Source organism: Apium graveolens, chromosome 4 (assembly GCF_009905375.1).
Source record: "Apium graveolens cultivar Ventura chromosome 4, ASM990537v1, whole genome shotgun sequence".
Taxonomy (NCBI): Eukaryota; Viridiplantae; Streptophyta; class Magnoliopsida; order Apiales; family Apiaceae; genus Apium; species Apium graveolens.
Window position 1 is genome coordinate 311,922,770 of NC_133650.1, and position 125,444 is coordinate 312,048,213.

The window sequence follows — 125,444 nt, forward strand, 5'->3', positions numbered from 1 at the left end:
GCATGTTTAAATTGTAAATATACATCAGTTTTTAATAAAATAACTGATGTTTTTTGACATGTTTAACATCATGTATCTAGAAGATAACTGATGTGATCTTACATAAATAGCAACGATATATATTGAGCATGCCTAAAAAACCAATGTCTAAGAGAGTCATTAACATCACTCAAAGAAACAAACGATGTCAAAGGTCCCTTTTTACAATATTTATTTTAAAAAAATGTTGTCTTTATATTTTTTTCCCTTGCGTGTCATATGCTTAAAATGGTATAAATTGCAATATATTATTATATTGAACTGGTGATCATGAGTTAAAATGTAAGATAATAAGGTAAGGATATCAGTTTGTTAACTAAAACCGTTGTCTACATTTATCTTAGACATCGGTCCATAACCGATGTCTAAAACTCTGGACCTTTCTCTACACATGCAAAGACATCGCTTGTAAAAACTTTTAACATCGGCTTGGAACCAATGTCTTTTGACCTGTTTCTTGTAGTGAAGGAGAAACATACCTGATAGAGGGCTTGAGCTCCCAGCATCTCAGCCTCGAGGAGTTTCTCACCAGAAGAGACGAATAAGAGGTCGGGAGGAGTAATGCAGTTTTTTGACCACTCGAGAGCAGGAGCCGAGTTGCCGAGAACAGAGTCGTTGGAAGAAATACCCCATTCAGGCTCGAAAGGGGTCCTGGCACTCCCGTCAAAATCATTGGTCCTCTTAAGGCCAGATCCTGATGCCTCGAGGAAGGCAGGGACCTTAGGAATATGGTTGGCCTTCTTGATAGCATCTCTGGCCATCCTGCCCGTAACAACATCGCTCGGCTTAGCTTTGGCATCAAGAGCCTTAGCAGCTAAAATAAGAAGAAAAGAATAAACTTGCACAAAGTAAGGGAAAACAAGGATAGATACATTCTATAGAGAGGCAGCTAAGGCCAGCCTCAACAAGCTTGACCTCTGCCACGAACTCCCAATAAGGGGTCCTCCCATCATCGTCAATAAGAAGATCTCGGGCAAGAAGCTCGGCATCATAAAGGTTGAGAATGAAGTGGGAACTATCAACTGGGCTACTAAAGTCACGTCTGAAGTATGCCCCCAGTCTCCATCTTTCCACTCAACGATCACAAACTTCTTGTTCCAATTGTGGTTTGAGTTACTGAGGGAACTGGTGTTCACCATTTGAGGAACGTGGGCTCGGTGTTGAATCACTACTCAACCAGGCCGAGTCATAGGAGACGCCTTCATCATGAAGATACTACGGAACATTATCACACTCAAGGGGATACCTAAGTCATGGCATCTCACTATGAATAGAATGATGAAAGACCACCCGTTAGGGTAGAGCTGGCATGGATGGATCTTGAGTTCGGCTAGAAGCTTTGGAATGAAGAGATGCAAGGGGGACCTTAGCCCGGAATTAAGGGTCTCCTTGAACACAAACAGCCTTTGGTGGAAAAGGTTACAAGCCCTCTCACTTGGCTTAGCTCTACGAACCCTCAAGCAGTCGGGCCAAGAGTAAGTCGACTTAATCACCTCGACGTCCTTCTCACGAAGCATACTTCGGTGATGGAATGCATCAAAATGAACGGTACTAGGGTACTCGTCCGCCCTCTCATCCAACATACTCTTCAAACTGTTCGAACAACGATTAATTGAAAAGGGGGAGACAAGAGCTATACCTTGGAGTGAGCGAAGAGTAGCCCCCTTATGCATAGCTTCCTTATCGGAGAAAGAAGACTTGACAGGGCCTTGTCCGTCTGACATTCTTGGAGAACTTGAAGAAAGTTAAGAGCTTGAGTGAATTTTAGAATTTGAGAAGTTGAGAAATGAAGGTGTGAATGAAAATAAGCACTTCTCATCTTCTTTTATAGGAAAAAGGTCCCCTGCTACATCACGTCGTAAGTCTGCCTGGTTCGCGCTAGCAGGTACCTCGTTAAAAGAACACCGTAAATGGTGAGGAAAAATGATCAAAAGGCAATAAAAGATGACATAATAAACGAGAAAAGCGATTCAGGACACCGCTTATCGTATCGATCTTCCGAAAAATGCCTGGCTGAAACTGAATACAAGTCATTAGCCTTAATTAAGGGACGATTATGTTAATCATCACGATTAGCAAAATTAGGAAGATTAAGACAAGATTAGTTTTTCAGCTGAACTCACGAGTACGAGAACAAAATGTTCTCCTCCATATCAGAGCCATGACGGCCATAACTTCCATGCGGGGAAGCTCCGGCCGACCAGGCAATAAATGGAGGCATTTTGGCCTACCAGGAGCCTCCGTATCAAAGCCATGACGGCCACAACTTACATGCGGGGAAGCTCCGGCCGACTAGGCAACAAATGGAGGCCTTTTGGCCTACCAGGAGCCTCCGTATCAGAGTCACGACGGACACAACTTCCATGCGGGGAAGCTCCGGCCGACCAGGCAACAAATAGAGGCCTTTTGGCCTACCAGGAGCCTCTGTATAAGAGCCATAACGGCCAAAACTTCCATACAGGGAAGCTCCCGCCGTTCAGGCAACAAATGAAGGCCTTTTGGCCTACTAGGAGCCTTCGTATCAAAGCCATGACGACCACAACTTCCATGCGGAGAAGCTCTGGCTGACCAGGCAACAAATGGAGGCCTTTTGGCCTACTAGGAGCCTCCGTATCAGAGCCATGACGACCATAACTTACTTGCGGGGAAGCTCCGGCTGACTAGGCAACAAATGGAGGCCTTTTGGGCTACCAGGAGCTTCCGTATCAGAGCCATGACGGCCACAACTTCCATGCAGGGAAGCTTCGTCCGACCAGGCAACAAATGAAGGACTTTTGGCCTACCAGGAGCCTCTGTATCAGAGCCATGACGGCCACAACTTCCTTTCGAGGAAGCGCCGACCGACCAGGCAACAAATGAAGGCCTTTTGGCCTACCAGGAGCCTCCGTATCAGAGCCACGACGACCCCAACTTCCATGCGGGGAAGTTCCGGCCGACCAGGAAACAAATGGAGGCCTTTTGGCCTACTAGGAACCTCCGTATCAGAGCCATGACGGCCACAACTTCCATGCGGGGAAGCTCCGGCCGACCAGGCAACAAATGGAGGCCTTTTGGCCTACCAGGAGCCTCCATATCAGAGCCATGACGGCCATAACTTCCATGCTGGGAAGCTCCGGCCGACCAGGCAACAAATGAAGGCCTTTTGGCCTACTAGGAGCCTCCGTATCAAAGCCATGACGGCCACAACTTCCATGCGGGGAATCTCCGGCCGACCAGGCAATAAATGGAGGCCTTTTGGCCTATCAGGAGCCTCCGTATCAGAGCCATAACGGCCACAACTTACATGAGGGGAAGCCCCGGCCGACCATCCCACAAGTTGGGGCGTTTTGGCCTACCAGGAGCCTCTATATCAGAGCCATGACAACCACAACTTACATGTGGGGAAGCCCCAGCCAACCAACCCACAAGTTGGGGCCTTTTGGCCTACCAGGAGCCTCCATAACAGAGCCATGACGGCCACAACTTGCCTCCGTAATGGCCTTGGCCTACTAGCCAACAAATTGAGGCCTTTCAGCCTATTAGAAGCTCCTGAAGGAGAGCTTTGAGACCTCCAAAAGTTGTTCCGGAGACCTTCTTGAGAGGTCCTTTGGAGATTTCTTGAAAAGTATAGCTCTCAGGAGAACCAAGTTTCGTGAAGACTAGAATGTCTACGAGAACGAGTTGGTTGAGGTGCATAACATCCTACAAGAGAAGTTTGGACTAGTTCAATGAAGTGTAAGGCTTCCTATAAGGACAAGTTTAATAGAACACAGAGCGTTCGGCAAGAACGAATACAAAACGTCCACCGGGATGAGTACAGAACGTTCGCTGAAACAGCCATGGCAGAGCCCTGAGGAACTCAAAGGAAACCTTGAAATTAATTTCATGGACAATCAAGGACAACAAGAGCATGGTGAGGTGTGTAGAAACCTAGAACTCTAAGTGAGAAGTTCAAAAAAAAGTGAGGTGTAGGAACCCCTGGTCAACCACCTCCAGGCCAACAAAGAAGTGGCCGACCAGGAGGGTCTCCTCCAAAGTGGCCGAGTAGCCCACAATTGGGGGCATCAGGCCGAGCAGAGCCTCCTGCCCCAGGAGGTTCTGCTCAACCCCGATGCCCCCCCCCCCCGAAAATTTTGAAAATTTTTGAATTTTTTTAAATTTTCAGGATTTTAAGATTAAACCCAGATTAAGGCCGATTAGTGAAATTAAGCCCAGATTAGGGTCGATTAGTGTATATTAAGCGTAATTAACCCAAATTAGGGATAATTAGTTATCCGTATGATGAAATTAGCATAGATTAGGGTCGTTTAATCCATTCACTTTTATAATTAGTATGAATTAAGGATAATTAGTGTCGTATGCATACTGATTAGTCTTAATTAGCCCTGATTAGGGCAGATTAGCCTCGATTAAGGCCAATTAGTGCATTATAGCTTAAAATTAGGTTCTTTTAAGCCTAATTAGCATTTTATACATGGAAATTAGCCCCGATTAGGGTCGATTAGCCCCGATTAGGGCCAATTAGTAGTTTTCGCCCTATAATTAACCTTGACAAAGGTTAAAAGGTGATAAACGCTCTCTTTATAGTCCCGATTAGGACCGTTTAGTGTTGAACACCATTCGAATAGCCCCTGCGAGGGCCTTAAGTGTGTATGCTCACACTAATAAGCCGTTGTAAACGTGTAGGTCGCTCCACATTTTACGATAATGCGGCGATACCCATGAAGGGCTGATACCTATGAAGGGTCGATACCCATGAAGGGCCGATACCCGAGAAGGGCCAAAAGTACCCCGAGTCGCGAATAGACCATTATAACTTCCACGAAAAGTCAAGCAGTATTCACGGAAGTTGGGGGACAAATGATATGGATGGAAAATACATCTTAAAGACACATTAAATGTCGCATTAACTACACTTGGGCTTCTTATCTAAAATTCCAATACAGACCTGTATGGTCCGAACTCATAGTAGAGTCAAGACGGCCCATGTAGACGAGGCTCACTAGCTGAGGTCGTCAAGGTCCACGAACACAAGCTGTTCACGGACTAGGCTCAATACGGCTGGAAGAGCAGAGACAGGTGTTCTAAACGAACTCAAAGTCCTACATAGAAGGTTATGGAACTCCTTCCTCAATAGGATTCCTAATCACCAATTAAGTTGTTTTGTATGCTATGTGGAATCGATGTAATGATATGGTCATTTCGTGGTTATTGAACTCCATAAAACCTGAAATACGTAGTAGTGTGGTGTATTTCTCAACTGCAAAAGGTATTTGGGATGATCTAGCTGTTCGTTTTTCTTAAAGCAACGTACCTCGCATTTTTCACTTGAAGAAGGAGCTTACATCCCTTTTCAAGGATCATTGAGTGTTACTACTTATTTAACTCGTTTTCGTGCTCTTATTGATGAAATTGACAATTTGTCACCAATTCCTAAATGTTCTTGTGTTAACAGTAACTGTACTTGTGGTTATGGTCTTAAACTAGCCAATTATGAACAGATTCACAAGTTGAGTCAATTTCTTATGGGCTTAAGTGATCAATTTACTGGTATAAGAGGACAATTACTTATGATGACACCTCTACCAACTCTTAGTCAGGCTTACTCTTTGTTGCTGCAAGAAGAGGTACGACGAGATTGTACATCTCAGTGTCCAACTATTGATAATGTTGCTATGAATGTGAGATTTACTGGTTCAAAGCAACATCCTACTCATAGTTCATTTACTCCTGGGAAGAAATCTGTTTCAAATGACTCTGTATATTGTGACTTTTGCCATTCCTCTGGTCATATCCGTGATAAGTATTTTTGTGTACACGGTTACCCTGATTGGCATCGCCTATATGGTCATCCTAAGCCTAAGCCACGATCTGGTGCTCAATCTACTGTCAGAAAAGTTGCTCAAGTAACTGGTCCCTCTACATATGTCCCTGCATCTGCCTCAACTACTTCTGGTGGTGAAGATAACTGCTCTGCTGCATTCACTGAGGCTCAATGTCATCAACTAGATGCAATAATCCAGTCAAGCATTAAGGCTATGTCTCCTTGGAATGCCTCTAAAAATGAAGCTTCTTTACCTCTTATTGGTAATATCTCATCTTATGTCGAAGGTACTTCAACAACTTTCACTGTTTCTTCTGTCCATACACTTCATACTACACTTGATCAGAATAAAATATCTTGGATCTTGGATTCTGGTGCTACTGACCATATCACCTGTCATTTTCACTTATTTGAAAATCCCACACCTTTAACATCTCTGTTGTATCTACCTGATGGTACATCTACTAATATTACTCATATTGGTACCATTCATTTGCCAAATAATATTCTCTTAACTCAGGTGCCCTGTGTACCTAGTTTTCATTGCAATCTTATCTCTATACCCAAACTAACTGACAATAATAATTGTCTTGTCTCGTTTTCAAAACATACTTGTACCTTGCAGGACCTACACCAGAAGAGGAGAACAGAGATGGGTAATTTTGAAGGTGGCCTATACAAGTATAATCATGTTTCTTTCCTCCCTCATTCTACGGCTACTATCTCTACTGTTACTCATCAAGCTACTCTTTGGCATGCCAGACTAGGCCATCCTTCTGCTATAGCTCTTAATAAAATAGATTCAGTATCTACTATTCCACCCAACTTGTTTACTCATTGTGATGTTTGTCATCAAGCCAAACAGACTAGATTGTCTTTTTCTGATAGTACTAGTATCAGTTCTCATTTGTTTGAACTAGTACATTGTGTTATATGGGGACCGTATAAAACTTGTACTCATGGAAAATGTAAAATGTTCTTGACTATTGTTGAAGATTTTTCTAAATGTACTTGGGTTTTTCTGTTAGTTGATAAATCTCAAGTTACTACTCTCATTCAGAATTTTGTATCATACGTACAATCACATTTTCATACGTTGTTCAGACTCTTAGGTCAGATAATGGAACTGAGTTTGTTAATCATTCTCTCAGTTCTTTTCTTGCTTCTAAAGGTATTCTCCATCAAACTTCATGCCCCTATACCCCTCAGCAAAATGGGGTTGCTGAGCGGAAACACCTTCATCTCTTAAATGTTGCTAGATCCTTAAGAATTCAATCCAATTTACCTTTTACTTTTTGGGGTGATTGTATTCTTACTGCTGCACATTTAATTAATATCACTCCATTTCAACTTTTATCCTATAAATCTCCGTTTGAGATTTTATTCCAGAAGCCTCCAAATTATGCTGAGCTTAGGATTTTTGGGTGTCTTTGTTATATGACACATGTTGGTATTCCCAAAGACAAGTTAGCTCTTAGGGGTATTCCTTGTTTATTTCTGGGGTATCCTTTTGGCAAGAAGGGATATAGAGTTATGGATTTATTCTCTAGAAAGTGTCATATATCCAGGGATGTTCACTTTGTTTAAAATGAGTTTCCATTTTCGGATAATTTTAACTTGCATTCTTCATCTTCTTCCTTATTTCCTTCTGTGCCTACTGCTCCTACTAGTGATTGTCTTCCTACTCTCTCTACTATACCTTTATCTAATCCACCTAATCACTCATCTGAATGTGATTCTCCCTCACCTACTATTGTCTCATCACCTACCTCATTCTTCCTCCACCTGTTAGACCTGTCAGAACCAAAACTGTACCATCCAAGTTTCATGATTATATCGGGCTTCCATCTTCAATTACTAAGTCTGCTTCCTCTACAGGTACTGTTTCTATCCTATACAGCATCACTACTGTATCATACTTTTACTCCCTCTTATCAACAATTTTTGGCACATACTGCTTCTGTTCCTACACCATCCACATATTCTCAGGCCATTAAATATCCAGTTTGGTGTGAAGCCATGAAGGCTGAAATTTTAGCCTTAGAATCCAATGACACTTGGGACTTGGTTCCTATGCCTTCCAACACAAATATTGTTGATTGTAAATGGATCTATAAAGTCAAGTACAGACCTAATGGGGATATAGAGAGATATAAGGCCAGATTGGTGGCCAAAGGCTTTACTCAAACTTCTGGGGTTGACTATTTTGAAACCTTTGCACCCGTGGCTAAAATGAATACTTTAAGAGTTCTTCTTGCCTTGGCTGCTACTCATAAATGGCATTTGCTTCACATGGATGTCACCAATGCATTCTTGCATGGTGATCTCCATGAGGTGGTATATATGAGATTGCCTCCTGGACTACATACTTTTACCAGTAAACCTTTTTCTTATTCTCCATTTCTAGTGTGCAAATTAAAGAAATCTCTTTATGACCTTAAACAGGCTCCTAGAGAGTGGTTTACCAAACTTTCCAAGGTTGTTTCTGTTTTTGGTATGCTTCAGAATCCTTGTGATCACAGTCTCTACACCCTGAGTAGAGGATCTGATTATGTTGCTATTCTTATCTACGTGGATGATATACTTGTCACTGGTAATTCTGCCACTCTCATCGGACAAGTTCAAGCATTCCTACATACTCAGTTCAACATTAAGGATCTAGGTCCTATGAAATATTTTCTAGGTCTTGAAATTGCCAGATCTTCATCTGGTATCCATCTTCATTAACGCAAGTATTGCTTGGATATTATCTCAGACACTGGTTTACTGGCCTCTAAACCATCCTCTATACCAATGTAACAAAATCATAATTTGCAGAGTTCCACCTCTGCTGAGTTGTCTGTAAAAGACATTTCTATTTACCGAAGATTGGTTGGACGTCTCATTTATCTCACCATCTCCAGACCTGAACTTAGCTATCCCGTTCATATTCTGGCTCAATTCATTGCCAAACCAAAGCATGATCACTTGCAGGCTGCTTATAAAGTTGTTCGATATCTTAAGAATGCTCCAGGGCAAGACATTCTTTTTCTTGCTTCTAACTCATTGACTCTTCGAGCTTTTTCTGATGCTGATTGGGGGGCTGTCAACTCACTCGCTCTTCTTTAACTGGCTATTGTGTTAAATTGGGTTCAGCTCTTGTTTCCTGGAAATGCAAGAAACAACTGGTGGTGTCTCGCTCATCCAGTGAAGCGGAATATAGATCATTAGATGACACCAGTTGTGAGATTGCCTGGCTTATTACCTTACTTACATCTCTGCATCATGCTCCATCTCTTCCTGTTTCTCTCTACTGTGACAATAAATCTGCCTTATACTTGGCTTCCAATCCTGTCTTCCATGAGAGGACCAAATACATTGAGATTGATTGCCACTTTGTTCGTCAAAAGTTACAATCAGGCATCATTCAAATTCATCATCTAGGATCATCTCATCAACCTGCAGACATTTTCACTAAGGCATTATCTACAGCTCAGATTTCTTATCTTTTATCCAAGTTGGGAGTTACTAATTTCTTCTCTTCTCCCAACTTGAGGGGGATGTTACACTACATCACTTAAGTCAACATGCTAAGCTGGAAGTCAACTTATATAGCTGGCAATTCAAGTGTAATAGTTAGTTAGAGATCAGCGGTATATATAAACTCTACTGTACTCATCATTCTTCAATTATAAAATCATAACACATTTTGTGTCTTCTTCTTCAAGACACATATAGATACAGTTGCTTACACTCATACATTTATATACATTTTGTCAATTTGACATTTTAAAGGATATATTTTCTTGCTGGCATTTGTTGCTTTCTTCACTTTCTTATTCACACACACACAGTAACCCTGTAGTTATATTATCTATGCAAGAAGGAATGGTTTTGAGTAAAAGCAGCACTCTAGTTATAAATTTGTGCAACATTGAAGTCATTCAACGTTTCTTTGTTTGGCCCAATAACCCTGGACGAAAACGCGTGGGGACATGTAGGACATCGATATGAAAATGAATTTTTCAGCACCAGCCCAGTGCCCCCGGACGAAAATGCAGAGAACTTTCTCACTTCTTCCTATGCATGATTATTCTATGATTTAGAGAGAAATAATGAATATTTATGATATGCAGCCTATATAAAGATCCATAGGGAGAAAGAATGAATTAAATTTTATTTTATAAATTATAGTGAATTATGGTGGTTAGGATGGTCCCTAAATAAATTAACATCCCACTAATACTACTTTGCAACCTTTTATGTTTTATTATTCATGTCTTTGTTGACATTAACATGTTTGCAAAGAAAGTGAGCTTAAAATACAGAGACAACGGAGAATTTAAGGGACTGGCTTTGAATTTTTAATGATTATGTGTCTGAACTCAACTTTAACAACCCACATTCTATGGACCTTCTCGACTTTGATTTATATATATAAGTTTTTGTTTAAGAGGTGGGATAGACATTAAACTGTTTGGTAAAATGACCCATATACCTGTTATATTCACAGAAGAAGACAGGTCTCATCAAGTGTGTAAACCGCGATAGCTTAATACTTTTCACGACGTAAATACAGAAATCTGCGATTTTCGTACTCAATTTACGTAAATTCATAATTAGAGTGTTTCTCCGCTTCTTCCCAAAATCTGAATATAATCTATCAGTAGCAGCAGGTTTAGGAAGAGTACCGTCAATTAGACCTAATTTTAGTTTAGCAGATATGGCTAATTTGACGGATGGACTCCATTGTTGATAGTTCTGTTCCGTAAGCAATTGAGTTACAAGTGATGTACTTGGATTGTCTCCATTGTGCAGAAAATAAGGATGATTTGAGTCAATTACAGATGAGGAAGATGACGATGCCATGGTAGTAGAATTATGTATTGGCAATGTTGAAACAGTAGCAGTGGAGTATGAAGGTCGCATTGTAAAGATGAAACCCTAGATCGGTGAATTGAGCACAATTGGCTCTGATACCATGACAAAATGTATATAAATGTATGAGTGTAAGCAACTGTATCTATATGTGTCTTGAAGAAGAAGACACAAAATGTTATGATTTTATTATTGAAGAATGATGAGTACAGTAGAGTTTATATATACCGCTGATCTCTAAGTAACTATTACACTTGAATTGCCATGAATTGCCAGCTATAATAGTTGACTTCCAGCTCAGCATGTTGACTTGAGTGATGTAGTGTAACACAAATTAAGATTTTTCCTTAGCCACTTGATGCAAGAAGCTTAAAAAGCTACCAGAGCAGATTGGGAATATGGAAGGCTTAAGGACATTTCTTGCAAGTGGTACTGCAATCGAACAACTTCCAGATTCGTTTGGAGATCTCATTAATTTGGAGATACTGGATTTGAGTTTCTGCGAAAATCTTAGGTATCTTCCAAATAGCTTATGGAAACTCAAGTTGCTTCAAGTACTAAATCTGCATTTGTGTTCAAAGCTGAAGCGATTGCCTGATAAATTGGAGATGATGCAATTTTTAGAACAGCTGTCTGCATCCGGAACAGCCATCGAAGAAGTACCAGGTTCAATAGGACTACTGAGTAGTCCTATTCATAAAGTTGAATAGGTTTATGGAAACCGTTCCTCCCTTCCAATAAAGTTGAGCTATTTTCACCATTAGATGTTGAATATCATCTACTAGAGAGTTCGAGAATAATAGTAAGACTGGAGTTTTAAAATGCAAAAGAATCATACCCTTCTCCATAGTTGTAGAGTTCATGAGACATTTTCAAGTACACACATCAGCTCCAAACCTACAATACATTTATTTTAGCCAGATGTTGAAATTACTTCAAGTCTACAAGGGGATACCTTGAAGTTAAAATTTTGAATATTATACAATTACTTCAGGTCTTCTAGACACGTGTATCCATGTAATCATTGGAATCTGCTTTCTTCACGGTGTAACGCTGGAAAAAAGAAAAGAAAAGGACACACGAGTTAAGCCCCCAAACCATTACATAAGAATAATAGTATAAATTTTTCAAGGAAGCACATACAGATACAAGATAAATTATATATGTTTGATAAGAGTACAGTCCAAGAAATCGATAGGATTGGCCAAAATACAGGCTTATCAAATGCACTGAAGAACATCAGCACGAAGGCAATGCATAATGATTTGGTTAGTGAATACCTTATAGAAGAATATACTAAACAGATAATAGATAATCTGTCAACAAATCCTGGAAGTTAACTAATTAAAAGCATGAGTATCGACTAACAGAGAGACGTATATTTAACAATCCCCTACTGATCTTCTCCTTTTCAAATATATCGCAAAATGGTTTACATAGGGACAAGCTGCAAAGACAATGCAATAAATAAATCATCCATCTTCGAGGTATTCAACTTCAGCTTGACACTTTCAATTTTTCTTTGAGTCTCATCATCAAACGAGTTGAGAGCATATTACCTAACAGGTGTCTTCGGGGCACTTGTTTTCCTACTTAAAAACACTTGCACCCTATCTTTGTCATACCCACCCATCCTTGTCAAACCCTTATCTTTGACAAGGTTCGAACCACATCAAGGAAGCGAGCAACCCGCGTATCAAAGAATATTTTAAAAATTCATTTCATTTTCAAGAACTAAGGTGCATTTATTGGAGTTATTGCAAATGAACACGATTACCTTCTAATTTTCGGCTACAAAATTAATCTCCATGGGTTATAAGGCTTCTAACTTTTGACCACAAAATTAATGAGAAATCCCCACTGGTCATAAGGCAATTTTAAAATATTGTGGGATGATGGCCGGGTATGAATCAAAATTCATTCACTACTGTTATAATAAAAATTATACATATATAGTTCATTCAATATTATAATAAAATATTGGTGGATCCCTGCATATACAAAGTTTCAACCAATCAAAGTGACCCATTTTATAATTTAGCATGTGTCCATGAGCAAATACGAGAAAAACCCTTTTTCTAAACAGCGTTTCTCGAGTACGAAGACGATAAATGTTGAATACTTTGCGAACTTGAAAACCACTCAGTCTAAGACAATGGCAAAGCATCTGGATGGTGGGAAATGGTTAAAGGTGCCTGATACAAGTTGCACCCCAGTTGAGTAAAAACTACTCAGTCTCCAATATACTTGTAAATAACAGACTTTCAATTATAAAACAACAAAAAATTCTGAACAATTCCTGCCAGTATCTTAAACAACGATTTAAGCAACTGGATGGTGGGAATATTCTGATTAAATTCTGTATGATTTAGTATGTCAACGATTCACAGATGAATAAGAAAACCTGGAAAACCAGCCTGGCTTGGCAGGCAGGTACTTTTAAATTTAACGTTGACTGACTTCATATCCCAAACCATACTTAAACTAAAGGCTTCCCATACTTAAACCCCTGTGGATTACGAAAGAACGAAAAAGTAACAACAACCATTTTTCTTCCATGGAAACCACTAGTAATCTTGAATTAACTGCCCCATCTTCTTCTTCTTCTCCGCCTGTCACCTGGGATGTCTTCTTGAGCTTTTACGGTGAAGACACTCGCAAAAACTTTACTTCACATCTTTACTCTGCTCTGGATGAAGCGGGAATTTTAACCTTTAGAGATGATCCTGCACTTGAAAAGGGCCAAGAAATTTCATCCGGGATACACAATGCAATTAGGGATTCAAAGATGTTTATTGTAGTTATCTCAGACAACTATGCTCGTTCGTCGTGGTGCCTAAATGAGCTTGTAGAGATTCTTAGTTGCAAGAAAACAGAGAATCAGGTTGTTCCTGTTTTTTACTATGTTGATCCAACAGATGTCCGTCGCCAGACAGGGAGTTTTGGAGATGCTCTTGATTATCACGAGAAGCTTTACTCTCCTGACATGATAAACAAGTGGAAATCAGCTCTTGCTCAAATTGGGGAGGTATCAGGATACCATCTCAAAAAACATGCAAATGAGTATGTCTCTTTACCTTGCTCTCCCTCATATTAGCATAACGAATTGTCATGTATCTAACCACTCAAGAAATTTTCTATAAAAATGCATAAAGGTTTAGAAGTTGACGCTCCCTGCAGGTTAACATAGAATCGAAAACCATTCAGAATATTAGTATCTAATCATTCAGAATATTGTAACCACAGGTTCATTTTGTATGGTTGATTGTATCTAATCCTGCTTTTGTTAAGTTCTTTTAGATGTTAAAGCTAGAGCCATAATAATACTCAATACATAAACTTACAGTTTCGTATTTCTTAATTAAAAACAGGTACGAATCGAAAACCATTCAGAATATTGTAGAGAAAGTGGGACGACAAGTAACTACCAGCGCGTTGCACCTCGGAGAAGAACTGTTTGGGATAGATTCTGCTGTTGAAGAAATATATCAGAAACTGAGGATGGAATCAAATGATATACGAGCCATTGGGATATGTGGGATGGGCGGAATCGGGAAAACTACTACTGCAAAAGCTTTCTACAATAAATATCATACCAATTTTGATAGTTGCTGCTTTATCCATAATGTCAAACAATATTCACAGGGAGGTAGTCCTCTACTTCCATTACTTGAGCAACTAGTGAATGCACTTCTCGGAAGGAAGGATTATAAGGTCCCTGATGTTGACAGTGGAATTAGACAATTGAAACGAATTCTACGTTTCAAAAAAGCACTCGTTGTTCTGGATGATCTGGACAAGTCAAGTTGTTCAGAATTTCTAGCAAGGCATCACAACTTGTTTTCAGCTGGTAGTAGAATTGTTATTACGACAAGAGATATACACCTGATAAATCAATTAAAAATTGATTTAATTGATGTAGATATATACATGGTGAAGAAATTGGGACAAGTTGAATCTTTAGAGCTCCTTAATCATCACGCATTCGGTAAAGTAAGACCGCCTATAAGTTTAAGAGAGCTCTCAGTAGGCTTTGTAACATATGCTGGAGGTCTTCCATTAGCACTGAAAGTGTTGGGTTCTTCTTTGCGAGGTCGAACTCAAGATGAGGCATTCTGGAAAGCCAAACTTCAGAAAGTTAAAAAAATTCCAGAGAACGAGATACTGGAAATTCTTCAACTGAGCTACAACGAGTTGGATGATGATACTGTGAAATCAATATTTCTCGATATTGCATTCTTCTTCGTCGGAAAGTACAAAAATGAGGGTGTTGACATATTTAAATCATGTGGTTACCATCCAAAAGTTGGAATTAAAATTCTATTAGAAAGATGTCTAATCATGATTGATGATAACAACATGTTTCAGATGCATGATCTTATACAAGACATGGGAAGGGAAATTTCCAAGAGCACACGGTTATTCTTGCGAGGAAATGAATGGGAATTTTTGCAAAATCAGGAGGTAATTAAATCCCATAAACCGTGTTGTAGAAAATTGTTATCTAACTGAGGAAATTTAATAGCTTTAAGTCTATAAAATTCATAGACTATCAATAAATTAAAAGTTATTGACATGATCTTAATTTCTTTTCAAAAAAATTTACATATGGGATTATGATTAGATAAATATTTTGTCCAGTGTAAAAACAAACTATACTTATATTTCCTACTTTTTGTGTTTGCAGGGATTAGATAAAATTGAAGGTCTCGTCTTAGATCTAACTCAATCAAGGGAAAAACTAATAAATTCTCAAATATTTGAGAGGCTACCCAGATTGAGATTACTTGAAATATGTGATGCTCACGGCATTAAAGGACATCTTCGGAATTCATTTCCAGAATTAAGGTGCATCTATTGGAATTATTGTACGTGGACACAGTTACCTTCTAGTTTTCGACCCCAAAAATTGATCTCCATCAATATGCCATTTAGCAATTTCAAGATGTTGTGGGATGATGCTATGGTATGAATCATAATTCGTTCACTACTCTTATAAAAAAATATTCATACATATTTTGTTCATTTAATATTACAATAAATCATATTGTTATTTATTTATATTAAATAATAAAATATATTATAATATGTAGAAATTTGTTATTAATGACTATGTATTAAAATAATCTATAAGAGCAATATAACTGTGTATTAAAATTTATAAAGTTTATACCTTTGTCTTTTGTATTCTTATAAACAGCATTTCACGAGTCTGAAGATGATAAATGTCGAATACTCTCTAAACTTGAAAACAACTCCCAACTTTGGAAATTCAAAATCAATTGAGAGGTTATACTTTCGTGGTTGTGAGAGCTTGCTAAGAGTCCACCCATCAATCAGAGAATTGACTGGTTTGTATGTTCTGGATATGACAGAATGCATCCCTGTGAAAAATTTGGCTGAATCATTGGGCCAGTTAAATAAACTGGGTTATTTGTGTTTGGGATATTGTAGCAATCTAAAGCAATTACCAAAGCAATTGGGTGATATGAAATTGTTAAAGGTGCTTGATGCAAGTTGCACCACAATTGAGGACCTCCCAGATTCAGTTACTCAGTTGAAGGGATTGGAAAAGCTGAAATTGGATGGTTGCAAGAAACTTAAAAAGCTACCGGAGCAGATCGGGAATATGGAAGGCTTAAGGACATTTTTTGCAAGTGCAAAAACCTTAGAAATCTTCCTAATAGCTTATGGAAGCTCAAGTTGCTTCAAGTACTAGATCTTCGGTGGTGTTCAAAGCTGGAGCTATTGCCTTATAAATTGGAGAAGATGCAACGTTTAGAAGAGTTGTATGCATCTGGTACAGCCATCGAAGAAGTACCAGATTCACTTGGACTACTGAGTAGGTTTTCTGTATTGAGCTTGTCTTATTGCAAAAAGCTTAAATATATGCCCAGTAGCGTGTGGAATCTTCCATCACTCACTAAAATGAACCTTTTCCAAACGGATATCAGTAGAATTAATCTGCCTGCTACAGTGAGAGATACCAAGTTGGTTACTTTATCTCTGAAGTGTAATGTAACATTATGGCTGCCGGTAATTCTAAGTTTCTCTTCTTTGAAAACGTTAGCTCTGAGTGAAGGGGGCGAGAGTTTATCTTCGACCAAACAATTCAGTCTCTCTAAGCTTTACAACCTACAACATCTCACATTGTATGAATGTACAAATTTTGGGTCATCGTTTCCAGAACTTCCTCTTAATGTAACTCACTTACTCCTATTTAGCCATGCAACACTGGTACATCTACCCGATTTATCCAGCTTGGAAAAGTTGAAGAAGTTGGAGATATACAGTTTCATCAGCCTTAAATCACTTACACCACTTCCTCCTCACCTTCAATCACTTACAGTTTATGATTGCACAGGCCTTCAATATCTATCAAATATGTCAATGTTGAAGGAATTGAGTGATTTGCAATTTGGTAAGTGCAGCAAGAAGAAATCAGTTGCTTCCAAAAAGAGTTTCCTTCAGGTTGGTTAATTTCGGTTTAAACTCCCTCCCTGTACCCCTCTAAATAACCACTCTTCTATAAATCTAACTTCATTTTTTTATGTTGCAGGTAATAGATGCAAGAAAACGCTTCCTCCCTTTTTATAAAGTTGAGTTACCAAAGATTGCAGAATGGTTCCGCTATAAAAGCACTGGGCGTACAATCTCTTTTGATATCCCGACACTGTGGGCAGATAATATCTTAGGTCTTGCTCTCTCAGTTCTTTTTACGAGCGAAAACATTAATCATAACGTTAGCATGAAAGCTGATATAACCAATAAAACAAATGGTACAACAAAGTCCTGTCTGATTCCTGTATCAGTGAGCAGTACAGGGGGTGAAGTATATTATGTGGTGAAATGCATAAGCGGAGATGAAATCTCAATAAGAAGCGGAGATAGAATTAAGATTTTACTTCAAAGGCAATTGTATTATTTTACCGGAAACGAAGAACTTCCTTACTTAGGAGTGAAGATAGAGATGTTTGCTGCCCATGTCATACAAAGAACACTCTCCACCCCAGATTTTCCCTCTGTTTTAAACAACTTGATAAATTGACACATTGTGTACTTGATGTGTACTAGATAAATTGGACTTTATTATTTATTTTATCTGAATTTTTTTTAATACATTTTATATGAATTTTATTCTTTTTGCACTTTTTATATATTTTCTTTTCTAATTTCAACTTCACAAAGTAGAAACAATTGTATTTCGTATCCCTAAAATTCTTTATGTATTTATTTTGCGTCTTATAGGTTATATAAAACAGAGATTATATATGATCAAGTAAAATAATATTTTGCCTAATTTTCGTAAAATTAAATTTTGAAAAAGATAAGTTTTACATAATAATTCTAACAATTATGCAACTTTTCATTAGCTTAATTTTGAACAGCCACATGAGTACTAGTATGAACTAAAAATATTTTGCTAATAACTTAGAGTGTAATGGCATGTGTGTTAATCTTATTTTTAGATTTTAATTTTGTTTATGTAGATTCGAAAAGCATATTTCATAGAAAAAAGTCGTTTAAAGTGCTCATTTGTTATTTCATAATACATCTTCATTTTCTCTTATTCTTATTATGTAGGAAGGGGATATTTCATGACTTCGCTTTATCTTTTAAGCTTTTACTCCGGCAGAAAAACTAAACCACATAATTGGTCGTATAACAACGATTTATGTAATTAAAAAAGATTGAATCTCATTTTCAATACAAGCACCTCAAAATATATATTTCCCTTAGTATTTGTTGTTTGATTTTTCAGCGCATATTTAATTATTTTAATATATTTCGATTGCATAGTTAAAATCATTATTTTTACAAACTTTTTCTTAAAACAAAATATTATTTACAAATTTTTATTTACTAAAAAACAAAAAATAATAATTATAAATATAAAGATTGAATACATAAAAATTTGAGCGGAAACAAATATCAAATATTACCGAACATAAGTAGGAGGGGTGAATAACGGGTCAGAACCGAATCGAACTGAACCGGAACCGTAAGAACTGAGAACTGTAAGAAAATTTTAAGAACCTAACCGAACCTTTTTAATGAAAGAACCGAAACGGAACCGAACCGTAATTTACGGTTCGGTTCCGAACCGAAAGAACCGAATTACTATTTTATTTTAAATTTTTTTATTTTGTACATTTTTCTTTATTCTAATTTTTTATTTTTGAAATATTAAGGTTAACTTAGTTAAAAAGAGATTTTACTAGGAGTAGATTATTTTGCCTTCGATTAGTTTCTAAAATTTAAGATAAATATATTTTAGTAATAAAAATCAAAACATCATGTACATTTAGAAAAATGAATAATGTAGTATGACATCATTTTTATTTTGAAATTTATTATAATATTATATATGATAAAGAAATAAAATATATAATATTAATATATTTAGATATATTTATAATATAATCGATTCGGTTCTTACGGTTCTAAGATGTTAAGAACCGTAACGAGAACAGAAAATTTGAAAAAATGAGAACGGGACCGGACCGAACCTGAAATAGTTAAAACCCCAACCAACCGAAAATTCGGTTCGGTTCGATTCTCGATTCTAAACCGGAAAATGCCCACTCCTAATAAGTAGTACATATTTTTTCAATTAAATTGGGCAAGGATATCAAGATTTACTCAATGATGATAGTTTTACTAAAGTAAATCTTGATTTGATATTTTTAATGTATTCTTTAAATGATTATTATTGTATATGCCACGTGGCTTATGATTAATGAATTATGTTACCCATAAAAAATAACTCAATCAAAAAGTGTCAAAGATGCCTACATACGAAGATATCACTATTAATCTTGTTGTCGCAAATGAAATCAAGTTAGAAACTCACTTTTAAGTGGCATGTTCACCCTCTAACGTGAGCAACTCCAATAGAGATGTGCAAAAAAGATTGCCACATGACTTGTGGCATGATACTCTTATTGGCTCTCCATTGAAGTATTAGGAATGTCGGACCAAGTTGCCAAATCCAGTATATTTTATTATATTATATGTAACAAAAACTCAGGTCGCACACCCGAGATGATGAGGAACGAGAGTGAAAAATGTATATATATGTTATTTATGAGTTTATATGTATTTATATTAGAGATGATTAAAATTATTTATTTGTGGTTATTAATTAAATAGGTTATTTATAATAAAGCCCAGTTGTTACGGGCTTAGTTACTCCGACTCGTCACTTCCGGCAGCCGTACCCGTGTCGGGGACACGGGACACGACCCGGAATACGTGTCAGACCCGGCATTCAAAAATCCGACCCGTCATCCTCGTTGTTGCAAAGAATGTAAGTGATATTTCAGATCTTTTCTTCTAATGATATCACATAAAAAGAGGAAGATTATGTTGCAGAAAGAAGGCCTGGAAGAGATGAAGAATTGAAGACAAAAGAAGAAGATGGAAAGAAAATGAAGAAAAGTAGATGACCGTGTATGTATATAGCATCTGTATTTATAAAGTAAAAATGATAGATGGATGTATGGATGTGGACAGCTGTATGTCTAGATTCAATTTTTAGATAAGAAAGCTGAAGCCAGCTGTCTTCCACAAAATTTTATGTTACTATTAATATTAATGTTTATACTTTACATGTTGACTTACAGTACCAAACATTATCCATTTTAAAGCACCTCTTACTTTAAAATTATTATAAATTTTACCAAAGAGTAATAATAATAATATAAATTAAGTAAATAACATTTATTATTTATTTTATAATATAAAAATATTTTCTAAATAATTTAAATTATGCCATGTCCCCGTACCCGTGTCTAAAATTAGGACGGTGTCCCCGTGTCCTATATTTTCGGAGGTGCCGTTCGTGTCCGACACTTCGTACCCGAGTCTGAGCAACTTAGATTACGGGTCTTAGTCCATTAGGTTTAATACTATGGATTTTATAATCTATGTAAGTGATATAACCCCTCACATTGTTACTAAGCTTCAATATGAGCTTACATTGAAAGAGTTAAACAATAAATATGATGAACTTGAGAGATTGAAAAATAGGTACAAAATTGGGTTGGGCAAAGAAAGGCACAAACGTGCATATGAGAAACTAAAACAAGAATTTGAGAAAGCAACGAGGACTCTTGAGACTCTCAAATCTCAAGTGGAACGTCTTAAGCATTTGGAAAATGAGAAAAAGGTAAAAAGGGAAATTGAAGTTGAACATATAAGTAGGGTTTTTATAGTCCATATAAGTGATGTAATTGCCCACATTGTTACTAAGCTTCGATTATAGAATTTTCTTGGGAATAATATTATTGATTATTTTTGGTAATCGTATAATTCATTGCTTTGATTTTTTGTTCTTACTTTTACAATACAATTCATCTTTTTAAAATCATTCCTACATCAAGAGACTGTTTATCAACTATGTTAGTACATGTGAGCATAACAATAAAACACTTAACATACCTCAAGGTAACTAAACAGTTGCTCCCATCGCTAAATTAGTCTTCTAAATTCTTGCATCAACATTTTTCGCGTTCACCCTGCAACCTTTTCTTTGTGTCAGGTTGATGTTTTGCCATCCTGCTGCTTAACTTCTTTAACTGGCTAGTTAACAAGAATTTTCAAAAGTGAGCAAATAATGCCCAAAGTTCACTACCATAGGTCGTGCCGCTAAACAAGGACTGAGTTGTGGCAAAATTTGTTCAAGTATTAAACCATGTAATAACTAAAGTTAGTTGTGTAACATAATTGTCAAAATATTTAAATTTAAATATTTAATATCTTTGTTTCTTAGAATTACAGAAAATATATAAGAAATGAATTTTATACTCTCGTATAGGCCCTGAGCTCACTTGGCACCAACCAAAACATTTCACGCCATTTCTACAAAGTACTCTATTTCACACCAAAGCATTAGTTGAGGCTTCACATCAAACACTAAACATGCATAGTATATCCAAAGAAAAAAGCTAACCTTGTGCACCATTTACTTTTTTTTCTTTTTTGAACAGTAGACCAACTCCACTTGCGGAACTTTCCGATGATGTTTAGCGGATATATAATACAAATTTTTTTTAATAATAGGATAAAAGGTGGTTGTAGTTTAGTAGGATAAGTAGACTGTGTGAGTGGTTGTTTAATAATTTAGTAATTTAGCTGATATATAACACTATTTATTTATTTATTTAATAAACAAAATTAGGGAATAACCGTTGAATAAATTATACCACATTTCGATTATTATAGTATAATATAGATGCTATAATAATTTCATTATGATCCAAATAATAAATAAATTATTATATTTCTAATTTATTTGTATGACACATATATTTTTGTAATTTTAGTAAAATTGACATCAATTTTTGTAAAAAAAATGCCAAAATTAATGTGAAAGTGGGAGATAATTAAAAATAATATTTTTAATTATGTGACATATTTAACCGTTGGATATGCTCAAGTAACAGAGTTGGGTGCATTTTCGTCTTGGCCAATGCGTTGGTTAAATTTTACATAAGTAATAATTAAATTATTATTTATGAGACCCTTTTTTATATAGTGAAGAAATAAAAAATGACTTATATTGTAATATCCCGTAATTTTCAGAATTAGATTAATAATCGAATAATAAAATAAAATGGATTAAAATTATATAAGGACAAGTATTTACAATTGAATTATACTAATGGGCCTAAAATTTTGATTGCATTTTAATACGTATAACTTGTAGTTTAAGAATTAGGGTTTTGTATCGTTATAAATACATCATATTTATTTTTCTCGTCTTTAATATCAAAATTCGTAGAGTTTTTATACATAAAAACAACAGTGTTGTAAAATTCATCGTAACTCGGAATTTGTTGATTCCGAACTTTAAAGAAAGGTATTTTCGTTCTCTGCAACTTTTGCGTTTCATGTTTTCCAAGAAAACATCGTTTAGATGGTCAAAAGGCTAAAAACGAATCTGGTCAGGTTTTGAAGTAAGTTTTCGATCTATCTTGCAAGTGTTTTCAAAATCATGTGTTATGTGTATATGTTTGATTAAGAAAATATTTGTTAAGTGATGATATATTTGAAAATATTATGTGTTGTAGTATATGTATTGATGTATATATGTGATGTCTATACAATAATTTGAGATCTCTGATTTATACCATGGTTTATGAAAATATTGAGTAAGAACTTTGGACCTGAGTCACCGGTTCGTAGTGACAGTTTTCTGAAAATTTAGAATTGTTATCACCGGTTTGTAGGGGTCTTGACATGGATTATGGGTTTTGAATTATTGTTTTTTATGTGGTATGTGTATTATGTGTATCGAATAAGTATAACAATATGTATTGAAAGTATTTGTTTCGTATATCGTATCATATAGATTATCGTATTTTGTTATATGTGTATGTGTTACTTGGCCTGCTAGTGGATCAATTATTTTTGTTGCGGGGTTGTATCGCTCATTACTTATAATTTTTAAGTTCGATGTAAGATTTCATTTGGATGGCATTAGGGTTCGGGGACCTTAGTTTTGAAGTAAATTGATTTTGGAATTCCGTTAGGTGCTCTTTTATAATAATTAACCCTTAGAATAGAATTTCGGTTTAATAAATTGTATTGTATTTTAGTTTTAGTTTAGATTTAAAATGCGAGCTGTTATAGTTTATTTAGATTTAAGTTTGACCTATAAGAGATTAGGGGTTGTAGACGTATAGGTTTGTTGTGAATTTGGGGACCAGATTTTTTAAGGAGGTTAGTATGTAATACTCCCTCCGTCCCGTTGATTTCTATATGTTTACTATTTGCACGCATTTCGAGGTCTCTATAAAATATAGTTTCGTAATGTTTTTTTCAAAAAAAATTTTTAAAATAAAAGTTTAAACATGAAACTTTTACTCAGAAAAAAAAAATTAAAAAAATATTGTGGAATTATGTTTTAAATGAACATTGAAAAGTGTGCCAAAAAGTAACGTATAGAATTCAATGGGACACAGGGAGTATACCGTAATATTTCAGAATTAGATTAATAATAGAATAATAGAATAAACTAAATTAAAATTAGATAAGGACAAAGATTTAAAATTAAATTAGACTAATCGGTCTAAAATTTGGATCGTATTTTAATACGGTCCACTTATAGGTTAAGAATTAGGGTTTAAATCATTATAAATAAATCATATTTGATTTTCTCATTTTTAATATCAAAAATCGTAGGGTTTTTATACATAAAAATAGTTGTCTTGTAAAATTCATAAAAAATTCATCGTAACTCGAAATTCGGTGATTCTGGACTTTTAGTAAAGTTTTTTTCGTTCTCTACAACTTTTGCGTTTCATGTTTTTCAAGAAAATATCGTTTAGATGGTCAAAAAAGCTAAAAAACGGATCTGTTCAGGTTTTGAGGTAAGTTTTCGATCAATATTGCTAGTGTTTTCTAAATCATGGGTTACATGTATATATTTGATTATGAAAATATTGGTTACGTGATCATATGTTTGAAATTATTATGTGTTATAGTATATGTATCGATATTATATATGTGATGTCTAGACAATAATTTGAGGTCTCTGATTTATGACATATTTTACGAAAATATCGAATAAGAACTTAGGGTAGTTACCGGTTTGTAGTGACAGTTTTATGAAAATTTAGAACCGTTATCACCAGTTTGTAGTGGTCTTGCATGGATTTTGGGTTCTGAATTATTGTTTTTCATATGGCATGTGTATTATGTGTATCGAATAAGAATAAGATTATGTATCGAAAATATTTGTTTCGTATATCGTATCATATAAATTATCGTATTTTGTTATATGTGTATGTGTTACTTGGCCTACTAGTTGGATCAATTATTTTTTTGTCAGGCTGTATTTTATAATAGAATTTCAATTTAATAAATTTTATTGTATTCTAGTTTTGGTTTAGATTTAATAGTTTGAGAAGTGCAGGTTGTTATATATATAAGCATAAAATGAATTTTAGTGAAACATTTTTATTTTTAATTCTAAAAAATCACTGAAAAACTATAATATCTTTAGCACATGTGGACCGACATAAATAATCGATATCTTATTTATTATAATTATTTAATTTATAATTTGGCATAAATCTGTTTTTTGTTTAGGACTTTATATATCTCGGTCAGCCCGAAGGATATGCATCAGGGATCATTTATAAACACAAACGAGCTTTCATAATTTCTTTAGATATAATTTGTTGTATTCAATTTTTCTTTATCTTTTAACCCTTAAAAAATGCATTTATTATTTAGCTCGGATATAACTATATAAAATTCATGGAGTAGGGTTGTAAATGAAATAAATACTGATTACTATGATAAAATTATTGTGCTAAAAATGATGTTATACCTATAATATAATATCAAAGAGAAACCTGTAGACAAAAAATATAAAATAGCAAAATAATATATTTACAATTAGTGCTAAATATGGAATCCACTGATTTACATAAATAAATAGCTATTTACAATGGTCATTCTTTAATATCGAACCATTTTATACATAGTTATATGGATAAAATTTGATTTCATTATATATAGAATTTAATCACAAATTGTAAATTTTTATTTTAAAAATTATAAAATTCGATTCTCATATAGAATAATAATAATTATTATATTTGAATGTAAGAAAAAATTTAACAATTAAAATATAAAAATAAAATTGATTTATATTTAATTTTGCCCAGAAATAATTTTGGATAATTATAATTTCACTCCAGATCACTTTAAACCTTTTCAATAAATTTAAATGATTTTTTAAAAAATAATTGTGTAACTTCATCTTTTAATATGCCAATTAAAATTTGTGATTATATATGATAAAAAATGAAATAAATTTTAAATTTAATATTTTTAAATAATAATTATCTACGAAATTCTGTATTAGGCCGCACACCATAAATTGCCACCCTATTTAAAATAATAGTAAATAATATAATTGTGGATTTTAAAAATAAACAATTAAAATATAGATCTATTTAAAAATATTTGGTGTTTAAACTTGAACATACATTTTTATTTTAAAAACATTTTTTTAACGTAATTATACATATAAATAGGCTTCATCAAAAAAAAATTATAACCAGTGAAAGACATATTTTTAAATTTTTTGACTGTAAAGTTAAAATAATAATTTAAAATATTATTTTTTATAATTAAATATATCACTTAAATTTTTATTTACAAAATAAAATTTAAAAAAAATAATAATATTATTATATATAATTAGAGTAAAAGAGATAATATGGTACGGTATGAGATGGTATGTAGTGCCCCATTGACTAAACAACTAACTGTTTTTTATAAGTTTGTTAACACTTTTTTGAAAATACAAAACTAATACCGTAATATGTATAATGTAGGTTATTAGTTTATACAGAAAATTATAATATATAACAAATTAGATAAAAGTTATAATTTGGATAAAAGTGTTTTTTAATATTTGTTTATAGAGAAAAAATAATAAAGAAATAAATTTTTATTAAAATTAATAAAATTGAAAAAAAGAACACCATTTGAAATACATAAAAGTTACAACAATACCTTATATGACTTTATTTTTATATGTGTATGGAAATTGGGATAATAATATAAGTAAAAGAAATAGCACATAATCAAATTTCATGTAATAAAAATGCAACTAGAAGTTTATATAAAAGTTGACAAACAATTTCACAAACTGAAATAATAACACTATTTATATTAAATATGGAATATATAAAGTTACAACAATATAAATTATATGACTTTTTTTATATGTTTATGAAAATTGGGATAATAATACAATTAAAACAAATAACACATAATCAAATTTTATGTAAATAGAAATGTAACTAAAAATTTGTATAAAAGTTGAGAACAATTTAACAAATTGAAATAATAATATTGAAAAATATAAAAATTTGTATAAAAATTTGTATATAACAACATTTATAACAAAAAATATTTGTGTAACGAAAAATTTATATAGTTAAAATAAAAATTGAAAACAAAAGATATAAATATAAAATAAATATATAACAAATATATTAAAAATTTCCCTTACGTTACATGGTACTATAAAGCTAGATGGTTGATGTTTAAAAATACCCATTGTTGGGATGGAATGGCTGAAAATACCAATTTTTAGAACACATGGCTGAAAATACCGTTTTTATTACGCATTTTGTAATTGGATAAGTGTAATACGCATTTGAGAATTGGGTATCTAAGAAAATTACTAGAGATACGCATTTGTAATTTGGGTATTACCATTGAGATCTTAAAAAAAATAAAAATAGGATACCTATTTGGCAAATGCGTATCTAGTACAAAACAGGATACCCAAATGGCAAATGCCTATTCAAATTGGTATTTTCAGCCATCCACGTCCAGAATGGGTATTTTCAACCATTTATATTAAAAAATTGTTATTTTTAACATTTTTTCAAGATAATTGTTATTTTTAACATTTTTTCAAGCTAATTTTTAGTGAACAGAGGGAGTACACCACCGTTGACTTGCTAATTACGGAGAGTTGCAATTTGCACAACTATTCTTCTGTGGGTCTTTTTATCAAACAGTTTAGGATCATCACATCTCTTTCAAAAAGGAACACACAAGCAAAGATGCAAACAAAGCGGGATATGCACAAAAGCAAGGTAACAAAAAAGAAAGCGTTGATTTCTCAACTATCCCAGTAAGTTTACATTTGTTTAATAATTTAGTTTTAAGTTTTATTTCAGTCAATAGATTACTTGAAAGTTACCTAGCTTCATATAACGCGTTTTGACATCTACATGATCTTAGTAGTTAATAATACTAGTATAGTGTAGTATATAGATCAGTAGTTGAAACTTGATTAAAATATAAATATCAATAATAGGATGGTAGTTTTGCTGCATTTTCGTATCATTGTCCAACAAAGAAAACTACAACCAAACCATTTCATAGCAACTGGTATTCGTCTTCTTTGCAATTTTTCGATGACTTCCACGAGTAATCTTGAAGTAGCTGCTGCTTCTTTGTCTTCTTTTCGTTCTCAACCTATCACCTGGGACGTGTTCTTGAGCTTTTACGGTAACGACACTCGCAAAAACTTTATTTCACATCTTTACTCTGCTTTGGATCAAGCCGGAATTTTAACCTTTAGAGATGATCCTGCTCTTGAAAAGGGCCAACAAATTTCATCCGGGCTACTCGATGCTATTAGAGATTCTAAGATGTTTGTTGTAGTTATCTCTGACAACTATGCTCGTTCAAGTTGGTGCCTCAATGAGCTCGTAGAGATTCTTGGTTGCAAGAAAGCAGAACATCAGGTTGTTCCTGTTTTTTACTACGTGGATCCCATCCGATGTGCGCCACCAGAAAGGGAGTTTCGGCGACGCTCTTGAATATCACGAGAATCGTTACTCTCCTGACATGATAAACAAGTGGAAATCAGCTCTTGCTTAAATTGCGGAGCGATCAGGATACCATCTTAAAAAGCACGCAAATGAGTATGTCTCTTTATCTTATTCTTCCACATATTAGAATAATAATCTATCATGACATTGCTATCTGACTATAAGTCTGTCTTCTATATTACAAACAGAAGTGAATCAGAAACTATTCAGAGCATTGTAGAGAACATCGCACGATAAGTATCTACAAAGGTCGTACACGTTGGAGAAGAACTATTTGGGATAGATTCTGCTGTAGAAGAAATATATCAGAACCTGCGGATGGAATCAGATGATGTATGTGCCATTGGGATCTGTGGGATGGGCGGAATTGGCAAAACTACTACTGCCAAAGCTTTCTACAACAAATATCATCCCAATTTTGATATTTGCTGCTTTATTGAAAATGTCAAACAATATTCACTCGGAGGTAGTCCTCTGCTTCCCTTAATTGAGCAACTACTGACTGTGCTTCTCAAACTCAAGGATTATAAGGTCACTGATGTTGACAGTGGAATTAGACAATTGAAACGAATCCTCCGTTTCAAGAGAACACTCATAGTTCTCGATGATTTGGACCAATCAAGCTACTCAGAATTTCTAGCAAAGCACTGCAATTTGTTTTCAGCAGGAAGTAGAATTGTTTTTACGTCAAGAAATGTACACCTGCGAAATCAGTTAAAAACTGATTTAAAACATGTAGGGCTATACATGGTGAATGAATTGGAACAAGATGATTCTTTGAAGCTCTTTAATTATCACGCGTTCGGAGAAGTAACACCGCCCGCAAGTTTAAGAGAGCTCTCAGTTGGCTTTGTAACTTATGCCCGAGGTGTTCCGCTAGCTCTCAAAGTGTTGGGTTCTTCTTTGCGAGGTAGAACCAAGGAGGTATTCTGGAAAGCCAAACTTGAGGAAGTTAAAAAAAATCCAGAGATAATGGAATTTCTTCAACTGAGCTACAAGGAGTTGGATGAGAACGCAAAATCAATATTTCGCGATATTGCATTCTTCTTTGTTGGAAAGTTCAAATATGAGGCTGATATCGTACTTAAATCTTGTGATTACTCTCCAGAACAGGAACTATTGGAAAGATGTCTACTTACGATTGATAGATACGGTGTACTTGGGATGCATGATCTTATCCAAGATATGGGAAGGGAAGTTTCAAAGGGCAAACACTTATTCTTGCAAGAAAATGCAGGGGAGTATTTGCAGAATTGGAAGGTATCTTAAACCCATATAGATTTGTAAAATATGAGTAGCTTTAAGTCTATAAAATTAATAAACGATCATCAAATTAAAAAGTTATGAACTAATTTTAATTTTTTTTTCAAAATACTGAATTGTAATTAGATGACCATTTTTGTCCCGTATAAAGACAAACTATACTTATCCTACTTATTTTTTGTGTTTGCAGGATATTGAAGGTCTCGTCTTAGATCTAACTCAATCAACGGAAAAACAAATCAATTCCCAAATATTTGAGAAACTACCCAAATTGAGATTACTTGAAATACGTAATGTTGATGGCATCAAAGGGCATTTTAAAAATTCATTTCAAGAATTAAGGTGTATCTATTGGAATTATTGTACGTGGACACGGTTGCCTTCGAGTTTTCGACCACAAAAGTTGGTATCCATGATTATGCAACATAGCAATTTCAAGATGTTATGGGATGATGCAATGGTATGAAATTAAATTTGTTCACTACTTTTATAGAAATTTGATTTATTCATATTTTGTTCATTTAATATTAAAATAATATATATTGTTACTTATTTTTATCCTAAAATATAAAATATTTAGTAATATATAAGAATTTATTTTTTGACTTTTGTATTCTTTTAAACGGTCTTTCACCAGTTTGAATGTGATAAATGTCGAATTGAAGTTGAAAACAACTCCCAACTTTGAAAATTCAAAATCTATTGAGAGATTATTCTTTTATGCCACATAGCAATTTGAAGATGTTGTGGGATGATGCCATGGTATGTATACTTTTATAAAAATAGTATTTATACATATTTTGTTCAATTATTTATGTGTATTTTTATATATTTTATCCTAAACTACAGGATATAACACAATATGTAGAAATTTGTTAGTGAGAACTAGCAAAATTTACTTGTTTTTTACTAACATAATTTTAAGGGCAATGTAACTGTGAATTAATATTTATATATTTGTCTTTTGTATTATCTAAAACAGCCTTTCAGAAGTCTGAAGATGATAAATGTCCGTTACTCTGTGAAGTTGAAAACAACTCCCAACTTTGAAAATTCAAAGTCTATTGAGAGGTTATTCTTTCGTGGTTGTGAGAGCTTGCTAAAAGTCCACCCGTCAATTAGAGAGTTGACTGGTTTGTATGTTTTGGATTTGACGGAATGCATTAACGTGAAAGTTTCGTCTGAAACACTGGGTCAGTCAAGTGCTTTGGGCTTTTTGTATTTGGGTTATTGTAGCAACTTAAGACAATTGCCAAAGAAATTGGGTGGTATGAAATTGTTGAAGAAGCTTGATGCAAGTTACACCGCAATCGAGGAACTGCCAGATTCAATTACTCAACTCAAGAAATTGCTTTATTTGAAATTGGATGGTTGCAAGAAGCTTAGAAAGCTACCAGAGCAGATTGGGAATATGGAAGGCTTAAGGACATTTCATGCAAGTGGTACTGCAATCGAACAACTTCCAGATTCGTTTGGAGATCTCATTAATTTGGAGAAACTGGATTTGAGTGGCTGCAAAAATCTTAGATACCTTCCAAATAGCTTATGGAAGCTCAAGTTGCTTCAAGTACTAAATCTGAATCTGTGTTCAAAGCTGAAGCGATTGCCTGATAAATTGGAGAAGATGCAATTTTTAGAAAAGCTGGCTGCAACCGGAACAGCCATCGAAGAAGTACCAGATTCAATAGGACAACTGAGTAGGTTAAAAATATTGTATTTGTCTCTCTGCAACAAGCTTAAAAATCTGCCAGATAGTGTATGGAATCTTCCATCACTTACTGTATTATATATTTTCCAACAGGACATCGGTAGAATTAATCTGCCTACTACAGTGAACAATACAAAGTTGGTATATTTGTCTCTGAAGTGTGATGTAAGAGTATGGCTGCCTCTGATTTCAAGTTTCTCTTGTTTGAAAAGTTTAGTTCTTTCTGCTGGGGATGAGAGTTTATCTTCAACCGAACCATTCAGTCTCTTTATGCTTCACAACCTAGAGGTTCTACAATTGTATAACTGTACAAATTTCGGGTCATCGCTTCCGGATCTTCCTCTTAATATATCACTCTTACGCCTAAGTGGGCATGAAAGACTAGTACATCTGCCAGATTTATCAAGCTTGAAAAGGTTGAATACGTTGGTGATAGAGAGTTTCATCGGCCTTAAATCACTTTCATCACTTCCTCCTAATCTTCAATCACTTAAAATTTATAATTGCATAAGCCTCCAGCATCTATCAGACATGTCAATGCTGAAGGAATTTAGTGATTTGAGATTTGGTATATTAAACATTCCGAAACCAGCTGTTTTGAGTTTCCTTCAGGTTGGTTTCTGTCTGAACCCCCTCCTTGTAAATCGAGCCGACTCGTTCAATTTTACACTAAATCGAGCCTAAAACGTTACCCGAATTCGGCTCGTTTAATTTCACGAGTCGAGTTGAGCCAGACCTTTACCCGGATTTGAGCTCGTTTATGAAACAAGCCGAGCCGAACCCAGTAAAACGAGTTTGAGCGGGCGAGCTCGAGCTCGCCCGGATCGTATTACAGCCTTACACAAAGATATTGAATATCCTTGAGTTTATATGTTGGTAAAATTGCTAGTGATTCTAACGGTTGCAACTGCAACAATTAAGAGAGTCTTTTTAGCCGAAAATATTCTCAATAATCTAATATATAAGATCATATTTTTTAATTTTTTTTAGGCGAGCTCGAGCTTATTTCGAGCCGAACTCGAGCAGAACATGCCAAATGTTCGGCTTGAACTCGTCAAAAAAAAAAATTCTGACCCCCCTTATATTCGGAGTTGGATCCGCCACTGGTGCCACCAACCCTGGGATACTCTTAGAGCATCTCCAATAGAGCTTGCCAAGGTATTGCCAAATTATATGGCAAACATATAATCTTAATGGAGCCATAGAAGTTCTTGATAGAGGAGTGAAGGCAGAGCTGTTGGGTGGCCATGTGATAAGAAGAACACTCTCCACCCCTGATTTCCCCTCTGCTCTCAACAACTTGACGAAACTTTCCCAGATTTTCTCCCTGAAGGTAGAGATGATAAATTGACAGGTTGCCTATATCTCTCTGGGCTTTTAAGCTGGAGCGATTGCCTAATAAATTGGAGAAGATGCAATGTCTGGAAGAGTTGCATGCATGCATCTTATACAGCAATTGAAGACGTGCCATATTCAATTGGATCTCTGAGTAGGTTAAGGGTATTGGGTTTGACCGGATGCAACAAGCCTACAACATCTATCAGATATGTCAACGTTGAAGGAATTGAGTGATTTGAATATTGGTAAGTTCTGCAAGTGGAAATACCCTATTGTTGCTATCTCCGCTCTTTTGAACTTTAGACTATGTTGAAAAACTCCCTCCAACCATGCTGAAAACTCCCCTCCACTGTCTGTTTGGACACCCGGCAGAATACTCAGCCAGCATTGTCTTGGTATTGGACATGTCACCAAAACATGCATCACTGTTTCCTCTTCAGCATTACAGAAAGGGCAAACATTCAGAATCGGGACGAATTTCTAAACCAACTGACTTCTTGTAGGTAGGCAATTAGACAACGCCCTCCATAAGAAATTAAGAATCTTTGTTGGTGCTTTGACTTGCCATATCTTTCCCCACAGGCTGCTACTATCACTGTTTTGTCATAGACCTTTTTGCATCTGTAAAAGTCTATAAGCACTGCGGACAGTATACATTCCTGAATTCTCCTTACACCAGTACAACTGATCTTCCTCACTGTCTGTATTAATTTTTGTGGACAGTATACATTCGTGAATTCTCCTTACACCAGTACAACTGATCTTCCTCACTGTCTGTATTAATTTTTGTACTCAATATACGCCCTTGATCACAAGGATCAAACATGTCCCTGATTAGATCTATATCCCACTCCCTCTTATCATTACAAAACAGATTTGATACTCTATGCTGCTCCAACATTCCCGAGTCTGTTGTAATATAAGGGTTCGTGTCATCGCCTAGCCATGGTTGACCAGAAATTTTAATGTTAACTCCAGATCCAACCGACCATTTAAGACCAGCCAACAACACTGATTTAGCCTCCCACACACTTCTCCAAATGTAGCTGGAGTTATTGCCTCTCTCAGCTTCAAGAAATGAAACCTTAAGGAAGTACTTTGCCTTAAACACCTTAGCAACCAAGCTTTCTGGACGCGAAATGAACCTCCAACCCTGTTTTCCAAGTAAAGCTATATTAAAATCCCTAAAAATTTTAAACCCCAGACCCTCCTGAAGATTTATGACAACTTAACCGGTCCCAACCCATCCAATGAATAGCTCTGTCTTTTTTAGGATTCGAGTTCCACCAGTACTTAGTTAATCTTCTTTCAATATCCTTCGTTAACTCCAGTGGCAATAGAAACACGTTCATAGCGTAGCTAGGAATAGTTTGTGCAACTGACTTGATAAGAATCTCCTTTCCTGCCTGTGAAACCAATCGACCATCCCAACTTTGAATGCATTTGCTTACCTTATCTTTCAGAAAATTCAAAACTGACACCTTATTTCTTCCCAGCACATTTGGCAAACCCAGATACATACTCCTATCACCGGCTTCAACCATTTGCAGAATTTGACAAATATGATCCCTATTATCAGGAATGACATTTGTACTAAACAATACCGATGATTTCAACAAATTTACTTTCTGTCCTGATGCAATCTCAAACTCATTCAACAGGTCCAGAACTTGATAAAAATAAACATCATCTGCAAATAACATATGGGAAATACGAGGAGCCTGTCTGCAAATTTGGATACCTTGAATCTGTTTAAGCATTTCATACCTTCGAATAACAGATGAAAGGCCTTCCGCACATATAATAAACAAGGGAAAATCGGATCTCCCTGGCGAATACCTCGAGTAGGAACAATTGACCCCATCTCTTGATTACCATGTGTTATTGTGTACGTCACTGTAGATACACATTGCAGCACCAAGTGAACCCACCAGCTATTGAATCCCAGTTTAAGTAGCATCGCCTTTAAATAATCCCACTCGACACGATCATAGGCCTTTGACATATCCAATTTCAGAGCCATATATCCCTCCTTACCTCTACGTTTTCTTTTCAAGTAGTGCATAATTTCAAACGAAATCATTATATTATCCGTTATCAACCGTCCTGGGATAAAAGCACTTTGGTTTTCCGCCACCACACTATCAAGCATTCTTTTCTGAAACTCGATGGCTCGATAGATAATATAATATTCTAACTGCCAACGCAAATGGGACAGTCTCTTATGCAAATGGGACAGTCCCTTTACAAATGAGACAATGAATGGGACAGTCTCAATTAACTGCAGAAAGTAAATAACAGTAATAAAATGCAGAATGTTGAAAACTGAAAAATAAAAACACCAGAAGTTTTCACTTGGTTCGGCCCCTACACCTAGTCTATGGCCTACATCCAAGTCTCAATGCCAACTAGCATAGAGAATGTATTATATCCACTTAAAACAAAGTACTTACAAACTTTCCTTGATTACAAACTTGGCCCACTTGAAAGAAACATTTCCCTAGCACACAGCTACCTAGCACAAAGCTACTTGGCCTTCCTGTTGTAATCAAACTCCCACAACCCGGTACAAGTGATATAATACACCTTTCAGATACAAGAATATAATATGAAAGTTTACAACTCAAACTAGACTTCTTGTTTACTGGATATGTATCTCGGGTATATAGAGAACAAGAAGGAGTTTTCAGATGATGAAGAATTGACGTGACAGCATTAGCCACAAATCTGAAATAATGAGTTGTATTTATAGACAAAGTTCTAACAAATTTATTTTCAAACAAAGGACAAGATAGATAAGATTTGAATACAAGTTTGTTTGAAAATATTTGAATGAATACTTGAGAAACTAATCTGTTAGTTGTTTGAAAAAGATAAACCAAGTAAAAGATAGGATTTGAATAATTCAAACTTGGTTTATAAGATAGGGTTTGTTTGAGATAAGTTAAAGAGATATTTATCCAGTCAAACATGATACACATAAAGCCCTAACTCTGAAATATCTGAGCAAACTGCAATGCTTGAATCTCGGTTGCTTCCATTCTGTTGTTTCTGCATTTTGTTGTTGAAAGATCTTATCATCCTAAACACGAACAACTAACACTTTCATCCTATTAGCAATCACTTTGGTGATAATCTTAGCCAATACGTTGCACAATGAAATCGGCCTAAGATCACCAACTACAGTAGGATTTTTCTTTTTTGGGATCAACACAACGTTCGTCTCGTTCAGCCCCTGAACCATGTCCCTTGTTACAAAGAACCGTCACACAAGATCGACCACCTCCTCCCTTTTTATTATTATAGGTGAAACAGAGTTTCACTAAAATAGCCTAAAAATTAGGTTATTTGAGATGTGTCATAGTATTTTAAGGGACATTTGACACATTATTGGAGCTATGTTTTTTGTCCATTACCCTAAATTTTAATTTAGGATATCATATAAGTCATTTTTCGGACTTGCTAGCATAAGATCTAGCGTGGACATAAGAGAATTATGCTCCGAAGTTATAGTGAATTGTTCTCGGCAACAATTCACTATAATTTATAAAATAAAATTTAATTTATTATTTCTCCCAAAAGATCTTTATATAAGCTGTATATCATAGATATTTATTATTTCTCTCTAAATTATAAAATAATCATGCATGGTAAGAAGTCAGAAAGTTCTCTGCATTTTCGTCCATGGTGCTGGTGCTGGAAAATTAATTTTCAGATCGATGCCCTACATGTCATTGAAACAGATGAATACTTATACAAGAACATAGAAAAGTAGTAAACCCCACGCGTTTTCGTCCAGGGCCAAACAAAGAAACGTTGACTGACTTTTCAATGTTGCACAAATTTATAACTACAGTGCTGCATTCCTTCTTGCATAGATAATATAACTACAGGGTTACTGTGTGTGTGTGTGTGAATAAGAAAGTGAAGAAAGCAACAAATGCCAGCAAGAAAATATATCCTGTAAAATGTCAAATTAAGATTTTTCCTTAGCCACTTGATGCTTCTATTCTTTCCCAGTGTTGAAAGGGAAATTATGTTTATACCTTATGGATTCGACATTTCAATACATTATAAATGTACTTCTGTGTATATGATCTGCCTGCATTTTAGTTTCCTGAACCCTCAAGGCCAAATTACAGTATTGGTGCCATATTAAAAGCTGCTTTTTTCTTAGTGTAACGCTGGTAAAAAAGAAAAATACACGAGCTTAGTCATTAACCATTACATAAGGATAATCATATAGATTTGTCAAGGAAGCTTATAGAAAGTATATGAGTATAGATGTTAGATTTACCTGCTTTGCAAAGGTGAATGGGACTTATCTGTATTTAGTAATGTGCCTTATCTGTCTCTCTCTCTCCATTGTTGAGATGAAAACAAGAATCCAATAAACAATAGGACTGGCAGAAGTACAGGCACATCAAATCCACAGAAGAACGTCAGCACGACGACTATGCATAATTCTTTAGTTGGTAAATAGTGAATACCTGTCGTGGTAGAATATAACAAATAGGTATCAGCTAATCTTACAGCACATCCTACAAGTTAACTTAGATGTTAAATTAAAAGCATGAGTGTCGCTAAACAGCAATGAGCCGTATAGTTACTAATCCACTATGTTAAATTAGGTATGTTGCTTTTTTCCAAAATGTCAAAAAAATCCCCATCTTCCGAAAAATAACGTTTAACAGAAGAACAGAAAAAAAAGTTTAACATGAGATGAAGCTTAACTTTGAATGGACATGATTTTAGATGTCAATGAACATTAATTGATCAACAGGAACAAACTCTAATTGATCACCAGTGACATATAGTTTGTTCAGGTAATTAAAGATTATTGATTATTATTAAGAAATAAATGGTTAGCCAATAAAGTGTTGACACAGTGGTTAAGCTTTTGTTTCCTGTCAAAAATTCGACTACTGGTGTGTGACACTATACTAACAGTTTACTATTTACTAATAAATGCTGGGCTGTTTTTCTTTGAATTTCATTATCAAACAGTGTGGGAGCATGTTACCAAACACATGTCTCCAAAGTCATTGTAATAGTTTAATGTCTATTCTGCATCAAAATCAAAGTCACCGTCCTACAAAATCCAAAACCCATAATATTTAAATATTAAACACTAGCTTCCAAACATATAATTTTCACTAGTGGAACCATCCTAACAACCATTCCACCATACAGAAAATTATTCAAATTTACTACGAATTTCTGCTTAAAATCATTGACTGAGTTTATTCCCACACTGCTTTAAAACTACAGAAATCAATCGACCAATTCTTCAATTTTGAAGTTAATTTTCTTCCATGGATTCCACTCCTAATCTTGAAATAACTGCCATTTCCTCTTCTTCGTCATCTCCACCTATCGCCTGGGATGTATTCTTGAGCTTTTACGGTAAAGACACTCGCAAAAACTTTACATCGCATCTTTACTACGCTTTGGATCAAGCTGGAATTGTAACCTTCCGAGACGATCCTGCTCTTAGAAAGGGTCAAGAAATTTCATCCGGGCTACTGGATGGAGTAAAAGGTTCAAAGATGTTTGTTGTCATTATTTCCAAGAACTATGCTCGTTCAACATGGTGCCTTAAAGAGCTAGCCGATATTCTTAGTTGCAAGGAAACTGATAATCAGGTTATTCCCGTCTTTTACTATGTTGATCCATCAGATGTCCGTCACCGAAAAGGGAGTTTTGGAGACGCACTTGATTATCATTATCAGACGAAGCGTTACTCTCCTGAGATGATAGACGAGTGGAAATCAGCTCTTGCTCAAATCGCGGCGCTATCAGGATACCATCTTAAAAAAGAAGCAAATGAGTATGTCCCTTTATCTTATTCTTCGGCATATTGGCATAATGAATGGGTAGGGCAATAACACATATATGATATATGAACACATTACATTTCAATATTTTTAATTACAGGAATGAAGCAGAAACTATCCAAAAGATTGTAGACAACATCGTGCCACAAGTATCTACAAAGGTCTTATACCTTGGAGAAGAACTATTTGGGATGGACTCTGTTGTTAAAAGAATATATCAGAAACTTCAGATAGAATCAAGTGATGTACGTGTTATTGGGCTCTGTGGTATGGGAGGAATCGGTAAAACTACTACTGCCAAAGCTTTCTACAACAAATATCATACCAATTTTGATTGTTGCTGCTGTATCGAAAATGTCAAAAAATACTCACAAGGAGGTAGTCCTCTACTTCCTTCAGCAACTATTGGCTTCGCTTCTTCGTAGGAAGGATTGTAAGGTTCCTGATGTTGATAGTGGAATTAGACAACTGGGACAAATTCTCTTTTCCAAGAAAGCACTAGTTGTTCTGGATAATCTGGACCAATCAAGTTGTTCAGAATTTCTAGCAAGGTATTTCAGCTTGTTTTCAGTTGGAAGTAGAATTGTTGTTACTACTAGAGATGTAAACCTGCTGAATCAATTAAACCAAGTACATGTAGATATATACATGGTGGATGAATTGGGAGAAGTGGATTCTTTGAAGCTTTTCAATTATCATTCCTTCGGAAAAGTAACACCGCCTGCCAATTTAGAAAATCTCTCAAAAAGCTTCGTAACTTATGCCGGATGTCTTCCATTAGCTCTGAAAGTGTTGGGTTCTTCTCTGCGAGGTAGAACTCAAGATGAGGTATTCTGGAAAGCCAAACTTGAGAAAGTTAGAAAAATTCTAGAGAACGGGATAATGGAAATTCTTCAACTGAGCTACAATGAGTTGAATGATGATACTGTGAAATCAATATTTCTAGATATTGCATTCTTTTTTGTCGGAAAGTACAAAAATGATGCTTTTTACATATTCCAATCATGTGATTACTTTCCAGAAGATGGAATACAAGTTCTGTTGGATAGATGTCTAATTACGATTGATGAGAACAATATGTTTCAGATGCACGATCTTATACACGACATGGGATGTAAAATTTCCAAGAGCACACGCTTATTCTTGCGAGAAAAGGGATGGGAATATTCGAAAAATCAAGAGGTAACTAAAACCCCTACTTTGAGTATATAATATTAGTTATCCTTATAAGTAGAATTGGTATCAGGAAAAAGTTAATGGCTTTACGTATTTAAAATTAGTAAACTATCACTAAATTGGAAAGTTATACCGTTGCTTTTTTAATTAATTTTTTTCAAAAAAATTCCATGTTATACTCCGATTAGATGACTGTTATTACGCTTGTGTATAAACAAACTATACTTATTTTACCTTTTTTTGTGTTTGCAGGAATTACATAAAATTGAAGGTCTTATTTTAGATCTAACTCAATATGACAAAAGACAAATTGATTCTCAATTATTTGAAAGGATGCCCAATTTGAGATTACTTGAATTATTCAATGCTCACAACATCAAAGGGCATTTTGAAAATTCATTACAAGAATTGAGGTGCATTTATTGGAGTAATTGTATGTGGACACAATTACCTTCGAGTTTTCGGCCACAAAAATTGATCTCCTTTCATATGCCATCTAGCAATTTCAAGATGTTGTGGGATGATCCCAGGGTATGTATCAAAATTCACAGCTCTTAAAAAATATGTACCCATATTTTGTCCAATTAATATTATAATAAAATATTTTGTTATTTATTTTATTCTAAACAATAATATATAACATAATATGTGGAAATTTTTAATATATTTTTTAAGAACAATATAATCATGTATTAAAATATGTGGCTGATGTTGTTTGGTGTAATTTTATTTTTTTAATCGTTACCAAACCAATGCATGAGCTAATTAAAATAAAGGAAAAAAAAATTCTTTACAAAAAATTAAAAATTATGACTTTAAACTAATAATGGAGATACATTATATATTTATATATTAATATAAAGTAAATTTAAATGTAATATATACTAAAACCAATTATTTCAAACTTATAATTACAATATATATATATATACATATAATATTTTTGGTCATTCAACTACTAACCTTTAGAATTTTTTAAATGAAATTGATGATAACTATTATATATACTATTTAAAGCTATTATATAGCATAGTCTAATGTTCGAATACAACCAACAACCTTGGTCATTCTAAATTAAAATATTATAACTGAAACACATGACACACGAAAGGATGACCAAAATACCTCATTTTTGTGGTCTAACCGCCCAAAATGCCTAAAGGCGTGAAAAAGTGTTAAAAATACCCGTTATATACGCATGGACACACATATTCCTTTTTTTTTGAATATTTACACAAAACATGCATGTTGTACATGCGTCTTCCATTTTATTTGTTAAAGGGATACACATTCACTACAGGGTAAAAATGAATACGCATTTTAGTAGTGCGGTGTTTATTATAATTTTTTGAAAAACTGAATGCGTGTCTCCTGGTTGCGTATTCCGTGGGTGTTTTGCACAGAACATCCTGCCTTCAGGTACTTTGGGCAAATGAACCCTAAAAGTGGGTATTTTGGTACAACACCCATGACCTATTTACTTGACCGGACCGATATTTTTAGGAATCTATTTACTTAGCCTTTTTAACTTATTTATTTTAAAATAAAATTTCATAGTTCTAATTGTTTTTTAAAAAAATTACCTATATATACGTGCATAATTATTATATATTATTTTAAATAAAAAAAGTATCCGTGTTTACTTATTTCAGACATACTAACTCTTTTTAACAAATTTAATTGAAATTTTTTAAAATAAAAATTGATAATAACATATTTCAATACAACCGCACGGGATATAGGCTAGTAATCAGTTTAGACTGTTATACAAAGGAGACGACATGGCGTTTCGGTGATGCCCTCAAATCATCTTGACCTATTTTTCTAATTTTCTCAAAATTTTGAATTAATAAATGGAGGAAATATTAATCACCTTATATTCTCCTAAATTTACTACTTTGACTCAAATTATTATCTTAATATTCTCCTAAAATTTCTCTTCAGGTCATACTATTATATTAATAGTTACCATCTTAATATTTTCCTAAATTTCAAGTTCCAAAATTTCTCTTGAAGTCATATTACAAAACTTTCTCTTCAAGTTAAAATTAGCATCTTAATATTATTCGAAATTTCAAGTCCTCAAATTTCTTTTAAACTCGTATAACCATTTAAATAAACATTTCTTTCAAGTCAAACTTACCATCTTAATATTTTTTCAGACTTACCTGAACTTTAAACAATAAAAATAAGTTTTTTTACTTTTAAATTTACTATCTTAATTATTTTTCAAATTTACCTGAATTTTAAACAAAAAAAATAGTTTTTTAAACTTTTTAATTTATAAAATAAGTAATGAATATTGTATAAATTGAGATAGTAGTTATAGATTGTTCTTAGACAAGTGCGTTTAGATGACATTACTCAAATCTCAGCGGCTTATTTTTTATAAGAGAAATGATAGAGGTCCCCAAAATTTGTCCCAAAATAGGAACCAAATGACAAGTGGCGGGATTTGATCGCTAATAATTTTTATAAAATGAAGGGTCCATCATGCATAGATATGCGCCCACAAATCATAATTAGTCCTCTATTATTTGGTAGCTATTTTGGTACCAATTTTGATACCCCTAACATTACTCTTTTTATAATTTTCTAAAAAGTTTTGATTTAATAAATAGAGAAAATCTTGATTACCTCCTAAATTTTCTACTTGGCTTAAATTATCATCTTGTCATTCTCCTAAAGTTTCCATTCAAGTAAAAATATCATTTTAATAGTTATCATCTTAATATTCTTGCCTATATTTCTATTCAAATCATATTACCAATATCATATTTAGATTCTTTTAAACTTTGTCTTTAAGTGAAAATAACCGTCTTAATTCTTTTGAAAATTTCAAGTTCTAAATTTTATCTTAAAGGCATATTACCATTTGTAATAAACATTATTTCAAGTCACATTTATCATCTTAATATTTTTTCAGACTTACCTAAACTTTATATAATGAAAAAAATGACTTTTAATTCATAGAATAAGTACTAGTTGGATAAATTTAAATAGTAGTTATAGATTTTTCTTATTATAAAGCGAAATGAGAATAAGACATAGGTTGCATCAATCATGAATAATATTATAAATTTGATTACTAATTAATAGATAATAACGAGAGAGCCGCATATTGATAGTGTTATTTTTAATAAAAATATTTATTTTATTTAAAATCAGAAAGTTATAGAAAAATATTATAAATCGCTGCGAAGCGCGGCTTAATAAACTAGTTTATAATATTTAAATATGATATAGTGGTTCAGTTAATGTTTGTTCGATTTTGACGAAAAATTGGAACAAAATCCAAACCCTTAATTATACTTTTCAATTCTGTTTTTCCGATTTTTCCCACGGTTTGGTATTCTTTGGTGTGCCTTATTGGCTTTTTGTGGGTTTTTTTCAGTTTCCGTTTTTATACTCACCGCTATGTCTTCTGTATTACAGCCTTTCACTAGTCTGAAGATTTTAAATGTGGGATACTCTCTGAACTTGAAAACAACGCCCAACTTTGGGAATTCAAAATCTGTTACGGAGTTATACTTCCGTAATTGTGAAAACTTGCGAAAAGTCCACCCATCAATTAGAGAGTTGACTGGTTTGCAGGTTTTGGATTTGAAGGAATGCATTAAGGTGGAATTATCGGCTGAAACACTGGGTCAGTCAAGTAGATTGAGATATTTGTATTTGGGCTATTGTAGCAATGTAAGACTATTGCCAAAGGCATTGGGTGGTATGAAACAGTTAGAGGAGCTTGATGCAAGCTACACAGCAATTAAGGAACTGCCAGATTCAATTACTCAACTCAAGGAATTGGTTCATTTAAAACTGGAGGGTTGCGAGAAGCTTAAAAAGCTACCAGAACAAATTGGTAATATCGTAGGCTTAAGGATTTTTCGTGCAAGTTTCAGTGCAATTGAACAACTTCCAGATTCGTTCGCAGGCCTCGTTAATTTGGAGATACTGGATTTGAGAGGCTGCAAAAACCTTCGAAATCTTCCGAATAGCATATGGAAGCTCAAGCTGCTTCAAATACTGGACTTGGGATATTGTTCAAAGCTGAAGCGATTGCCAAATGAATTGGAGAAGATGCAGTGTTTGGAAGAGTTGAATGCATCTTATACAGATATCGAAGAGGTGCCAGATTCAATTGGACGACTGAGTACATTACGGGTATTGGATTTGTCTTTCTGTGAAAAGCTTAAAGATCTACCGGGTAGTGTATGGAATCTAACATCAGTTACTCACTTAAATATTTTCCAAAAGAACATTGATAGAATTAATCTGCCTGATGAAGTGAAAGATGCAAAGTTGGTTACTTTGGCTCTGAATTGTGATATTATATTATGGCTGCCTGTGATTCTATGTTTCTCTTCTTTGAAAGATTTAAGTCTTGATGGGAGTGAGAGTTCATCTTCAACCAAACCATTCAGTCTCTCTAAGCTTTACAACCTACGATATCTCTCACTGTATATTTGTACAAAACTGTTTCCGGAACTTCCTCTTGGTATCACACGCTCAAGCCTAAATGACCATTTCACACTGGTACATCTACCCGATTTATCCAGCTTGAAAAAGTTGAAAGAATTTGGTTATTTATCGTTACTTCAGCCTTGAATCACTTCCACCACTTCCTCCTCATCTTCAATCACTTACAATATATGACTGCAGAAGCCTACAACATCTATCAGATATGTCAATCTTAAGGGAATTGAGTGATTTGCAATTTGGCAAGCTGAAATCAGTTGGTTCGGAAAATAGTTTCTTTCAGGTTGGTTTGTGTTTCACATCCCTCCCTGTATCCCTCTACATGATACACTTTCACGCTTCTATAAATCTATCTTCTACTTTTTATGTTGCAGGTAACAGATGAAATCCTCTCTTCATATGAAGTTGAGGTACCGAAGACTGCAGAATGGTTCAGCTATAAGAGTAGAGCTGGCAATTCGTGTCGTTCATATACTTTCGTGTCGTGTACTTTCGTGTTTCATGTAGTGAAGAGAAAACACATATCCGACCCGTTTAGCATTCGTGTACTTAAGGGTAAACACATATCCGTAACTCATCATTTTGTGTACATTTCGTGTATAAAAATAAATAAATTAATTAATTAATAAATATATAAAATATTATATAGTTGGATATAATTTTACATATATATTAAATATAAATATATTTACATATAACAGTATATTTTTGGATATATTTTTATAAATATATATGAATTTTATATATATACATATAATATTAAAGTAATATGTATATTTACATAAATGAATATATAAATATTTAAAAATTTATTAATAAATTTATTATTTCGTGTACTTTCATGTCGTGTCGTGTATCCAAGGGTAAACACATATCCGTACCCGTTTAGATATCGTGTTCTTTCGTATCGTGTACTTTCGTGCTCGTATACCAAAAAACTGAACACATATCCATTTTTATTGTGTCGTTCTTGTGTAGTTTTATCGTGTCGTATACTAAATTGCCAACTCTATATAAGAGCAGTGGGCGTAAAGTGTCTTTTGATATCCCGAGACTGTGGGCAGATAACTTTTTAGGTCTTGCTATCTCGGTTTTCTTTACGTGCAGTATCAGTAATCACAGTTATAGCATGAAAGCTGATGTTACTAATAAAACAGATGGTACAACAAGGTCCTGTTCGATTTCTATATTTTCAGGCATTGGGGGTGAAGTATATAGTGTGGTAAAATGCATAAGAGGAGATGAAATCTCAATAAGAAGTGGACATAGAATTAAGATTTCACTTCGAAGACAATTGTATGATCTTGGAGGGGTTTGAGAAGTTGCTTATGGAGAAGTGAAGGTACTGATGTTTGCTGCCCATGTGATACAAAAAACACTCTCCACACCTATTTTCCCTCGGTTTTGGGCGACCTAATAAACACTCCGATACCTGATAAATTGAAACGTTGCCTAGTTCTTTGTTGTCTTTTATCTATTCTTTTGTTGCTCAGATGGATTAGAGATCAGTTATCTCTACCTTATTTATTTTTTTAGTATGTAATAAATTCATTTTAATTGAATTATATTCTTTTTGCTCTTCTGATATATTTTCTTTTCAGATTTCAGTTTTAAAGAGTAGAAACTATTGTATTTTGTATCTTTAAATTTTTGTTCTGGAATGAAACTTTAGGCATGAACGTATTTATTTCTAAATTATAAGTAACTTCTAAGGTAAGCCAAACGAACCTTGAGTTGGAATCTCATACTTAAGCAGCCTTTGCTCTCTCATTTGTATGTTGGCTGTAAAACTGGATCTTATAACCTGCAAAATTATACAAGGTACAAAAATTTAGGAGCAGAACATGTACTAGAGTTTGCTCATCAAAGACTAGACTGGAGTCTGGTCACCAGACCTTCACAATTACATTGTTTGACAATTGCGAAAGTAGCTTTTAAGGGTCATCTGGGATAAAAGTGTAGCAAATACAATAGCAACCATTCTTAACAAGATAGTTGAACTACCATCAAGACTAGTAATGGATATCCAGACCATAGTCGCTTAGAAAATGAAACAAAAATCAATCACCCTGGTAAAAACAACTCAGTCACGATTCTACAACTATTTATTAAAATACAATATAAAGAGCAGTAGAGCAGTCCACAAAGTTAAAGCTTAGATATTCATTCATCATACTACATAACTTACAGCTGCTTAAGATTTATTACTAAAACTGTAGATATAAGCCTTAATTCAGTGTGTTCACGTTTTAACGTTTGATTTCACTAAAGAGTATACATAAAGGTAACCATCTCCGACCAACCTCATGGCAGCATTCTCCACAGCAAATAAATTATCCACAGTTTTTCTTTGGTCTTCTTGTCGAACAAGGCATCATACTTGAGACAAGTCTTTTGGTCAATTTATTGAACAGTTTTATGTCTAATTTGGAACATAAGTTCTTATACCATCATCCATGTTTTTCGCATAAGAGCTGCTGTTACAAATGCTTCGACAGAGTACTCTGTGTTCCTGTATTATATAAAACAGAGGCTAAAGTATATTCCACGGTGCAAGTACATTTTGAATAGAAACTAAAGGCACATTTCCAAAGAGACAAGTGCTCTCCAGAGGGATAAAAATCAAACAGGTGGTCTTATCATCAAACAGGTTGAGAGCATTTACCTAACAGTTTATTGTCTAATCCGTATAAAAATCAAAGCCATCATGAAAAAAAATCCAAAACTCGTATTGTTTTTTTTGCCCGAGAAATACAATCTTAAACAAATTGTACCTTGATACAAAAATAAGAATAAAGAAGTTATCAATAAAAATTTATCATTTAACCGAAGGTCATGACCCATAAAACTTTAGACAATATAAAATTAAATAAAAGTAGGACCACTTATCTGAAATATATGCTCAAAATGATCGCATGATATATTTGAATTATTAAAATCAGGGGGTGTTTGATTCGTGTCAGGTAAAATGAATGGAATTGAGAAAGTGAAAGAAAAAAGGAAAGAAATGATCCTGAATTGCTTTCCTTATTTAGTTCGGATCCGGAAACGAAATGAAAGCATACGTAATTATATAAATTTTTGATTTTTCTAATATTAAGCAATCTCAATACAGTCAAATTATTTATATTTATAATAATATAATATGTTAACATTATAATAAACTAATATAATTAATTATTTAATAACAAAATTAATTTTTTAAATAAATTAACATATATATTATATCAAAATTATTTTCAATTTATAAAAACTAATAATAACTTATTTTTATTTTTAAAAAATAATTGACATATTGATCTATTTTTTGTAATCTAATATTTAAATTATAATTGAAATGAGAAAGCAAATGAGTAGGGCTGAGTAAAACCGATCCGAAACCGAAAAACCGAACCGAACCGTGCTAATTCGGTTCGGTTCGGTCCTAAATTTTTCAGAAATTCGGTTTATTCGGTCCGGACCGAATAGACCAAATTAAAATTCGGTTCGGTTCGGTTCTTTTCACAAATATTTCGGTCCGGACCGAATAGACCGAATAGACCAAATCATAAATACTATAATTTTGTATTATATATTTTACATATATCTTAAAAATTATAATCAAAATTTTTAATTTGTAATTATATTTATGGAGTATTATAACTCTACATATCACATTACTTTAATTATATTTTAAAATTTATAATTTGTGATTTAATTTTTAATGCAATTTTATTTTTGAAAAAATTTCGGTCTATTCGGTCCAAAACCGGACCGAACCGAATTATTTCGGTTCGGTCCGGTTCGGTCCATAATATAACTTCGGTCCGGTTCGGAGAAAAAATGACTATTCGGTTTTTCGGTCTATTCGGTTCGGTCCGGTTTTGGACCGAACCGACCGAATGTTCAGCCCTACAAATGAGGGAAAGGGAATACAAAGACTTAACGGGGGTTGGATGGAATTGGGGTAAACCTAAAATTAAAAAGGGAAAGGGAATGACTATTTTCACTAAACAAATGCCCCCTTAGTGAAAACAGGTATTCCCACTTTAATATTTATAATATTTGTTTGTAACTATTAATTTTTTTGAATAAATAAACCGCATCGCACCGCATTTTCATGGTGTGATTTATGCAGTTTATGAGCTTATACGGTGCGGGTGCGATTTGGAAATTTAATCAAATCACATATACGATTTAGTTTACGGTTTGAGGAAATAACCGCACCACTCACTTCGCGATCACCCCTAAAGGCAAGTACCAAAAGAGAGTTAAAATCAAGTATGAACATGCCTTTAATTTCTCTACTACGTAAATTGATATGAACCATCCAATATCTAGGCTTATATTCGACTCGAAAATCTGATAAAGGACTCATAGTTGTTTTATATATGATTTATATTTGGCTAAAAAATCATCCAAAAATAAAATATGATCACGGATAGAAGTACTTATCTACTCGTTCAGATTATGTCTCGTATTATATTTATAAAATGATCCTACCGAATATAATCTATCTTCCCTATTTGGTTAAAACCAGAATAGGAATTATAGTTTCAACTAATTACATTTATAAGTAAATAGCAATTTTTTAATATGTTATTACCTTCTATCCATTTAAAATTGTTTACGAAATATGAAATACCGACCTTAAATTAAAAAACTTATAATTGTATACACATAATATATCATACATTTAAATATTTAATTTATGATTATTATTTTTTTAATTCTAATTGAATACCGCAAGATTTCAGTGAATAATTTAAAATCTAGATGGAATATTTAATGTAATTTTTACGATCCAAATTGAATGATTCTTTTAAAAAAATCAAAATTTAAATTGAATACTAATGAATTTTGAAAAAAAAAATAAGGATTGAATACATCCCGCAGTTCTAAAGATAAGAAAAAATTAAATACAAAAATATTATTTCCAAAAATTCTTTAATGGATGATGGAACAATATACATTCTTTTTATAAATCTTGTTAGAGTAATTTAATATTACAACTAATTAAAATATGTTATTTGTAGGGCCGAGTAAAATTGCATTAAACTGTGTTATTTTTGTTTATTTCAATCCTAATTTTTAAAAAATATGATCTATTCGATTCAGACCGAATAGACAGAATTTAAAAATCGATTCAGTCCGAACTTTTTCTAAAAATATTTTGGTCTAACCAAATAATTTGTATGTTAAGTGTTTGATAACTAATGCTTAACTATGTATGTTAAGTGTTTGATAAGAAGCATCAACTAATGCTTTGGAATGAAATAGAATACTAATGGGATCCTTCGTACTCACTTGCCGGGTTTTATTTGTGAAGTCTCTTGGTCTAATAACTGAAGGAGTTTAGCGAATTAGAATTAATAGTGGTTCAAATGAGGGGACATATATGGAACAATATTCTCGAGAGATATAGTTGAAGATCATGAATGTATTTTTCGAGCAGTACTCACTATGACTTAGATGATAGTAGCGACTTAAAGAAAGAAGTCGCTGGTGGAGTACATTTAAACAAAATGCTACGAAAACAATCAGATTTGATCCTTTTGAATATGATTAGAAAAGTGGCATCTGTAGCATAGGAGTGGAGGACTTGCAACCAAATAGGCACCAATAAGAAAACAATGTGGCACAGATGGGAGTGATAATTCTTGTAAATGGGTCCGAATCTTTGTAAATATGAGTTCTGGTCCACAGTTTCTGTATATTAAGAATGTGATTTGATCTATCAGCTGTAGAAGAATGAAACATTAAAGCATATCAGAACATCTATTTATACGTGCTAATCCAGAAAACAGGCAAGTTTCTACCTTTTCTATCTTTGATGTCGGTCATACTTTTAAGTATATTATTTTCTTTTATACCGGATATGTGATAATTTGTTTTATGAAGCAACTTTGTTGTTTCCTGGAACTGAAAGTGTTACCTTGGTTTGACTGTACTCATTTTCATAAAGTAAAAAATTTGATTTGCTTTAACATAACAACTGTCTGTCTGAATGAGTGTTTTTAGAACTTTTGATTTGTTAATATACTCTTACTAGTTCAATTGGAAATTGAATCCATATCCTTCTATCCTTAGTAAGGGTAATCTATATTCTCGTACTTGTCCACCTGAATCACATTCGAGTTGCTCTTTTCTTTGGATACTTTGAAATTTTGAAAATCTAATGATTCTATTTTCTTTGGATAATCTCTGGTGTTTGTGCTATATATATATTGGTGTGTTGGTGTTGGTGGCATTCATATTCTTTGGGGAATTCTTTATCAAGAACTCTATTGACACACCTGTTGCATTGGTGTATTGGTGTTTCTTTATTTGTTTCTTTGTGGATATGAATATTGCAGCCAAAATTCGACCTCGTGGAAAGATACAGGATCCCTTGGATATCAAACAAATTCATTTCTTATGTATTTTCCATCATTCTAAGAAACAAATATATTGAATATTAATATTCAAATATTGACAATTGTGTTGCACATATAACTTCAGAATTACATGGTTTAATTCTTGAACAAATGTTGCTCGAACTCAATACTTGTTTAGCGGTACGGCCTATGGTAGTGAACTTTTATTTGCTCACTTTTGAAAATTCTTGTTAACTAGCCAGTTAAAGAAGTTAAGCAGCAGGATGGCAAAACATCAACCTGACACAAAGGGAAGGTTGTAGGGTGAATGCGAGATATTGTTTAGTAACAATGTGACGAATTACATCACTTATATAGACTATAAAAACCCTAGTATTAAACTTAATGGACTAAGACCCTTTCTCTGGAATGATGAGCTGCAACAATGCCCACAGCCCTTCAACAGATTGGATCATTGTCTCTGGAGCGTCCGATCATATGACACCACACCCGCACAATCTCAAAAGGCCGGTACCTGTTGCTCGAAACACACATATCAATCTTCCCACTGGCTCCACTTTCAATATCACTCATACGGGTACAGTTACTATCTCAAACACTTTGTCTTTGAATGATGTCTTATGTGTTCCAAATTTTAAACACAACTTGCTATCGGTTCAGAAATTGATTAAGCATTGTAAGTGTGAAGTGAAGTTCTTACCTATTCATTGTATTATCTTGGATAGTGCATCTCAAAATGTTATTGCAGTGGGAGAGGCCAAACATGGCCTGTATTATCTTGTTGACACTACTGATCCTGTCAAATGGTTGTCCAATATACAAACTCCTAATGCCTGTCTTGCAAACAATGGAGATCCTGTTAACATTTGGCATCATCGACTTGGTCACATGCCAATGACTAAACTTCATCTTATTCCTGAGATTCCAAAACCTATCAAATCTGATATGTTGTGTGTTACCTGCCCCATGGCTAAATTCACCAAACTGCCCTTTGACTTGAGTGAATCTCATGCTTCTCAAATCTTTGATCTCATTCATCTAGATATCTGGGGACCTATAAAGTACCCACTAAAGAAAATTTTAGATACTTTATCACTCTAGTGGATGATCATAGTCGGTACACTTGGATTACCTTATTGTCATACAAGTCTGATTTTCTATCTGTGTTTCAAACCTTTTACAACTATATTCAAACCCACTTCGCTAAAGCCATCAAAACCATTCGATCAGAAAATGCAATAAAATTTCTGGATACAAAATGCACCGAGTTCTGTTCTTTTCACGGTATAGTCCACCAACAATTATGTTCTCATCGACCACAGCAAAATGCTCGTGTCGAACGAAAACATCGATGCATTCTTGAAATAGCAAGATCAATTAGATTTCACTCTCACCTGATGTTGTTTTTTTGGGGGTATAGTGTTGAAACAGCTGTGTACCTCATGCATAGGATACCGAGCTCTGTTCTCAATAACACCACACCATATGAAAACGTGTTCGGAGAACAACCAAAATACTCTAACCTCAAAGTAGTAGGTTGCCTAGCATTTGCAACAAACCCAAATTTTAACCTTGATAAACTGAAATCCAAGGTTGTACCATGTGTATTTATGGGATACCCTGCATCCAAGAAAGGCTACCCGTTACTGGACTTGACAACCAAAAATACATTTACCTCACGAGATGGATCTGTAGATAGAAAAAAGGTCAGACTGGTGGTGCTTGGCTGCAATCAAACACATGGAGAGGATTATTCAGAAACCTTTGCCCCAGTGGCAAAGATGACAACAATCAGAACCCTTCTGGCTATAGTTGCACTCTTGGACTGGCATACAACACAAATGGATGTCACCGATGCGTTCTTACGTGGTGACATCCAAGAAACAGTGTACCTGAAGCTATCGCCGGGATATTCTCACCTTGGCTGTCGAATTACAGTGAATGCTAGTGCTCAGAAATCTACAATGAACTTGGTCTGTCTTCTTCTTAAGGCACTGTACGGGTTAAAACCGGCCCCCCGACAGTGGTTCTCTAAACTTTCTTCTATATTGCTGCAACTTAGTTTTACTCAGTCCCAGTTTGACTACTGTTTATTCACTTTCAAATCAGAACAAGTATTTACAGTGGTGCTCATTTATGTGGACGATCTTCTAATTTGTGGTAATGATGAGCATCATATCACTTATCTCAAAACCATGTTGACCCAACACTTTCACATGAAAGACTTAGGCCCAATCAGATATAGAACTAATGCAGGCTTCTTCATCTCTCAATAGAAATATACTAAAGATCTCATTGCTGAATATAACCTTCAAGGTGCCAAACCTCTCAAATTGCCTCTCGACTCTCATTTCAAACTGACAAATGATCAAGGCGACTTGCTTCCCAACCCAACTACTTATCATAGACTTCTTGGCAAGCTCATCTACCTTACTATAACCCGGCCAGACATTGCTTTTTCTGTTCAACTCCTGAGCCAGTTCATGCAATCTCCTACTATAGTTCATTTTCAAGAAGCAAAGAAGCTTTTAAGATATCTTGTTGGAACAACATCTCAAGGCATATTGCTAGCTTCCACAAGTGCTGCACAACTACAAGCTTACTGTGACAGTGACTGGGGAACTTGTCCTATAACCAGAAAATCAATCACTGGCTACTGCATTTTTCTGGGTGATTCACCTATCTCCTGGAAGTCAAAAAAGCAGACTGTTGTGTCACGTAGTTCTGCAGAAACTGAGTAGCGATCCATGGCAATGACAACTTGTGAAGTTACTTGGTTGAAGAGTCTTCTCAAAGATCTAGGACTAACAGATCTGCCACCAACAATCCTATATTGTGATAATCAAGCTGCCCTGACCATAGCAGCAATTTCAGTTCAACATGAAAGAACAATATATGTTGACATTGACTGCCATTATGTTTGAGATGAAGTCAAGGCTGATCACATCATCACTGAGGAAATGGCTTCCACAAATCAAGTTTCAGATATACTTACCAAGATCCTGCCAGTTCCACTTCATCAAACTCATGTTCGCAAGCTGGTATCTTCCTCTTCGAGTTCATACCAGCTTGATGGAGAGTATTAAGAGGAGCTTACTTAAATAAATGGGACTAACAGTATACTCAGAAGATTCCAAAGAAGTTATTGGTCTCATGTTCTTCATGATCATCTGTCACAACAGTCTGTTATAGGGTCACATGATCTGATAGTACAATCACATGACTAGCAGTCCCATTACTTTCTTTATATATCTATCTTTCTGTACTAAAGAGACTATGCAATTATTTTGATATTAGAGAAACTATTTTTTTCTCTGCATCTTTAAAGCATCTCTGCATTTTCTATGTTTTGAGACCTCTGTGATAGTCTTGTTTATAATATTGTTTTGCTGCGACTGCTTGTATGCTTGTCATCATTTATGATACTCCTACTGTAAATGATCCTAGTTTTACATCATCATGTAATGTTTCCTTGATCTTGTAAACCTTTAGAATGGCTTTCAGATCTCTTCTCTGTTACATGTAGCTAGGAAAATTCAGATTAAAAGAATATGAAAGAAGTGCAAACGGTTTGGATTATAGATAATAAAATGATTTGGAGATAATATTTAAGGGCTGAACAATGCAAAAAATTATTCTTAAAAAAGAAAATATATAGAAATTTACAAGTCATCTTATCAATTTGTTCAAAACAGAGGGAAAATCTAGGGAGGAGAGTGTTCTTCGTATCACATGGGCAGCAAATATCTCTATCTTCACTTCTTCAATAGGAACTTCTATGAGGCCATTAAGACTATATATATGCCTTTGTAGTAAAATCTTAATTCTATCTCCACTTCTAATTGAAATTTCATCTCCGCTTATGCATTTTACCACATAATATACTTCACCCCCTATAATGCCATTATATACAGGAATCAGGCAAGACTTTGTTGCACCGCTTGTTTTATTAGTAACATCATCTTTCATGCTAAAATCATAATTACCGGGTTCGCTCGTAGAAAGAACCGAGAGCGCAAGACCTAAGAAGTAATTATCATCCGACAATGTGGGGATATCAATAGAGACTGTACGCCCACTGCTTTTATAGCTGAACCATTCTCCAATCTTTGGTACCTCAACTACATCAGAAAGGGAGGGAGTGTTTTCTTATATTTATTACCTGTAAAATAAAAAAATGGAAGTTAGATTATAAGTGTGATGAGCAGAGAGATAGCAAACCTGGTAATTCAATTTGTGATGTATGTATTCTTATGTCGATAGTCTTAATAATTAACCTTGTCTCCTTACATATTCTTAACAATAGTGATGATAATGGTCCACATCATACTATTTGATAATATATACATGCAATACACTTATTATATAGAAAAATTAATCTTTCATAATCATATTATTCAATTTGAATTATAAATTTATTTATTTTATTAAATAATTTTTGAGATACCCGTGTGCAAAGCACGGGCTATAAACTAGTCCCAAAGAAAAAATATGCCCTCCTGCATCAAGCACCACCAGAAGCAAATGACCCTCCATATTTTGAAACCAAAACTAGAAGACCAAATCAAAAGAGCCCAACAACACTAAGCCCAGCAACTGGCAACTGGACAACTGGCAACTGCAGCACGAGAGCCAAATGAGAACAAAAGATCCACCCCAGAACAGCTTCGAACACAAGAACAGAACAGAGAACCCAGCACGCACAAAAACTACAGCACCAAACCTATGACACCTGCACAAACCACCCTCGACACACTTACACCTACCCTCCCTCAACAAAGAAACAAAAGCACCAAAATCTCTCTCATAAACCACAGCCCAGCCCTACTCCCACCACACACACACACACTTACTCACACCACACACACACACAACAAAACACACAGAACTCAACTTCAAAACACAGCACCAACAATAGATACTGAATAATTTTTCTTCTTTTGTTTTGTTTTAGTGGCTGGAGCTTCTTTGTAGAAGATTTTGGACAACAGAGTTAGGAAGGAGATGGATAAGGCTATGATGTTGCTCGTTCAGCGTGCATCGAGGAAGAATGCCGATGGAGCGTATCCTGGCCCTTCTAGGATTGGGGCTTCTGGGGCTGGGCACTCTGTGTCCATCGAGTTGCTAGATGATCAGGGAAACAAAGTTGTGGAGGCTCCTGAGAAGACTGTGCCTGATGCTGATCTGGTGGAGTTGAATCCTCGAAAGAGAGGGCGTCAGATGTTAATCTGGGAGGTGGAGAGTTTGTCGAGCCAGCTGTGGCAGGTAGCGGAGTGAATAAGACCATCACCTTGGTCAACAATAGGGTTTTGATGATTAACACTGGCGAGCCTCGATCCAAGAAGGAGCCTATGAGGGTCGAGATTCAACCCACCGAGCGCTGGACCGGAGGGACAACTGTGCCGTTGAGGGCTTTTAATCTTTTTCATCTTCCCCAAGACGCGATTGCCTTCGATGGTCGACGTCGGGATGACCTTGCTGACAGGTCTAAGAGTCGAGCCGAGAGGGTATGTGAATTTTGTTTTCATGTATTGTTTTTCATTGAGTTATTCTTCTTTTCTCTTCTTCTTTCCTTTTTTGTTTATTTTTTAACTTTGTATTTGTGAGTTGCGACAGTTCCTCGCAGATTTTATGCATATCGTGGAAGAATTTCGTGCCGATGGTAATGATGAGGCTTGCAAGAGACTTGAAGCGGAGGTGAGTGCTCTTAGGGTTGAGAGGAAAAAGCTTATGACAAGTTATTCAGAGTTGGAGAAGAGATCTACGAAGTTGGTTACTGCGAATACCGCGTTGACCAAGAAGGTGGGTGAAATGGAGGTTTCGGGGCAGTCGAAGGATGCGAAAGTGTCGGAGCTCGAGCGGAAGCTTCAAGAAGCTGAGAAAGAGCGCGATGACCTAAGAAGTAAGTGTGAAGGCTGGGAGCGCCATGTCGACGGAATGAATGCGTCGTACAAACTGATTGTCGATGAGAATGCTGTTTTGAAGGCGGAAGTCCAAAAAGGGATCGAGGACATTGTTAACGCCCTTGGAGATGGTTATGGGCATTGTGTTCCTAGGATGCAGGGGGCGGGGGTAGACACCATGGGGAACTCGTTTGAGGATTACATTGCTGACCTCGTTGCTTCGCAGCCCGATGATCCGATCGATAAAAATTGAAGGCGGGGAATGCCCCGTAGATGATGTATGAATTTGAATTTTAAGTTTCTGCTATTGTAAGACAATGTTTCCTGATTGATGCTACATTGTTTATCGCACTTTGAATGAGGCCTTGGTGGCCTTAGACGTTTTTATGATATTCGATTATCTATTTGGTAATTTTTATATTAGTCTACTAAAGTTTTTCGTGTTAGGAATTTTAAGTGTAAGGTTTTCGTACCACTTGGATTTCACTGGGATGCATTGCCTTTGGTTTATTTTTGAGTCTATTTGCGTAGTGCTTAATTATTGTGTAAGAATATTTTGCATGTGAAGGGATCGATTATTGCTCGTCGTTCAGGAGTACATATGTTATTTGTACTTGGAGTCTAATGGGGTACATCCAACTTATGTTATTTTTTTTGAGGAAACAGAGAATGAATTATGATATTTTTGTAAAGTAATTTTGAAAGCTTTTATAACTTAAATTCCCTCGATGGGGATCTCATAACGACCCTCATTGCATCGAGGGTTGGTTTTTGGTAGGGCCCTGCGGCCTCGAAGTTTCAATCATTACATAAATAGTTAATCACTGGTAAAATTTCTTGAGGTGGATACCATTCCAGGAGTTCTTAATTGGTTGACCATCGAGGTACGAGAGCTCGTAGGTTCCTGTGCTGACGACCTTCGACACCTTGTATGGGCCTTCCCATGGTGGTTTAAATTTTCCTGAGATTGTTGGCTGTGATGCGGCGGAGTCTCGAAGGACGAGGTCTCCCACTTCGAATCGCTTATTTTTGAATTTCTTGTTGAAGTACCTTGCCGTCTTCTCCTGCTGTGCGATCATGCGAAGTCTAGATTCCTCTCTTGTTTCTTCAAGTAAGTCATTGTAAAAGCGTAATCCTTCGGCAGCAAGAGAAGGATCGAAGACCTCGATCCTCGAGGAAATCAGACTAATCTCGACAGGCAAAACAACGTCGATGCCGTATGCGAGACGGAAAGGAGTTTCTCCTGTTGCACTTCGAGGAGTTGTTCTGTAGGACCACAACACATTAGGGAGCTCATCAACCCAACATCGGGGAATTTCTTCTATTCTTTTCTTTAATCCTTGTAAGATGGTTCTGTTCGTTACTTCTGCAAGATGTGTTGGATTTTCAAATCGCTTAAACCTTTTTCGAATTGTGCGCCTACAAATTGTGTCCCATTATCCGAGACTAAAATCCTTGGAATTCCGAATCGAAACACCACATATTCCATAAAAAATTCAATCATCTCTTTTTCTCTGATCTTGGAGAGAGGTTTTGCCTCGACCCACTTCGTAGCGTAGTCGACTGCAACCACGATGTATTGGCATTGATTTTTAGACTTTGAAAAGGGCCCCACAATGTCAATTCCCCATTGATAGAAAGGGCAAGGGGCGAGGACTGAGTTGAGCTCTGTTGTGGGTCGATGACTCACATTTCCATGTCTTTGGCATGCTTGACATTTGCGAACGTAATTTTCACAATCTTTTCGGAGTGTGGGCCAATACATCCCCTATCTCATGATTTTAAGAGCTAGGTTCTTTCCCCCGAGATGTTCGCCATATATTCCCGTATGTACCTCGAGGATTGCTTGATCGGCCTCTTCCGGGCTTAAACATCGGAGAAGTGGTTTAGTTATAGCACGTCGATACAACACTGAGCCGATCGTGCAATAGTTCCTTGCCTTAAACATGACAGTGCGGGCCTCATTTTTCTCCGTGGGAAGTTTGTTTTCTAGGATGTACTCGAGGATAGGGTTTCGCCGGTCAGGATTATTCTGAATGTTGTGGACCATCAATGTGTCGATAGCGGGGGATGTCAGGCTGTCAACATATACTGGGTCGAGGTTCATTTTCAGATTGGACGAGGCTAACTTGGCGAGGGAATCAGCCCACTGATTTTCTGTTCTATGAACATTTGAGAGTTTTCAGGAGGAGAATTTCTTGAGCAGCTCTTGTGTTATTGCAAGGTATTTAGCCATGTTTTCATTGTGAGTCTTAAACTCTCCGCTTATTTGTTTAACTACCAGCTGGGAATCGCCAAATATATCGATAATATCTACCTCAAGGTCCATTGCCAACTTTAATCCCGCAATTAACGCCTCGTACTCGGCCACGTTATTTGTCGCTTGGAATTTGAACTTAAGGGCTTGCTGGATTTTAAACCCTTCTGGGCTGATAAGAATTATCCTTGCACCACCAGAATTCGAGGTCGATGATCCGTCAACAAACAACAGCCACGACCTTAGATAGGCTTCCTCGGGACCCGACACTTTGGCCTTGAATTGGCATTCTGCTACAAAATCTGAGAGGACCTGAGCCTTTATGGCTGTTCGTGGTTTATACTCGATGTAGAACTGACTTAGTTCGATGGTCCATGCGGCGAGCCTTCCTGTCATATCGGGTTTGTGCAAGATTCTTTTAAGCGGCGCATTTGTTAACACGTGTATTTCCCTTGCTTGGAAATAGTGTCGGAGTTTTCTGCTTGCAATGACTAAGGCGTACACGAGCTTTTCGACCTGAGGGTACCGAGTTTCAGCATCACGCAGTGAGTGACTAATGTAGTACACGGGAACCTCTCTTCCTTCGTCGAGTCGGACAAGGATGGCTGCAACTGTTTCGTCGGACGCCGATAGATAAATGCGCAGAGCTTCGCCTGGGATTGGCCTAGTGAGGATAAGAGGATTTGTTTAAAACGCTTTGAGTTCCGTGAAGCTGGATTTGCACTCATCGCTCCATTCGAATGATGTTGATCTTGAAGCCTTTTTTATGGTTGCGAAGAACGGGAGACACCTTTTGGACGATTGCGGGATAAATCTTCGCAGGGCTGTTATGCATCCTGTTAGCTTTTCCAAGTCTTTGATGGATTTTGGATCATCCATTTCAAGGATGGCTTTTTTCTGTGCGGGGTCGGCCTCGATGCCTCGCTGTGTTACCAGAAATCTCAGAAACTTGCCGGATGTAAGCCCGAATGAGCTTTTGTTAGGGTTGAGGTGCAAGTTATGCTTCCAGGAATTTTCAAAGGTCTAACGAAGATCAAGTGAGTGGTTAACGGCGAGTTTGGACTTGGTTATCATGTCGTCGACATAGATTAACATGTTTTTTCCTATTTGCGAGCCAAAGATTGTGTCCATCATCTGTTGAAAAGTTACGCCAGCATTAATCAACCCGAAGGGCATGACCCGATATCCAAACACTCCTCTGTGAGTAATGAATGTCGTTTGCTCCCAGTCATGAGAATCCATTTTTATCTGATTGTACCCTGAAAACGCATTCATAAAGGAAAGGAGTTCGTTTCCTGCTGTAGAGTCGATCAGCTGATCGATGTTTGGGAGTGGATAGAAATCTTTGGGGCATGCTCTGTTAACATCAAAATAGTCGACACACATTCGCCACTTTCCATTGTGTTTCTTGACCAAAACGATATTGGAGATCCATGTAGGGAACTGGACGGGCTCGATGAATTTAGCTTCGAGAAGTCGGTCAATTTCTTGATCAATAGCTGCCCTCTTTTCGTCGGAGAATATTCGACGTTTTTGCCGTATTGGAGCAATGTTTTTGTTGATGTGGAGGGAATGGCGTGCGATGACCTCGGGATTTCCCGGCATGTCTTACGGGTCCCAGGCGAATATATCGGAAAATTCTCTAACAAGGTTAATGATCTCTTGCTTCAAATGTTCAGGGAGTCCTTTTCCCACCTTGGTTGTCTTTGTTGGGTTGCCGGTGACTACTTCGATCTCCTCCGTCTCTTCTACAGGGAAACAGGAATTCTGATTTGTAGATTCAATTGAGTCGCGGGGGTCGATTTCGAGTATATGGTTGACTCCTAGATCATCTTCCCCCTTTTTCTTTGGGGAAACTGTTGTCAGGTAGCACTGTCTCGCGGTCGCCTGATCTCCAATCATTTCTCCGATGCCGAAGTCGGTGGGAAATTTCATCTTCAAATGGGAGATTGAAGTTATTGCTTTTAAGGTTGTGATTGTAGTGCGGCCTAGGATGGCATTAAAGCTGGTGGAAGCACTGATCACATGAAATTTAACGACTTTTCAAACCTGGCAAGGTGGTGAGCCAAAGAGAACTGGCATATCAATGGTTCCTACCACGTGGACCTCATTTCCTGTAAATCCGTACAACGGTGTTCGAGAGTTCTCGAGCCGTCGATCTCCGATGTCCATTCGCGAAAAGGCGTGATGGTAGAGGACATCGACAGAACTTCCGTTGTCGACCAACATCTTTTTCACAGTATTATTTCCTACTCGGGTTGTGATGACAAGAGCATCTTGATGACCCTCGATGAGCCCCGGATGATAATCATCATCGGAGAAGGAAATGACCGGGGTCAGATTCACACGAGGGCGTTTAACTGTCGAGGGATTGACGTTGAAGACTTCTCGAGCGTACGTTTTCCTGGAGTTGTGAGAGAATCCTCCGGAAGCTGCTCCCCCAAATATGACGTTAATGACCCGGTCCTCTTGATCTCGATGGTGACGTCTAGGATTGTCTTCTTGTTGTACGTAATGTACTAACTGTCCCCGACGAATCTTTCCCTCTATGAAAGCACTGTTCTGTAGTGTGACCAGTATCCTCATGATACTCGTAATATCTGGAACTGGGGGTCTTCCGGCCTTCATGGGCCTCGGTGGTCTGTAGTCTGGCTCTGTTTTTAGAACTGCCAAAATTGTTGTCTTCTCTGTGTTCAATTTAGTAAACTCTTTCTCTGGTCGAGTGTGGGGCTGCCAGTCCCTTTCCTTTCTATCCCTCGAAAAGCGATCATCCACACGTGGCAGAGGTGATCGACGACGCTCATGGCGTCTTTCTCGCGCGGGAGATCGCGGGCTATAGCTATGACGACGTTCATGCCTTGAAGAACGTCGGGGTGACCGAATGCAGCTCACTGCTTCTTGTAGCATCATACGATGTTCAATAATTTGGAATGCTGCTTGGAGAGTCTTTGGCCTTTTTTTGAAAATTTCTTCTAGGAGTAATCCATGTCGTGACTTATCGATACCTGCCGTTAAGAAGTTGACGGCCATTTGTTCAATTAAATCTGGAATCTCGGCGATCTCTTACCTAAATCGGGTTAAAAAGCTGCGAAGGCTCTCACCTAAGTGTTGATGCATTGTCATCAAAGATGCTATGACCTTGATGCCTTTATAGTTACTGGAGAACCGTTCTTGCAATTTGCTTTTTAAGGTTGCCCATGAATCGATGGATCGAGGAGACAAATTGCTATACCATCGGAGTGTTGTGCCTTGAAGGCATGTAGAGAAAAACTGACAACGGGCGATTTCAGAGTGGTCGAAGAAAGCCATTCGTCCGTCGCATGTGTTGAGAAATGCCAACGGGTCTGAAGATCCGTCGAAGTGATCGAGGGATGGGGTTTTTAATGTCCTGTCGATGCGCGCTTTCTCGAGGACGAGGGATAAAGGGCTTTCAGAGACAGTTTCAAATCCTGATTGATTCCTCATGATGTTACGCATTTGGGCGATTTCTTCTTGCATTTTGGAAAATTCTTCATGTGATATGGACTCTGTGGATTTATTTTGGCGCGAAACCTCGGCGGATGACACTGTCCGCTGTCGACGTTCACGTGGTTGTGAATAGGTCGACTCTGCCGATGGCTCATATTCATATTCTGCATCATCGTCTTCATCATAAAATTCATCATCTTGCTCTTTGTTTTGTATTGTTGTTTGTTGGAGCTCTTGACGGAGACGGTGAATTTTACGCTTTCGCTCGAGTTTGGTCTGCAGCCTCCGAGTCTCACGTTCTAGTAGTTCTAGCTCTTCATCTGAATCGAATGGTTCTTCTGGTTCTTCCGGATTTTCTTGGTTTTGAGCCTTTAGCCTTTCTTTCTTTTCTAAATGTAGTCGCATGTCGCTTGAGAGAACCTTCTTACCTCTGGAGGTTTGTATTCCAAAACGCTGATCTGAGACGAATTTTCTCTTCTTGTCTCTTTGACGTGTATCTTTCAAGCTCTCCGGCTGATCCTCGGGAGGGCCTTCAGGTGGAGGAAACAAACATTTTGGCTTTAATGCCGGCTGCTTGGGAAGCTCACGACCATCGAAGGTCGAGGGGTCGGCGACAATTTATGCCGTCAACTCCTTCACTTGAGTTGGTCCGGCTGTTCCCGGATCAAGCTCTTCCACAATCATTTTCCGGTTGGATCTGTAAAATAAAGCTCCTTCTAGCGCCAAATGATAATCCTACAATATTATTATATTATTAAGACTATAATTTTAGGAGATGATCTCTTTACTTTAATTTGTCAACCTCTTCAAATGAGGTTGTTGTCTTATATTTATTCCATGTCCCAAATGGGCTTTTCTTACAAAATGGGCCTTCTTGGGCTTTACATTATGCTTTACAATTATCCTAATTATAACTCCTTTTGACTTTAATGTCTTGGTCCAACACTATTCAAGTTACTGAGTTGATGATAATGCTTGCAAGCACTCTAGATGCCAATACCATGACGATGATTATTTAAAGAATGGGTTAAATGGCGTTTTGGTCACTCAAGTGACCACTAACTTTCACTTGGGTCATCGAACTCAAAAAGCTGTCAATGAGGTCACTGAAGAAATAATAATGTTCAACTTAATCATGGCACACGTTAAAAATTTCACGAACGTTAAATCTCGTTGACTATAGACGGTTCTCCGTTAAATATGTACAAGTCGGATGCCACATCAGATAATTGACCCGCCCAATCCTAAAACCACCCAACAAAATAAACCCGACCCAATTAAAACCCACGACCCTTAGCAACAAACCTCCAACAAGTGCAGTGAGACAAGTGAAAAAATCAACTCCAAGAAAGAGAGTAGCAGGACTGCCACACCCAAGAAAAAAGTAGATGAATTACTTATGCCAAAGTTAGAACCATTTGAGTACTTTAAACTCTTGTCATTTGTGACATTGAACTACTATTTATGTAGTATAACTCTATGTACGCACTATGGATTAATCTTCTGGTCATAATATATAACTTTGGCACTGTATTTATTTCGAACATCTCAATGTTATACTATCACATAAACATAAACATTTCATTCATAAAAACATAAACAATAACATCCATAACATTACATTCACTAATTCTGACATAAATATTACATCATTAACATTACTTAAAGAACATAACCACAAAACAAACTAAGATAACAAAGCATAGCATCTTCTTCGTTCTGAAATGAGCTTTTTCCTTCACCATTTCTGTTACGTCGTCCATCTTTTTTTGCATTGCCATACGCTCTTCATCAATTACTAACATTTTCCTTTCTACGAAACTCAACTCTTGCTTGATTTTAGCCAATTCGACATCTTTCATCTTCAATTTTTCCTTCAATCCATGTATAACTTCTCGGGCTCTGTCAGTGTAGGGTGGATCAGCCCACAAAAAAAAATTGCACTTCTTGCAGGGATCCCTATAGTTCTTGCAGCCAAAAAACCTCCGACCCGGATCTTGAGTACCTTCTTTCCAAGCTTCTTGAAGGGGTGATACAATATCACACTTACATTTAATATTATCATATCCATGATCGACACCGAAGTTGTTTTTATGGATTCTATACGAGTTAAATGAATTGTTCACAGATGGGGCTGAGGCTGTGGAGCTTTTGGAAGTGGACATGGTAGAAAGAAGGGTAAAAGGAAGAACCCTAATTGCAAGAAAATAAACTGAAGAAGAAGAGAAGTAGTGATTATGGGTTATGGGTTTTAATTTATGGGTTTTAAATGGTCTGGGCGGGTACAACGGTCACATGACGTGGAAGCCATGTCACTTGCTGATTCAGCTTTCCGTCCAAAACTTAACGACACTAACGGGTAGTGACTTGATTGAAAATTTTTATGAGTACGATCAGTTGACTGACAGCTTTTTGAGTTCGATGACCCAAGTGAAAGTTAGTGGTCACTTGAGTGACCAAAACGCCATTTAACCCTTTAAAGAATTTGCTTGTCTATCCTCTTTTCTTTTTCTGCCGATTAGTACAAGAATTTGTTAGCATTTGTTTCTGAATAGATCAGAAACAAATATATTAAAAGAGCACAAAAAATAATTTGTATAAGAGGAATTTATTACAGAACTAAATTTATAATAGAATTAAGTGATATATAATTCACATGATCCACAAAACTCCACTTAAAAGCCCAGAAATATCAGCTTCTTAGAAAGTTTTATCAAGTTGTTGAGAGCAGAGGGGAAATCAGGGGCGGAGAGTGTTCTTTGTATCACATGGCCGCCCAACAGCTCTGCCTTCACTCCTTCCCTAGGAACTTCAATGAATCCATTAAGACTATATGTTTGCCTATGTAGTACAATCTGAATTCTATCTCCACTTCTAATTGAGATTTCATCTCCTCTTATGCATTTTGCCACATAACTTACTTCAGCCCCGTTATTGTACCATTTGTTTTATTAGTAACAACAGCTTTTATGCTAAAATCAGTTACACCGGTTTTGCTCCTAACAAGAACCGAGAGAGCAAGACCTAAGAAGTTATCTGCCGGCATTGTAGGGATATCAATACAGACTGAATGCCCAGTGCTTTTATAGCTGATCCATTCTGCAATCTTAGGTAGCTCAACTTTATTGGAACGGAGGAACTGTTTTCTTAAACCTAATACCTGCATAATAAATATTTGAACTTATATTTATAAAAGTGTGATTCTGTATAAAAGGAGGGAGTTCAGATAGAAACCAACCTGAAGGAAACTCGAAACAGCTGGTTTCGGAATGTTATATATACCAAAACTCAAATCACTCAATTCCTTCAGCATTGACACGCCTGATAGATGTTGTAGGCTTCTGCAACCATAAATTCTAAGTAATTGAAGATGAGGAGGAAGTGATGAAAGTGATTTAAGGCCGATGAACCTCTGTATCACCAACGTCTTCAACCTTTTCAAGCTTGATAAATCGGGTAGATGTACTAGTCTTTCATGCCCACTTAGGCGTAAGAGTGATATATTAAGAGGAAGATCCGGAAGCGATGACCCGAAATTTGTACAGTTATACAATTCTAGAAACTCTAGGCTGTGAAGCATAGAGAGACTGAATGGTTCGGTTGAAGATAAACTCTCATCCCCAGCACAAAGAACTAAACTTTTCAAACAAGAGAAACTTGAAATCACAGGCAACCATACTCTTACATCACACTTCAGAGACAAATCTAACAACTTTGTATTGTTCACTGTAGCAGGCACATTAATTCTACCCATATCCGTTTGGAAAATATATAATTGAGTAAGTGATGGAAGATTCCATACACTATCTGGCAGATTTTTAAGCTTGTTGCAGCCAGACAAATTCAATATTCTTAACCTACTCAGTAGTCCTATTGAATCTGGTACTTCTTCGATGTCTGTTCCGGATGCATCCAGCTGTTGTAAACATTGCATCTTCTCCAATTTATCAGGCAATCGCTTCAGCTTTGAACACATATGCAGATCTAGTTCTTGAAGCAACTTGAGCTTCCATAAGCTATTTGGAAGATACCTAAGATTTTCGCAGCCAATCAAATCCAGTAACTCCAAATTAATGAGATCTCCAAACGAATCTGGAAGTTGTTCGATTGCAGTACCATTTGCAAGAAATGTACTTAAGCCTTTCATAGCACCCAATTGCTTTGGCAATTGTGTTAAATTGCTACAATAACCCAAATACAAATAGGTCAATGCACTTGACTGACCCAGTGTTTCAGCTGAAACTTTCACGTTAATGCATTCCTTCAAATCCAAATCATACAAACCAGACAACTCTCTAATTGATGGGTGGACCTTTAGCAAGCTCTCACAACCACGAAATGATAACCTCTCAATAGATTTTGAATTTCCAAAGTTGGGAGTTGTTTTCAAGTTTAGAGAGTATTCTACATTTATCCTCTTCAGATTTGTGAAAGACTGTTTTAAATAATACAAAAGACAAAAAATAAATATTAATTCACAGTTACATTGCCCTTAAAATTATGTTAGTAAAAAACAAGTAAATTTTGCTAGTTCTCACTAACAAATATCTACATATTGTGTTATATCCTGTAGTTTAGGATAAAATATATAAGAATACATATAAGTAATTGAACAAAATATGTATAAATACTATTTTTATAAAAGTATACATACCATGGCATCATCCCACAACATCTTTAAATTGCTATGTGGCATAAAAGAATAATCTCTCAATAGATTTTGAATTTTCAAAGTTGAGAGTTGTTTTCAACTTCAATTCGACATTTATCACATTCAAACTCGTGAAAGACCGTTTAAAAGAATACAAAAGTCAAAAATTAAATTCTTATATATTACTACATATTTTATATTTTAGGATAGAAATAAGTAAAAATATATATTATTTTAATATTAAATGAACAAAATATGAATAAATTAAATTTCTATAAAAGTAGTGAACAAATTTAATTTCATACCATTGCATCATCCCATAACGTCTTGAAATTGCTATGTTGCATAATCATGGATACCAATTTTTGTGGTCGAAAACTCAAAGGCAACCGTGTCCACGTACAAAAATTCCAATAGATGCACCTTAATTCTTGAAATGAATTTTTAAAATGCCCTTTGATGTCATCAACATTACGTATTTCAAGTAATCTCAATTTGGGTAGTTTCTCAAATATTTGGGAATTGATTTGTTTTTCCGTTGATTGAGTTAGATCTAAGATAAAGGGACATACTCATTTGCTTCTTTTTTAAGATGGTATCCTGATAGCGCCGCGACTTGAGCAAGAGCTGATTTCCACTCGTCTATCATCTCAGGAGAGTAACGCTTCTTCTGATAATGATAATCAAGTGCGTCTCCAAAACTCCCTTTTTGGTGACGGACATCTGATGGATCGACGTAGTAAAAAACGGGAATAACCTGATTCTTAGTTTTCTTGCAACTAAGGATATCGACGAGCTCTTTAAGGCACCACGGGGAACGAGCATAGTTCTCGGAAATAATGAGGACAAACATCTTTGAATCTCTGATTGCATGGAGCAGCCCGGATGAAATTTCTTGGCCCTTTTGAAGAGCAGGATCGTCTCGGAAGGTTAGAATTCCAGCTTGATCCAAAGCAGAGTAAAGATGTGAAGTAAAGTTTTTGCGAGTGTCGTCACCGTAAAAGCTCAAGAACACATCCCAGGCCTTGGGTGGAGATGATGATGAAGAACAAGGGGCAGTAATTTCAAGACTACTAGTAGAAGCCATGTAAGGAAAATAGCAAGAAATCGAGAAATAGCAAAGAAGGAATGGTTGTGAGTAAAAGCAGCACTGTAGTTATAAATTTGTGCAACATTGAAAAGTCAGTCAACGTTTCTTTGTTTGGCCACTACAAGAAAATAAGGCTAAATACAACCGCACAAATACAACCGACATCAAATTCAACCGCTTTCGGTTGAAATTAAGGGTGCGGCTAAATACAACCGCATGCGGGCGTATTTAAATACGGTCGTATTTACGCGGTCGAATTTAGTACTAATTACAACCGAATAAATACAACCGTATATATATACAACCGTATACGGTTGAGTTTAGGCGTGCTCCTAAATTCAACCGCATTCGGTTGAATTTAGCCTTACTAATTACAACCGAATAAATACAACCATATTTATATACAACCGTATACGGTTGAGTTTAGGCGTGCTCCTAAATTCAACTGCATTCAATCGAATTTAGCCTTGCCAAAAAATGGAGGGAATTTTCCCGCCAACGAATTTTTTACTAAATTCAACCGATTTCGGTCGAATTATTTTAAAAAATGGCAGAAAATTTTTGAAAAAAAATATAGAATAAAATTTACACGAAATTTATATTTTAGTTCTTGCAAAAAATATTATTATGGTAGTTAGATATTTATCGTTCAATTAATAATTATTTTCTTAAAAATTTATTAAGGCAAACCACATATATTTATTTTTTTCTAAATTTTTTGTCATATCACTAAAATATACAGATCTTGACATCCGTACGGTTGGATCATTCATTAATATTTTTAAAAATATCGAATCATCAATATGAGATTAAACACTAGTTAGAAGTACGGGTCAAATTACTAGTTGACTGTTAAAATAGCAAATCAAATATATTTATTTTTTTCTAATTTTTTTGTCATATCACTAAAATATACAGATCTTGACATCCGTACGGTTGGATCATTCATTAATATTTTTAAAAATATCAAATCAATAATATGGGATTAAATACTAGTTAAAAGTACGGGTCAAATTACTAGTTGACTGTTAAAAAAGCAAACCAAATATATTTATTTTTTTCTAAAATTTTTGTCATATCACTAAAATATACAGATCTTGACATCCGTACGGTTGGATCGTTCATTAATATTTTTAAAAATATCGAATCATTAATATGGGATTAAACACTAGTTAGAAGTACGGGTCAAATTACTAGTTGACTGTTAAAAAAGCAAACCAAATATATTTATTTTTTTCTAAATTTTTTGTCATATCACTAAAATATACAAATCTTGACATCCGTACGGTTGGATCATTCATTAATATTTTTAAAAATATCGAATCATCAATATTGGATTAAACACTAGTTAGAAGTACGTGTCAAATTACTAGTTAACTGTTAAAAAAGCAAACCAAATATATTTATATTTTTTTAAATTTTTTGTCATATCACTAAAATATACTGATCTTGACATCCGTACGGTTGGATCATTCATTAATATTTTTAAAAATATCAAATAAATAATATGGGATTAAATACTAGTTAAAAGTACGGGTCAAATTACTAGTTGACTGTTAAAAAAGCAAACCAAATATATTTATTTTTTTCTAAAATTTTTGTCATATCACTAAACTATACAGATCTTGACATCCGTACGGTTGGATCATTCATTAATATTTTTAAAAATATCGAATCATCAATATGGGATTAAACACTAGTTAGAAGTACGGGTCAAATTACTAGTTGACTGTTAAAAAAGCAAACCAAATATATTTATTTTTTTCTAAATTTTTTGTCATATCACTAAAATATACAAATCTTGACATCCGTACGGTTGGATCATTCATTAATATTTTTAAAAATATCGAATCATCAATATGGGATTAAACACTAGTTAGAAGTACGTGTCAAATTACTAGTTGACTGTTAAAAAAGCAAACCAAATATATTTATTTTTTTCTAAAATTTTTGTCATATCACTAAAATATACAGATCTTGACATCCGTACGGTTGGATCATTCATTAATATTTTTAAAAATATCGAATCGTCAATATTAGATTAAACACTAGTTAGAAGTACAGGTCAAATTACTAGTTGACTGTTAAAAAAACAAACCAAATATATTTATTTTTTTCTAAATTTTTTGTCATATCACTAAAATATACAGATGTTGACATCCGTACGGTTGGATCATTCATTAATATTTTTAAAAATATCGAATCATCAATATGGGATTAAACACTAGTTAGAAGTACGAGTCAAATTACTAGTTGACTGTTAAAAAAACAAACCAAATATATTTATTTTTTTCTAAAATTTTTGTCGTATCACTAAAATATACTGATCTTGACATCCGTACGGTTGGATCATTCATTAATATTTTTAAAAATATCAAATCAATAATATGGGATTAAATACTAGTTAAAAGTACAGGTCAAATTACTAGTTGACTGTTAAAAAAGCAAACCAAATATATTTATTTTTTTCTAAAATTTTTGTCATATCACTAAAATATACAGATCTTGACATCCGTACGGTTGGATCATTCATTAATATTTTTAAAAATATCGAATCATTAATATGGGTTTAAACACTAGTTAGAAGTACGGGTCAAATTACTAGTTGACTGTTAAAAATGCAAACCAAATATATTTATTTTTTTCTAAATTTTTTGTCATATCACTAAAATATACAAATCTTGACATCCGTACGGTTGGATCATTCATTAATATTTTTAAAAATATCGAATCATCAATATTGGATTAAACACTAGTTAGAAGTACGTGTCAAATTACTAGTTGACTGTTAAAAAAGCAAACCAAATATATTTATATTTTTTTAAATTTTTTGTCATATCACTAAAATATACTGATCTTGACATCAGTACGGTTGGATCATTCATTAATATTTTTAAAAATATCAAATCAATAATATGGGATTAAATACTAGTTAAAAGTACGGGTCAAATTACTAGTTGACTGTTAAAAAAGCAAACCAAATATATTTATTTTTTTCTAAAATTTTTGTCATATCACTAAAATATACAGATCTTGACATCCGTACGGTTGGATCATTCATTAATATTTTTAAAAATATCGAATCATCAATATGGGATTAAACACTAGTTAGAAGTACGGGTCAAATTACTAGTTGACTGTTAAAAAAGCAAACCAAATATATTTATTTTTTTCTAAATTTTTTGTCATATCACTAAAATATACAAATCTTGACATCCGTACGGTTGGATCATTCATTAATATTTTTAAAAATATCGAATCATCAATATGGGATTAAACACTAGTTAGAAGTACGTGTCAAATTACTAGTTGACTGTTAAAAAAGCAAACCAAATATATTTATTTTTTTCTAAAATTTTTGTCATATCACTAAAATATACAGATCTTGACATCCGTACGGTTGGATCATTCATTAATATTTTTAAAAATATCGAATCGTCAATATTAGATTAAACACTAGTTAGAAGTACAGGTCAAATTACTAGTTGACTGTTAAAAAAACAAACCAAATATATTTATTTTTTTCTAAATTTTTTGTCATATCACTAAAATATACAGATGTTGACATCCGTACGGTTGGATCATTCATTAATATTTTTAAAAATATCGAATCATCAATATGGGATTAAACACTAGTTAGAAGTACGAGTCAAATTACTAGTTGACTGTTAAAAAAACAAACCAAATATATTTATTTTTTTCTAAAATTTTTGTCGTATCACTAAAATATACTGATCTTGACATCCGTACGGTTGGATCATTCATTAATATTTTTAAAAATATCAAATCAATAATATGGGATTAAATACTAGTTAAAAGTACAGGTCAAATTACTAGTTGACTGTTAAAAAAGCAAACCAAATATATTTATTTTTTTCTAAAATTTTTGTCATATCACTAAAATATACAGATCTTGACATCCGTACGGTTGGATCATTCATTAATATTTTTAAAAATATCGAATCATTAATATGGGTTTAAACACTAGTTAGAAGTACGGGTCAAATTACTAGTTGACTGTTAAAAATGCAAACCAAATATATTTATTTTTTTCTAAATTTTTTGTCATATCACTAAAATATACAAATCTTGACATCCGTACGGTTGGATCATTCATTAATATTTTTAAAAATATCGAATCATCAATATTGGATTAAACACTAGTTAGAAGTACGTGTCAAATTACTAGTTGACTGTTAAAAAAGCAAACCAAATATATTTATATTTTTTTAAATTTTTTGTCATATCACTAAAATATACTGATCTTGACATCAGTACGGTTGGATCATTCATTAATATTTTTAAAAATATCAAATCAATAATATGGGATTAAATACTAGTTAAAAGTACGGGTCAAATTACTAGTTGACTGTTAAAAAAGCAAACCAAATATATTTATTTTTTTCTAAAATTTTTGTCATATCACTAAAATATACAGATCTTGACATCCGTACGGTTGGATCATTCATTAATATTTTTAAAAATATCGAATCATCAATATGGGATTAAACACTAGTTAGAAGTACGGGTCAAATTACTAGTTGACTGTTAAAAAAGCAAACCAAATATATTTATTTTTTTCTAAATTTTTTGTCATATCACTAAAATATACAAATCTTGACATCCGTACGGTTGGATCATTCATTAATATTTTTAAAAATATCGAATCATCAATATTGGATTAAACACTAGTTAGAAGTACGTGTCAAATTACTAGTTGACTGTTAAAAAAACAAACCAAATATATTTATATTTTTTTAAAATTTTTGTCATATCACTAAAATATACTGATCTTGACATCAGTACGGTTGGATCATTCATTAATATTTTTAAAAATATCAAATCAATAATATGGGATTAAATACTAGTTAAAAGTACGGGTCAAATTACTAGTTGACTGTTAAAAAAGCAAACCAAATATATTTATTTTTTTCTAAAATTTTTGTCATATCACTAAAATATACAGATCTTGACATCCGTACGGTTGGATCATTCATTAATATTTTTAAAAATATCGAATCATCAATATGGGATTAAACACTAGTTAGAAGTACGGGTCAAATTACTAGTTGACTGTTAAAAAAGCAAACCAAATATATTTATTTTTTTCTAAATTTTTTGTCATATCACTAAAATATACAAATCTTGACATCCGTACGGTTGGATCATTCATTAATATTTTTAAAAATATCGAATCATCAATATGGGATTAAACACTAGTTAGAAGTAGGTGTCAAATTACTAGTTGACTGTTAAAAAAGCAAACCAAATATATTTATTTACTAGTTGACTGTTAATTTTTTTTTTCATTTTTTAAGTTTAATTCGAATTTGGATTTTTACTTTAGGTTGTTGATTCATGTATTTTGAAGTGATGTATCATTAGATCGTTGAACAAGGAGTGGTACAAAAATATTTTATGAATTATGGTTAGTTTTTTGAGATCGCCGGAAAAGCTTATGGCCGGAATCGGTTAACTTCGTTAAAACACGAGATTGCCTGGTCAGTTTTGAGTGTTTTAAATATAAAAATCGGACTGAAAGTTGTATTTTTGGATCGTCGGAGTTTCCGAAATAAGATGGATCTGGGCAAACTCACCTGATTCGGGAAATTTTCCCGTTTCCGGGGATTTTTTTTTAAAATCCGGTTTTCGTTATTACAACCGAATGCAATTGAAATTAAGAATCCTATTTTTGATCATTTTCGGTCGAATTTAATTTTTTAAGCGGCTATTTAAAAATTTTCAAAAAATTTAAATTTTTGGACGGCTGTAGTTATAAATTTGTGCAACATTGAAAAGTCAGTCAACGTTTCTTTGTTTGGCCCAGTAACAAACGCGTGGGGTTTCTATGTTCTTGTATAAGTATTCATCTGTTTCAATGACATGTAGGGCATAGATCTGAAAATTAATTTTTCAGCACCAGCCCAGAAAATGCAAAGAACTTTCTCACTTCTTCCCATTCATGATAAATATGAATACACTAGCCCAGACGCCCAGTGGCCTGGACACACACGATTCTGTTACAACAAAATTGTAACCAGTAAGTTTGATACAAAGATATGAAAACATTGGTCAGGTGGCCCTGGACGAAAATGCAGCAAACTTGTCTCACATTCTGCATATTCATAATTTAAGAAATATAGGTATGAAAACACTAGCTCAGTTGCCTGGACAAAAATGGAGCAAGGTGACTTAAATCAAAACGTAGTATATTTGTCTCTCTGTAAAAGAGTTATATTTACTTAGTGTAAAGAGTGTCTCTACAACATTTGAAACTCAGTAGTTCATTTTGCGACTAAAAGATCTGACTTTCCAATGTTAGGAGACAACTTAGATTATAATGGACAGATTTAGAAGCAGATCGAATTCGGACTAAAAAATGTATGTGTTAAGCACTAATGTTGTATACAGAAATAAGATGAGAAGAGAGATAGCAAACCTGGTAATCCAATTTGTGATGTCTGTATTCTTAGGTCGATAGTCTTAACCTTGTTAACTATTTAGTTATTTCCTGTTTTATTTTATTCTGTATTTTCAATATTTTTTTTTTTTGACAAATATGACTTATAGCCTTACAAACGAGTATCTGTTCTTATAAATTCTCGGGGTGAGCGAGTATCGAACCCAGATCTGGGATGACAGAGGATAAACTCTTAAACACTTGAGTTATCCAACCGTGCTCCTGTATTTTCAATATTTGTTCCAGAAAGAAATAATGAATTTCTGTGATATGCAGCCTATAGAAAGATTTTTAGAGAGAAATAATGAATTAAGTTTTATTTTATAAATTATATTGAATTGTCGAGAACAATTTTCTATAGCTTGAGAGCATAATTTTTATGTCCCCCACTAGATCTTATGCTAGCAAGTCCAAAAAATAACTTATATGATGTCCTAAATTAAAATTTAGGATAATGGACAAAAAATATAGGTTCAATAATGTCATAAATGTGCCTTAGAAGGCTGTGACACATCTCAAATTCGCTATGTTTGAGGATATTTTCGTGAAACTCTGTTTAACTTTTAATAATAATAAATTATTGTTACGTCATTTTCCACCCTTCATTTCTCTTTACTCCATTATTACATTTCAAATATAATAAAATAAAAGGGCATATATAAATATTTATAATATTTGAAAGATAATTACGAGTACACTCTTAAACTTGCTCTAAAATCTTTATCGTCCCAAACGGTCTTTGTGCCATTATACGTAGAAAATCCCAAAAAACTCATATTATTTATACAAGAAAACATAAATGTTTAATTATAACAGATGCATTGCTAACTGAAGATATAATAAAATTTAAGAATATAATTTACCATAATTTTTACTTTGCAAAGTTGAAATGAGAAAAGAAAATTTATAAAATTAGCAAAAGAAATAATTCATATGCAATATATTTATTACATAATTAAAGGTAGCAGTAAGTCATACCTATTTTAATAATCCTAAAAGCTCCCCAAGAAAGGAAACAAAGACACAGGCAACTTGTCTAAAATACTAGTCCATACTCCCTGGTACTGAAATAGTACTAAGTACCGGTAAATGACCGCAATTTCGTATGTTTTTTTGGTGAAATCTATTATATATATAATAGAGCAAATAGGAGGTTGGATAAGACAATTTAATCATATTAAATTACTGAATTACCCCTCATAATTGTATGTTAATAATTATTTTAATTTAGAATGCATGCATTAATTACCTCTAACTTAATATGTATCTATTAAGTATTATGTCTTATTATTACGTATATTTATTACTACTTGATTATTTAATAATAACAATTTATAACCATATAAATAAATTAAATACATTTTTAAGGAGAAAAATAATGGGCCTGTTTGGCTATCTAATTAAGTGGGCTTATTTACTTATAAATCTGTTATAATTTATTGACGAGTGTTTGTCTGCCTAACTTATAAGTCGAATTTACAACTTATAAGCTGATTCAGCAACGACGTATTTTTTCTCAACTTATTTTAATTTTTTTAACTTTGATTTTAAAATAACTATTTTTTTATTGTCAATCTAACTTAAAATTTACGAATTAAAATAATTATATGTAAAAGTCATTTATTTTAGTTCATTTAATTGGAAAAAATTCTGACTTATAAGTAAAATTAACCAAACACTTAGATAACTTAGATAACTTATAAGCATTCATCTACTTATCACTTATAAGTTACTTATTTATTTTAAGTCATAAGTTACTTATTTTAAAATTTCCCAAACGGGCACAATATTAGTATACGAAGATCGAATCACAAATAGTAGAAATTATTTTTTATTCTAAAAATGTGGGAACTACTATAAAAAAGCATAATTTTCATAAATGGTTAAAACTATACATAAACAATGATTATATTGAAATTTTAAAGGTATAAACGATATAATGCATAATTTTTTTAACCGTATTAATATATAACAAATATTGAACTTTCATGCATATATGAAAAATGGTTGAAAAAACTCGAGGATCATTAATATTACATATATTTCGAGTTGATGGGATCATTAGTCTAACAACACATACTTCCGATCAAGTTCCAAAATTACGAACCTCATTTATCGCATTTTTAGCATTCAAATACATTAGGTATTTAAAAAAATATTTATTCATATTTCGGGCATTGAACACCACTACATTTCTCTATTGTTTCACCTTAATATTAAATGTCGAAGAACTTGTTTTGCATCGATATAACCACACCCCAGAAAGTCAAAAACTACGCATATAAATAGGTTAATTTCATCAATTCACCTAGAAACAACACGAATACACTCTCATCAGCTGCAATTAAAAATACGCAATCTAGAGCATGCCCGTGCATTGCACGAGTTATAAAGCAATCGGTCAACATGATCTTTTCAAGTGCTCAATGACAATTCAGCAATAGTGTTCAAAATATATAACAAGTACAACTTTTACGAATATTATATATTAATTATTCGATATAAAATAGAAAAATATGCATCTTACAATATAATTTATATTTCATTTATATAATATGTACATTGTTAATTAACATGTGAGTTTAAAAATGTCCGTGCCTCGCACGGGTTATAAAGCTAGTTTATTTGAATAGAAGAAGGTTCAATCCATTATTGTCAATTATATCGGAACTAATCACATCATCACACGTAACATTTGAAAATCAGCTTAGGACTTTCGGCATTTTCCTATATGTTGTGTTAAGTATGCATTTTCCTATACTAGTCCATACTCCCTATTACTTAAATGTAAAGCTTATTAAAATACAGAGTAAATTGCACCTTTTGTACCATAGTTGGGGAATGGTGTTTTTTTATCGTAACTAATCCGCAGCCGCTACCCTTTGGGTGCATATTAGGTAAACCCTACAGACTTACGTAATAGCCTGCAAATCATGTAAACCAAGGTAAGGTAAAGCGCAAGTAGGTCACAAGTAGCTTAGGGCATAGGTAAAAAATAAGGACCAACTATGTAGCATCTACACCGAGAATTCAAGTATTGTATATGTCATTAGTTCGATTTAAGCAAGCTCAAGCTGACAATTATAAATAAATTCCTAAAATTGCTTTCTGGATCACGTTATAAAATCAAATTTATATAATAATCCTATTTGGAAGGATCTCTCATTCATATTTCACGACCGTTGACCTCAAGATAAAGTAAAATTTGGACATGAAGGTGTAGAGGAAAAATTGGATGACTATATTCAATAACGTCAATGCAGAACAGTAAATTGGAATCTGATCGAAATTCAGACCAGTTTCGGTTGACACAGGAAAGTCAATACTTCAATATGTCTTGTTCTTTCTATATTTTTTAAAAAAATGATAGTATTTTTACAAAAATATTTTTTATCTTGAATATTTTTCAATAAAACTCTGTATTATACAGAAATCGGTAATCGGGGAAGATCAGTAACATGACCTTATAAGGATTAATCCGTAAATCGGGGATTAATCGGAAGGATTATTCGGAATAAAAATCAGATGTATTTTAATAATATTTATTTTTAAATATATAATTTATATTTTTAAATATTAATTTAAATTTAAAACGTTTTTAAGTTAATTAAATAAATAATTTTAAAGATATATATAGGTAAGTGCTCAAATACAAACCAATATTAGAATACAAACTACAAACCAATAAGAGCCACATGTTTAATCTCTTTCTCTCTTCTATGTGCATTATGTATTATTTTCCCCTTTGTTTTTTATTTGACTTTTCCCGTTAATCGGTTAACTTTTAAAAAAAAAAAATTTTACCATATTTTTCTCCATCTCCCACTCATCAATTTGCATAACATATTTGCTATAATTAAAAAATAATTATTTTGAGTTTTAACTTTTAAGCATCTGTCTTCTACTTCCTTTCCCTGTGTGACTGTGTCCATCTCCTTCCTTTCCCTGTGTCCATTTACGTATGTATACACATGTTTGTGTTTTCAGATTTTCTCATCTTGTGCTCTTCCATTTACGTATGACCCGATATCTACGGACGTTGACCCGATTTTCGCCGATTTTAACTCAGTTGACCGGAAAACGTTTTGCTATCACATATTGTTGCTATGCAGCACTGTAGTTATAAATTTGTGCAACATTGAAAAGTCAGTCAACGTTTCTTTGTTTGGCCCAGTAACAAACGCGTGGGGTGTACTACTTTTCTATGTTCTTGTTGCTATTCATGATAAATATGAATATCTTACTATATCTTATTAAAAAAAAATAAAACCTCTAAAATCAATTAAAAAAATTCTTAGTACAATCATGATAAAAAAATAATCAACTTGTTCTAATAAGACTTAAACACGAAAATACTATACAATCTTCGAATATGGTTCTAGATAGAATATAATTACAGGTCCAACCAATTATAAATAAAAGATTGTTCTACTAATCTTTAAATACTAAAATATGATGCAACGTTATAATCGTAATATAATTTAATATTTTATTATATATAACTATATAATATACATGACAAAAAAGTAATTAAATTCAACATTGGTGTATTTCTCAGTATTTGTTGAAATAATATTACAACAAACTATTAAAAATAATAATAATATAAATACAAATATCAATAGTACCAATATATGTATATTAAAATTTTTTAAAATAAATTTTTAAAATTTTTAAAAATAAAATAAATAAAATTTAGAAAACCGTGCATTGCACGGGTTATAAGCTAGTTATATGTAAAGAAATTATGAAAGCTCGTTTGTGTGTATAAGTGATCCATGATCCATGATCCATGTCCTTCGGGCTGACCGAGATATATAAAGTTCTAAAAAAAAATTATGCCAAATTATAAATTAAATTAATTATAATAAATAAGATATTGATTATTTATATCGTCCACAAGTGTTAAATATATTTTAGTTTTCAGTGATTTTTTAGAATTAAAATTAAAAATATTTCACTAAAATTTATTTTATGCTCATATATATATATATGGTCTTACTTCAGTAAGAACTTATTATTGTGAGATATGAGATTTAATCTTATCCACTCATTTAAATACATAATATTGATCTTCACTATTCATTTAATATTTACTTTCAATATTTATTATCTTTTATCTCATTCAACCACCCATTAACCACCATCACCTCCGGTGTCCACCATTTCTGGCTACTCCCAACTCCAGCGACTACTAGAAAATCACTATCGTCAAATCAAAAATTACCATCGCAAAATAAAATTTTAGCACCTGCTCCCTAAAAAACACCAACAAAAAGTAAAAATCACCACATCCTGCCATAGTTTTCGGCCACCAGATCTACCCACCAGTTCCATTCATAACTCTGACCATCAAATTCATAACAAAAATCACCTGATTACATGCATGTACCACCACTATCATCGTAAACGTCAATGAAGCAACACCACTACTACCCCTACAACTCCACCACACAATGACTACGATATCACCACCAACACTACCATCTACAGATCATCAATATGTAATGAATCACCAATTACAATCCAAAATCACCAGAAAATGAAAAGTAATCAATAAAAACTGAGAAACACTAAATTTTATTAAAAATTATTGACGGAACAAACCAGAAATGAAATCGGCGAAACTAAAGTAGATCCATCAATCGATAAAAAATAATTGAATTCGTCGAAGCTGAATATATGTTAATTATCGAAAAATGGTTAAAAACTGATGAACAAGAGTCGGAAAATCAACGACCATAGATGGGCTTGACGGCAACTCGACAGTGAGATTGGTGAGATTGCACAAAGAAAGAGACAGAGGTATATGGGCGATAAAGAATAGTGTTGGGGAGAAGGGGAAGAGAGAGATAGAGGTGGTGGAGCAGCGGTGGGCGATGGCGGGTGAGGATGGAGTGGGGTCTCGATTGAGAAAAATGGATTAAAGAAATTGGGTGATTAAGTGAGAGAAATGTTAGGGTTTATACTGAAATATTCGTTTGAAGTATATACTTTAATAATAAATTTTTTAAGAATTTTGAATGCATGTTTTCACATAGTCTGTATATTATATATTATAAACAATCTAGTATCAAATGGGATAGCAGAAGATTAGATTGTCAAACTCCTTATATAATATAATAAAGGCTCACAGTCTAAGTGGTATTAGACAAACCACTGGAACGACTAAAGTATTATTTAGAAATAGTTTATCTTGACTATTGAATAATACTCGTATACTTTGTGTATATTGAACGGGATCAAAATAGTAGAATAATTATTTCTTTTATTCTGATAATAAAGAAGAACTAAGGTTCTACGATATATTACTGCTTAGGTTCTTAATCCGGATGTAGTAATTGACACTTGTATTTAATGCACATGCCTTGATTCATACATTAAGTAATTTATTTTAAATTACGAATTTATGTATTGGGCAATGACATTATATACAGAGTGGGATATTAACTATAAAAGGAAACCGTGTCCGAAAAATATGTTCGGGTGATGATGTCCTCTTGAAAGCTCATAAAGATAATTATGCTTTAGTCCTGCAGGCAGATTTGTTCTTGTATAATTATAAGGTTGAGTGGATGATCAAGGATAAAAGATATTGATTAAATTAATTGTCAGAAATTAATTTAATTAATGGACATGCGATATCTTAAACATGGGGAATTTATAAGCAATTAATATGGGAGCCGGATTAAATAATTAATTTACGGAATTAGGAAAGGTAGTGCAAATATTAATTCTTTAGTGGATTGAATTAATATTTAATGACATTGGGCTTGGCCCGAAATGTCATTAGAAGGCCTGACCTAATGATCCATGATCCCTACTATAGCCTATAAATATTCTCATTCTCCAAAAGCTAGGGTTAACACAAAAAAAAAAATGAAATCACATCCTAGGGTTTGAGAGAGGCAGCCGTTTTTCTCAAGGAGCCAGCTAGGGTTTTGGAATTTCGGAGTTTTGGGAGAGGTACACCTTGGGAGATCGAAGCCCACATTTCATCCAAGGAGAATCAGGGAATACAGTAGAAGACGTGGATTTGAATCGCTTGCTCCGTAGCGATTAAGGTTAATGTCTATTCGTACTCTTTTCATTAATATCATAAAATACAGGGCCAAGATTCGATAGATCCAACAATTGGTATCAGAGCCTGGTTCTAGGTTCTGCGTTTTGTGATATGTTGTCCATGTCATGATTATATATGCATGTATATAGTGGTATGCTTGTATTGATTCTGTGATGCAGGTTATTATTCACTATTCTGGCCATGTTTTAATTATGTGTTTGGATCCCACGTGGTTTAATCGTGGTTATTTTGTTATGATTGGATTCCACGTGGTTTATCGTGGTTTTGTTGTAAATCACGAGGGTTGATCGTGAAAGTTTTCTTTTTTTCCTATTATGATCTTGTAATCTTGTAATCAATTTGTAATTGTTTTAGATTATGATCTGATGTAATAGAATAGGCTGGTTCATCTGTATTATTTTGTATGTAATTGTTTGATCAACGGAGCTGCAAGAAACAGAGATTTTCCGCTGTTGCATTCTGTTTTCGGGGTGCTTCGCTGTTTTGGCTGCAGATTTTGCATACGATGTCCAATTTGGGCGTACGATACTTTTTCGGAAACGGAAGAACGAGACGATCAGGGATTAAATGGTCATAAGACCATTAACCCATTATTTCAAGGCATTTTGAGGTTGTTTAGGCCTCCAAACGGGCTCTCGAAGATTTCCAGAATTTTTTGAAGGATGAATTCGAAGCTATTTTTCTGGGGCCATAACAGTGGATGTGTTTTATTATGTTTTACATAATTTCTACTTCTCTTGATTATTGCTACTATGTGTTTCTTGTCTTTGTTGTTATGCCATGTGATACAAACCCTTAGCATGCTAGAATGACATGGACATAGGGATGTTTTTATTAATGCTTTAATCATGATAGTATGTTGCTATGTTATGTGTTCTTTGTGTTGTTATAATACATGTGGACTTCGAAGAAATAACATAGGACGATGCATCTAGATTAAAATCGTCAAAGTAAGTATTAAGTGGGAGAGGGAATTAATATGAAATTAAATCCCATGGTCTCCATTATTGTTTGTATGTAATTTAACATAAGGACGAATATAAATTATATATACGTCACCCATCATGGCATGTAATTTATGGTGTCTAGAATGTTATAGAAATTACTAGAACAAACTTCTTAAATTAATAAGTTTTAAAGGAATAAATACAAATTTTCTATATTTCTGATATGGGGCGATTTTGTCAAAAACGGGTTCATCGAACTTGTAAGGCTATGGATATTAAGTGAGACCGATGTGACTCCTCCACTACCTGAAAATCATACCATTGATGAATATTGAATTGAAGTATTCTATTCAAGGAAAAATTACGAATATTGGAAGGTATACACACCACCCATCGTGGCGTACCAAGTTTCATAGATTTCGAATAATTTAAGATTTGATGATGGTATACACTTAGCTATGAAAAATAATATAGACCACCCCAACGTGGCATATTGTTTAGTAATAGGATCGAAGTAACATTTAAACAAATTTAGGTGGTATACATGTCACACATCGTGGCGTACCAGAAACTTATGGTGTTTAGATGTTAGTGCATTTAATTTTAATAATTGTTAGAGGAATCAATAGGTCTTAATATTTAATGCACCCTTATTTATGTGTAATGTGATATTTTTTTATGCATGATTCTCAGGATAAAATGGGCTTTAATCCACTATTCACCATACTTAAGGATAACAAACTTACCGGACCTAACTATATTGAATGGAAACAAAATTTGGACATTGTGTTGACTGCTGAGGAGTACAAGTTTTGCACTTATGAACCCAAGCCTGATCAGCCTGCTGCTGATGCTCCTGAAGATGAGAAAGAGTATTATAAGCAGTGGATTAAGGCTGATGAGATGTCGCGATGTTATATTCTGGCAGCAATGTCGGGTGTTTTGCAGCATCAGCATCAGTCTATGGCCACTGCTTCAGATATGCTCTTTAATCTCAAGGAACTTTTTGGAGATCAGAATAGGGCTGCTAGGCAAGTAGCCATGAAGGCTTTAATGAACACTCAGATGGCTGAAGGAACACCTGTAAGGGATCATGTTCTCAAGATGATGTCACATCTGAATGAGATAGAGATCCTTGGTGCTGAACTTGACGGGGAAACCCAGATTGACATTATCCTTATGAGCTTGTCCAAGAGTTTTGAGCAGTTTCGCTTGAATTACAACATGAATAAGAGGCAGTATAGTCTCGCGGAACTGCTGACAGAACTTCAGGCAGCTGAAGGATTATTTCGGCAGAGTGTTCGCTTGAATTACAACATGAATAAGAGGCAGTATAGTCTCGCGGAACTGCTGACAGAACTTCAGGCAGCTGAAGGATTATTTCGGCAGAGTGTTCAAGTGAATGTGGCTGAGAAAGGTTCTTCCTCTAAGCCAAAAGGTATTAAGAAAAAGAAAAAGGCTCAGACACAAAAAGCTGTGAAGGCAGTGGGAGTTCAAGGTGGTGTGAAAAAGCCTAAGGGAAAGTGCTTCAGGTGCAAGCAGTTAGGTCACTGGAAACAGGATTGTCCTCTTCCTAAGAAGACAAACAATACTGGTATGTCTCTTTCTCTAGTTACAGAAACATTTATAGCGGCTATATCTACGAGCACTTGGTGTGTAGATACAGGAGCCACTGATCATGTTTGTAATTCTATGCAGGGGTTCCAGCTATCCAGAATGCTTAGAGATGGTGAGATATACATGTTTATGGGAGATGCTACGAAAGTATCAGTAGTTGCAGTTGGAGTTATTCATTTATCTTTTGGTTATGATAGGATTTTGGTTTTGAACAATTGTCTTTATGTACCTTCTTTTAGAAGGAATTTAATTTCGGTTTCTAAACTTGCTTTGGATGGTTATAATGTTTGTTTGGATCGTAATGTTTCTATTATGATGAATAAATGAATTATATGTTCTGGTACATTGTAAGACAATTTATATATAATTAATCCTAGTCAACCTGCACTGCAACTGCAATATAGGGAATTGAACAACACATCTTCTAACTCTATTAAAAGAAAGGAACCTTCTAGTTTGAACCAAACATATCTTTGGCACTTGAGATTAGGCCATATTAACTTGAGGAGGATTCAAAGACTGGTAGTAGACGGGCCTTTAAGCTCATTGGCAGTGGAGCCATTTCCAGTTTGTGAATCCTGCTTGGAAGGTAAAATGACTAATAGGCCTTTCAAGGCAAAGGGGAATAGAGCCAAAGAAGTGTTAGAATTGGTTCACTCTGATTTATGTGGACCCATGAATATCCAAGAAAGAGGTGGTTATGAGTATTTCGTCACTTTCATTGATGATTATTCTAGATATGGGTACGTTTATTTGTTGCGCCGTAAGTCTGAGTGCTTTGATAAGTTCAAAGAGTACAAAGCTAAAACAGAGAAGCGACTTAATAAAAGTATCAAGTCACTATGATCAGATCGTGGTGGCGAATACTTGCTTGGAGAATTTAGGGAATATTTATCAGAAAATGGGATAGAATCTCAGTTAACTGCACCAGACACACCCCAAAAGAACGGTGTAGCAGAGAGAAGGAACCAAAATCTTTTAGAGAGTGTTAGATCGATGATGAGTTATTCAGATTTACCCAAGTCGTTTTGGGGACATGTCTTAGAGACAGCAGCTTACCTTCTGAACTTAGTACCTTCTAAGTCGGTTCCTAAAACCCCCTTAGAATTGTGGACCGGGGACAAACCGAGTCTAAGACATATTCGGATATGGGGTTGTCCAGCACATGTGCTGAACAAGAACGCGACTAAGTTAGAATCTCGTACAGAAGTAAAGTTGTTTGTAGACTACCCCATGGGAACGAAAGGTTATTTATTTTATAGTCAAAAGAATCAGGATGTCATTGTTAGCACCAATGCAAGATTCTTAGAGGAGGACTATATAATGAATCACAAACCCATGAGTAGTGTCGTTTTAGAGGAACTAGTGGGAGGGACAAATAATACCCATGAAGCTAGAGTACAAGTAGAACAACCACAACAAAATGTACAACCTGTCACTAATACCGCACCAGTGCCTCAATTGAGTAACTGAATCTGGGAGGTCCTCAATTGTGGTGCAACTTGCATCAAGCACCTTTAACAATTTCATATCACCCAATTGCTTTGGTAATTGCTTTAGATTGCTACAATATCCCAAACACAAATAACCCAGTTTATTTAACTGGCCCAATGATTCAGCCAAATTTTTCACAGGGATGCATTCTGTCATATCCAGAACATACAAACCAGTCAATTCTCTGATTGATGGGTGGACTCTTAGCAAGCTCTCACAACCACGAAAGTATAACCTCTCAATTGATTTTGAATTTCCAAAGTTGGGAGTTGTTTTCAAGTTTAGAGAGTATTCGACATTTATCATCTTCAGACTCGTGAAATGCTGTTTATAAGAATACAAAAGACAAAGGTATAAACTTTATAAATTTTAATACACAGTTATATTGCTCTTATAGATTATTTTAATACATAGTCATTAATAACAAATTTCTACATATTATAATATATTTTATTATTTAATATAAATAAATAACAATATGATTTATTGTAATATTAAATGAACAAAATATGTATGAATATTTTTTTATAAGAGTAGTGAACGAATTATGATTCCTACTATAGCATCATCCCACAACATCTTGAAATTGGTAAATGGCATATTGATGGAGATCAATTTTTGGGGTCGAAAACTAGAAGGTAACTGTGTCCACGTACAATAATTCCAATAGATGCACCTTAATTCAGGAAATGAATTCCGAAGATGTCCTTTAATGCCGTGAGCATCACATATTTCAAGTAATCAATCTGGGTAGCCTCTCAAATATTTGAGAATTTATTAGTTTTTCCCTTGATTGAGTTAGATCTAAGACGAGGCCTTCAATTTTATCTAATCCCTGCAAACACAAAAAGTAGGAAATATAAGTATAGTTTGTTTTTACACCGGACAAAATATTTATCTAATCATAATCCCATATGTAAATTTTTTTGAAAAGAAATTAAGATCATGTCAATAACTTTTAATTTATTGATAGTCTATGAATTTTATAGACTTAAAGCTATTAAATTTCCTCAGTTAGATAACAATTTTCTACAACACGGTTTATGGGATTTAATTACCTCCTGATTTTGCAAAAATTCCCATTCATTTCCTCGCAAGAATAACCGTGTGCTCTTGGAAATTTCCCTTCCCATGTCTTGTATAAGATCATGCATCTGAAACATGTTGTTATCATCAATCATGATTAGACATCTTTCTAATAGAATTTTAATTCCAACTTTTGGATGGTAACCACATGATTTAAATATGTCAACACCCTCATTTTTGTACTTTCCGACGAAGAAGAATGCAATATCGAGAAATATTGATTTCACAGTATCATCATCCAACTCGTTGTAGCTCAGTTGAAGAATTTCCAGTATCTCGTTCTCTGGAATTTTTTTAACTTTCTCAAGTTTGGCTTTCCAGAATGCTTCATCTTGAGTTCGACCTCGTAAAGAAGAACCCAACACTTTCAGTGCTAATGGAAGACCTCCAGCATATGTTACAAAGCCTACTGAGAGCTCTCTTAAACTTATAGGCGGTCTTACTTTACCGAATGCGTGATGATTAAGGAGCTCTAAAGATTCAACTTGTCCCAATTTCTTCACCATGTATATATCTACATCAATTAAATCAATTTTTAATTGATTTATCAGATGTATATCTCTTGTCGTAATAACAATTCTACTACCAGCTGAAAACAAGTTGTGATGCCTTGCTAGAAATTCTGAACAACTTGACTTGTCCAGATCATCCAGAACAACGAGTGCTTTTTTGAAACGTAGAATTCGTTTCACTAGTTGCTCAAGTAATGGAAGTAGAGGACTACCTCCCTGTGAATATTGTTTGACATTATGGATAAAGCAGCAACTATCAAAATTGGTATGATATTTATTGTAGAAAGCTTTTGCAGTAGTAGTTTTCCCGATTCCGCCCATCCCACATATCCCAATGGCTCGTATATCATTTGATTCCATCCTCAGTTTCTGATATATTTCTTCAACAGCAGAATCTATCCCAAACAGTTCTTCTCCGAGGTGCAACGCGCTGGTAGTTACTTGTCGTCCCACTTTCTCTACAATATTCTGAATAATTTTCGATTCATACCTGTTTTTAATTAAAAAATATGAAATTGTAAGTTTATGTATTGAGTATTATTATGGCTCTAGCTTTAACATCTAAAAGAACTTAACAAAAGCAGGATTAGATACAATCAACCATACAAAATGAAACTGTGGATCAAACGCAAATTATCGGGTTACTAATCTTTTTCTATGTTAACCTGCAGGGAGCGTCAACTTCTAAACCTTTATGCATTTTTATAGAAAATTTCTTGAGTGGTTAGATACATGACAATTCGTTATGATAATATGAAGGAGAGCAAGGTAAAGAGACATACTCATTCGCATGTTTTTTGAGATGGTATCCTGATACCTCCCCGATTTGAGCAAGAGCTGATTTCCACTTGTTTATCATGTCAGGAGAGTAAAGCTTCTCGTGATAATCAAGAGCATCTCCAAAACTCCCTGTCTGGCGACGGACATTTGTTGGATCAACATAGTAAAAAACAGGAACAACCTGATTCTCTGTTTTCTTGCAACTAAGAATCTCTACAAGCTCATTTAGGCACCACGACGAACGAGCATAGTTCTCTGAGATAACTATAATAAACATCTTTGAATCTCTAATTGCATTGTGTATCCCGGATGAAATTTCTTGGCCCTTTTCAAGTGCAGGATCATCTCTAAAGGTTAAAATTCCAGCTTCATCCAGAGCAGAGTAAAGATGTGAAGTAAAGTTTTTGCGAGTGTCTTCACCGTAAAAGCTCAGGAAGACATCCCAAGTGACAGGCGGAGCAGAAGAAGAAGACGGGGCAGTTAATTCAAGATTACTAGTCGTTGCCATGGAAGACATCCCAAGTGACAGGCGGAGCAGAAGAAGAAGACGGGGCAGTTAATATTATAGCCTGCAAAATTATACAAGGAACAAAAAAATCAGGAGCAGAACATATACTAGAGTTTGCTCATCAAAGACTAGACCGGAGTCTGGTCACCAGACCTTCACAAGTACATTGTTTGACAATTGCGAAAGTAGCTTTTAAGGGTCATCCGGGATAAAAGTGTAGCAAATACAATAGCAACCATTTCGTAACAAGAAAGTTGAACTACCATCAAGACTAGTAATGGATATCCAGACCATAGTTGCTTAGCAAATGAAATAAAAATCGATCACCCTGGTAAAAACAACTCAGTCACGATTTTACAACTATTTATTAAAATTTAATTTAAAGAGCTTAGATATTCATTCATCATACTTGATAACTTACAGTTGCGTAAGATATATTTCTAAAACTGTAGATATTCGCGTTAATTCAGCGTGCTTACGTTTAACATTTGATTTCAATAAAGAGCATACATAAAGGTATCATACTTGAGACAAGTCTTTTGGTTAATTCATCAAACAGTTTTATGTCTATTTTGGAATATAAGTTCTTAGGCGTTGCACTGTTAGTTCTCACATGTAAAACCTTAACCATGAATTTAGCATAAGAAAGAACTGCTGTTACAAATGCTTAACGAACCTAAGCTAATTATGAATTAGCTTATGAATTTAGCATAAGAACTGCTGTAGCATAACGAGATGGAACCTAGATGTCCCTAATTAAGAGTGATAAATATTCGGCAAAAAAATTTAAAAATGAATTCGGGTATTTAGCACTACTTAACAAAATAATATTATTTATGTGAATACTAGATTCATTTCAATATAAACTACACTATTTTCGTGGTAAGGAGCTTATCGTCTGTCGTCCCAGGTCCTGCTTTCGATTCTGGCTCACCCGAGAATTATTGAGAATAGATACTCATTTGTTAGGCTATAAGCCATATTAGTCAAAAAAAAAAAAACTACACTATTTTCAAAAATAAAGTTAACAGTAATAAAATAGTGGGATATAAATGAAACAAATTTGTTTTAGTAAAGGAGTAAAGGGCTGTATACAAAAACTTTAAAAATTCAGTGTGACACCAAATTTGGCGCATAACTTATATTGTGACCCTAAACTAAAATTGTGTAATCGTAGAGTTGAGTCGGATAAAAGTTAGACACCAACAAAATAGCGTAAAAATGCATATTTATAATTGGATCGGAGCTTCTAAACTCAGTTTTTGCAACTGAGCTGTGGGAACATTGCGCTATCCATGTAAGGTGAGAGCCAAATCAGATAATGATGCAGCAGCAAGCGGTCCGCTTCATCGCTCCTACTACGACGGTAAACCACTATACCTCATTAATTCAGTGCCACACTCATGTATATATTTTCGTGTTTACGTTGTTAATTTTGTGTGTTTTCGTTTGGCTACATCAATTTTTTGGTATTAGACTAAATTGTAGTTTCGGAAAGAAATGAGAAACACTCTAATTATGAATTTACGTCAATTGAGTATCGGAAATCGCAGAATTTCTGTATTTACAGGTCTATGGGTCATTTTACCAAACAGTTTAGTGTCTATCCGTAGAATGTGGGTTGTTAAAGTTGAGTTCAGACACATATATTCAAAGCCAGTCCCTTAAATTCTCCGTTGTCTCTGTAATGTCAACAGACACATGAATAATAAAACATAAAAGGGTGGCAAAGTAGTATTAGTGGGATGTTTATTTATTTAGGGACCATCCTAACCACCATTCCACCATCCAAAAAATTATTCAACTTTAATATGAAATTTCTGCTTAAAATTATTGACTGACTTCATATTATTCCTACAGAAAATCAATCAACCAATTCTTCAATTTTAAAGCTATTTTTTCTTCCATGGCTTCCACCAGTAATCTTGAAATAACTGACGCTTCCTCTTCTTCGTCATGTCCGCCTATCACCTGGGATGTCTTCTTGAGCTTTTACGGTAACGACACTCGTAAAAACTTTACTTCACATCTTTACGCTGCTTTGGATCAAGCTGGAATTGTAACCTTCCAAGACGATCCTGCTCTTAAAAAGGGCCAAGAAATTTCATCCGGGCTGCTCGAAGCAATCAGAGATTCAAAGATGTTTGTCCTCATTATTTCCGAGAACTATGCTCGTTCCCCGTGGTGCCTTAAAGAGCTCGTCGATATTCTTAGTTGCAAGAAAACTGAGAATCAAGTTATTCCCGTTTTTTACTATGTTGATCCATCAGATGTTCGTCACCAAAAAGGGAGTTTTGGAGACGCACTTGATTATCATTATCAGAACAAGCGTTACTCTCCTGAGATGATAGACGAGTGGAAATCAGCTCTTGCTCAAATCGCGGCGCTATCAGGATACCATCTTAAAAAAGAAGCTAAAGAGTATGTCCCTTTATCTTATTCTTCCACATATCAGAATAATAATGTATCTTGACATTACTATATGACTATAAGTCTGTATTTTGTTTACAAACAGAAAGGAATCAGAAACTATTCAGAGCATTGTAGAGAACATCGCACGAAAAGTATCTACAAAGGTCGTACACGTTGGAGAAGAACTGTTTGGGATAGATTCTGCTGTAGAAGAAATATATCAGAAGCTGCGGATGGAATCAAATGATGTACGTGCCATTGGGATCTGTGGGATGGGCGGAATTGGAAAAACTACTACTGCCAAAGCTTTCTACAACAAATATCATCGCAATTTTGATGGTTGCTGCTTTATTGAAAATGTCAAACAATATTCACTCGGAGGTAGTCCTCTACTTCCCTTAATTGAGAAACTATTGAATGTGCTTCTCGAACTCAAGGATTATAAGGTTACTGATGTTAACAGTGGAATTAGACAATTGGAACAAATCCTCCATTTCAAGAAAACACTCATAGTTCTCGATGATTTGGACCAATCAAGCTACTCAGAATTTCTAGCAAAGCACTGCAATTTGTTTTCAGCAGGAAGTAGAATTGTTTTTACGTCAAGAAATGTACACCTGCGAAATCAGTTAAAAATTGATTTAAAACGTGTAGAGCTATACATGGTGAATGAATTGGGACAAGATGATTCTTTGAAGTTATTTAATTATCACGCTTTCGGAGAAGTAACACCGCCCGCAAGTTTAAGAGAACTCTCATTAGGCTTTGTAACTTATTCTAAAGGTCTTCCATTAGCCCTCAAAGTGTTGGGTTCCTCTTTGCGAGGTAGAAATGAAGATGAGGTATTCTGGAAAACCAAACTTGAGAAAGTTCGAAAAATTCCAGAGAACAAAATACTGGAAATTCTTCAACTAAGCTACGATGAGTTGGATGATGAGATTGTGAAATCAATATTTCGTGATATTGCATTCTTCTTCGTCGGAAAGTACACGTGTGATGCTGAAATCATATTCAAATCTTGTGATTACTTTCCAGAGGCTGGTATAAAAATTCTATTGGAAAGATGTCTAATCACGATTGATGAAAACCACAAGTTTCAAATGCATGATCTTATACAAGACATGGGAACGGAAATTTCCAAGATCAAACGCTTATTCTTACGAGCAAATACATTGGAATATTTGCAAAATCAGGAGGTAATTGAAATCCATTATATACTGAGTTGTAGAACATTAGTTATCCCTATTAAATGGATGTGATATCTGAAGGAGGCTAATAGCTTTAAGTCTATAAAATTAATAACCTATCATCATATTAGAAGTTCTCGAATTTATTTCAATTTTATCAAAATATTAGACTATGATTTAGATGACCGTTTTTTTGTCCCGTTTAAAAACATCATAATTATTTCACTTACTTTTTGTGTGTGCAGGAATTAGACAAAATTGAAGGTCTCGTCTTAGATCTAACTCAATCAACCGAAAAACAAATCAATTCCCAAATATTTGAGAGGCTGCCCAAGTTGAGATTACTTGAAATTCGTAATGCTCACGGAATTAAAGGACATTTTAAAAATTCATTTCAAGAATTAAGGTGCATATACTGGAGTTATTGTACATGGACACGGCTACCTTCTAGTTTCCAACCACAAAAATTGATCTCCATATATATGCCACATAGCAATTTCAAGATGTTGTGGGATGACGCCATGGTATGAATTAAATTCATTCGTTATTTTTATGAATGTAGTATTTATACATATATTGTTCATTTAATATTATAATAATGTATATTGTAATTTATTTAATGCCGTTAAAAATTTAACGGAATGTTAATTCTCGTGAGGTTAAAAAGGACATAGTACATTTCTAATCGTTATCTTATGTCCATATGTAAGATTTATCCTTATATTGAAGCTTTAAACCCTAATTATAAACATGAAATCCTAATTTCATGGCAAACTGGGTCTGAATGGTAAATGTGTGTAGTTATTTTAGATGATTCTTGCAAACATAACTCCATATGCTAATATTTTACAGCAGGTGGTATAAATTTATAGGAAGGTAGTTTTATAATTATTTTATCATATATTAATCATAATAATTCCTGGAAAAAAATTCGCAGTCATTTTTCTCTTACAACTAGTGTATTTCCATCACCAAAGTGCCAAATTATTAGATTATGGTACACAAGATGCAATTTAAGTCTTTATTTTATTCATAACTAAAAAAAGAAAAAAACTTTATAAAGAATTAGCAAGATTTGTTATTTTTTTACTAAAATAATTTTTAAGACAATATAACTGTTTATTAAAAAAATTTGGTATTCTTTTAAACAGCCTTTCAGGGGTCTGAAGATGATAAATGTCGAATACTCTCTGAAGTTGAAAACAACTCCCAACTTTGGAAATTCAAAATCTATTGAGAGGTTATACTTTCGTGGTTGTGAAAGCTTGCTAAAAGTCCACCCATCAATTAGAGAGTTGCCTGGTTTGTTTGTTTTGGATTTGAGGGAATGCATTAACGTGAAAGTTTCAGCTGAAACACTGGGTCAGTCAAGTGCATTAATGGGCTTTTTGTATTTGAATTATTGTAGCAATTTAAGACAATTGCCAAAGCAATTGGGTGGTATGAAATTGTTAAAGGAGCTTGATGCAAGTTACACCGCAATTGAGGAACTGCCAGATTCAATTACTCAACTCAAGAAATTGGTTTGGTTGAAATTGGACGGTTGCAAGAAGCTTAAAAAGCTACCAGAGCGGATTGGGAATATGGAAGGCTTAAGGACATTTCTTGCAGGTGGTACTGCAATCGAACAACTTCCAGATTCGTTTGGAGATCTCATTAATTTGGAGTTACTGGATTTGAGTTGCTGCGAAAATCTTAGGTATCTTCCAAATAGCGTATGCAAGCTCAAGTTGCTTAGAGTACTAAATCTGCGGTGGTGTTCAAAGCTGAAGCGATTGCCTGATAAATTGGAGATGATGCAATTTTTAGAACAGCTGTCTGCAACCGGAACAGCCATCGAAGAAGTACCGGATTCAATAGGACTACTGAGTAGGTTAAGAATATTGTATTTGTCTGGCTGCAACAAGCTTAAAAATCTGCCAGATAGTGTATGGAATCTTCCATCACTTACTGAATTATTTATTTTCCAACAGGACATCGGTGGAATTAATCTGCCTGCTACAGTGAACAATACAAAGTTGGTAAATTTGTCTCTGAATTGTGATGTAAGAGTATGGCTGCCTGTGATTTCAAGTTTCTCTTGTTTGAAAAGTTTAGTTCTTACTGCTGGGGATGAGAGTTTATCTTCAACCGAACCGTTCAGTCTCTCTATGCTTCACAACCTAGAGTTTCTAGAATTGTTTAACTGTACAAATTTCGGGTCATTGCTTCCGGAACCTCCTCTTAATATATCAGTCTTATCCCTGAGTCGGCATGAAAGACTAGTACATCTACCCAATTTATCAAGCTTGAAAAAGTTGAAGACGTTGGTGATAGAGAGGTTCATCGGCGTTGAATCACTTTCATCACTTCCTCCTCATCTTCAATCACTTCAAATTTATGGTTGCAGAAGCCTACAACATCTATCAGACGTGTCAATGCTGAAGGAATTGGGTGATTTGAGTTTTGGTATATTTAACATTCCGAAACCAGCTGTTTCAAGTTTCCTTAAGGTTGGTTTCTGTCTGAACTCCCTCCTTGTATACACAATCAAACTTGAATAAATATAACTTCGATTATTTTATGTTGCAGGTAATAGGTTTATGGAAACAGTTCCTCCCTTCCGATAAAGTTGAGCTACCTAAGATTGCAGAATGGATCAGCTATAAAAGCACTGGGCTTTCAGTCTGTATTGATATCCCTACAATGCCGGCAGATAACTTCTTAGGTCTTGCTCTCTCGGTTCTTTTTACGAGTGAAAGCAATCCTTTTAGCATGAAAGCTGTTGTTACCAATCAAACAAATGGTACATCAAAGTCCTGTCTGATTCATTTATATAACAGCAATCGAGGGCCTGAAGTATGTTATGTGGCAAAATGCATAAGAGGAGATGAAATCTCAGTTAGAAGTGGAGATAGAATTCAGATTGTACTACATAGGCAAACATATAGTCTTAATGGATTCAAAGAAGTTCTTAGGGAAGGAGTGAAGGTGAAGCTGTTGGGTGGCCATGTGATACAAAGAACACTCTCCGCCCCTGATTTCGCCTCTGCTCTCAACAACTTGACAAAACTTTCCCCAGATTTTCTAAGAAGCTGATATTTCTGGGCTTTTAGGTGGGGTTTTGTGGATCATGTGGATTATATACCATTTAATTCTAGGGTTTTTTACTAATATATCCCATGTAAGTATTTTGTGACTTATGTTTCAATATTAATTATGATTTTGCCGGTCTTATCATCTATGTTCAAGCATGCGTTTAGTTTTATTTTTAATTGCTGATTCATTTTTTACTTTAAAAAATGCATTGAAGCTGCTCTAACATGGTGATTCGTCTATGTTTAAGGCAAATGGCAAGACAAAAATTATTGTAATCTTAAGTTGGTGACTGCAAGTTTTATTTATGCCTTATTAAAATAACACAAGCCTGAACAGAGGGCACAGTTTTAAGGTAGAAAGCTTGGTGCTTGTTACAGGGATGAAAAACTGTTAAGATGCATATCGTGGACTAATATTAAAATACTAGCAATATGCCCGTGATTCGCACACGGTTATAGTTTATTTTCCGAATTTTAGTCATTTACATTAATATAATAATATTAAAATTATAGAATATAAGAATTAAAATAGTAATAATTATTCATAATGAAAATACCAATATTGTAAAAAAAATTGAAGTAAATGAAACTAATATTAAAAATTAGAAGAAAGTTGCAGGCTTTATTATAGTTGAAGTAAAAACTTGAAACATGAAGTATAAGTCTGGGTTACAAACCACTTAAAGTAGAACATTAAAACAATGATGAAAAACCATGAGAACATTACAAACTTAAACAGATTCCGGCTATAATAAAACTAAAACAGATTCCGGCTATAATAAAACTAAAACGAAGGAAAACAGAGTCCGGCTATAATAAAACTAAAATGAAGGAAAGCATCAACGGTGCCTGGTGCCTGCAAACATGACTCTCTCTCACCGAACCAGCAACCAGCTACAAACATGGTTCACTCCTCCTACAATACACAGAGAAGTATAACATATGCATTAGTACAGACAACCATAAACTTGAGTACTGGTAAATATAAACAAAAAAATGTACGCTGCAATTAAAATGTAATAAATAATTTGAAATTCATTAACCATCTTAATCTTAATCTTTTTATTTTGTTTATGTTGTAGTGTAATAGGGGCATTGTAGTACAAAAAATTTACATTTATAATATTATAAGCACGGGCCCGAAATTAAAAAATAATAGTATCACATTATTATTTGAATAAAACTGAAACTCATAATCCGTGCAAAATACAGATCTAAATATAATATATAAAATGCTTTCAAAATATGTAGTTAAAAAAATCGAAGTTAAGTATAATTCTAAAATTTCACCTTATAGTTGTAGTTTTGCATGTACCTAATTATTTACTTATATAAATTTGACATGTTAACTTACTAATACGATTATTTTAAAGTAAACCGACGCTTAAATGTTCAGCAACAAATAAAAATTTAAAGAAAATAAAATTTACAGAGAGTAAAAGTTAATTTTTGTCAATTGAGATTTTATTACATAAAATTTTAAAAATAGTTTGTATAATTTTTTAGTGAATACCAAGATTTGATACCTAAACATAGTTTCGCTTATTAGTATAGACTAGCCTAAAACCCGTGCGATGCACGGGTTATTTTTAATATTGCATAATTTTTTGAATTTAATTTGAAGTAAAAATTTTAAATTATGAAACTTATTTATTTGAAATTTTAATAATATGATTTGATTATACTTATTAATATACACATACGTGTATAAGTTAGTTATCCTACAGTTTTTAAAAATAATGTAATGATTGAAATTTATAATTTATTGATATTTATAGGTGTGTTTACGAAAGATTATTATATTTAATTAAAAGGTAATTTTAGCCGAGATCAATAGTATATGAATTATCATTAGTATGTTAACGGTACACATTCAACTAACTATATTAAGGTTGAGCACGGTTGGATAGCTCAAGTGGTAAAGGGCTTATCCTCTGTCGTCCCAGATCCTGGGTTCGATCCTGGCTCACCCCGAGAATTGTTGAGAACAGATACTCATTTGTAAGGCTATAAGCCAAAATTAGTCAAAAAAAAAAAAAAAAAAAAAAACTATATTAAGGTTTATGTTAGTTTAATATATTTAAACCCGAATCAGTAGTAAAATTTTATGTGTCATTGACAAAAAAGTACGTTAGTTTGAGTCCCGTTATATCAATCAAATCTAACTAATTAAACTTACTATTTTATTTAATTTTGTATTAACCTGGGATGATTATTATTTTATTTTAGACCGAATGGATAATATATATTATTTTATTTTAATTTGATGACATTATATCGACCCCGCGAATTTTCTTTCAAATTTTTATTTTGTTATAATTCGGTTCAATAATATAATATTTTTTATCGGGATCAATAATATTTATCATTTTATTTTAGCCTCATACTTCAAATCCAACTAATTATATGTAGTTTTTTAAATTTTTATTTAAAATTGGATCAATAATATAATTTTGTTTAGCCCGGTCAGTAATTTGACCCCACGAATTTCCTTTCAAAATTGTATTTTGTTATAATCTGCTCCAATAATATAATATTTTTAGCGGGATCAATAATATTTATTATTTTATTTTAGCCCAATTATTCAAATCCAATTAACTATATGTAGTTTTTTTTATTTTTTATTTAAAATTGGATCAATAGTATAATTTTGTTTAGCCCGGCCGGGTGAATTTTATATATTATTTTGTTTTAACGAAAATTATTAGACATATTATAATTCTAATATGAATATTTATCTATCAATGAGAGTATTTTATTTAAAATATTACTATAATTACCGTGACCAGACTCATTACCAACCAAAATTTCATTGTTTCGTCTTTAATATAATAATATAGATAGATATTATAGAAGAGAGATAAATTGATAGATAAATTGATAATCAACATATATTAAAGAATTGTCCATAACATTTTTAGAGAAAGTTTTGTTTTATTTGGAGAAAATAAAAAAGACAACATGTTTTACTTACAAAATGTATAGATTAAAAAGAATTGTCTAAAAAATCTGTAGAAAAAGAGTTGTTTTAGTTGGTTAAAATAAAAAAAGGCAATATATTTTACTTATAAAGGTAATTGATTAGATATTAATTAAGTAAGGCCAATTGAATAAAATATAATTTTTTAAGAAAGGGCAAATATGTATTTGAAGGACCACAAAATTTCGTATTTAATATAATAATATAAATAGATAAATAATTTGACTTCAAAAATCAAATATTTTTTTAATTTTGTTTATGTAATTGAATTGTAAGATAATGCTTACTTTAAATATATTTGTCGTTACATAGTAAAAATTATATAAAATAAATATTTTTTACTGTGGACCCATACAAAATATATCTGTGACGGTTACGGTCAGAGGTACGGATGATTTTGACTATTGCATTATTTTAAGAATAGAAGGTTTTTGCAAGATGTTAAACGATGATATGAGATTTTAAGAATAGAAGGTTTTTGCAAGATCTTAAACGATGATATGAGATTGTTATTGTTGTCGAGTAATAAGGATGATAATGCCAAGTTGTTGTTCTTGTAAAGTAGTTTAGAATTTATGGATTGCTAAAATTAAGGATTTAAGTAAAATAATAATTAAATAAAATAGATAATTAAATAGCTGAAAAGGTAATTTATTAGTTATGAAGGTTATAATATTATTATTCTATTTTATTAAATAAACTTGTCCGTTATATTTAGAGAAGTTGTTTTAATTAAGAGAAATAAAAAAAGATAATGTAATTGAAAACGACCTTTATAATTTTATTATATAATATTAACAAAAAAGGTAACGTGTTATAGTTGAAAATGATTTTTATTTCTTTTTTTATTATAATTCGATTACTAAGGCTAATAAAACTTTCAAGTAAAATAAGGGTAATTCAATAAATTTAACGTGTACCAAAAAATAGGTGTCGTATCAAAATTTTTAATATTTCGTCTTTTATATAATAGTAATAGATAGTTGATAACCCGTGCTAAACATGAGATTGAGACTAAATATATTGAATTAATATTTGTAGAGAATTATTCATAATTCGTGCGAAACACAAATTAAAATTAATATATTAATATCAAATATTAAATTGGTACTTGTAAAAAATAGTTATGTAGTTATAAAATTTTCTACTATAATTCTAGTTTTGCATTGTTTTACTTGATATAAAGAAAATCTAACATATTAGTTTTATTTTTGTGAAACGAATTGTATCTCTATCTTATGAACCAAATATATGTTCTTCAAAAAATTTAATATTAATTAATATAATTTAATAATTATCTTATAATTAGCCTTTTCAATATAGTTTATTTATTATTACTTAATTATCGATAAAAATTAATTTACAAATTAAAAGTAAATAGATGTTATTAAACTTGGTTTAATATTACTAAATATAATCTAAATACAAGTCATAAATTTGTTACTGTTAAAATATGTTTTTTAATTTAAAGTATATAAACGTTGTGATGGACAGTAACAAATACGATCGTTAAATCAATAATTTTCGGTTTATAAGTTAATAAATGTTACTAAAGTTACTTGCTATTACTTAATTATTTGTAAAATAATACTACAGAAAATAAAGTTTACACAGAATAGAAGTCAATTTGTGTTAATAGTTTACTTTGTAGTAATAGTTTTTCAAAATTAAAGTAAAAATAGGTTATTTTACTTAATTTAACGTAACTTAATAAGTTTTTAATATAATTTATAAATAAATAAAGTTTACAGAGAATATAAGTCAATTGGTGTTAGTAGTTTGTAGTTTTTCTAAAATTAAAAATAAATATAATTTATTTTACTTAATTTAACGTAACTTAATAAATTTTAAATATAATTTATAAATCTTTTAAAAAATATTTTTATTTTAGGAATTAAAAAGAAAATTTGATGAACACTAACTAAAAAGAAAATAAAATTTACAAATAATAGAAGTCGAGTTGTGTATTAATAAAGAGTGTAGATGAGTTTTTTTTTGAAAAAAAACCCAGAGTTAATTTAATAATGAAAAGCCATACGACATCTACAAGAATAATGAGTCGAACAAACATAAAATAGATCATATCGCTGATTAATTTAGTGTTTATGAAGACACAAAGCGATTTATTGAAATTGATATATACACATGTATCGCCTTCACCAAAACCAGTTTGAGTTATCGGTAATTGCAATCCCATATAAATTTTTATCACTGAATCAAACCTCTGAAAATCCGGCAGATCTAACGTCCTGGACATCGAATCACACCAAAAAACACACAAAGCTCTCACAAGGAGAGAATAAACAAAACCCAAATAAATTGGGAACAAATCTCACCCAACAAAGATTTTATCAAACAAAAATACAATCTTGAACGATAAAAATCCTTACCCGGGGAGAGTATTATTGAAAAACACGAATAAAGCAAGGAAAATAGATGATTTGGGGCTTTCCACTGGTGAAAACCGATGGAAGCCCCGAACGGCGGCTAGAAAAAAAGAGAGACTGAGAGAGCTTTTTTTTTTTATAATAGTTAATTATGGAACATATTTATAATTATTGTATAAAAAGGGATATATTGATAAAATACCCTAGTTATTTAGGATATATTATACAAATTTCCTTAATTCAATCTTCAATTTAGTTATGTAATAAATTTCTCTTATATAAATAATTCTTTGAACTTATTGTATATTGTATGTTGTACTCAGATCGGGAATGTATACTTGGCAACATATTTATAATTCGAGATTTGTGTAACCGTAAATTATCTTCTCATTTTCTTTCCCAGGTCCTTGAAATATCTCCATTAATAATTCAAAAATCTAAATTTGAAACAGATTATCTCAATTTCTCCTGCTAACCCAAATAGTGATCAAATTTGGATAAGTGAACGGTTCTAATTCAAATTTGGATCACCACTATTCACCTCATGATCCAAATTTAGTTTAATATAAAGTGATAGTTTTCTTATTAACATATTTAAGGTTATTACATTAAAATTTGATTTGTGATTAATTAATGAATGTTAATGATGTTTTATATCTTAATTAATGAAATGAATGTGTTTTACATTAATTAAGCATATAATGTTTAATTATTTTCACGTATATCAAAATTTTTTTATTTTTTATTTAAAAATTCAATCAAATATACCATAAATAGTTGATAATGGTTAAATGTTAAATTTAAAAATAAAGAGTTTAATATAATATTTATGTATTATAATATGTAAATGATAAATTTGGATTAAAATTTGAAATATGTCATTAAAAGTTCATAAAAAATTTGAATCAGGATTTGAATCAATTGACAATACAAATTTAAACTTTTGAATCAAAACCATTAAAAATGGCCTCGCAACCATGCCAATGTCTACCGTACACAAACCATGAACTTAACTTTGATCTCCGTAGGGGGATTTCCATCTCATAATTGTAACATATTTAAATATTTATTATGTGATGATGTGACATAAAATTTGAAACAAAACAATTTTTTTTTTTGCTAAATAAAACAAAATATTTACCTTCAATGAACTAGCTAGTAGCTACAACAACAAAATTATGTAAATTTAATACACGGTTTTTCTATTGTGATAAGCAAAAATTTTTTTTGTTAATTTTAGGTCAATATAACTGAGGGAGTTTGTGTGAATTATTATAAAAACAAAATCAGTCAATATACACTAAATTATAGATTTATGAGTTTATCATATATTCATGATGTATTTATGGGCACATAATAGAAAAATCCATTAGTAAACAGGTAAATTTTCAAACCGAATTTGATCTGCCTCTACTTCTTTTCTTTCTTTTTGACATCATCCGCTTATATTTCAACCATTTTAATTTAAGTTATCTCATTAAACTAGAAAGTTGAAATTTCTTTTTTTACAAAATGAATTATGAGAATCAAATGTTGTAGAAACACTTAGAGCAATTCTAACAAGGTGTCAAGATTATGTGGCATGACACTGTTGGGTGCCAATCTATTGGAGTGTTAAGGATGTTTGAAGAGTGTCAAGAGACCAACTTCTCCCACCCCTCAGTATAACTAAAATCCTATTCTCGTAAGAAATGTATATTTAATTTATTTATTTAGCTTGTGTTGATTTTATTTGAGTTAGTGTGGGGCCATTTAAACATCTTGAGATGATGATAACTCTTGAAGTTAGAGGGTGCCAACTTTGATATCAATAAGAGAAATTAAAAACATAATATTTTAGGAGAGTTGATAGGTTACTTGAAAGTTCTATGGGTCTTTTCATCAAACAGTTCAAGCCATCTTACTTTGTGCATATCTTATCTAACAATTTGAAGTGCATTCAGTTTAAATATCACTGCATTTTCGAATATAACAGTTTTAAGTGCCGTATTTTCGTAACTGTTTCATGAATCATGAGTAATTACATAGAAAGTGAGAAAGTTCGCTGCATTTTCTTCCAGTTCCACCAGGCCACAACTATTAATTCAATTTTTTATCATCCTAAATATCATTGAAAATGAATACGCAAACATATAAACTCAATACCTCTTGATGTAGTGATATCTTTCACGCTCTCTCTCCCTTTAAGAGTTGTAAAATGTTAAATTTTGTTAATACAAGATGTTAAACCAGGAAAGAAAACCAGGAAAGAAAACATAGCAGTACAATGTAGAAAGGCAAATATACCCAAGGTAAATAAAACATTGACTGACTTCAATGTTGCACAACTTTATAACTACATTCCTGCTTACACTCGCAAACTAGGGGTGTTTGGTTGATGGTTAATGTGTCCGGTTAAGGAGAATTGGAACCTTAAATTCAAGTTATAGTATTTGGATTACCAATTTAGTGGTGCGGAATGGGAACTCCATTCCCTCTTGGTGAGTAAATCAAACCCACCATATCCCTTGGGTTTCCATTTCGTTCTCATTCTCATTAGCCCCATTCCCATACCCTCCATTCACATTCCCGATTCTCATTCCCATGATGCATCCAAACACCTCACACCTCATAGTATTCTTGATATAACTGTGCCTTCTTCTTATTTAGAATGATAGTAAATCTTTGCCCATTATTCATTACCGATTCAACCTATTCTTCGATTTTCAAGCTATTTTTCTTCCATGGCTTCCACTAGTAATCTTGAATTAACTGCCTCTTCTTCTTCATTATCTCCACATATCACTAAGTTGTATAAGTGTTTGGATAATTTTACTTATAAGTTAGAATTTTTTTACTCAAATAAATTAAAATAAATAATTTTTAAATATAATTATCTTCATTCTTGAATTTTAAGTTAGGTTAACATTTAAAAAAGGGAAAATAGATTTTTTCGTCACCCAACTTATCGTGTTTTTAGGAACTTACCATTCAACTATTTTTTTTTCTTTTACTCACTAATGTTAGGTTCGTATTTGTTTTTAGTCACTAACGTTAGGTTCGGATTTGATTATTAGCATTATGGCAACTTTTGGTAGCATTATTAAAATATAGCGGTAGTCTGTAATATTTTAATGATTTGATATGTATCTATATCTTTATATAAAATACTCCATATGTCCCCTAAGACGTTTACCTTGGTGATGAGAGTTTGAAAAGCATTTTAAGGCTCATAAAAGATGTAGTTTCATGAATTATTTTTAATTTTTTTTCTTCTAAATAATAATTTAACGTTTAAATTTGTATATACAAAAAAAATCTTAAAAGTAAGTTATAAAACTATGTTTGTAAGATAAATATCTTGTGAGAGTTGTTTGATTTAATAACAAATTCACATTATTACAACATTATTATATTTTTGTGTTTATATATATACTTGTTTCACAATTCTATTAGAATGAATGGGTTTATAGTTTTGATTTAGGGTTGGTAAGAGTTGCATGAAGGAGTTGTGATTGGTGATTTCATTGGATTTTTGAAAGTGTTGTTTGATAAAATATTGATATGTATTTTTTTAATTTTTTATAAGTACTTTATGATCAATTTGCTAATTTGATTATATTGAATTTTATATATTTTTATTTCCCAATAATTTTAGTACGGATTGTGATGCCTCTCCCTAGTAATTTTGGTTTTGAGCATGCGTCTGTTTAGAATGCATATATATATGTTCTGACTAGATGTTTAAAACAATATGCGTCCTTCCTACAACATACGTATATAATTCAGACATTATACGACTCCTCCATATGCATCTAGCAAACTCAGACACATATAAACTTTTTTATAAGACACATATGACACTTTTTGTACTAGTTATCACTATATTTTAATAATGCTATAGAAAATTGAAAAAAATACTAATAATCAAATATGAACCTAACGTTAGTGACTAAAAAAAATCCGAACCTAACATTAGTGAGTAAAACAAAAAAAATTATAGTTCAGTGGTAAGTTTCTAAACACACAATAAGTTGGGTGACAAAAAAATTCATTTTCCCTTTAAAAAAATATTTTTAAAAACTAAAGTTAATAAACAAAACAAAAAATCAAAATAAGTTGAGAAAAAGTACGTCATTGCTAACATTCAACTTATCAGCTTATAAGTTATAAATTCAACTTATAAGTTGGATAAACAAACACTCGTCGATAAATTGTTGTCGACTTATAAGTTAATAAGCCCACTTAATAGATTCCCCAGATACGCAATATTAGCATTACAAATTGTCATGGCATTATAATCTAACTACTCAAAAAAAATTCTATAAGATGGAAAAAGGTTTAAAACATAAACATCCCTGCAGGTTAACATAGAAAAGAAAAATTGTAGTAACCCAAAAACTATTTTGTACGTACGGTTGCTTGTAACTATTCATGATTTGCTCAGTTCTTTTAAATGTTAAACTAGAACGATAATAATGTTCAGTAAAACTAATAGAATAGTAATGTTGGATGTTAAAACAGGTACCAATCAGAAACTATTCAAAATATTGTAGAGAAGGTGATACGACAAGTAACAACCAAGGCATTGCACGTCGGAGAAGATCTATTTGGGATAGATTCTGCTGTTAAAGATATAAATGAGAAACTAAGGATGGAATCAAATGATATTCCAACAAATTGGCGGAATCAGAAAAAACTACAATCGTCAAAGCTTTCTACAACAAATATTCCAACAAATTTGGAAGTAGCTGCTTTATTGAAAACTAGCTCCTAAACCTGTGCAAGGCACGGGCAATTTTTATCTATTAATTTTTAAATATTTTAATATTTATTAAATATATATTTTACAAATATTTTTAACTGAAGAATATGGGTATATTTACAAAAAAAATATGTAAGAACGTGTAATATTCAAAATGATTGTAGTATAAAGGAAAACATTATTTTAATTTTCTTTACCGAACATTTTACTCTTTAAAATAAATGATTTGAACTAACTACGCAATAAGAATTGATCCAAATCATTGAAGTAGAGCGTACTTATTATTAATGATGGTAGTTAAACATTTCATACCGAGATGTTTTTAGTTTTTAACAGTAATGAAAATTTTAAAATTATCGTGAAATGAGCGATGGTCGTTATGTGCGTTGTTATAAGAGTTTTTTTTTATCTTCTCACCATGTTCAAATATCAACGGTATTAACTACTTCCCCCATACAATTCTTGAGCATACTCGACGTCACATATTATGTGATTACGGGGGTATAAATTGATTCTAAATTATTTATTCATAAATATGATTTTATGTTCATAATTTTTAACTAATTATCGATTCATAGGGAATGATCCTCTGCTCTTATTACAAGATCGTGAATGGATATACATATATTTTGGTAAAGAGACAAATCTTCTTCTTTAAATCTTTTCGTCTCAAATCTATTTCTTTACGAACTCCTTCCATAGATGACTAAAAAAAGTACCGAGTTATTTTTGTACCGGCCTATCCCCTTGCCATTTTGCTCATGTTGGAATAAACATGATTATTTGATTGTGTTGTAAGACATATATAAATTATACGTCAATTTTAATGGTAAAAAGTAATCAACCAAATTACCAAAGTAAATAAAATGGAGGGTAATCAATTGACTTGTGAATTACAGATGTGTTGAAAATTTGTGAACGGTTTGGTTCGGTCGGTTTGTATTCGGTTTAAAAAATATTAAAACCAAACTGCAACCATATTATCGGATCGGTTTTTATTCGCAACCAAACCGCAACCATAAGATCTTGTGAGAGGACTGCCAAAATCAGTATTTGCTCCTGATGGCCTTTGTGATTCATGTCAAAAGGCAAAACAAAGAAAATCTTCATTCAAGAGCAAGACTGAATCTTCAATTCTTAAGCCTTATCATCTACTACATGTTGATCTATTTGGTCCAGTAAATGTCATGTCTATTGCAAAGAAGAAATATGCTATGGTCATAGTGGATGAGTTCACCAGATACACATGGGTGTATTTCTTGCACACAAAAAGTGAAACTGCATCTATCTTGATTGATCATGTCAAGCAACTGGATAAATTGGTCAAAGATTCTGTGAAGATCATAAGAAGTGATAATGGCACTGAGTTCAAGAATTTAATTATGGAAGAGTTCTGCAAAAACCAAGGAATAAGGCAGGAATTCTCTGCTCCTGGAACTCCACAGCAAAATGGAGTTGTTGAAAGAAAGAATAGAACTCTTATTGAAGCTGCACGAACTATGCTTGATGAAGCAAAGTTACCAACCTATTTTTGGGCTGAAGCTGTGCAGACTGCTTGTTTTACTCAGAATACAATACTTATCAACAAGCACGGAAAGACACCATATGAGATGGTGAAGAGAAAGAAGCCAAATCTGGAATACTTTCATGTATTTGGATGCAAGTGTTTTGTTCTTAAGACTCATCCTGAACAGCTATCCAAATTTGATCTAAAAGCTGATGAAGGAATTTTTGTTGGATATCCACTTTCCACAAAAGCCTTCAGAGTCTACAATTTAAGAACAAGGGTTGTCATGGAATCTATATATGACTCTTTTGATGATAAGAAGATTAATGGACTTGAAGATTTCAATGATCATGATCAGCTGAGATTTGAGAATAAAGTTTTAAATTCCGATTCTGTAAATTCTGATAGTCTAAATCCTGATACTGCAAACTCTGATGGATTAAACTCTGATGTTATTGAAACTATGGTGACTACGCCAAAGGAAAATGCACCTTTGCAGGGGGAGCATATTGAAGATCCAATCACATCTCAAGAAGCATCAGAACCTAGGACAGGCTCTTCAAGTTCTGATTCATCAAGTTCTGATGAGCCAAGTTCTGATTATTCTGGAAATTCAAATTCTGAAGGATCCAACTCAGAGAGCATAATTTCATGGGGAGCATCAGAAAATGTTGATGGAGACAGCATGGATCATGGGGGAGCATCCAGTTCTAGAGATCACCTTCCATCTGCAAGGAAGTGGACTAAGGCACATACACCTGACTTAATTATTGGAAATCCTGATGCAGGTGTCAGAACTAGAATAGCTACATCAAATGAATGTCTCTATCATTCTTTTCTATCTCAGACTGAACCAAATAAAGTGGAAGAAGCTCTTCAAGATGTTGATTGGGTGCAAGCAATGCAGGAAGAGTTGAATGAATTTGAAAGAAATAAAGTCTGGACCCTAGTGCCAAGACCAAAGAACAGATCAGTAGTTGGTACAAAATGGGTGTTCAGAAACAAAACTGACAGTGATGGCATAATTACAAGGAATAAAGCAAGATTGGTTGCAAAAGGCTACTCTCAACAGGAGGGAATTGATTATGATGAAATATTTGAACCAGTTGCTAGATTGGAAGCCATAAGGATATTTTTGGCTTATGCTTCTCACAAAAAGTTTAAAGTCTTTCAAATGGATGTAAAAAGTGCTTTTCTCAATGGAGAATTGGAGGAAGAGGTATATGTTGAACAACCTCCAGGTTTTGTAGACTCAGAATTTCCTAATCATGTCTACAGGCTTGATAAAGCACTTTATGGCCTTAAGCAAGCTCCAAGAGCATGGTATGAAACATTAGCTCAGTTTCTTCTGGAAAGTGGATTTAACAGATGGACTATTGATAAAACACTATTTTATCTCAACCATGGAAAGGACTTACTTTTGGTGCAGATATATGTTGATGATATCATTTTTGGTTCTACAAATGACAGACTTTGCAAAAGGTTTGCCAAGCTCATGCAGTAAAGATATCAAATGAGTATGATGGGAGAACTTAGCTATTTTCTGGGTCTTCAAGTCAAGCAGAATGAAGAAGGAACTTTTATTTGTCAATCCAAGTATACCAGAAATTTGGAATGCAAGACTGTTCAAGTGCATCCACTCCCATGGCCACTGCAACAAAATTGGATACGGATACTGGTACATCAATAGATATTACTGATTACAGAGGTATGATTGGCTCATTACTCCATCTAACTGCAAGTAGACCTGATATCATGTATGCTACCTGTCTTTGTGCAAGATTTCAAGCAGATCCAAGAGAACCTCACTTAACAGCCGTGAAGAGAATTTTCAAGTACCTTAAGGGTACAGCTGATCTAGGATTGTGGTATCCTAGGGAATCAGACTTTAAGCTAATAGGTTACTCAGATGCAGATTTTGCAGGATGCAAAATTGACAGGAAAAGCAGAAGTGGAAGCTGCCAATTTCTTGGAGGCAGATTAGTTTCTTGGTTTAGCAAGAAACAAAAGTCAATTTCCACATTAACTGCAGAGGTAGAATACATTGCTGCAGGAAGCTGTTGTGCACAGATTCTTTGGATGAAGAATCAATTACTGGATTATGGGTTAGAATTTTCTAAAATCCCTATTTACTGTGATAATCAAAGTGCTATTGCTATGATAGGTAATCCAGTGCAGCACGCAATGACAAAGCACATCAGCATTAGGTACCACTTCATAAGGGAACATGTGATGGAAGGTACAGTGGAGTTGTATTTTGTTCCAACAGATCAACAACTAGCAGATATCTTCACAAAACCACTGTGTGAAGCTACTTTTACAAGACTAGTAAATGAACTTAGACTGGTTTCAGGTTCTTTCTCTAAATCTGCTTAGTTTATGATCTACAAAATCAAACTTTATGATCAGTATTTACAGATATTACTATATTTATGTAATATGTGCTTAAATTGAAATTTTCTAAATGATGATTGTTGTCTGATGTGAATTTCTAAACTCTGATAGTGATATAAATGTTTCTGTGACTATTCAATCCAATGAGGATAACTGTGCTATATGCTAACCTAGTAATCTTTAATATACTAAAGATCTCATGTTTGAAGTAATTGTTTATGTGGAAATCTTTTAACACAAGCAAATTCTGATTCTGAGCTTGGTTAGGTTTACTTTGTGTATCTTATTACTAAGTCAAAAACTGGAATAGTGCTTCTTATCTGTTAAGCTCTGATGTTGGTAAATCTTATAGATGTACTAAGTGCTGATAAACCTCACTTATTAAAAGAAAAAAAAGAAATAAATATCAGGTACTCCTTTAAGATCTAGAGAAAAAATATATGTGGAAGGGAAGACCCAAGTGCATTGCTGGTATTAAGTAATATGCATTAGAAAAGCAAAATAAAATTTTCTTGGTGACTTTTCACATTCTCTGATTACTGGAGAAATACTCTGATAAACAGCATAAATTCTGATAAGCAGTCGTGACTCACTTACACTGAGAAGCCACTGTAAAAAGGAATTTCAAAAGATGCATAAAATGAGCACAAAACAGTTGAGGTGGACTCATGCATGAACTCATTCTATAGTAGACTTCAGACTAATGACAGATTTTGAGCAAAGTTCTTAGTTATGCCTTATTTCTAAGATGTACTAAAGTGAATCAGACTTTACTCTTTGTCTGATATTTAGCTTAATGCACACACTTACACTCCATATGAATGGTGAAAATTACTGTGGTGATCAATGTTGTTTTAGATGAACAGTTTAAGTGTCAGTTGCATAAATTCTGAGGACAACTTCTGATGAAAGTTCTGATGATTAAGTTCTGAGGAAACCATATCAGTATTTGTGTGAAGAATTATAGGAATGAACATTCACTTTTCAAGTATAGAAGCCATATTCTGATGACTTTTAAATTCTGATAATAATCAAGTTCTGATGCTGATATGGCAGTATTTATTTACTTGATTTATTTTTGGTCATTACTTGAACGGTCATATTTTTACAGAATATTGGTTTATGTGAGATAAAGCAGTAATAATCATTTGTTTAGTGGGAACAGTTTTCTTTTTGAAAAACTGAACGTGCAATGTAATCATTATTTATGTAACCGTGCCCATTAACTTTTGCCTTAACTGCTTCATGCTTGACAGGTGTAAAGGTCTGTTCCACTTCTTATTAACTGCTATCACGTGGGGTGTCTAAGTAAAAGAGATACAAGATTTTCAAATCTTTTATTTTCATTTTTATTCTACTCTCTCTCTTTTCTTATTCTCTCTCACATCTTCTGACGGTTTTCTTTTCAGACATTTTCTCAAACACCTTACAGGCGCTCTTATTTCTCACTCGTTTTCAATGGCACCCAAGGATATAATCTTTGATAGAACAAAGTTCGTCCCCAACAACTATGCTGCCATTCTCACTAAGAGTGAAGCTCCTTCGGAATTTCATTTTATTCAGGATTTCTTATCTCATAGTGAAATTGGGTTCGCATTGACACAACCATCTAGTATATCTGGAACTCAAAATCTGACATTCTAGCATACTAGACATTATGATAATGGTGGTGCTACTGAAACACCAAACATTGTGTTCATGGAAAATGATGTTGAGCATGTGGTTACTCCTGGAGCTGTTCGTAAAGCTCTCCACTTACCTGAAGGTTGTACATTCTCAACAGTGGAGGAGACGGAGTTGCAACAGTTGATGGCAAGTTTGGGCTATAAGCAAAGTCTGGGAAAGCTGGGTCAATTGAAACGACCAAACATCAAAAAGGAATGGAGCTTTTTCTTTGATTGTATCACAAAGGCATTCGCCAACAAATGCTCTAACTTTGATGTTATTCCCATCATGAGTCAACAGATCGAGTATGCTCTTATTCATCACACCCATTTTGATTTTGTAAGTGTTGTGCTAGGTTTTATAGGGGATAGAATGATAGAGGATATAAATGTAATATACTTTGCTAGATTCTGTCAGCTTCTATATTCTTTTTGTACTGCTGAACCCCAACCAACAAGTAATTTAATTCCACCCTTTAAGCTTGCAAAAAGGGCCTTCAATGATTTGTTAAATGCTGACACTAAGAAACAAGTACTGAGACCCTTACAGATTCCTCAGACTGTAAAACAAATCTTAGTAAATGCTGATCCACAAACATACACATCTATTTACTCTGATGTCCAACCCACCAATACAACACAACAGCCATCAGAACCTACCATATCTCACCAACCTCAACCAACTCAACCCTCCATCAGGACATATTTCAAACCAACTCAAACATCTCAACCTCAACCTTCAACAAATCCAGTGAAGCCTTTATCTTCCAAACCCAAGAGGACTAAGATAGTACCTCAGTCTCAACAGAAGAGAAGGAGAATTGTTCTGAGATATGAGTCAGAAAATGAAGAACAGGTTCCAAAATCAGAACCTGTTGTTATAGAAGCTGAGAAGATCTCTTCTCAGAAAGATACTGAAACTGGGAGTTCTAGGCTTCTCAAAAGGCTTAGAAAGATGTATTCTGATGAAGCTCCCAAAGTCTCTCCACCTTCAAAGAGACTTAAAAAGTAAAGAGCCAAGAGGGCTGTAAGTGTATCATCACACTCTGAAGAAACTTTGGAAGCAGCAGCTAAGGAACGGGGTCAGGAATCTCTGATCCCAACAGAACCTATAGTCATTGAATTACTTCCTACTGCTAAATCAGCTCACAAGTCTCTTATTCAAGAACAAGAGGATATTCCAGAGAGAGTTTCTACACCTCCTATGTCTCCTGTACTTGATCCGGTACATACTGAGGACCCAAGTACAAGTTCTGAAATTGATATACATAACTTGGTTATACCTGAGGTTTTGTATTTGGAAGATCCACCTACTCAGATCACTCCACCAACAACACTAATTCCTGATGTTGATTTAAATCCAGACATGCCTACAACATCTTCTCTGCATCTAGATACTGAAGATCAGATTTTAGGTGAGCATCAGAATATTGAGGTTGATCAGAACTTAGCTGTAGATCAGAATTTAGAGGATGATGTTGAAACCTCTATAGCTTCACATACTGCTATTCTATCAGAAGAGGCTGATACTGCAAGTTCTGATGCTGACAATGCTGAAACTACTGGTGAAGCTACTACAAATGTAGATGCTAATGCAGCTGGTCCATCTGGACATGCACCTCAACAAGCTTCATCAAAAGCTGATCTAATCAAGAAGTTTGTTAGAGAGGATGTACCAGTACCTTGGAGTGAAACTCCTAGAGGAAAGGAGTGGACTATGGAATGGAACAAAGTTAGTTTTGTTCCTTCTGAAAAGATTCTTGCTGAGCATCTGGCCAAAGCTGATGAAATACTGATAAATGGTGATTTCAAGGCACAACTGAGAGTTACTGCATTGAGTATTAGGCACCTTCAAGGTCAACACTCAACAACTCATGCCAAGGTGAATAAAATTCAAGAAACCTTGATCCAGCAAGATATGAATACCAAACTTGAAAAGAACAGATTTTTTAATCCTTCATTTGATAGAATTGCCAACATTGAGAAAACTCAAGAGAAGCAACAAGCTCAAATTTCTGAAATTCTACAGAATCAAGCTTCTCAGCAAACTCAACTTAATGAGATCCAATCCTCAGTGGAATTGCTTGTCTCTCTTCTTCTACCTGATGATGCCAAAAAGGGAGAGAAAGTGATTAAGTCCAAATGCAATTCTATTCAAACACTGAAGGGTAATGATGATGGAAATGATGACCAGGGAAACTCTGATAAGGGTGGAGGTCATGGTTAAGGCAAAAGTTCTTCATCAAAAATAGCTAGAACTTCAAGTCAAAGATTAAGTTTTGATGCTGGAAAAAGACCAAGTTCTGGAAAACAAATTCTGACCAAACCTGAAGCTCTAATACAAGGTGGAAGTCAAAAACTTGATGAAGAAATTTCTAAATGGTTATTCCTAGAGGAGAATCCAGGCATGGATATTGAAAGCCTTAAGGAAGAGGAGATTAAACTGAAAGCTGAAAATGATAAATTCAAGTCAAAGTCTAAAGTTCCTATTACAGCAAAGAAACCACCATAGCCTAAGGGCATTGTGATCAAGGAAAGGACAAATTATGAGGCATCTATGGCCAAGTCTAGATCATATGTGGAAATTGATCCTAGATCCAAGGGAAAGGCAAAAGTTGATGAAGCTGTAAAGATATACCTACCAACTATGGATCTGGAAGCAAAAGATGATGAAGATACAAGTTTGATTTTAAAGAAGACAAGGAATATTAAAACAACCTCTGACAAAACTCATGTTGATCAAAATCAGGACTTAGTAACTTCTGATATTCAAATGAAGCAAGCAACCTCATACATTGCTCAAGTTGGCTTGACATCAGAAGATGAAATGAAAGGTACATTAACCTCTGACATTGCTCATATTAAACCTACTACAAGTCTACTACCAGGATTTACCAAAACTAAACAGACTCAATCTTTGAATACTACATTAAGTGGTTTTGAAGCAAGGGTTATTAGAGGAAAGGAAGCCAAAGATAAATCTGGATTGGGTAGTTCTTATGAAAGAAGAACACACAACACTACTAATGATCCAACTTCCTTGAGTAAACCAGGGGTAGGAGCAACTCCTGAGAGATTGAATCAACTTGAATCTGTACAAATGGTTTACCATACCTTTTTGAAAGAACATATCTTGTTATATTTTATGGCAAATGGAAGGGTATACCATATCAGACAGAATGTTATACCACTGAAGTATTTTGAGGAACTGGAACATGTTTAATTCCTAATTCAAGTGAAAGACAGATTAACAGATAGTGCTGCAAGTTATTTAATGTCACAAATTCAAAGACAGAAGAAGCTTTATTCAGTAAAGTCTGACAACACATACTGTCCTAAGTACAGATCTCACAGTGGAGAAATTGTTCAAATGAAGCCTAATACTGCAAAGATCAATACATATCTTGGTATTAAGGGACTTGAATTCAGTCCAGAGTCTGATAAAGCATATGTCATCAGACTAGATCAGGATATAAGGAAAGCTAAAATAAATGATCTCAGGGTTGCTATCTTCCAAACTGGTGAAGATACTGCAGAGCTTAAAGATGCAAAAAGGAGGATGCAGAATGAACTTGAATATGCTGAGAGATGTCTTTTGAAGAACTATCTCAGAACAACTCCTGACATCAAAGAGATCAGAAACTGAAGCCAAGTCAAAGATCTACAACTGCTTAAATTCTGAAGTGTATATACAGACTGAAGCTGATATCAGACTTTAAAGATGGTAAAGCTGTAAGGACTATAAGTTGTAGTTATCTAGTCAAATTCTCATACATTTGTACTTAATGTTTTTGACATCATCAAATATCTGTTGAACTTGTATATTATGCTAATTTACAAGTTGGGGGAAATTGTTAGATATATTTGTGATGTCATGGCTAATATGATTTGTGTTTAGTTTTTCAGATCTTACTTAACATGACAAATCAGTACTTAACTGGAAATCAGTACTTATACTGAAGTCAGGACTTAAGATATCAGAACTTAAGTTATCAGAACTTAAGAGATCAGAAGATATTCATCATAAGATAATATCAGGACTTAAGTAGACTTTCAGATAAGGAAGGTGGTTGATTGAAAGGAAAGAAGATCGAGACTAAAACAAGAAGAGATATACATGGAGAAGAATTTTATGAAGAATAGAATACTTGGAAGAAAAGATAATTGATTGATTTATTTTAGGAAGCATAATTATATTCCATATCAATTAGAACTTATCTTGTAACTGTGTGTCTATATAAACACAGCATAGGGTTTACACTATATGTGTTATCATTATCGAAATATTATTCATTGTAACCCTAGCAGCTCTCGTGATATTATTCATCAATTCTCGACGAAAATCTGATTCTTCTCATACCTGCTAACTCCTAGGATGAGAAGTAGGTCCCTTGTTTTTGGCCTGAGAGAGAACAGTTCTTTGTAACAAAGTTTATTGTGTTGAATAAAATATGTGTTATGTTACTTAACATCTTAATTCGATTTGATTGTGCTATACACTGTATTCAACCCCCTTCTACAGTGTGTGTGACCTAACAACCACCGTCCATCTGACGGCTTCTTCTCGATTTGGCTAGAGCATCTGAGGTCCGGGTGGAGTCCCCGTTGCCATATATTTATTAAGCACCTATGTAAACACATATATAAGATTTCCCTAATGCAAATCACCCCGAACGGTATCAAATCCATGACTTGGTTTATAGCATGTTGTAACAAGTTCGGACTCCTACCCACCTTTAAAATTTTCCACCAAATCTTTTAGCTCTCAAAATCCAGCTATAAACCCTTTTATGAACTCAGATTCCGGGCTGCGGAGTGTGGTTACGGCCCGGGTATAGCCAAACCGGTTATGCATCAGACTTCCCTGAAGCACTGGAACGGGGAGATAATAATGTTGAAGGGTTTTGATTTGGCCTTCCTGCCTTACTTCACCCTGGGAGGCGTCCAGACGAAGTTCAATCCTGCGATCTTGGAAGGGGAGGCTGTGAACCAGATTAAGAGATTTTGTGATTACCTCGGGTTTCAGCCAACCCGGGATACGTTTATGAATCACAAACTGCTGTTCCAACTCGGCTGTAAGTTTCACGCCAACCCGGGTTTCTTCCTTTATTGTTGATCCGGGTCATAGTAATATTTGCTTTTGATTTGTAATTTATTTGGATAAAATGTTGGACCTTGATCCGGGTCTCTTGCTTCGGTTGTTGATCCGGATCCTGGTCCTATTTGCTTTTGAATTGTAATATGTTTAGATATAATGCTAGCCCTTGATCCAGGTCTCTCACTTTTTAGTCTTGGTTGCCTAATCCGGATGACTTAATATCTTTATTTTGACTTGGTTCCTTTTTCTTCTTCTGCATGTTTGCCGCATTACAATCCTTCCTTTAGGGCAATAATGTCTTCTTCCGCTTATGCTGCTGCTTTCAACTCTTTGGGCTTGGCTTACAAGACTGCTAAGGGAGCTCCCGGATCCGGTTCCGCAGATGCCGAGGGGGGTGCCAAATATTTTCCCCCCCAGAATGTGGTAGATCCGGTCAACGCGCCATTTCCTGATGATCCGGATATTCAAGAGATTTCTGAAGAGGAGGCCCCTCGTTCTAAAAAGAGGAAGTCCGTTCCGGGTAAGCCTCCCCAGGGCAAAGCTGCTATCTCTAACCGGGTCGTCTGTGACTCGGAAGGAAAAAGCCCGGAGGGGGATCCGGTTAAGATTGGTACCAAATCCATGGTCGACCTGGCCGGGTTTATGTCTAGTATCCCCTCTGAGGATAACTGGGAGGAAGTTGAGGGATATAGCATGGATGTTGCTTTGAAGAGGGTAACCGGGCAATGGGGGCAGGTAATATTTAAATATTCTATAGTTTTAGTTCTGGATTGTGTCCCCCAACTTAGTTTCTATATTTTGTTTCTATCTTGTCTTTTTCCAGCTCGGGAGCGCCATATCCATGTGCTCGGATGTCGCTTTTACAGAGATCTGTGAGGCCGACAACCGGACTAGAGATGAGAAGTTACGAGCTGATAACTTAAAGGGTAAGCTGGACGAGGCTCGGAAGAGCTTTAAGACTGTCGAGTCCGGGTTAAATGAACAGTTAAAGAATGAGAAGGCCCGGGCTGATGGTCTTGCCGAGGAAGTGGAGAAGCTTAAATCTGATCTGGCTGTTAAGGAGAACCTGAACCAGGAAGCTATCATCGTCGAGTTCAAGGCTAGCGATATTTACGACTTTGAGGTGGCCTAGGCTGGAGTTCCCAAGGTCCACAGGTCCTGGATTGGTGCTGAACGACATATCAAAACCGATCCCTTAGCTTCGTGGGACAGCTTTATCCAAGAATTTCTGGCGGCCAAGGCAGCTGTTGAATAGGGTAAGGGGGAACCGGAACCTTATGACGGTCCTAGCCCCAGTTTCCTTTAGGTTTGCTTCAACTTTGTCAAGCTCCTTCGGGCTTCACCCATATATTTTTCATTTTCTAGGATTTATGATTCCCGTACTTTGATTCCGAACAATTCGCGAACAATTTGTAATAATTAGATCTATCCGGATTTGTGGCATTTATAATTTGCTTGTTTAGAAGATAAAATTTGTTTGAGCTCTTGATCTGGACTTGAGGGCCTACCCAGGTGAGTTTGCTTTGTGGCTTGATCCGGGTCCTGGCTCGAATTCTATCCGGAATCGTGGATGGCACTTAGAAAATATTGTGCAAAAGGATTCTAATCCCGGATGTGAATATTGCCCCCAACCCGGGTTGGGTTTATAGCCGAGTTATTCCGGGTATGAAGCCTTATCAGGGTTGATTTTGCTTTTCATATTGCCTTTTAATCCGGGTATGATATCATATCCGGATTGATGATTGCTTTTGTTTCTTTGTGTACTTAAGGATAATCAAAGTACATAATTGTAGTTTTAAACCCGGATTAGGATGCTCATCCGGGTTAATTTTTGTTTTTTATATTGGTTGTCAACCCGGGTATGACACCATATTCGGGTTGTTTGCTTTTGCTTTTTTTTGCACTTAAAAAATAATCCGAGTACATAATGGTTGTTTTGAACCCGGATTTGGATGCTTATCCGGATTGTTTTTTGCGTGTAATATTGCTTTCAATCCGGGTATACTACCAATCCGGATTGATGCTTGCTTATGTTGCTTTATGTACTTAGAAAACAATCTGAGTACATAATGGTTGTTTTCAACTCGGATTTGGATGCTTATCCGGGTTATTTTTTGCTTTTAATATTGGCTTTCAATCCGGGGATGCTACCAATCCGGATTGATGGTTGCTCTATATACTTAGAAATTTTCTAAGTAAATAGTTGTTGCTGTTAATCCGGATTTGAAATTTTTTTCGGGTTTTTGCTTTTATTTTCTGCTTCCAGCTCAGGTACGAGACCATATCCGGATTGTTTTCTGTTTGCTTTACTGCTAAGGTAAAAGAAATAACAATTTTTTGAGAAAGGAAAACTATTTTCATTGATTTGGAATTTTCATATAATGGTTGCTTGCCATAGGCTACAAGTTTTTGGTTTGCTTTTGGTTGCTTTATCTACTGATAGAATTTTCTGAGTCTGAGTCCATGCCAAGTGTTCGGGATCTCTGATTCATCCATATTCATGAGCCTGTATGTGCCTGGCCTTAGAACTTCCTTGATTTTATAAGGGTCTTCCCACCTTGGCATTAGCTTCCTAGTGTTGGTAGGATCTGAAGCTTCCGTGTCTCGAAGTACCAGGTCTCCAACTTGGAAGTTTTTGACCCGGGACTTCTTGCTGAAGTGTTCTTTAGTTTTTTCCTTGTACTTCTCCATCCTTGCCACCGCCTGGTCTCGGACTTCATCAATTAGCTCAATATTTGTTCTGAGCCCCTCCTCATTTGCTATTTCATCAAAATTGATTGCTCGATAGGAGGGGGATCCTACTTCAATTGGTAACATAGCTTCAGTTCCATAAGCCAGTTTGAAGGGTATTTCTCCTGTGCTTGTTCGGGGGCTTATTCTGTTTGCCCATAGTACATTAGGCAACTCTTCTGGCCATTTGGTTTTGCTTTCCCTGAGCCTCTTCTCGATCCCCCGGAGAAGGATCCGGTTGGTTACTTCTACTTGGCCATTCCCTTGAGGGTAGGCTACAGATGATTTCTTGTGCCGGATACCCCGCTCTTGAAGGTAAGATTCAAATTCTGATCCGACAAACTGTGGCCAATTATCCGAGACCAGCACTCTCGGGATTCCGAATCTTATCAAGATATTGTCCATGAATTTAATACAATCTTGCTGGTTTATTGTTCTTATGGCCTTTGCCTCTACCCATTTGGTCATATAATCAATTGAGACTAGCAAGTACCTAAGGTCTCCTTTGGCTCTAGGGAAGGGTCCCATGATGTCAATGCCCCATACAGCGAAGAGGATTGGTGATAATACTGAGGAGGGTAGGACTGGGCTCATCCGGGTCACATTGCTGAACATTTGGCATTCCTTGCATTTTTTCACAAACTCTATTGCATCCTGGTGAATGGTCGGCCAGTAGTATCCTTGTCTTATGATCTTATGAGCTAGGGTCTTTGCGGACATATGATCCCCGCATATCCCTTCGTGAACTTCTATTAAGAAATATTCCGCCTCCCCTGGTCCGATGCATTTCAGGATGGGTGATGAGAAGGTTCGGCGATAGAATATCCCCTCTTCAATGAAGAATTTTGCTGCTTTGACTTTCAACCTTTGAGACTTCCCTTTATCTTCCGGGAGCTTTCCCTTCTCCAAATAGTTAATAAATGGAGTCATCCAATTCGGGCTGTTGTCTATTTCCATGACCTCTTCAGATTCTATGCTTGGTCTCTGTAAGTCTTTGAAGTAGACGGAGCAATCCAGGTCTGATGAATTTTGAACCAGTTTAGATAGTGTATCAGCCTCTGAATTCTCTTCTCTACAGATTTGAAGGATTTGTGTTTTTGGTATTAAGGCTAGGTAGCTTTGGACCAGAGTCTAGTACTTTGCTAGAACTGGATCCTTGGCTATGTACTCACCATTTGTTCGCTTTATTACGATCTGAGAGTCGCTGTAGATTTTGAGGTCCTGGATCCTGAGTGTTCTTGCTAGCTTCAATCCTGCTATCAGCGCTTCATACTCTGCCTGATTGTTGGTTGCTGCGAAGCCAAAGAAGATGGCAGTTTGAATTGTGAAGCCTTTTGGGCTTTTTAGAATGTGCCATGCTCCTGACCTTTCATTTATTGAGGAACCATCAACTTTGAGAGCCCAGGCTCCCGGGTCATTATCATTGTTGCTCTCTGGGTCAATGCTCGTTAGCCTAGGCTCGTCTTCCGGGAAGTTGCACTCTATTATGAAATCGGCCAATGCCTGGGCTTTGATTGCTGTTCTTGGTATAAAACTCAAGTTGAATTGGCTTAGTTCAACTGCCCAATTTACCTACCTTCCTGAGACATCTGGCTTGTGTATTAACTTCCTCAAGGGTTGGTTAGTTACAAGGTAAAAGCAAACTTTTCTAGCCCTGGATATTGGGTCTCCGCGTCTTTTAGTACTTGGCTCACATAGTAAACTGGTTGCTGTTTGCCATTCTCTTCCCTGATCAGGGCTGCTCCAACTGCCAGGGCTCCTGCTGATAGGTAAAGGGATAGGGCTTCCCCGGGTTGGGCTTTTGTTAACACAGAAGGTTGAGAAAGATACCTTTTAATTTCTTCGAATGCGCTTTGGCATTCTGGACTCCAATTAACTTCTCTCTTGTTGGTTGCTCCTTTCAATAAATCAAAGAAGGGTAGACATCTCTCATCTAGTTTTGAGATGAATCTTCTAAGTGCTGCCAGTGACCATGCTAGCTTTTGCACATCCTTCTGTGTTCTGGGAGGCTTCATCTCCTGGATTGCTTTTATCTTTTCTCGGTTTGCTTCAATTCCCCGGTTGCTAATCATGAATCCAAGAAATTTTCCTGCCCCTACTCCGAATGTGCACTTTTCTGGATTGAGCCTGAGTGAGTATTTTCTCAAGTTGTCAAAACATTCTCTTAGGTCTCCTACTCTTAGGTCTCCTATGTGACCGGGGATGCTTGTGGACTTTGCAATCATGTCGTCAACATAGGATTACAGGTTCCTTCCAATCTGGTCTTTGAAGATTTTATTCATTGCTCTCTGGTAGGTTGTTCCGCATTAGTCAATCCGAAAGGCAGCATTACATAGGCATAGACCGCCCTGTGGGTAATGAAGGTTGTCTTTAGGATATCCTTAGGATTCATCTTGATATGTTTGTACCCCGAGTAGGCGTCCATGAAACTCAGCATGACGTGCCCGGATGTTGCGTCAATCAATTGATCAATATTTGGCAAATGGTAAGGATCTTTGGGGCATGCACTGTTCAAGTCGGTGTAGTCGATACACATTCTCCATTTCCCGTTTGCCTTTTTCACCATCACAATATTTGCCAACCATTCCGGGTACTTGACTTCGCATATGATTCCAACTTTGAGTAGTTTCTCAATTTCTTCATCTATTGCTTTCTGTCTCTCTTGGGGAAAAATTTCTTCTCTTCTGCTTAAATGGTTTCCTCTCGGGGTTGACGTCCAAGTTATGCATTGCTATGGATTCATCCAACCCGGGCATGTCTCTAGGGCTCCAAGCAAATATGTCAGAGTGCCCTTGGAGTAATGATATCAGGTCTTTTCTGAAGCTAGCCTCGAGTCCAGATCCTATCTTTACCTTCTTAGAAGGATCGCTTGCATTGATCAGAATTGTTTTCCTTTCTACAGCAGCCTCAATCTTGGAATGATCCATACTTGACACTAACTGCTGGATCCGGGCTTCTGCATTCTTCTTCATATAGACCTGACCCTGGGCTGTCATTTCTTTTTGGTTGCTTTCCCCTACTTGACTTATTTCCGGGTTGGTTGTTTGCACAGTAGGATTTCCTTGGTTGAGGCCTGGGCTCAATTCAATCTCTGTTGTGACTTGGTTGCTTTTTTGCTCTTTCGAGCTTGGCTTGGTTGCTTTTGGATCTGGGATGGATTCTATGATCTAGACTTCTTTTCTCGTATCATCCCTTGAGTGGGGGAGATGTTTCTTAATGCTTTTCTGTTTGCGAAGGACTATGGCCTTCCTCTTGTTGTCTTGATTTTCAAGTATGATATAGAGGTGATTGCTTGGATCCTGGTCAGAGCTGAGCGTCCAATTATTCCGTTGTAGGATGAGGGGGTGTTGATCACATAGAATTTTATGACATGGGTTACTTGGTTCGGGGCCGATCCAAATATCACTGGCAAGTATAAGGTTCCTGGATCGGGACCAAGTTATTTCCAAACCCATAGAGAGGGTCTTCTCGACATTCATTTGAGCGGATGCTCCCTAGCTTCATCCGGTCCACAGTATACTTGAAGAGTATGTTTACTAAGGAGCCATTGTCTATCAGCATTCTCCTGACCTCGTTATCAAAGATATCAAGTGTCACCACCAAAGCTTCATTATGGTTCGGGTTGACACCTTCATAATCCTCGCTCTTGAATGAGATCACCATCTCCGGGTAGGACTGGATGGAGATTACTTCATCTCCTGAGCCCGGGCTCCTAGGGGGAGAGTGTGACCCTCCTAGGACCACATTCACTACATTTTTTCCTCGTCTTTGCCTGTCATCCTTCTGGTTTGTATCCCGGGAGATGTACTGATTCAGGTTACCCTTCTTGACTTGGTCTTCAATGAAATATTTGAGAGAGACAATTTTCAGTTTTGTGCCCATGGGTCTCATTATAGTCACATTTTCTGTTGTAGGGTCTGCTCTCTGGGGGAGTCTGTATAGGGTTTGGTGGGTAATAGAATGGTTTTCCTTTGATTTCCTTTAATATCTCTTCCCGGGTCCTGTTTAATGGTGTCCATTCTGGTTCTTGTCTAGGCTCTCTGGCTTGCCTAGTTGGACCGGGGTCGCTTTTAGATTCTGTCTTAGGACCGAGCCTCTGAAATATTGGAGTATTTTGCACCAAGTTTGTCTGCTGGGCTTGTTGGCTTTGCTTGAACTTTTGGCCTAACGTAAACAGCTCACACAAACGTGGCTTAAATGAACAACATTCATATTCAAGAGAGGGTATGGTTGTTTGTGTTCTAACAGGTTTAAGATGTGGACTCTCTTAAGAGTTTGCTGATGAAGGTGAATTCAGGGGCACCGAGACCTAAGGATGGAGAGCCCCTCCTTCTACCGCCAAATGATAACTCCGGTGAGCGGGGCGGCTCCTTTCGACGCCGTGCCTAGACCTCTGGGTGTGAATGAGGTGTAGCTGCTGTTGGGAACCTGCAAAACAACACCGGAGGGGGGTTTTGTCCCTGCGGCACCTCCGGTGTAAGAATAAGTGTCTGGTTGGGGAAGATGAAGATGGAAAGGACTAGGATTGCTGTGTGTGTATAGGCTGAATATATGAGTGTGTGTAGTAAAAGTGTTTTTCTAACCCCTAAACCCTTCATCTTTGGGGGTATATATAGCCCAAAGGTAGGGTTTAGGGGTTGGTACCTCTGGATCAGGACCGTTGGTTCTTGGAGGCGGAGGACGCCTGGCTTGGATGGATCGCGTACACGTGTCCAGGGGAGGACCACCTCTAGGGTGTCCTAACGGCACTCTAACACGCGCCGTGTTTGTCTGATATATTGGTTGTTGATAGCTGTCATTATCACGTGCCCACGTACCCATCCTTGGCGGGTTGCGGAATGTGCATGTGCTTATGGAACCCCCCTTAGGGTGATCCTGGTTCAGGGATGAATTCAAGTAGGCAGGTGATCCAGGTCATGGGTTGGATCCTGGTAGGCAGGTGATCCAGGTCATGGGCTGGATCCTGGTTAGGGGATGATCCAGGTTCTAAATTTGCCCTGAGCCTGGGTCTCTCCACTTGATTGCCCTGGGTGAGGGGGGTCTTGATCCGTCAATTGAGCCTGATACCCCTTAGATCAGTTGGCACCTTCCACCGGAAATGCTCTTATAGGCCGTAAAAAATTAAGATTTTCCTCCAAAGATTATTTGGTTGGAACCTAAAATCATGATCAAAACATATGCTAGAGTTTGCTAATTTCAAACTAGACCATGCCTTCACAAATACAGTGCTTGACAAGTGCAGAAGTAGCTTCCAGGGGCTTCAAGTGGGACACAAAATCCGGCAAATTCAATTTTCTTAACATGAAAGTTTAGCTAACATTAGCATGAAAGTGTGGTTAAAACTAATGGATCTCGAGTACCATATATATTTGCCAGAGATTAATAATCTTGCAAAAAATAAATGACTACTAGTTTACAAATTGATGAACTTGAAGTGCTGATTAATGATTTTAGTTATCACAAGAAACATATGTCAATAGCTTATTAGATTATCCGGGGTTCATTGATGTGCATTTTAAAAATGAATATCACAGTTTGAAAAAAATTAATAAAGAAAAAAATGTGTTACTCATTACTCATGTATTATTACCCTTTCGGAAAAAAGTGATACGCATTAGAGTGGCATTCTCATCCACATTCTCAAAAACATACTATAAGTAGTAAGTTCCTAAGAATTTTCTCATATTTTATTTACCTTCAAAAAATTTCTTACATCTCATTCCTCATCCCCATCTTTATACTCTTTTTTATTAATTCTTTCTCCCACCTCTTTTCACAACTTTAAGCACTAACTATTATTTTATTATTTATTAATTCAAATCTACACTTAAACTTGTACAAAATATAAAGTGGGAAATGAAAAACAAGTTCCCAAATATGGGGACTCAAATTCTTGTCCTTAAAATTTTCCCTAAAATGGGGAACCGGATGTAGAATGATATTTGAGCTAAATTTTATAAATTCCCATATTTGAACCGGATATGATACACATTAAAGTACATTAGAGAGGTGTATTAATTTCAGATTTTAAAGGATTGATAATAATTCATGAATTTTAAAAGATTTTCGTTGATTTAACTTGTTCGTGGATTTTGACGGAGTTGATTAAAAAATCCAACAGAGTCTTGCTAATTTTGTGAAGTTTTTCGGAAATCTTTCAAAATCTCATGTATTTTAAAGAGATTTCAAAAGATAAAAAATGAGCTAGCAAATCTATCAAAATCCACCACTTTTTCAAATAAAAAAAATCCACGGATTTTTGAATACAATCAGATTTTGTTGGATTTTTAAAAATCCAAATAGAATACCGTGAGATTTCAATAGACTTTTTAAAATCTAAATTGAATACACTCAGATTTTAAAAGACTTTTTTCTGATATGTGTTAAATACCATCAGATTTTAAAAGATCTTTTAAAATCCAAATTGAATATCTCTTGATTTCAAGAATCCAAAAAAATCCTTTAAATCTTGATTAAATACACCCCTCTTAGTATTTGTCATTCTTCAAATATACTCCCTCCGTCCCTCCCAATTGTTATCGTTTCTGTGAGAGTGTCCGGCACGCATTTTAAGATAGAAGAAAAAGTATAGTTCTTTAACTTTTTTAAAAAAAATAATTTTTGAATAAAAGTTTAAACATTCTATTTTTATTCAGAAAAAGAAATTTTTTAAAAAAAGTCATGGAACTATACTTTTTATTCATCTTAAAATGCGTGTCAGACACTCTTCCAGAAACGATAACAATTGGGAGGGACGGAGATAGTATATATTAAAGTGATATTTTCGAAAAAAAATCAAAATTAGAATTTTGATTATTTTTAAAAATCGAACTCCCACATATAATCTGTGTAATAAAAACATGGTTAAATTTAATTGGAATAAGATTTCCAATAATGATTTCGTTATAATCAAATTTATGTTATTTAGCGTATGTATATATAATTTAAAATTATATATCCTCAACATAATTTTTTTAAAAGTGATTCCATTATATAAATTTTAATCAATATATTAAATTACAAATCTATTAATGTTGTACAATCATTAATTCCTCATATTCTATTAAATTTTATTTCATAGGTTATGATTATTATTGCAACAATTATTATTAAAAAAAATATATATATATATTAGATCCAATATTTTAATTTGAATTTGTGTATATTACCGTCTAC

General features: G+C 34.5%; 6 protein-coding genes and 1 pseudogene across 8 annotated transcripts; 5 read left to right on the forward strand and 2 right to left on the reverse strand.

The window, feature by feature from the left end:
• The first annotated feature begins 3,828 nt into the window (after positions 1-3,828).
• LOC141720152 (uncharacterized) lies at positions 3,829-8,950 on the forward strand. The gene is made up of 6 exons (XM_074522510.1): positions 3,829-3,936; positions 5,325-6,362; positions 6,468-6,857; positions 6,947-7,013; positions 7,743-8,461; positions 8,660-8,950. The coding sequence occupies exons 1-6, from the start codon at positions 3,829-3,831 to the stop codon at positions 8,948-8,950; spliced, it is 2,613 nt and encodes an 870-aa protein (XP_074378611.1).
• Positions 8,951-12,454: 3,504 nt separating this feature from the next.
• Positions 12,455-17,774, forward strand: LOC141720153 (disease resistance protein Roq1-like; annotated as a pseudogene).
• A 9,396-nt stretch (positions 17,775-27,170) lies between these two features.
• LOC141721776 (disease resistance protein Roq1-like) lies at positions 27,171-94,906 on the forward strand. 3 transcript variants are annotated; one of them, XM_074524874.1, is made up of 6 exons: positions 89,220-89,454; positions 89,949-90,509; positions 90,604-91,696; positions 91,933-92,211; positions 92,839-94,179; positions 94,259-94,906. In XM_074524874.1, the coding sequence occupies exons 2-6, from the start codon at positions 89,995-89,997 to the stop codon at positions 94,763-94,765; spliced, it is 3,735 nt and encodes a 1,244-aa protein (XP_074380975.1). In that variant the 5' UTR covers positions 89,220-89,454; positions 89,949-89,994; the 3' UTR covers positions 94,766-94,906. The 3 variants fall into 3 exon arrangements, with proteins under 3 accessions (XP_074380976.1, XP_074380977.1, XP_074380975.1); XM_074524875.1 differs by lacking the exons at positions 89,220-89,454; positions 89,949-90,509; positions 90,604-91,696; positions 91,933-92,211; positions 92,839-94,179 and adding exons at positions 27,171-28,170; positions 28,266-29,337; positions 29,531-29,800; positions 30,323-31,660; XM_074524876.1 differs by lacking the exons at positions 89,220-89,454; positions 89,949-90,509; positions 90,604-91,696; positions 91,933-92,211; positions 92,839-94,179 and adding exons at positions 27,171-28,170; positions 28,269-29,337; positions 29,531-29,800; positions 30,323-31,660.
• Positions 27,559-28,065, forward strand: LOC141720154 (toll/interleukin-1 receptor-like protein). The gene has a single exon (XM_074522511.1). It carries the CDS (start codon positions 27,559-27,561, stop codon positions 28,063-28,065), a length of 507 nt encoding a protein of 168 aa, XP_074378612.1.
• On the forward strand, positions 37,503-44,505 carry LOC141721772 (TMV resistance protein N-like). The gene is made up of 5 exons (XM_074524863.1): positions 37,503-38,216; positions 38,324-39,405; positions 39,652-39,930; positions 42,835-44,158; positions 44,250-44,505. Exons 2-4 carry the CDS (start codon positions 38,467-38,469, stop codon positions 44,002-44,004), a joined length of 2,388 nt encoding a protein of 795 aa, XP_074380964.1. The 5' UTR covers positions 37,503-38,216; positions 38,324-38,466; the 3' UTR covers positions 44,005-44,158; positions 44,250-44,505.
• LOC141721773 (uncharacterized) lies at positions 64,431-67,628 on the reverse strand. The gene is made up of 3 exons (XM_074524864.1): positions 66,816-67,628; positions 65,098-66,294; positions 64,431-65,019 (listed from the first exon to the last, which is right to left on the reverse strand). The coding sequence occupies exons 1-3, from the start codon at positions 66,861-66,863 to the stop codon at positions 64,777-64,779; spliced, it is 1,488 nt and encodes a 495-aa protein (XP_074380965.1). The 5' UTR covers positions 66,864-67,628; the 3' UTR covers positions 64,431-64,776.
• Positions 79,381-88,231, reverse strand: LOC141716829 (disease resistance protein Roq1-like). Its single transcript, XM_074519006.1, has 4 exons — positions 87,583-88,231; positions 86,261-87,290; positions 85,154-85,526; positions 79,381-79,547 (listed from the first exon to the last, which is right to left on the reverse strand). The coding sequence occupies exons 1-4, from the start codon at positions 88,095-88,097 to the stop codon at positions 79,381-79,383; spliced, it is 2,085 nt and encodes a 694-aa protein (XP_074375107.1). The 5' UTR covers positions 88,098-88,231.
• Positions 94,907-125,444: the final 30,538 nt, after the last annotated feature.

What these genes read in the sequence shown, in the direction of transcription:
- LOC141720152 (XM_074522510.1), top strand. Translation starts at nt 3,829, where the DNA reads ATGAGTACAGAACGTTCGCTGAAACAGCCATGGCAGAGCCCTGAGGAA. An exon ending in ATAATATTCTCTTAACTCAG is followed by an intron (nt 6,363 to 6,467) that starts GTGCCCTGTGTA and finishes TGTACCTTGCAG; the next exon opens with GACCTACACCAGAAGAGGAG. An exon ending in ATTTTTCTAAATGTACTTGG is followed by an intron (nt 6,858 to 6,946) that starts GTTTTTCTGTTA and finishes TACGTTGTTCAG; the next exon opens with ACTCTTAGGTCAGATAATGG.
- LOC141720154 (XM_074522511.1), top strand. Translation starts at nt 27,559, where the DNA reads ATGGTAGTTTTGCTGCATTTTCGTATCATTGTCCAACAAAGAAAACTA.
- LOC141721772 (XM_074524863.1), top strand. Translation starts at nt 38,467, where the DNA reads ATGTACGTGTTATTGGGCTCTGTGGTATGGGAGGAATCGGTAAAACTA. An exon ending in AATATTCGAAAAATCAAGAG is followed by an intron (nt 39,406 to 39,651) that starts GTAACTAAAACC and finishes TTGTGTTTGCAG; the next exon opens with GAATTACATAAAATTGAAGG. An exon ending in TGTTGTGGGATGATCCCAGG is followed by an intron (nt 39,931 to 42,834) that starts GTATGTATCAAA and finishes TCTGTATTACAG; the next exon opens with CCTTTCACTAGTCTGAAGAT.
- LOC141721773 (XM_074524864.1), bottom strand. Translation starts at nt 66,863, where the DNA reads ATGATTATGCAACATAGCAATTTCAAGACGTTATGGGATGATGCAATG. An exon ending in CGTTATGGGATGATGCAATG is followed by an intron (nt 66,295 to 66,815) that starts GTATGAAATTAA and finishes TATTTAAAACAG; the next exon opens with TCTTTCACAAATCTGAAGAG. An exon ending in CTGTTTCGAGTTTCCTTCAG is followed by an intron (nt 65,020 to 65,097) that starts GTTGGTTTCTAT and finishes TTTATTATGCAG; the next exon opens with GTATTAGGTTTAAGAAAACA.
- LOC141716829 (XM_074519006.1), bottom strand. Translation starts at nt 88,097, where the DNA reads ATGTCTTCCATGGCAACGACTAGTAATCTTGAATTAACTGCCCCGTCT. An exon ending in CTCAAAAAACATGCGAATGA is followed by an intron (nt 87,291 to 87,582) that starts GTATGTCTCTTT and finishes AATTAAAAACAG; the next exon opens with GTATGAATCGAAAATTATTC. An exon ending in AATTTTTGCAAAATCAGGAG is followed by an intron (nt 85,527 to 86,260) that starts GTAATTAAATCC and finishes TCTTATAAACAG; the next exon opens with CATTTCACGAGTCTGAAGAT.
- LOC141721776 (XM_074524874.1), top strand. Translation starts at nt 89,995, where the DNA reads ATGGCTTCCACCAGTAATCTTGAAATAACTGACGCTTCCTCTTCTTCG. An exon ending in AATATTTGCAAAATCAGGAG is followed by an intron (nt 91,697 to 91,932) that starts GTAATTGAAATC and finishes TTGTGTGTGCAG; the next exon opens with GAATTAGACAAAATTGAAGG. An exon ending in TGTTGTGGGATGACGCCATG is followed by an intron (nt 92,212 to 92,838) that starts GTATGAATTAAA and finishes TCTTTTAAACAG; the next exon opens with CCTTTCAGGGGTCTGAAGAT.